Source organism: Ceratotherium simum, chromosome 11 (genome assembly GCF_057802395.1).
Source record: "Ceratotherium simum simum isolate JZ-2026a chromosome 11, ASM5780239v1, whole genome shotgun sequence".
Classification (NCBI taxonomy): domain Eukaryota; kingdom Metazoa; phylum Chordata; class Mammalia; order Perissodactyla; family Rhinocerotidae; genus Ceratotherium; species Ceratotherium simum.
Window position 1 is genome coordinate 68,221,128 of NC_141910.1, and position 144,179 is coordinate 68,365,306.

The 144,179-nt window shown below is 41.6% G+C and overlaps 1 protein-coding gene across 3 annotated transcripts; it reads right to left on the reverse strand.

The window, feature by feature from the left end:
• Window positions 1-17,648: 17,648 nt before the first annotated feature.
• TAF1B (TATA-box binding protein associated factor, RNA polymerase I subunit B) lies at window positions 17,649-87,477 on the reverse strand. 3 transcript variants are annotated; one of them, XM_087437171.1, is made up of 15 exons: window positions 87,327-87,477; window positions 86,091-86,189; window positions 82,295-82,382; window positions 79,748-79,845; window positions 77,694-77,789; window positions 73,485-73,638; window positions 67,828-67,984; window positions 62,370-62,469; window positions 39,576-39,723; window positions 33,883-34,060; window positions 33,044-33,090; window positions 30,417-30,507; window positions 25,025-25,095; window positions 24,251-24,473; window positions 17,649-18,122 (listed from the first exon to the last, which is right to left on the reverse strand). In XM_087437171.1, exons 1-15 carry the CDS (start codon window positions 87,342-87,344, stop codon window positions 17,918-17,920), a joined length of 1,773 nt encoding a protein of 590 aa, XP_087293297.1. In that variant the 5' UTR covers window positions 87,345-87,477; the 3' UTR covers window positions 17,649-17,917. The 3 variants fall into 3 exon arrangements, with proteins under 3 accessions (XP_087293297.1, XP_087293298.1, XP_087293299.1); XM_087437172.1 differs by lacking the exon at window positions 87,327-87,477 and having other exon boundaries at window positions 82,295-82,405; window positions 86,091-86,186; XM_087437173.1 differs by lacking the exons at window positions 79,748-79,845; window positions 82,295-82,382; window positions 86,091-86,189; window positions 87,327-87,477 and adding an exon at window positions 79,190-79,538.
• Between the last annotated feature and the right edge of the window lie 56,702 nt (window positions 87,478-144,179).

The following is a 144,179-nucleotide window of genomic DNA, read 5'->3' on the forward strand; positions in this document are numbered from 1 at the left end:
GCTTCTACCCGAGAAAGCTCAGCTGTCTCCCTCCTCGCTTTGCCCACCGCAGCTGTCCGGCTCTAGACCCTCCTGCTCATGCACCTCATACTGTCAACTACGTGACGGTCACTGGACAACTGCTACAGTCTCCTAACCTCATTTCCCCTCTTGCGGCCAGGTGGGTTACCTGCGTTGTGGTCGCATGGGTCATCTGAGCCACTTGTCCCAAGTGCCTGCCCCTCCCCTTCCCCTGGGCGCCACCTCACTGCTGGCCCCCACTAGTCTCCCACTTCTAAACTCTGCCTACCCCTTAGCCTTCTCAGAACCCCCATCTGGTCTCCAACCCCCGACCCTGTCCTCCACTCCCCCCGGCACTCCTTCCTCAGGCTCAGTCTCTCCTACCCCCTGCTGCTCCTTCCAGCAGCCCTATGGGTCTCACTCCTCCTACTACCCAGCTTCCATTCATTTCCATCCCTACCCCTGGCCCAAATTGTCCTTCCTGAGCTGAAGCTTCCTTCTTCTCCAGGGTCTGCTCATTCATTCAACAAATATTTATTGAGAGACCTACTATATGCCAGGCTCTGTTCTAGATGCTGGGGATACTGCGGTGAACAGAACAGACAAAATTCCCTGCCTTCCTTCAGCATCATAGTTGGAGTAACAGACAATAAACAAAATAAGTAAATTATATGGTATGTTAGAAAGAGGCAAGTTCTGCAGAGGAAAATAAAACAGAGCAGGCAGCTGGGAAGCATGGGGTGGAGTCTGGGTTTGAAGACCTGAGGAGGGGAGGCCTTCAAGGAGTTGGGGAGGAACGGTCCAGGCAGAGGCACAGCTTTGCAGAAGGTGGGGACAGTGAACAGCAGGAGACCAGTGTGGCTGGAGAGGGACAAAACAGGAGACCAGGGGAGATATAGGCCTTTGTATGGACTTTGGTTTTTACTGAGTGAGAGGGGGACGCATTGGAGGGCTTGGAGTAGGGCAGTGACGTGATCTCACTTGTGTCGTAAAATAATATGACTGCTGGGGGTTAGGGGGACACAGGTGGGGGCAGGAAGACCAGGCCAAAGATAATAGTAGCTTGGCCTAGGGTGGGAGACTGGAGTGGTCCAATTTTGGATCTATTCTGAAGGTAGAACCAACAGGATTTCCTGAAAATTAGATATGGAGTGTGAGAAAAAGAGAGGACAGCTACAAGGTTTCCAGTTAAGGAATTATTTGCCATCATTGAGATGGGGAGGACTGCTGGGGTAGAAGGTCTGCGGGGGGTCAGGTGTCCCATTTTGGACATAAGATCAAGATTTTTAGTCAAGATCCAAGTAGATGTATCAGTAGATGGTTATATATGAGTCTGGAGTCCAAGGGAGAATCCTGGGCTGAATGGGCATCCGGGAGTCATCAGCACAGAGATGGTGTTGAAGCCTGGCGATGGGATGAATCTCCATGGCAGTGAGGGAAGAAAGAACGGGACCAACACTGCAGCCTGGTGCCTCCAACACAGCGAGGCTGGGAAGAAGAGGATCCAGCAGAGGAGACGGAAAAGGGGAGATCACTGAGTTGAGGAAAATGGAGGAGTGGAAGCCAAGGGAAGGAGTGAGACAAGGAGGAAGGCGTGGTCAGCCAGAGCACATGCTGCCAGGGGGTCAAGTAAGAGGAGGACTTAGCAACATGGAGGCCACTGACGGCCTTATTCGGCTCCAGCTGCCCCTCATCTACTCCTGCCATCTTCCTGCTGCCTGTTCTCCAGGCCCTTTGGGACCTAAATCAGCTGCCATGGACACTTCTCTCTGTCCCCTTCTGCCATTTCCAGTTTCTGTCCTGTAACCCTGGGTACAACACTGTTGCATGGAGCCTGTTCTATTTTCTTATTCACTAGCTTCCTTTTAAATAAATTATATTTTTAAAGTGAGCTAATTTAAGAAAAATATTAAGTAAAGAATACTACAGGTGGTCCATAGACAGTGCAAGTCATCAGAGTTGTGCTGCTGACGTGACTCGGGTTGGGAAACAGTCTCTTGACTTCGTCGTTCCCTCTTCTTCCTCTAATCCATCTCCAGATGTGGCCAGAGTGACCTTTATTAAGCATACATGTTAGATCCTGTCACTATTACACTCAAGATGAAATTCAAACTCCTTAGCATCGTGTATAAATGAACAGCTCAAACCGCCTTTTTGCAATTCTGCTCCTTCCCATGCTGCTCACTGCTGAGAACCTCCCCGCCTCCAACCCCCTGCTCCTCCTCTTCCTGCTGGGCAAACTCCACTCAACCTTCCAGACTCAGCCAGGACTTCCTATTCCTCCAGGTGGCCTCCCTGACCCTCTAGGCTGGGTTAAGTGTCCTGTGAGCACCCCCAGTACCTTCTGCATCACCCTGTTGCCACATTTACCACACTCTTTTTGTAATATATGATTTTCTGTTTTTGTCCCCATGAAAAAAGTACCCACAGTTGCAATTTTTTTTTTTATGAGGAAGATTATCACTGAACTAACATCTGTGCCCATCTTCCTCTATTTTATATGTGGGATGCTGCCACAGTATGGCTTGATGAGCAGTGTGTAGGTCCACGCCTGGGATCTGAACCTGCGAACCCCGGGTCCCCGAAGCAGAGCACACAAACTTAACCACTATGCCACTGGGCCGGCCCCCATAGTTGCAATTTTTATAGATTTTTACCAGATTGTTTTCCAAAAAGCTGCCCCATTTAGACTCCTACCCACAGGATATCAGACTACCTAAAGTGCCACACCCTCCTCAACCATAGGCATTATCAAACTTTGCTTTGCTAATCTGTTCAATGCAAAAATAGTATCTCATTTTGATTTGCATTTTTTAAAATTATGAGTGAGGTTTAGCTTTTTTTTTTGCTGGGAAAGATTTGCCCTGAGCTAACATCTGTTGCCAATCTTCCTCTCTTTTTTTTTTCCCCTCCCCAAAGCCCCAGTACATAGTTGTATATTCTAGTTGTAGGTCCTTCTAATTCTTCTATGTGAGCTACCACCACAGCGTGGCTACTGACAGACGGTGGTGTGGTTCCGTGCCCAGAACTGGGCCCAGGCTGCAGAAGAGGAGCGTGCTGAACTTTAATCACTAGGCCATCAGGGCTGGCTCGAGGTTTAGCTTTTATTAATTTGTTTGGCAATAACCTTTTTTAAACTCAAGGATAGGGTGATTTGCTTTTTAAGAGAAGGAGGATCTTTGAGGTACCTTCCCAAGTCATGGGCTTCAGCATAGGGAATGAGTTTTGGACGCCTCTCCAGTAGGAGACCACATGGTTCTGACAGACATGTGGAGGTAAAGAGGCAGGAGGGTGAGTAGATTGAGAAAGTCACAGAGCCGGTTCTAGCCCGGGTTCTACTGACCCACAGGATGACCTCAGTCGAGTCACTTCTCTCTGGGCCTCAGGAAAAGGAAGAGCTTGGACAAGTCATCTGGTCCCTTCCAGCTCCAATGTTGCGTGACCCTAAGAATGGTTGCTAAGAGTAGTTCTGATCTTAGGTACCCACAGTTTACAGACTGAAGTCCCAGCTCCTTAGCCTGGCATTTAAGTTCCTTCTCCATCTGGCCCCAACATACATTTCCAAATTCATGTCCCAGTTAAAAGCCCCCAATGCCCTATACCACCATACTGTTCCCTGAATAAGTCCTGCAATTTCAGGCCCTGGTTGCCTATGCTATTCCTTCTTTCCACCTCACCTCCCCAGTCCTACATCCTCTTTCAAGGCCAACCTCCAATGCCATCTTCTCCAGGAACTCTTCCAAGCCTGTTCAAATTACTCCCCCAGTGCCTCAGCTACCCCTTCATTAAACCACTCATCACAGGCTGCTCTGCCTCTTAGTTAATTCAGTTCTGCATGAGTTCGAGAGAATGACTTTAAGTCAATCAGATCTGGATTCAAATCCCAGATCTGCCTCATACAGTATTTTTACCTTAATCAGTCTACTTCACTGCCACTCCTCAGTTTTCTCATCTGTAAAATGAGGAAAAGAGTATCAAGTTTTGTGGAGTTAAATAAGATAATATACTTAAAGAATCTCACACAATGCCTGGCACAAAGATGTCTGATAGTTGGCTTCCATTTTCTTTAGAGGTTAGGAGGGCAGGAACCCTGTCCAATTCTTCCAAGGGCTTGTTTCTTGGCCGTGCAACTTAACCATAACCTGACCAGCCATTTGCAGGGCTCATCACATGCAGGGACCCCACCCTGATGAAACAGCCTGTATTAAAGAGACATCTAAAGAAGCAGCAAGATAATGACAGAGCCTGCCTGCCTGACATCCAAGTCTGTCCCACCCAGTTCACCAGAGCCATCATGCTGTTGCCAGTGTCTATTGTGAGATGAAAGTCTTCCACTCAGGAGAAATGGGGTGCCGAAGGGAGAGTGAGGAATCTTCACCCTTGCCTCCCAGCTCTGTGACTTAGGAAAGTTATTCAACCTCTGAGCCACAGTTTCCTCAATATTCCTGGGGAATATGGGATAACCATTCCTATCACCAAGGGTTTTATTTGTTTGTTTGTTTTGTGAAAAGTATCTCAAACAATGCCAGACCTATTGGAACTTAACAAATATTAAATGTTCCAACTCCCCATTTTTCCTCACTATAGTATAAGCTGCTTAAGGGACAGAAACTATCTCCATATTAAAAATAATCCCTCATCATCTAGCATAGGGATAAGCGTATCAGAGAGGATCAACGACTGTTATTCAGGATGGTAATGACATTAACCTTCTTTCGGCAGTATTCGGTGTGCAAAGCAATCATATACCCGAACTGATTTGATTCTTAAAACAACTCTTTGAGGTAGACAGGGTTAAGCCCATCTTATCAATGGAGAAACAAGGTCCAGAGAGATTGAGTGATGTATTCAAAGTCTCATAGCCAGTAAATTTGGGACTTGAACCAGACTCTTGTTTGCGAATCCCACACTTTCCCTTCTAAGTGGTGGTATTGCCGATGTGTGAGTATTTCTGCCTGATATTCTGGGTTTAGCCTGTGGCCCCATTATAGAGCAGCCTAGACAATTTAAATGTGGCTGAGCCATGGCTGGGGCTTCCTAGTGACAACATCTGGCTTGGGAGATGGCATTTGATCGTTCTTAAGTTGATTCTCAAACTTGGCTCTCAGGACTCTCTCTCCATTTTTGGGTATCCATGTGCTCTATTTTCAAATGTCCTTCGTGGCATTGTCGTGAATGTGCTAGCTCCTTGCGCCTTCCCCACCACGCCTGCCTGTTATGCCAGGATGACTGCAGTCTCAGATGAGTCTTGTCGAATACTTGGGACTTGATCCCGACTCTCTCCCTGTTTCTGAATGGAGGCAGAAGAAGCTATGTCAGGCTGGGTGTCACCCTCCTGCTGGCAACTAGAACCCAGATAGCTCACATTCTTTTCTTATGGCTTCACTATAGATCAGTCATTACAGTGAAGGCTCAACAGTTGCAACACAGCTGCCAGAAAGCCCTCCGCTTAGGAACACTGGCCTTAACCTCCAGTAAACCTCTCTTGCCTGTGACTAACGCTGAGTGGGGTGGAGCCATTATGCTCACTGCCATTTCAAGAAAACACCCCAGACAGGGGAGCTGGGAGGCCACGGCTCTGCTGGCTGGCTCATATTTGCATATTTTACTCTTTGAAGAAAATGTTACTAGTTGTAAAACATCTTAATTATAAAATAATTTCCATTTAAAATTGTTGTAACATCTCACCACATTTTATTTTTTTATTTTTTTGTGAGGAAGATCAGCCCTGAGCTAACATCCATGCTAATCCTCCTCTTTTTGCTGAGGAAGACCAGCTCTGAGCTAACATCTATTGCCAATCCTCCTCCTTTTGTTCCCCAAAGCCCCAGTAGATAGTTGTATATCATAGTTGCACATCCTTCTAGTTGCTGTATGTGGGACGCGGCCTCAGCATGGCCAGAGAAGCGGTGCGTCGGTGCGCGCCTGGGATCCAAACCGGGGCCGCCAGTAGCAGAGCGTGCGCACTTAACCACTAAGCCACGGGGCCGGCCTCACCACATTTTAATACAAGAGAGCTATTATCCTCACTTTATAGGTAGGAAACCAGCAAAGAGGGATTAACTCACTTGCCCAAAGTTGACATTTCATTAACTTGGTTTTTATAGTAATTCTTCCCCAGCTCAGAGCGTCCTTTACTTGAAATTCTAGTATTTTTTGATTCACTTTGGTTTATCTTTTCTAAACCATGAGACTGTCGGTTCCAATGTTTGGAATTTCAAGCTACTCCTGTTGGTGATGATTAGAAAAAGGAAGAACTAGGGGTTGAAAAAAAGGGAAGGGTAAAATCAGGAGAGTTTTGCAACAAACATCGAGAGAGAGAAAAGAAGTGGAAGCAGGTCCTGGAGTTTCAGGATTGCTTTTCATGAGGGGAGAGGGACTGGTGTGTTTGGTCTGAAATTATCATGGGCACAACTATGGCCATATTACTTTGGAATTCAGAGGTAGTTGAGCAGTACTTACTTAGGTATCCTTCAATCCTTTTAATAAAAGCAGCTCAAAGCACCACAAAACTCCACGTGATTCTACTGGGCCATTGTGGGGATCAGCAGATGGGGACCCTAACTCTGAGACAGGAAGTCAGAAGGCTTTTAACACATAGATGGAGGGCCAGGCAAAGCACAAGATGTGCTTCTTCGTATGTATGTGATCCTCAGTAAAGCAAAACAAATGTGCAGGCATCTCACTGAGAATGCATAGAAGAGAGATCCTACAAAGTTTCTGATGAGCTCTGGGTGGCAAGTGGAATTAATTGTATAAACCTCATTATTACATATTAAATGTGTGAAATCTCCTAATACACTTCTTATTTGGCATGTTGCCTAGATTATTTTATCTTTGTGAACTCTGTTTTTCACATAAGGTCTCAAGTTTCTTAACCTCAAAATCTCCTACCCAGCCCTCCGGTGTATATATACACAACTAACTCATGATCCAGTGCTCACGTTGCTGGATCTGGAGACCCAGGCACAGTAACACAAATGTAAATACCTTAATGGAGGTGTGTGCTAGATGCTTTGGGAACGATGACTTCCGCCTGAGGAGCTGAGGTGGGGAAGGTGGAGGAGATGGCATTTGAGCAGAGTCATAAAGGAAGAATAAGGGTTCTCCTGAGACGAGGGAGGACCCTTCTGATGGAGAATACAGCACAGGCAAAGGCCCTGAGGTATGAGAAGTCATGGCTTGTTCAGGAGCACTTGGCCTGAGATTGAAGGAGTAGGGGCAGGTCATATGTCAAGAAAAGTTGTGTAAGAGCCCTCGGGAGGCATGAGAGCTCGGACAAGGTCAATGGTGCACTGTCTCCGCTATCCACTCAGGACATTGGGGACCGCCCAAGCCAAGCCATCGAGCTGTAGCAGCAAGGAGCCATCAAAGGGTTTTGAGCCTCAGAGTGTTATTAGATCTATTTTTGGAAAATAACTGGCAGAGGAATGATAAATGCCTGGAAAGGAGAGAGATTTTCAACCCACCAGCAGGCAGATGATGAGGGCCTGAGCTGGGCAGTGACTACCTTGACAGAGGATTGGAGACTGGCCAGAGAGGTACTCGGTGGTGGAACTGTCAGGGCCGAGTGATGGATGAGATGTTGGGGGTGACAGATAGGGAGGGGTTGGCGATTTATAGCTTGGGTCATGAGGCGAATGGTGCTGTAATTGAGAGACAAGGAACATAGAGGACAAACAGGTTTGGGGTGGAGGTTTGGAGCGGGAGAGTTGGTGAGGATACACTCCAGTCATAAATGCTAATGTCTTCTTCTTTGGAGCAGCATTCCACTTTCTTAGATTCCAAACTGACATCACTAGGAGTTGAGGTCTTTGAGAGGCAGTGCTGTAAACTGGTGAAGCCCACAGAATCTGGAGCTAGACTGTCTGGGATCAGAACGTCTCAGTGTTGTTATTCGTAAAATAATACAGTACCACATCATAGGATCATTAAGGGCATTAAAAGAGGCGATACATGTCAAGTGCTTAGAACAGTGCCTGGCACATTCTAAGCGCTATAGATATTCAGTAAGGCCACAGGTACGCCATGGGCAAAAGTTATGCCCATTTTTTCCCCCTTCTGTCTTAAAAATACTTCAGTTAGATTCAAAACCAACATTTGGAAGGCAGACAACTGAGTTCATTCATTAAATAGTGATCATTGCACTGCAGTAACTGATAAGAAAGTAGGAAGCTTTCTGTAATTTTTTGCTTTTTGTCATCATTACTTTCATCAAAGACATTACCTAACCTCTTTTGGATGTAGAGTCATATACGGAACCATAAGAAGTGGCCCCCATTCTCAAAGGCTTACTGCCGACTTAGGAAAACAAGACACATGCATAAGTAGGTTACACTAAATGCTAGAAATAGGATGTGCTGTAAGCGCTGAGGAATTGAAAGAATGGAGCCCCCCCGACGCTGAGGCAGGACTCTGGGCCTTTTCAGACAGAGGGAGGATGAAGTAAGTTGAGTGACAGAGTGAGCCAAAGACCTGGACAGGGAAGCAAGTAGGGGAGTGTGGGCAGTCCCTACCCTCTGTGCCTCTGTGCCTCTGTGCACAGGGGTGGGGGGTGCAGAGTGCTGGGTGATAAAGCACAGACTCTAAGGCCACCCCACCCACTCTGGTCCTCAGGCTGTGGTGAGGAGGGGGCAGGCAGGGGAGCCCCAGGAACAGTTTTAACAAGCACTGCCTTGATCAGACGCTTGATCAGATCCCTGGGCTGCGCTTTGAGAAAAAAACCCTGGAGAGATAGTGAGGAGTGGAGAGGGGTTGACATGTGGAAACTGTGTTGACAGGATGGCCAGCAGGAGTGGGAGAGAAGGCCCTGCCCGAGGGCCTCAGCAGGGTGACTTCCTAGGGGACAAGGGACCCCAAGGAGAGGAGACCTTCCCAGGGAGACTTTTATTCTGGTGTGAATTTCTAAGAAGAGACAAGTAAAAATAAGTAACATGTTTGATAATATTTTCTTAACTTCTAACATGGTAAAGAACACATTTTTCCCACTTTTAACCTTGGGAGTTTTTAAATTCAGAGATCACCTTTTTCATTTTAGGTAATGTTTAATTTAATCACTTAATCTGAATTAATGTGGACAACAATGGTGACAAAAGGTAATTACATTTAAGTGGTATTTTAATTTAAAAATTCCTTTGGGAATATCTGTGAGTCACCCAGTTCAACGCAAATATCCATAAAACATGTACTAATTGTTCCAGAAGGAAATAATTGTTGCAGGGGGCAAAAGGCCAAGTGAGCTGAAATACCAGGTTCTTAATTTATAAAGTCAATAAAGGCATTCTTTTGTAAGCTCTTCTCAAGTCATAGTGTATTATCAGGCAAGTCTGGCCCTAAAATCACTTTATGCTGAAATACTTCACAAGGGCACAGAACAAGGGAACATACACTAAGAGCTTCTTGAAAACATTTTGTGAGAGACTTAATACTGTGTGAATTTACTCAGCTTTCAAGAACGCAGAGGCATTTTAAATTTTAAAAAGTCACTGGTTACATACTCAAGATAAAAATACACACTTTTAACTCTCTGTAATATATAACAATTCACAGAACTTTTATAGCAGCCACACTTTGGAAATTCTATTCAAGGTTTTCCTTAAGACTTGGAAATAATGCTTCTTCTCTCCTTCCAAGTAATATAGCTTACTGTGTAAATATAAGGTTGAATTAAACTGCTTTTTTTCTAGGTGGCTTTGTGCCAATGGAGGGAAAAAAAGACACAAAGAGATAACACAGAACTATAGAAACGCTATAGGTAAACGTGTGGCCTCCTGCTGCCCCGGCCCTGGGCTCTCCTTCTTCCTTTGGGCTATAGAAGTTCCCACTTCTGTGTGGCAATGACAGGCCTGCTGCGCCCCCGAGAGAAATGCTACCCTTCAGTGAGATGAGATACCCGGCGGCTCATCACTCTGTTAACCATCATTACATTCCCATGATAACGCTGATTGACCTGATGTGAGAGGAGTCAAAGCTGGCAGGTAGAAGACACTCCTCCTTTTAAGTCTAACACGGAATTTCAAACTGCCTAAAAAGACCTGCATTTTTTGAAGGATTAAAAAAATAACAAAAAACCAACAAAACTACATTCAAAATGTATGTGATATCCCTGTAGATTAATGAAATATTTGGGCCAATGTTCTATATTCTCACGGGAAAAGATTCTCATTGCACATTCACTGATTTAATTTTTTTTAATTGTAAAAATTTGCTTTTTGGTTTAATCTACAGTGACCAAACCTTTAATTGCCAGTTGTAGATGAATGGATTTATCTAGATATATTAAATGAGAAAACATGTAAAATGCTCAATAGGTAGATAAGTGCTTAATAAACATGTTTCACAGCTGTGTTTTCCATGTTTTGATGATCCAAATTTGATACTAAGTCACAATTTCAGCACATATATGCTGTATCTGCATGGCCATGAGCTTAGACTGATCATTGAGAGACATTAAACAATTTAAAGTTTCTTTCCCCCGGAAGTATCTGCATTCTGTTTTTACACCCTAGAAGTATCTGATTTTACTCTATTACAACAGTTACTGGATCTGAGACTATGTGAAACCTCACTTGGTTTTATTTCTCTTTAGCGTGGTCACCTAAATCATAAAATCATGTTTCATTGCAGTGGTAAGAAATTTAATTGATAAAAAAGCATAAGATTTGTTTATAAAAGAGATTCCACCCAAATCAACAAATATCACAAGTCACTCTAGTGGCAAAATAATTTATTACTTCCCCTGAAAGGAGACAAAAAATTTGATTCCCGCTCCTGGCAGGGGCAGTCTGGGAACCAGGGATGCCTCCCTGGGAACCCAGTCCTCCATGCCCTGCACTTTCCGGTGGTGTTGCTCTCCCCCTCTCAGCTCCTATCGGGCTGTTTGTACCTCCATTATGGCACTTAGCCCACTTCTGCCTTATTTCATAATTGTGTATCTTTGCAGTTTGGAAATAGCGGAGGCAAGTATTTAGGTAGAGAGAGGGCTGGAGGAAACCACCGACAGGGTGCCCTGCGCCAGTATGGGATGACTGCCGTACAGAAGAAATGGCAGCCCAGCCTCCTAAGGCAGCCCCGGGGTGGGGAAGGGGTCTAGAGGTACCTCCATGCTCCCAGTGAGGATATGGAAGCAGCTGGTGGAGCTGAGAGCCAGTGGCTTTGTGGATGGGCCTGAGGCCAGTCGGAGCTGAGAGGAGCAATCAGCAGGGGTTCCCCTGATGCAGGCTCTGCTGTGGGAGCCCTATTGCCCCTCAACTGGCACCAGCACCAGTGGCTATTTACATCAGAGCGTAGAGTTGGGGCTCTCCCTCCATCTCACCCTTGAACCCAGAGGCCATCTGGAGAAGGAGACAGAAGGAAGAAACAGCCCTAGTAGGGATTTGAACTTTAATTTTACTAAATATTTACTCCAAAGTGACTATTTTAACCCTGAAGAGACTAAGATATCTTTCATTGGTAAGATTAAAGATTCAAGGTGGTATCTCTCCCTCTTCACTGCCCTCCACCCCTACCCAGCAGGATGGAGGCTGGGAAAAGTTACAGATAACAAGGTCAAGTGGCATTGTCTTTGTATGTCAACAGCGGTGAAATAAATTATAACTCTGCTAATATTGTAGGTTCCTTGAGAGGAAAGACTGTTTAAGTGTCTGGAGAGACAGTGTAGTGCAGTAGTTTATTCCAGACTAGCCGTGAGACTTTGGGCAAGTTACTCAACCCCTCTGTGTCTCAGGTTCCCCCTTTGTGAAATGGGCATAATAACAGTATCTACATCATGTGGTTGTTGTGAAGATAAATTAATAACTCACTTATTAATTTAACTCAGTTAATATATAATATATATGGCACTTAGTTATATTATATATTGTATATATCACTTAGAATAGTGTCTGGTACATAATAGACATTATGTAAGCACTTATTATTATCAGGTCATTCCCTAAAACTAGAGCAAATCTGGATGCTAATAGCTACAAAGTATCTAACAGAGTGCCCTGGTGGGTAGATGATCAACAGATGTTAGGAATCGTTTCACCCATAATACCACAGCATTACATTTTGCACATATTAGACGTTACGACTTTGATCTTGAGAGCAAAGACCACACATTCAATGTTCACCTCCTGTTAACAGTTCCCCCACCTTTCCCTGTTAACAGTACCCTAATTTGGCTCAAATATTAGACAAAGATCCTTAATCCTAGGGAAGGTAGGAATGCATCATGATAATCTAAACCAGTCATGGTAATCCTATTCCCCTTCGCTAGTTAAAGAAACTCTACTGGGGGGCTTTTAGAAAAGCCTTTCTCACCAAAGAGACTCTTGAGAAAGTCTTTAGTCACAGCCGTCCCTTTCTACCTTGAATTTGGCTGTGTGGAACTGTAGTGCCCATCTTGTGACCATGAGGTAGCAGCTGAAGAAAAAGAGCCAACATGTGGAGGATGGCAGGACAAAGACAGCCTGGGTCCTCGATAACATTGTTGAGCCACTCAACAAATCTGGACTGACTAACTTCCAGAATTTTCATTGTGTTAGAGAAATAGATACTTCTGATTTAGTAGTTAGGGATTTTGTTCACTGCAGCCTAAAAGCATTCCTTAGTTCACATACTATGTCATTTATTTTTGAACCTTTATTGATATATGATAGATCAGTGGTTCTCACACTTTAGTGAGTATCAGAATTACTTGGAGGCCTTGTTAAATCACAGATTTCTGGACTCCACACTGAGTTTCCAAATAGGTAGGTGAGGAGCAGGGCCTGGGATTTTGTATTTCTAACAAGTTTCCAGGTGACGTCATTGCTGATCCAGGAATCACACTTTGAGAACCACATTGATAAACAATCAAGAAATTTTTATTGAATTAAATTTACTAAAATATCCACAAAACCTTCTTCCATCCCCAGGATGCAAATGAAAGGGAAACATACAGACTACTAAAGCAATAAGAAGTCTACAAGTGAGCATTTTTTTTAATACAGTTTGAAATCTGGAGTTTGAGATCTGGGCTCAAATCTCAGCTCAGCCTTGTGTTAGCTGTGTGCCCTTCACAGTCTACTGACTATTGCTACCCCTTCATTTTTCATCTGTTATACAGGGATGAGAGTACGGCCCTCACAGAACTGCTGAGAAGAGTGAATGAGCTAGAGCACTTAGTATAGTACCTTACAGAGTAGGTGCTCAATGCATGCTATTACTGTCATAACAATCTCCCCATCCCTTTTAGGCAGTAGACAGATAAGCTTTTCCTATGGTTGAATAATTTTTAGATGTGAAATCATTGACTCCTAAAGAAGTAACGTTTCTTTATTAGGCTTAAATGTAATTCCTAAGGTTGAAATGCACACAAAACCTTATTTTTCGATTCCCTTTCCTCCCTTATTAATCTTATTTCATGTTCGTGGGTGGCCCAAAACTTTTCATAGCTTTGCTCTCTGTCTCAATATTTTTAAGTATATGGCACTTGTTAGCAACTTCAACTCTTTATTCAACTGAAGTGCCATAGTGCTTCAAACCATGATGTTGAGTCCATAAAATTTATATTCAAATAACGTTTCTCAGTAAAAATCTTTAGAAAGCAATTTTTTAAGTTATAAAATGATATGCTTTTTATATACTCCACCAAATCCCTCTCCTGAGCCGAGGTGTTGTTGCTGTTTCAATAGTTCCTTCCTCTTTATAGCTAATGGTTTTCCACTGTATGGATACAGCACATCCACTCACCTGTTGATGGCCATTTGGGTTGTTTTCCTTTTTTGCCTATTCCAAATAAAGTTGCTATGAATATTTGTGTATAAGTCTTTGTGTGGAAATATGCTTTTATTTTTCTTGGGAAGACACCTAGGAGTGGAATGGCTGAATCACATGGTAGGTGTATTTTTCACTTCTAAGAAACAACTCAACTGTTTCCTAAAATGGTTGTACCGTTTTACATTTCCATCAGCAGTGGGAACACCAGTTGCTCCAAATCCTTGCCAACACTTACTGCAGTAAGTCTTCTAAAATTTTAGCCATTCTAGTGGGTGAGTGGTGGTATCTCTTTCTAGTTCTAATTTGCATTTTACTAATAATTAATGACATCAAGCACTTTTCACATTCTTATTTGTTCTCTATATATTTTCTTTGGTGAAGTGTCTGTTCAAATCTTTTGCCTATTTTTGTTTTTTTTTCCTTTCTTAGTATTGAGTTTTAAGAATTATTTGTATAGATACAAATTCTTTGTCAGATGTGTTTTGCAAATATTTTTTCCCAGCTGGTGATTTTCAAACAGTGTCTTTTGAAGAGCAAAGCTTTCTCAAGAAGAGATAACCTGAACAGCTCTATATGTATTAAATTGAATTTGTAGTTGAAAATTTTCCCAATCCAGATCCAGATGAGCTTTACTACTAAAACTTAAGGAATAACTCTGTACAAACACTTCTAGAAAATAAAACAGAAGAGAAGGGAATACTTCACAACTCATTCTGAGATGCCAACATTACTCTGATACCAAAACCAGATAAAAAAATCACAAGAAAAGAAAGCTACAGAACAACATTCCTTATGAACACGGACACAAAAACTCTTAACAAAATTTCAGCAAATCAAATTCAACAATACATAAAAAGGATAATAGATCATGACTAAGTGGACTTTATCCTAGGAATGCAAGGTTGGTTTAACATTTGAAACTCAATGTAATTTACCATATTAACTGGCTAAAAAAGAAAAACCATACTATCATTTCATAGATACACAAAAAGCATTTGGAAAAAAACCCAACATTAATTCCTGATAAAACACTTTCAGCAAACTAGGAGTAGAAGGGAACTTGCTCAGCCACAAGGAGTATCTATGAAGACCTCTTTTCTATCTATACTAACTCCCTAGGAGATCCCTTCTAGTCTCACAGTTTTTATTTTATTTATTTATTTTTAAGACATGACTATTTTTTTTTTTTTTTGTGAGGAAGATCAGCCCTGAGCTAACATCCATGCTAATCCTCCTCTTTTTGCTGAGGCAGACCAGCTCTGAGCTAACATCTATTGCCAATCCTCCTCCTTTTTTTCTCCCCAAAGCCCCAGTAGATAGTTGTATGTCATAGTTGCACATCCTTCCAGTTGCTGTATGTGGGACGTGGCCTCAGCATGGCTGGACAAGTGGTGCATTGGTGCGCACCAGGATCTGAACCCGGGCCGCCAGTAGCAGAGTGCACGTACTTAACTGCTAAGCCACAGGGCCAGCCCCTGGTCTCACAGTTTTTAAATATTACTTATATTCTGGTGATTCCTACATTTACATTATGCTAGAACTCTGAACTATGGACTTTCCCCCCAAGTATTTTGACATCTCTTTCATGTCTAATAGGCATCTCAAACCCAACATGCCCCACACAGAACCAATTTCCCAATCCCCACTCTTCTCAGTGTTCTCCTTGTGGTTTAAGGCCTAAAATTAAGGCCCAGTATTATATGCTGCCTTGACAGCTGGTGAAACCGGGAGGGCCCCGAATGGCCTAACTACAAGTTCCCCTCACCACTCCACTCCCATGGATAAGGTCCCCTAAGCAAACACACTTTATCAAGAGGAACAGACGCAGTTCCTGCTTGCCCTTGAGCAGTGGGTTTCACTTCCCTGCCAGCGCACAGAATTATCCTAACAAGCTAATCATATCCTCCCACAGGAACCAGTGGCCACTCTATCCTCTTGATACTACAAAGCCTGCCTCCCTCTGGCCCTGTGACCCCCTGTTGGCCCTCGTAGTGTGCTCCCTCAGGTGGTAAGTATTTGTGATAAATAAACTGCTGTTGATCTCATCTGTTCAGCATTGGGTACCACGTGGTCAGCCATCCCCACAATCCTAAGGTGGCAATAGCTTCCTTCACAATGGGGTAAATAGGAGGCAATTAAAACAGCCCCATCTTGATAAATGGTACCTTAACTCAGTTGCTCAGGAAAAAAAATGTTGGCATTTTTGATTTCTTACACTCACAACCATCACCAAACCCTTATTTATTCCATACTTAAACTGCATCTGGGATCTCATCACTTCACTTTCACTACAATCTGCAGTCCAAACCACCACCTCTTGCCTGAACTAGTACAATAGTCTCTAAAGTGGCCTCCCTACCTCTGCCCATCTTCCCCTGCAGTCTGTTCACCACAGAGCAGTCAAAGTGATCCTTTTATGACATGTGTTGGATCACATCATTCTTTCACTCAAAATTTTCCTGTGGCTTCCTGTGACACCCTTGGGATAAAAGCCTTACCGTGGCCCTGAAGGCAAACTCTTCCATCCCCTCTGCTACCACTCTCCCCTTCAACCACAACACTGGAGCCGCTGTGGACAATTTGCTATCCTTAAATCCACCAAGCACACTCCTGCCTCAGAGCCTTTCCGTGTTTCCTCTCCCAGGAATGATCTCCCTCTGGATAGCTACATGGTTTGCTCCCTCGATTATACTTCATACATGTTGGTCTCTGCTCAAACGTCACCTCCCCAGAGGGTCCTTCCTTGATCACTTTTTATAAAATGACTCACCCTGTCACTTATCCCTTACCTTGCTTTTTCTTCATTGTACTTCATTACCCCAAATATTTATTTGTTTACTATCTGCCCCTGCCCAGTTAGAAGATCTTTAAAGGCAGGGGTTCTGTTCAATGCTGTTTCTCCAAGGCCTACAATGTGCCTGCAACATACAAGTTGCTCAGTAAGTATTTGTTGCATGAATAAACAAACTGAATAAGAATGCCTCATTTTCCAGTATCTTCACCAGGTATTATAAACTGTAATAATCTGTGCCAATCTAATATTCTCTTTAATTTGTATTTCTTTAATAAGAGTGAGGTTGAATATCCTCACATATTTTTTGACTTGGCCTTTGTATTTCTTTTTTTCAGGAAGCTATCTTTTTATATCCTTTGCTCAGCTTGTCTTTTTCCTATCACTTTGCAAGAGCTATTGATACATTAACGAAATTATTCCTTTGTCCATCATATGCTGCAAATATATTTTCCCAGTTTGCCATTTGGCTTTGCAGTCACATTACCAATCTTTTCCTTTTGGTTTCTGGTTTTGAGGCATGCTTAGAAAGTCCTTCCCCATTCTAAGATCATCAAAGCAATTACACTTGTTCTCTTCTAATACTTTACTATATGTATATATAAAAGATTATAATGTTTAGATCTTTGATCTATTTGGGATTTACTTAGGGGCATAAAGAGTAAGGAAGTTATCTAGTTTAAAAAGCAAACTTAGCTTTAAAATACAATGAGAGTTTTTATCATAAATGGATGTTGGATCTTCTCAAATGCTTTCTCTGCATCTATTGAATTGATCATATGATTTTTATTCATTTTGTTAATGTGGTGTATCACACTGGTTGATTTGCAGATGTTGAACCATCCCTGCATCCCAGGTATAAATCCCACTTGATCATGATGTATGATCCTTTTAAAGTACTGCTGTATTCAATTTGCTAATATTTTGTTGAGGACTTTTGCATCTATGTTCATCAGCGATAATGATCTGTAATTTTCCTTTTTTGTGTTGTCCTTGTCTGGTTTTGGTATCAGGGTGATGTTGGCCTCATAGAATGAGTTAGGAAGCATCCCATCTTCTTCAATTTTTGGAATAGTTTGAGAAGGATAAAATACAATGAATACAAATTTCTGGATACCATTTATAAAACTTATTGTTTTAATTTTATCAAAGAATATTCATAGTTTAAAAATAAATTCAAAGTTCACTTGTTTTCCAATATACATTTTCATAAGCACATTTGACGCATATATATGTGTATATATATATATGTGTGTGTCTATGCATGTATATATGTATGTATATGCAATAAAATTTTATTTTCCACAACTCTCTGGAATGTTATAATTTGACATTACTGTCACTATTAAAATATTTTCCAAGAAAGTTTCTACTTCATTTCTCTCAATATTTTCTTACTTTCCTGGATCTTGAAGATTTCTTTTTTGTTTTACTGTATTTTGCTTTAAAAAGTCTCTTTTCAATTAAGCTCACTTCTTCATGGAGAAAGGAGGTCTTTATTCTCAGCAGAAAGGAGAAGAGATTTAGTATAAACTGATAACTCAGAGAAAAATTTGATTCTTCATAAGTTGTCACATGTTTACAATAGCTAGAAGGGGAAGGAAAAAAGAAGTTATCTTTAAATGGCCATTTAGAAATGTATGCATCTATCCCCGGAACATCCCCCAAATAACTTAGCAAATATATATGGTTAGGCTTAAAACAGTATTCTGAGTTGGAAGCAAACTTGAAACAATTTGGTAAAACTCCCTAATTTTACAAAGGAAAAACTTTTAGCACTGTCCATGGCTAAAGGGACACAGATGGTGCTAGCGCCAGGTCTCACGCCTCTTTGCCCAGAGGCTCTTCCACTCCAGGTGGCCCCCCTTCTTACTGTGGTCAAGACAAACAAAAGTACACACGGAGAGATTCTGGGCATGGTTTTAAAATAAACAAAGGAAAAGAAATAATCCCTAACCACCACTCAAATTAAGACACCAGACTTGATAATGTAGCTTGCAATCCTGTACATAGTATAGAAAGAAGAGTTTACAAAGCAATTTCACTTATTTTAAAGTAGTAGAACGTGAATCTGATCAAATCTCTACCACCAAATCTCTAACTGGTATAGGCAATCCAGGGGACAGAGGAACACATTAAATGGTATCATAGGCGGCAATCAGCAAAATCCAGACTATGGGAAATTGTACAGGACACATGACTTGGATTACTCAACAAGAATTTGCAAGGGGACAAAAAAGAGATAAAGGGGGAAGTTACAAACTAAAACATTTAAGAGATATCTCAGCCACTTGCAATGTATGGGCCTTATTTGGACTGAGCTATTTAAAAAATTACATGACAATTGAGAAAATCTAAACGTTGACTGCATATTTGATAATATTGAGGAATTAGAGGTTTTAAAGGTCTGATTAATGGTATTATAGTTTTCTTTAAAAAAATATTATGATGTTTGGGATTTCCTTCCAAATAATCTAGGGGTAGAGGGTGAAGGAGAGAGTTGGGGCATGGGTGAAGCAAGCGTAGCCATGTTGACAATTGTTGAAGCTGAGTGACGGGTACAGCAGAGTTCATTACACTATTCTATTTTTTAATATACTTGAAAATTTCCATAATAAAAAGTTTAAAAAACAAGTAAACAATAATATATAGAGGATATAAACTTTTAGATATTATGATATATATAACATATAAGGTCCTAAATTCCTGAAATAATGTTTATATTTGCACCACAAAGCTCTGCCACCCATCAGTTGAGAGTATGGGTAACTACTCTTGGTTCTCTCATCTGTAAAACAGGGAAAAAAAGAACAATACCTACCTCAGAGGGTGGATAAAGGACTGCATGAGAATGTGTATTAAGCACTTCACCTAAAGGCTGGCACACAGTAAGGGCTCAGAGACGTTCACATCCCCTACACTCTTTAAAATGGATTTTTTGTTTTCGCTTAAAATCTTAAGGCTATTTTAATAATATACAATAAAGCCAATTCCCTGCTCTGTTCACTAGCAGGAAATTGTTCATTGACTGGTTTAATAGAAATCAAATATAAGCCCTTTACAGGAATTCTCACAAATATGGTCATCTCTTGCTCGTCTTCCTTTCTAATTTTTTAATTTCAACTACATTAAGAGAGTCTTTCAGACAAACTGTTATCACAAAAAGGGTAAAAGGTATTGTTTCTTTTACCTAGGGACCATAAGGAAAGCTCTATTTCTACACCAGAAAGATAAGAAAAGACATAGAAATTATTTGCTACCGTAAGAACTTTTTATTTCTAAGTTGAATCACTAACAATACCTTATAAGGATTACATTCTTTATTATAAACTCACAAAACTACCCTAGAGTTATCAGTCATAAGACCAAATATAACATACAATAATTTGTTATTGCCAAGTATTCTGCTGTGAGAATATGTTCCTTGAGCTCTGACACTGAAAATAAATGTGGCAAATGGATGCTGTAAGAATGTGTTTATACAAATGATTTTGTGAGAATGGATAAGCATAGGTATACATTTAAAACAGGGGGCAGTGCAAAGGTACAACCCTCCTTATGAGAGTTCAAATGTAGGCAGAAGGAATAGTCTCTGAGGTCTGTACACACTCAAAATACATAAACAAACCTGGTAACACAAGTTAATGTTTTGGTGGTCTCAAGTATGTTCAAATTTGGCATGTCACATATTTGAGTATTGTTTTTTACTATAGTTAAAAAAAATTAGTTAAAAAATTTTTTTTTAATTCAAATCAAACTTTTGTGGGACACCCAAAGCCCCTCCATTTCCTGTGGAAGACAACTTGAAACACCACGGCTGTGTCTCTTCCTGTGGAAGGACAGATGAGCCACTTGCCCTTCTCAGGGAGGTCAAGGATAGACGCTTGATCACCAGTGCCTCCAACAGGTCTCTGGACCTAGCTGACTGTCAGTAACTGGCCTATTTTCAGATGGGGACTTCCATACATGTAAGGAATATTAAGGGCATTTAAATTCATTATGATTGTTAGCTCTGCCTCAGATAAGAAGGATAAACAACCTCCCATATCTGAAGTGCTCTTGTTGCCTTGTGCTGCCTAGTTCTCAAGGCCTGAGTGTTCTCACAATTATTTTACAGTACAACATTTGTCTCTTTGAACCCTCAGATATGAATTCTTCTGCATAACAAACTTACCTATATAGCTGAAGGTCTGCTCTCTTAAGCATCAAAACATTTTATTTTAACCACGTTGGATGGAAATCTTTAAAAACTGAGTTATATACTATTTGGTTATCCCAAACAGAGCATATTGAGCATAATTTTTTTAGCCTTTACAATTATATTATTATAAGTTGTCCCCGTTTTTTTTTTTGTGAGGAAGATTGGACCTGAGCTAACATCTGCCAATCCTCCTCTATTTGTTGAGGAAGACTGGCCCTGGGCTAACATCCATGCCCATCCACCTCCACTTTATATGGGACGCCGCCACAGCATGGCTTGCCAAGCGGTGCGTCAGTGTGCACCCAGGATCCGAACCGGCGAACCCCGGGCCGCCGTAGTGGAGCGCGTGCACTTAACCGCTTGTGCCACCGGGCCGGCCCTGTTCTTTTTTTTTGAGGAAGATTGGCCCTGAGCTAACATCTATTGCCAATCTTCCTCCTTTTTGCTTCTCAAAGCCCCAGTAGATAGTTGACGTCATAGTTGTACATCCTTCTAGTTGCTCTATGTGGGACACTGCCTCAGCATGGCTTGATGAGTGGCGTGTAGGTCCATGCCCAGGATCCGAACTGGCGAACCCCGGGCCGCTGAAGCAGAGTGCACGAACTTAACCACTACACCACCAGGCCAGCCCCTCAAGTTGTCCATTTTTATTGTGGAAATATTAGAATACAGCTAAGAAAAACAAACCCAAAGAGAATGCACATAGCATCCTGGGACATGCTCTGTGTTAAAGCTGAGGCACGGTCAGGCTTATGAAGTTATGTGGAGCTATTAACTGTGTGTCACGAAGGAACTTCAGACCGCTGTAATGAGAATTCTTCTGTCTGCCTCTGCTTCTGATGCTGGCTCCTTCACTGTCTGTCAAATGTCATTTACACTTGCTGTCAAGATGTCTATCAGCAGAGCACCTCTACTTTGTTTCTTTTGATGATTAGGAATCTGAAAATCAGACAACTCAGCCTGACAGAAACACACCTGAAGGCAGAGTAAGCTGACTCTGAGTGAGGCGCTAAGGGGCTTTCTGAGAAAAGTACATAAGCTTTAGTTGTGGACTTGGTGACATTTTTATTGGTTAACTGAAGCCTTTTTTTGCTTACTCTGTGCTTCTAGGCTCTGGTCTAAATAGGCAAGGCTGACGTAATTTTGGTGCATCAAGTAGTGGTATCACTGGTGTTTCATTGACATGTTATAGTTTTTAGCCTTATAGTTCACGTGGAGAAAAAAAATCTCAGCTGTTTCATCTCTGACGATACCACTATCTGTTTATTACTAACTGTCTTATATTACAGTATTAAATCTGTGAAGAACAGCCAAAATCCACTGACTGTGCCTGTGAAAAGCATAAAGGTGTCAGCTCTCCCCTAACTCCCTCAGGACCGACTCTGCTGCAGATGAAGCAGAAAAGCGCTGGCACAAAACGTCCTAACCTACTGGTCTCGTGCGGGCTCCTCACTGGCCAGCACTACAACATTTTCTCTTCCTCTTGATGAAATCTTAAAATCTGAAAAAGCCAGCACACTGATCACTGCAAAGAAAGGTGTCACCTCAGATGTGGAGCTGACCCCAGGGCTGGGATTCTGGCCTTCCACTGCTGCTGCTGTTACGACAGACAGTGCATGCCTTAATCATTCCAGACTCAGCTAAACTTTTCTTGAGCAGTAAATTTTAATACAGATAACTTCCTTTTATTATCTCCGACTATACTCTCTACATTTTACTTATCTTTGATTGATACTCAACTCAGGAAGTGAAACTCTTTAATGGAAAGTTTTGTTTAAAATGATAATAATGATCATAATTATTTACTGAGACTTTACTATGTGACAGACACCAAATATCTCATTTAATTCTCATAAGAACCCTGTGAAGTAGCTTCTATTTTCCATGCATTCGTTCAACAAACACTTGGTGAGCACCTACTATGTGCGAGGCCCTGCTGCAGCCTCTGGGATTTTTCATTAAATAAGACAGAGTCCTTGCACTCAAGGACCTTACATTCTAGCGTGGAGAGGCTGACAAATAAGCAAAATAAATATATAATAATATAATATATTCAACAGTGACAAAAGCTATAAGGAACAAAAACCAGGCAAGGGGGATAGAGAGTGATGAGGGGTGTAGTGGAGAGGGCTGGTGCTATTTTAGACAGGATGGTTAAGACAGGCCTCTCTGAGGAAGTGAAATTTGAGCAAAAACCTGAAAGAAGTGAGCTCATATGGATACACGGGGGAAAAGCATTCCAGGCAGAAGGCACAACACGTGCAAAGGCCTGTATGGGGAGTGTGCTTAGCAAGGAACAGTTCAAGGAACAGCTAGGAGGCCGGTGTGAACGGGGGCAGTGAGCACAAGAAGGGGGGTGTCAGGGGAGGTCAGAGAACAGCAGGGGCTTACAGGCTCCAGAGGGTCTTTCAACTTTACTCTGAATAAGATGGGAACCACTGGAGGTTTTGAGAAGAGGAGAAAGATCAGTATTATAACCTATTTTCACAATCAGGGCTATAGAGATGTACAGATGGTAGATAATCTGCCCACAATGTGCAAGCAGCAGACCTGGGATATGAACAGGCAGATTCGTTAATCTGTCCTTTTAACTACCGTGGGAAATTGCCTTATAGACAATTTCTATGTCAAAATGGGAATGAGATTAGTATAAAAATATAAAGTCGCAATGAGAAAGGCTTTATAATATAAAACTTTTTTTCCAGCTTCATTGAGATATTGTTGACATATAATTTATGTAAGTTTAAGGTGTACAATGTGACAACAATTTGATACACGTATATATTGTAAAATGATTATCACAATAAGATTAGTTAACATCTCCATCCCTAAAACTCTTAAAACAAGACTCAATGTATAATTTTGATTTTCTTGATTATAAGCTCAGCATCTTCTAATTCCAACAAATAACCTATCTGGCTATTATTACAGCAAACTCCTTTAAATTATATGACTTTTTTTAATTAGAAAAGAATACAGGGGCCAGCCCGGTGGTGCAGCGGTTAAGTGCTCGCGCTCCACTGCAGTGGCCCAGGGTTCGCAGGTTTGGATCCCGGGCATGCACCGATGCACGGCTTGTTAAGCCATGCTGTGGTGACGTCCCATATAAAGTAGAGGAAGATGGGCATGGATGTTAGCCCAGGGTCAATCTTCCTCAAGGAAAAAGGGGAGGATTGGCATCGGATGTTAGCTCAGGGCTAGTCCTCCTCACAAAAAAAAAAAAAAAAAAAGAAAAGAATACAGGGCCAGCCTGGTGGCATAGTGGTTAAGTTTGCGTGCTCTGCTTCAGTGGCCCGGAGTTTGCGGGTCTGGATCCCAGGCATGGACCTATGCAACACTCATCAAGCCACGCTGTGGCAGCGTCCCACATACAAAATAGAGGAAGACTGGCACAGATGTTAGCTCAGGGACAATATCTCTCACCAAAAAAAAAAAAAAGAAAGGAATATCACTTCAGGCCAAACTAGAGATTTCATCATGTTTTTCATCCTTTGATTTCTAAAAGCATCACATACCTTTTACAGAATTTCTGTGTACTAAGCCAGTAGAGTGAATTCTTGGTAGTCAGTGACTGGCCTTTCTTCTTCAGGATTCCCTGGAGGCTATGTCCATGGAAGCAAGTTCTATCAGTGTCTTCTTCAGTCCAGTTGAACTGAAAACTTGAAGCACTTTTTTTTGCAACAGTTGGTGTTGAATCAACCAGTGTGCTAAATTGTTTTTGTAGATTCACCACCATTTCTGGAAATGGAGGAAAAAAGGCAAGGAATAAAATAAAAACTAATGTTAAATCACAAATAAAGTCTGTAGTTTACTTAATAGTAATGTACTAATGTTGGTTTCTCAGTTTTGACAAATGTACCACGGTAATATAAGAGGATAACATTAGGGGAAACTGAAACTGGATGAAGGGCACCAGGGAACTACTTAAAAAAGGTTAAAATGGTAAATTTTATGTTATGTATATTTTACCACAACTGAAAAAAAAAAAAAGAACAAATAAGACAACCTAAGGGCAATTCTCCAAACAAAGAGTTCTGAAAGTCATAGAGTTATAGGATTTTAGATTCTGGTGGGAACGTAAGTTCTGTTTGGTATAATGTCATGTTCCTGAAAAAAAACAGATTCCTCTGGAGATTTCCCGCTGAGGATGATGATTCTTTGGATGTGCATTGGAACATTTGTTAAAGAAGTAAAAATATTACTTATGCATTCACTTTTCAAGTCAAGATATTTAGCTTTTGTACAACTATGTTGCACTTGTGACATTAACAAGAGAAAATGGAACTCACCTCTTCTTTTATATACCACTGATCTGTCGATAGATGAGTGGTAGAGTGGCTTTTCGCTTTTCCACAGGTACCTATACAAGGTAGAAAAACAGTTGGAGCAGGATGGAGAAGAACTAGATCTAAACACATTTCAGGGAAGTTTCTCTGAAGCAAAATCTGAAATTCCTGATATTCAGTGTAAAAGCTCTGACTTAGAAGGACCTATTGACCCATGTCCAAAAGCTTACATCCTAGAAGTAAGCAAGTAGCACCGAAGGAGATAATAAGCCAACAGAATGGTGACCCTTCCAAAAGCCTCCCAGATGCCATAAGATCCTGAAGAAGCTATTAATTATACAAAAAGTGTAGAAATGGTTTCCCTCACCATAAAATTCCCTTGCTGCCCCTTCTCACAAAGTGAAGCCACCTAAGAAACATTTGTTCCTCCTTGCCTTTGCCCAACTGCCCTTTTGCTGAGGATTAAGCTAGTGGTACTTCTGATTCTGATAACTTGTACAAAGTGAAGACTTTGTAGAAGACTACAGAAGACTGGCACTTAATGCCTAGAAATCAATCCTATCCCTGGTGAGAACAAGGAGGAAAGGTCTGGAATCCAGCATGAAGCAGTCCTAATAGTTCCTGCACTGACTCAACCTATCCTTACCTAAGGAAGGCCAGCCAGGGAGGTTCCACTGTAAAATGGAGATCCTGCGTTGATCTAGCCCTCTGGGTGCCCTTCCAGGGCAAAGACCAAGAGTCAAGTGGGGTTCCTCCAGATTGCGGGTGATGAGCCCTAGACTCAGGACAAATGGAAGTGACATGTTCTATTTCTGGTTTTAGTGGCCATCACTAAACTTTGCCAAACAGACACTGCTGCTCTGGAACAAAGATAGTATTTAATGTTCATTTTTAGTCTCATTTTCATTAACTCTAAGTTCCCTAATGTGGAGGATTTTTGTAACTTATCGTAAAAAATAAGTACTACCTTCTTTTTGATTTTAGGCCATTTTCTTATTTTGAGAGGTAGTATGGCAATGGGAAGAGGGCTGAATCACAGGACCTGGTTTGGCCACTTTCCAGTGGTATCACCTCACATGAGTCATATGTGACAAATTCTGGAGGTTCTCAAAGGCAGAGACTGTCTCACTCTTCTTTATGTCCCTAGTGTTGGCAGTGAATGGCACATGGTAAGTACTCATTTAAATATTTGTTGAAGAATGAATTGATGAATAAATGAACAAACAAACGAATTAAACATCTCTAAACGTGTCTTCTACTTTCACAGGGTTGTTATGAGGAATAATTAACATAACGCATGCAAGGATTTTTTAAATCCTATATAATTGTTATAAGTTATTATTATCCAGTGCTTGACAAAGTGCCTTGCTAGTAGACACTCAAGAAATATCTGTGCACTTTCTACCAAAAAGCTGATAAGGAACAGAAAGTCAGAAACTCAAATATTTTTATTTTTTTAATTTATAGTATTCTATAACGGATAATTTTTCACCATTCTTTTTTAGTGCTGGGAAAGAAAATGCACTATGTAAACATTTTAACCAATGTTCATTTTAACCAATTTAAGAATTGAGATATTTCTCAAGGATTTCAAAAAGACTTGATCAAATCAGCAAAATCTTGATTTATATAAAACAAAGATGTTAACTTTTTACTTTAAATTCTCATAATGATTTAAAATGCTAAGAACAGAAATGAAACTTCTCTAATCATCAGGGAGCAGTAGAGACGTAATCAATATTAACAGGTGATGGTCTTCCTGAAAATTATGTGTAAACTAAATTTTTGTGAGCCATACCACATTTAAAATATATCAGAAAGCTTGTCATTTACCCCTATGGTAAATGAGTTCATGATTCTTTCAAATATCTTTTTTGTTATTTATTTTCTTAAATAATAAAAGTAACAACATACTAAAGGTAAAAAAAACCTTAAATAATAAAGAAATTCCCTAAACTAAACAGTCTAATCCCAATCTCTGGATAAACCCACTGTTAAAAATTCCTTGTGAATACCTAATCTAGATAGATTTTCTTATGCATTTATAATAAATGCCTATATAGGTGTCAAAGATGCTACAGTCAAGGAGGTATTATTACTTCCTGGTCATATGCCCAGAAAATGGGGAAGGTGATCTAAACTAACAACACTGTTTAGATACTCCTTCAAAAATTTACTTTACTTTGCCTATCTCTTTTCCCAGCTACAAAAGCTACAAAAAACAAAGATACACCACAAAATCCTAATGTTTTCCACAGGACACCACAAAGTCCTGTATGCTTTCCGCCAGTATTCCCATATGATTTGTTTCTCCACTGTTAAAAATTAAGGTATAATTTACATATAGTAAAATTCACCCTGTTCAGTGTACAGTTCTGCTAGCTTTGACAAACACATAGTTGTGTAATCACCACCATGATTAATATACAGAACAGTTCCATCACTCCAAATATTCTCATGCCTCTTGATAATCAACCCCTCTCCACATCTCCAGTCCCTTGATTTCAGGCAACCACTGATCTGTTTTCCTGTCCCTATAGTTTAGCCTTTTCCAGAATGTCATATAAATGGAATCATACCCCATGTGACCCTTTGAGTCTTTCATTTAGCATAATGCATTCAAGATTCATTCATATTGTTGGATGTATCAGAATTTTGTTCCTTTTTATTGCTGAATAGTATTTCATTGTATGGGTACACACCAGTTTGTTTATCCATTCACCAGCTGAAGGGCATCTGGGCTGTTGCCAGTTTTTGGCCATTGTGAATGAAGCCACTATAAACATTCATATATAAGATTTTTGTGTGAACTTAAGTTTTGATTTCACTTGAGTAACTATCTAGGAGTGAAAACTATGGGGTAGTATAATAAACGTATGTTTAACTTTATGAGAAATTGCCAAACTTTCCAAAATAGCTGTACCATTTTGCATTCCCACATTTGGGACAGTTTTTTGTTTGTTTTCAGCCATTCTAATTGGTATGTAATGATATCTCATTGTGGTTTTAATTTGTAATTCCCTACTAACTAATGATATTGAGCATCATTTCATGTGCCATCTATACATCTTCTTTTGTGAAGTATCTGTTCAAATCTTTTGTCCATTTAAAAAATTGGGTTGTTTTCTTGTTTCCTTATTGTATAAGAACTCTTTATATATTCTAGATACAAATCTTTTATCAGATACATGATTTGCACATATTTTCTCCCCACCTGTGCCTTCTCATTCTCTTAACAGTGTCTTTTGAAGAACAGTTCTTTCCTCTGATGAAGTCCAATTTATCTTTTTTCTTTTCTGGATCATGCTTTTGGTGTCATATCTAAGAAATTTTTACCTAATCCAAAAGGCTGCAAAGATTTTCTGCATGTGCTTTTTAATTTTCCTCCATGTTCTTCTCCACATCTTCCATGACAACTGGAAGTCATCAAAGCAACCTCTTAAGCTGTTTTTAGGTTTTCAACTACTGTTTATTAGTGTTTTTCATAATCTCATGCATATGGACCCATGCTTAGCTATAGACAATGCTTTAATAACTTTATTCTGACAACATGGAAGATCATGTCCAGAAGGATAGAGAAAAAAATTAGAAACTTATGTCAACAATGGGGATGGGGTAGGGTGAAACAGACAGGCAATCATGCACAGGGGTTTTGTGCCCAAGCACTAGTCAGTAGTGATTTACCTATGTTATCTCAGTTAGCCCAAAGCATTTCCTCTATGAAGTAGGATCTTGGTCATGGATCCCCTGGACAATCTCCTCCCTGGGGCCTGGTGTCTCCCTGAAAATGCCATTTTGAAACTGGATTTACTTTCTTTGGTCAGTAAATTTTCCCCTAAAGTAGCTTAAAGTCGGTTAAGTCTTAGATGTGCAATTAATTATAACACTGCAATATGAATTTGGGCTCTAATAGCTATGCTTGAAGTGTGCGTTGGTGCCTGGTGTGAGCTAATGAATGCCTAGTCACCACTGAGATGCCTGAATGGCTCGGCCCCTGAACACCTAGCCTCTCTGTATCAGTCAGGACAACCCTAGCTGGCACCATAAAAAGGAAGGCCCAATGGCTGATTCTCCAAGATAAGCTAAGATAACAGAACAACCTTTTGTTCTTGCTGCTACTCTTGTACCCACTGAGACCCAATGACTAAAGAGACATTCCTTCTCCGACAAGGCAGAGGAAGAACCCAGATTCCTGGGTATCCGTGGGCTGGCAGAATCAGTTCCCCTCCCACTTCTTCTCCATCATGTGTATTGGCATAAATAGTGAGAAACTGTTACTCTTCTCCCCTTTTTGGCAAGGATCCTCTTCCTCACAGTGCTTTATTCATCTCTGTAAGTCTGTTTCTCTATTTAAAAGCTCCCTTAAAGTTAAAGAAAAAAAATCTAGTTCTACCTAGGAAAACTGAAATTTAGTTCCTAGAGTCTAAAGCAGGCCTTATTATCCCTATTATATTGATAAGGAAACTGGATGAATTGTTGAATGAACTGAATGAATTACCATTTTAAATAATTTGAGGAACCTTCGTTTTTCTCAAAGGATATAAAATTACTTGATCAAATGAGTGTTATTGTAAATTTATACAAAATAGAGGGATGTTAAAACTTTTTCTTCAAAGTCTCATAAAGACTCAAAGTTCTACGGATATAAAACTGCTCAAATCAGAGATCAATAGAAATCTACTCTATATTATATAAGATATAATATCTCTGAAAATTTATAAGCAAACTAAATTTCAGTGCACTGAGGCTAGGAGGTCAAGTAATTTGCCTATAGTCACATAGCTAGTTTGTAATGCAATCAGGACTCAAACTCAGCACTATCTGTCTCTAAAGCTATGCTCCTTCCACTCTACCACAATGGATCTCCATCAGAATGAGCGTGCAAAGTCAAACAGTGAGACTGACTGAATTAAATATATTCTCTTTCTGCTTTCCTTTGTTTTGACTTTTATGGGGATCTTTATTTTAGGGGAACATTCCAATTACACATGTCACGGGCTGACATTTATAACCTTTGTAATATTGGAAAGTATAGATGGGAAATGACCAACGTTGAAAAAAGAGAAGAGGGAGAAGTATTAGAAATGCAGGTGAGACTCATGCAAACTATAAAAAGTTAATTACTAAGAATAATGTGGTACCCTGAATTGGATCTTGGAACAGAAAGAGGACATTAATGGAAACACTAGTGAATTCCAAATAAAATCTGGAGTTTAGTTAACAGTTAATAGTAATATAAAAAAGAAAAAAGTTAATTAGAATATAGGGGCTAATATTTCTATGAAAAATGTCATAATGCTGATGAGTCTATACTGATGAAACTTAAGCTTTCAAATGTAGAGCAAGAGATTTGAAAATAAAGTAGATGAATCTAAAACTAGAAAAGATAACATACTTTGCCCTGGCTTCCTCCCATTTTTGTTTTTTCTCATCAACAGATTTCTTCATAACTTGGTACCATTTTCTGAAATCAAACCATGGCTTATCTGAAAGAAATAAAACCCATGATTATCAACCAAATAAGTCAGATTATAATAAAATACATTGTTCACTTGAGTCTTCACCCACTGACATAAATAAACATTTGTATAACAGCCCCTGGAAATTACAGAGGGAGTCACTGTCTCTGTACTCCAATATGACTCCTTCTCTGAGTTCCCACCTATATTGTGGCCCTAACTAGATTATACTGAAGCCGTCTTTTGATATGTCTGTTTCTCCTAGATTTGACTACTACCTCCCTGAGAACAGAAGACATATTTTGTTTGTCACTATACAATCAAGCCTTTTCCTCTCAACCCAACACCCAGCACAGTGCCTGGCACATGGTGGTACTTCAACGTGTCTGAGAATTCACGAATCAAGGAACAAACGATTGATAAATGTGTGAAATGGCACTACGGTAGCTGAATCCAGACTTCCAGTTTCATCAGCTCCTATTCTTGTTCTTCCTAATCCTAACCCAAATCCAAATAATCTGGAGACAAGAAAGTGGGTGGTAGTGGACAGCTGGTGTATGTGTTCAAGATAAGGGATTAGAGAAACAACAGAATTGAATGTAGTCAACTATTAAACTTCACTACTCACTCCTTTATTCAATCCATATGTGGAGATGGGAAGAGTAGGGAGGAAAAAAATGAAATGAAAGGTAAAGCAGAAAAGAAGATTATAGAGGGAGGGAGAAGGAAGGCTGACAGGAGGAAGATGGCTGAGTGAAAGGCTGAATTTTTTATATGTTCTCTAATGAACATAGTCTCTTCAGTGTCTAGTTAAAAATCTTTTCAACTGGCCAATGTAATTATCACATAACCCCATATAGCCTTGTAGGCCATATAGCCAAAGAGGAGAGGCAACTACCAACAGAGCTCTAAGGATAGAAGAAAACTAACCATTTATAGAACTCAAGGTTCTTTGACTTTAAGTAAGTCACAATTTCTCTAAACTAAAAGCTCCTCATCAGTAATATAGGGAGGCAGGGGACGGCAGGGGAGGAGAGAGAATGGGACAAATCTATGCCCTGCTGACAGCACAGATTTATTTTGAGGATCACAGGGAAGATAATATGTCAAAGCACTTTGTTTACCCTAAATGTCTATGCAGTCTATGATGAGCCTTTAGCATGAGAAGGGATATAGAAGACATCTTGTTCAACCTTTCACTCTATGTAGGAGCCAACATGAAGCAATGTGCAGAAATAAGTATTTTGCACATACTCTGGAAAGAACACACACATTGACTGCTACCATTAAATCTAAGCTCCTAAAATCAATCAACATATAAATGGAATCCAACAAAAATATCACTCATAGAAACAGAGAGTAGAAAAGTGGTTGCCAGGGGCTGGGGGTAGGGGAACAGGGAGAGGTTGGTAAAAGGGCACAAACTTTCAGCTATAAGATGAACAAGGTCTGAGGATCTAATATAAAACATGGTGACTACAGTTGATAACAGTGTAGTGTATAATTGAAATTTGCTAAGAGAGTTGAACTTAAATGTTCTCACCAAAAAAAAAAAAAAAAAGATAAATATGTGAGGTGATGGGTGTGTTAATTAACTAGATGGGGGAATCCTTTCACAATGTACATGTATATCAAAGCACACAATGTACACTTTAAATATCTTACAATTTTATGTCAATTATACCTCAATAAAGCTGAAATTAAAAAAAAAACAATGAACATAAATCCTAGTAAGAACATTCAGAAACTGGAATTGAATTTAATAATTCATGTATTTATCAAACTTTACTGAGTTGTTCTTAGGCCAGTCATCTCTATGTTAGACACTAAAGATACATTAAAAAAAAAATAAGAAAGATATGGTCCCTCCCTCTAGAAGCTCACAATCTACCAATCTGTCTGTCTGTCTATCATTTACGTAGTACTTACTATATGTCAAATATTCTCCTAAGCACTTTACAAACATTGACAATCTAATAGGGATGGACACTTAGTCCACTAGTTATAATTCAAGGTCCTGAACATCTCATGGAAGACTGGACAGGAGTGGCTGTGGCAGGAGTGATTACTTCTGATTTGGGAAGAGATGAGGTGGGGACTGGGTGTGAAGAGAAGGTAGAAGAGGGCATTAGTGCTGTATCTTGAAGAATGAAGACAGACTTGCCAGGGATGGAAGGAATTGGGGGTAACAAGGAAAGAGCATTTCAGGTAGAAGGACCAGTGTGAGGCATGGTTGAAGGCATTAGAATAGAGGGTATAGTCATAAACTGCTGGTAAGTTCATGGTCTGGTACGGCGAGTGAGTAGAAACTGGGAATAAAAAAGCTAGTCTTAACATGGTAGGAAGTCACTTAAGTTATTTCACAGCCTAGAGATATAATTAGATAACTACATGAAAAAATAATCCTGGTACAAGGTACAATTTGTATACATGTGTACGTATAAATGTACGTATATGTGTATGTATATGTGTATATTTTTCAAAGTTTCTTCCCTACTTTATTGTATCTTTTAATCCTTAATTTACAATCACATTGAATTTGATTGATAAAAAAATTAAGTACCTTCTTTGTTCTTTTCATTATATTTCTCAGCAATATTAGACAAAGACCTGGGGATACCAATAAACAAGTCAATTTATTCAGAAATCACTTATTTGAAGACAGTTAAATTTTGAATTCTTCTGAAAGAAATGTATATAACAGTACTTGAAATTGATGCCAAATTTTAATGGAAAAGCAACCACTGAAACAGGGAAGACAACGCTATAAATACTGCCACTCTTTCTTTGAATTTGGGAGGGGTAACATTTTAAGACTCGTTTACTTTAAAAAATAATCTTTGGGAGCCGGTGCGGTGGCACAAGCGGTTAAGTGCGCGCGCTCCGCTGCGGCGGCCCGGGGTTGTCTGGTTCAGATCCCGGGCGTGCACCGGCGCACTGCTTGGCAAGCCATGCTGTGGCGGCGCCCCATATAAAGTGGAGGAAGACAGGCATGGATGTTAGCCCAGGGCTGATCTCCTCACAAAAAATAAATAAATAAATAAAATAACCTTTGAAAGACACAGTACCAGGAGCCTAAAGGCATAAAGATGAAAGGCTAAATAATTCTTTAGGATTTGTGTATGATGATTCAAAACTCAGAAATCAGTGGAGCAATGAGAAACGCGTGTATCTACCTAAAAAATAGGAACAAAACATGATACAAACAACTTACTAAGGTAGAATGAAATCTCTGACAACTAGCTGAGTCAAAATATTATTTAAGAATTCTCGCTATTAGACAATGTTCTACAACAAATGAGAGTCTCTGTTTTCTACTGAGATAACATATGGACTCCTTTACTCTGAATAATTAGGTAAAAACAATACAATTTTTTCCTCATAAAATTGACATACACTTACCATTCTAAATTGTCATCCAATAAAAAGAGCAGTTTCAGTACTACTACAATGACAGCTACAGCTTGTACATCATATTTAACAGTTTTTGCCATTTTAGCTATAGGATCAAATGTCAGAAAATCCACTTCTCCTATTCCAGCCATTTTTACCACTTGGCAGGTTAAATTATGCATTTCGTCTGTTGAAGAACAAAAGAGTAAAATGTGAATTAAATTCTTTGGCTGACTAGACCATACTAATGTGTATATCCATAAGATAAGCTTTATTTTAAAACACGGTACTATGCTAGAACTCAGAGACACACATTTTGTGAATAAAATAAACCAAAAAATGATATTCGTATAGAAAAACTAATGGTAGAATCTTGGCAAGGCATATCTTTTCTTATTTTGACTTCCTAAAACAACTACTATTTATAGGACACATCTTGGCACCAAATACATAGTCACATATCAGTTTTCTATTGTTTCATACATGCCTCTTCTCTGTGTTTCTATAGCAATTTGTGCTCACCTGAAATTAACTCCCCTGTAAGACCAAGAGCTTCTCTAAGAACGCACACTTACTCTCTGGCTGGCACCCTGGCCAGCACACTAGAAGCCTCAATGTGCATTTAACTAGATGTACTGCTTTCCCAAAGAAATTATATGCTCAGCAGAGACTGCATCTCTTAATCAAGGCTGAATAATGTCGGACGTGGAACCAGAAAACCTAGGGACTACATTTAGTCTTTCCAATCACTAGCTTTGTGACTCTGGATTACAGTCACTTAACCTCAGTTTCTTCATTTGTAAAATGGGTTATGGTGAGGATAAATTGAGATTAAATAAGATAGTACAAGGGAATATACTTTGAAAACTCTAAATTACTAAACAAATTTCTTTACTCACTAATCTAAGTACCGAACACGTACCACATTCTATTTTAATTAATTTCAAGTAGAATGGCTATTATTTATAACAGCATAATAAATTGTGTTGATTTGAATCTCCTATATGCATTCAGCCACCTCCTACTGATTCTATTCCCTTAATGTAGTATACAATACAGTAGTTAAGAGTAGACTATGGAACCAAACTGGTTCCAATCCAGGGATTCCTGGATTGGAATCCCTGCTCTATCACTTACTAGCTCTGTGACCTTGGACAAGTTGCATGACTTCCCTGTACCTCAGTTTTTTCATCTGTATAAAACAGGAATCACAATAGTACCTACCTCATAGTTACCATCAGGATTAAATGAATTAATATACCTAAAGCACTTAGATCAGCACCTGGCGTATAGCGAGCACTTAATAAATGTGAGCTATCATGCTGACTGCTCTCAAATCCATCCACTTTTCTCCCTCCCCTCTGTTGCTCCTTCCTCTGGTCTGATCCTGCTGTAATCTAATCATTGCATTTCCCTGCTCTCACTAACCCATTAAAACTTTTAGCTCCCAGCTCAAATAGATCACTACAGTTCCCCAAACAAGCCATATTCTCACTGGCCTCTCTGCTTTACACAACCATTTTTGCCCCTTTGCCTAGAAAGCCAATTTCTTTTCCCCATTTCTCACCTCAGGCTTTGCTGGGCAGATCCTCACTCATCTTACAGAACTCAGTCACACCAACCACTTCTTCTAAGAACACATGTATGACACCTGTTGCCTTCTTTGATGAGCCCCATTCTGAACGCTAAAGCAGCTCTTCCAGCATTGACTCCACTACCGCATACTGTTAGGGTTTACTTCTTTGTCTCTCTCTTAAACTGGAGGGCAGACTCAGTCTTGATTTATTTGTCCTTCTAACTGCAGCAACTTACATATAATTGGTGCTACCTACATGTTTATGGTGAAGAATGAGTAAAATATAAAACCGATTTCTTTCTTGAAATGTTTAAGTAGAAAATATCCACTGATTAAAAAATGCTTTGTTGACACAGATATAGAACACATATAACAATGATAATTCAAAATACGGAATCCAAGTATTTTTATATGTCTACTAGATTCTAATAACTTAGCTAGTTTTCACTTGGCTTTTACTCATTCTTTTGAGAAAACACTTTACTGAGCAACTACTATGTTCTGGGTACTGAAGATAAAGACACAGCCCTTTTCCTCAAGGAGCTCATTGTTTAATGACACATAAATAATTAGAATGCAATATGACCATGACTATGACAAAGATGAGATGATGCTTTAGAGAAATGCAAACAGTTCAGTTTGGTGTTGAATGCGGAGAGGGAGGTGCGGCCAGATCATGAAGGTCTTTGCGTGATAGAGAATTTGGACTTACAATTGTTAAGATAACTTCACCTTACAGATTCCATCTGAATTTACTCATGGGCTTCATTCAGGTGCAAAAAGATTAGAAGATAAAATTAAGTTTAATTCAACAAGCCTTTACTGAATGCCTACTACGTACAAGACACCGTGCTACAATGGAGGAAACCGGAAAAATTTGTAATAGGTGGGACTCTTGCTTTCAAACACATACACTTAAAACATGGGAAAAAATTAATTTTAAAATACGTTCACAGGCTGGCGCCATGGCTTAGCGGTTGAGTGCGGCGCTCCGCTGCTGGCGGCCCGGGTTCGGATCCCGGGCGCGCACCGACGCACCGCTTCTCCGGCCATGCTGAGGCCGCAACCCACATGCAGCAGCTAGAAGGATGTGCAGCTATGATGTACAACTATCTACTGGGGCTTTAGGGGGAAAAATAAATAAATAAAATAAAAAAAAATAATAAAAATAAAATAAAATACGTTCACTAAAATTTTATAAATTATATTGGGTTAAAGAGGTTATAGTCTCTTCTCAGATAATTTAAAAATTAAAACCATACTATTACTATAAAGAACAACATTTCTTGAAAAATGTCTCTCCTATTTCTTTTAAAATTAGTATCAAACTGATTCTTTTATACCAAAAGTACAAAGCAATAAAAAAGCAAATGGAAGCAATTATGAGAAAGGAAGCAAGGACAGTAGAGAAAAACTAAGGAGTACAGGATCATGAACAAGAGCATAATGTGGAAAGAACACCAGGTTTGGAATGGGAAGACTGGGTTGTAAGTATATGCTCCGCCATCCACCAGCTAGGTGTCACTGAGCCTCGCTATGTCTCATCTGTAAATGAGAACACCCACCTACCCTCTCTTTCCCCCCTCACAAATGAGGTAATGTATACGGAGGTACTTTGGAAATGCTAAAGTTCTCCACAAATTATAAATAGGATTGTGAAAGCCACCAGAAACTCTCTCTAACAGGCTCATCAGTCCCAGCAGGTGGAACAATACTAGAAAATGTGTCTGGAGCTCATCCAAAGCCATCAAAGAGGCAGCGCTTACTCAGTAAGGGTGTGTGTGACACGCTTGCTGAAACCTTTCTGCCTGGTTCCAGAGACTACATGGTCATACGGAAAGGCACTGAGGGGGGCACTTGTTGCCCCAGCATGCTTAAAACCACTTTTAGCTTTCTGAGAACCCTAAAACCTCTCTTTGTGAAAGTGCCAAATACACAGGTCTCTTCTTTTTGATTAACAGAACTGATGGCACTGTAGCAGGCAAAATTTGTAAATTTAAAAAATGGCGACATCCTAGAGGTCTTCTTATAATCTTACGGATGGTTTACAAATCAATGTCACATTTTAGAATCTAAATCCTCAGGTGCAGAGACTTTCACATGGCAATTTGCAGCTCTATTTTGTTCATTGTTTTCCCCCCACTACTAAGTAATACAAACTCAGTATAGGACATTTATAAGATATATAAAGGTAGAAGAAAGGAAAAAAATGTATTACCATAACTTAGAAATAGCACTTTAATATTTTGGTCTATTTACTTCTAATATTTTTCTGAATATTTTCACTTTATGTAGCTGTGGTTATGGTTATATCTAATTTTGCAATTTGGCTTACTTCATTTTTTACTATAACACAAACATTTTCCATGCTTTTATGAATTCTTCACAAAAACGATTTTAAAAGCTGCACAATGTTCCACTGAACATACATCCCACTGTTTACTTAACCATTACCTTTCTGTTGGATATTTAAGTTGTTTCTGATTTTTCATTATCATAAATAAGGAGGTCAATAACATTGATGTATACATTTTTTTCTATATGTCAAATTATTTCTATTGAATAGTTTGTGAGAAGTGAAATTTCTCTACCCTGGTTCTTTACAATATTGTCTCCAAAAAGGCACTTAAACATCAGATGATAGTAATGTCTCTCTGCATATTATAATGGATTTAATTCTACTTGTTATTCTCAGGAAGACTAAGGTGAGAAATACTGTTAAACTGCACACACTGGCCAGAAAATACTACCACCCCTTCTCTTTCCAATAGCAACCACATGAGCCAGACACTTGCCGGAAACCAGCCTGTGTCAGTTATATTTTGGTAATTCCTAGTATTCCTTCCATAACCTAGTAAGTATTCCCTCTGTAAGTTCAAGACTTTGGAGTATATGAGAGAACACAGGAACTTTCCATATTTTGAAAGAACTATCAAAGAAGTAAATCAAATTTTTGTAACTATGTATGGTGACAGATGTTAACTAGACTTATTGTGGTAATCATTTAGCAACATATACAAATACCAAATCATTATGCTGTACACCTGAAATATAATGTTATATGTCAGTTATACCTCAATTAAAAAAAAAAGAAGTAAATCAAAAAAACCAAAATCTGAAACAGTAATTCTGATCTATGCAACATGTCAAAATGCAGAAACCAGACTTTCCAAATTCTGGAATCTTAATCAAATAGCTGGTGACTTCTGAAATCTCGACAAGAGACATACATTCCTTAGCTCAATAAATGATACATTTGAAAATTTTAAATTATTTTTGTTCCATTAAAAAAAAAATACTTTTAAATTACAGACAAGATTTACATTTGTGTATATATGTTACTAGATATTTATTTTTATAGTTAAATTATACTAGACTGTTTTGTATATTGCTTTTTTCATAACATTTATATTTTCCTTTCCTATTAAAAAGGAATTCAATCTCGTTTTTGATATTGCTCAAGCAATAGGATAGTTACACCATGTTTGTATTTTCTCTTAAGAATAAAAGTCCTGAATTTCTCACATTTCTAGTTTAGCAAGAAATTCAGGAATGGATTCCATCAGCAGATTCCATTGGGTTACCTGTGTCTCAGTATGTTGTGAACAAGGCTAGTGAGGCCCTCTTCATATTCTGTGTTTCACTGCCTTCGATTCACTGTGATCCTACCAGACTTTGATCTCCATTTGTTTTAGGGACTGGAAATAGCATTATGTTACTACTATTTATAATTTAAAAAATTAGAATTTATTATGTAATAATCATGCTTCATGCAAATGAAGACGTGCCGCTTTCTGGAGGGGCGAGGTGGGCGCTTAGGTCATTAATAACACGTATTAAAACATTTGTTACTTTACTTGCACTCAGCAAATTTACGGTAAAAACCAACTATATTCTCTCAGGCATATCCCTCACACCAAAATAGAACTCTTTATTTCTGAACAGTGTTTTTTAAACCATTTTAAATGGTCTGAATATTTCAACAAAGGATTTTGAAATTAAGCTTCATGTTACTATGGACTCTGTCAGGTGGCTCTAATAGTCTGTGATTTGAGAGGATTCTGTATTTTGCTCATTATAATTCTACTAGGTAAAAGCTTCCTCACCATGTATATCACATACTTACCAGGGAGATTGACTTCCATCAAATATTTCATACACAAAATATTTGGATGAAGATAGCAGTCTTCAGTTATGTCTGGAAAACGTGGCAAATCTAAAAATGTGGCAACTTCAATCATTTTTTTATAAATATCCTCATAGTTAGGCCAAGACTGAAATAAAAGAGAGATAGTCAAGGTAGCAATTTTTGCAACATAAATTATTTTTTTTTTATATAATTTTATTTATTTATTTATTTTCCCCCAAAGCCCCAGTAGATAGTTGTATGTCCTAGGTGCATATCCTTCTAGTTGCTGTATGTGGGACTTGGCCTCAGCATGGCCAGACAAGCGGTGCGTCAGTGCGTGCCCGGATCCGAACCCGGGCCGCCAGCAGCGGAGTGTGCGCACTTAACTGCTAAGCCACTGGGCCGGCCCCAGAAATTTTTAAAAATAATTTATGTTGATGGGCCGGCCCCAGAAACTTTTAAAAATAATTTATGTTGATGGGCCGGCCCGGTGGCTTAGCGGTTAAGTGCGCGCGCTCCACTACTGGCAGCCCGGGTTCGGATCCGGGCCTGCACCGACGCACCGCTTGTCTGGCCATGCTGAGGCCGAGTCCCACACACAGCAACTAGAAGGATGTGCAGCTAGGACATACAACTATCTACTGGGGCTTTGGGGGAAAAAAAATAAATAAATAAAATTATATAAAAAAGTAAAATAAAAAAAAAGAACCAAAATTTGTTTAAAAAAAAAATTTCTGTTTTAAAAGTAACATACATGCATTGAATAAAATTTGGAATATGGAGAAAAGCATGAAGGGGAAAACACCCATAAATCCCATATCCTAACTTACCAGTTTTTAAAGTAATTAATACTCAATTTAAAAAGCTACTAAAATTCTATTTGGCTCACAAAACTCTTACTGGCCGTACTCACGATATAGGAAAATCATTACTTCTTGCCAGTCCTAGAAGAATCTAGGGGAAGGGATAAAGCTGCGAGCCAACTGGAGTTACAGTGTTGTTGTAACTGCTCTAATGCACAACTTCCCTCTCACCCTTCGTTACCAGCACCTTATCAATAATCTTCAAATTCACAGCTAACAAATTTAGTTCACTGTTGCATACTATTCACATGCTTCTACGTGGGAGATAACAATCAGGGTTTAAGTCTAACAGTTAAAAATCCACAATTCAACTTGATACTAAACCCTACCACATAATAGCCTATAAGATTCTCTAACAGAATTCAGAAAAACCTATGAGCTAATATTGATAAATTAATTCCATTCAGCACTTTAAGATCATCGTTGTAGTTTAGTGCGTATGCTATTTATATTTTTGCAACTATTAAACATTCCTGATATTAATACTACATATAATTTTTCCTCATTTACTCATCCATTCAAATAAAAATATTAAATTTAGAATCTATTCTATGCAAGATACTTTGGGAAATATAAAGATGAATAAAACAATCCCTTCAAGGAGTTTACAATCTAGAAAAGGAATAAGATGAAATAACTATAGTACAAGGTAGAAAGTTATCAAGTACCACAAGCAAGATTTAAAAAAAAAAGGCTTATGGGATTTCAGAAAAACTAACATTTCTGGTATGGTAGGACCCTCTTAAAATTGGGTCTGAATGCAAACATACTGGAAATCTGTTTGGCAGTATCTATTAAAGTTGAGCATGTGCATATTCTACGACAAAGCAATTCTGTTCCTGGCTACATATACCCAACAGAAACGCGCAAGCATGTCCACAAAAAGGTACGTACTAGGCTGTTCATAACAACACTATTTGTAAAAGCCCCAAGCTGGAAACTACCCAAATGCCACCAATGATAGAATAGATAAGGAAATTTTGATCTAATCTCAAAATGGAACACTATATAGCAAAGAAATGAATGCTCTACATTCAACAATGAATGAATCTTCAAAACATAACGTTAAAATAAAGAAGCCAGATGCAAAAGAGGAGTCCATATATATATATATATATATATATATATATATATATAAAGTACAAAACTCAGCAACTCAGCACCAAGCTTCTATACCGTCAGAAGTCAGGATAAGGGAAAGAACTTGTGAGTATGGCAAATTGGGAAAAATTTCAGCCAAAAATCTGTTATAAATTAGCACTGGCAACTACTGTAATACAGGTTTTTTTTGTGTGTGCTAAAATACACATCACATAAAATTTACCATCTTAACTTTTAAGTGTACAGTTCAGTAATGTGAAGCCCATTCTTGTGCAGTGGATATCCACAACTCTCTTCACCTTGTAAAACTTCCTTAACTCAACGTTCTCCCCTTCCCCTAACCCCTTGCAACCACCATTCTGTGTTTTTATGAATTTGACTACTCTAGGTCCCTCATAGAAGAAGAATCATAGAGTTTTTGTCTTTTTGTGACTGGCTTATTTTACATTGCATAATATCCTCAAGGTTCATCCATGTTGTAGCTTTTGTCTGAATTTCCTTCCATTTTAAAGCTGAATCATATTTCCTTGTATGTTTATGCCACTTTTTCTTTATCCGTTCATCTGCCCATGGACATTTGGGTTGCTTCTGCCTTTTGGCTACTGTGAATAACGCTACCATGGGCATGAGTGCACAAATACTTCTTCGACAACTTGCTTTCAATTCTTCTTGTGTATACCCCAGGAAGTGGCAATTGCTGGATCACATGATAATGCCATTTTTAATTTTTTGAGCAACTGTTTTCCATAATGGTGGCACCATTATACATCCACCAACTGTGCATGAGGTTTCCAGTTTCTCTTTATCCTTATCAACACTTTTTGTTTTTTTGATGGTAGCTATTCTAGGGGTGTATCTCACTGTGGTTTCAATTTGCATTTCTCTAATGATTAGTGGTGGTGAGCATCTTTTCATGTGTTTTTTGACCACTTTTATACGTATTTTGGAGAAATATTTATTCAAGCCCATTTTTTAATTGGGTTATTTTTCTATTTTTGAGTCGTCTGAGTTCTTTATGTATTCTGGATATAAATCTCTAACAGATATTTGCAAATATTTTCTCCCTTTCCATATGTTGTATTTTCCCTCTATTGATTGTGTTTTTTGCACAGAAGTTTTTCATTTTGATATAGTCCAATTTGTCAGTTTTTACTTTTGTTTTATGTGCTATATATCCAGGAAATCATTGCCAAGTCCAATGTCTGGAAGCTTTCTCCCTGTTTTCTTCTAAGTTATATAGTTTTAGATCTTATGTTTAGGTCTTCGATTCATTTTGAGTCTATTTTTGTATAATGGTGTAAAGTGCTGTCCAATTTCATTCTTTTGCCTGTGGATATCCAGTTTCCCCTGTGCCGTTTGTTCAAATGACTGTCCTTTCCCCATTGAACTCCTTTACACCCACGTCAAAAATAAAAAAAAAAAAAAGAAGTCAGGATAATGATTACTCTTGGGGTAGGGGGAGGTAATGACTAGATGTGAGCACAAGGGTGGAGCTTCTGGGGTGCTAGTAATGCTTTTTCTCGATCTCAGGGCTGGTTCAGGTTGTGAAAATTCATCAACATTTGTGATATGTTTACTTTTCTGTATGTCTAGTTTACCTCAATAAAAAGTAAAAAAGAAAAAGTGGCAAGAAAAGGAAAATACCAGTTAAATAAACTATTTTGTATAACAGAGCTGCTTCATACATCACTTTGCAGGGGAAATAATCTAGTTGGCAAATTGAGAGTTGGAAAGACCTTTATAAGTATATGGTCTAACTTGACAAAATCCCTAGTAGGCAGATGTTTGGCCCTTCTTTAAATCTCCAGTGATGGGAACTTAATACCTTCCCCAAAGGTAGTCTATTCCATTTTTAATGGGTCTAGTCATTAAAAAGTTCTTCCTTATTCTAAGTGAAAAGCTGTTTCCCAATTTGAGTTCATAGTCAACTAAACCCCCAAGCTGTTTTTGAAAACACTGTTCAGTCATGTCTTGCCCATCTTCTAAATGTGTGAATGCATTTGGGAGCCAACTGAAGGAATGAATATTTCTGTTAAATTTTGTTTTGTTAAATTCAGCTTTACATGCAATTATAAAGCATAAGAAAACACTTTATAATGGTATAGGGGTATGCTTACAGAAAACAATCATACTGTTAATTTCCAGAATTTATAATTATGCTTGATTTTACTTTTGATTGTAAAGGTAAAATCTTTGTACAGTAGTCAGCCCTTATACGTGGTTTCACTTTCTGCAGTTTCAGTTACCTGTGGTCAACCGAGGTCAGAAAATATTAAATGAAAAATTCCAGAAATAAACAATTCATAAGTTTTAAATTACACACCGTTCTGAGTAGCGTGATGAAATCTCACACCATCCCACTCCATCCCACCCAGGAGAATCATCCCTTTGCCCAGCGTATCCACGCTTACTGTATGTGTGTACAGGAAAAAACACAGTATATATAGGGTTCGGTTCTATCCACGGTTTCAGGCACTCACTGGGGGTTTTGGAACATATTCCCCTTGAATAAGGGGAGACTATCGTAGTATATTTATTTATATACCATTATTTCAATATCTAAACTCTTGAGTTTTACTAGGAAAAAAAGGCCTTCAGTTTATGCTATATTATTAATATAAGGTTAATCCATAGCTGAAATTTACAAATACAGTAAATTTCTATCAATCCAAAGTAGAATGTAGCCTTTTAAGTCTTTTTTAAATGTTAAGATAGAGTAATTCTACTTGTACACTAAAATACTATTCGTATAGTACTTTAATCCATAAATTCTAATCTGTAAATTTAAAAGAGAAAAAAAGAAAACAAATTCTCAGTGGCCTTTGGGAGGAAACTGTCTTCTTTTTTCTTTTTAAAATTAATTCATTTAGACCTCTGCTTCATTTTACAGAGTTTGAAGCACGTTTTCAAGTTAAGACAATTTTAACATTAGTGACAAGATTTATGGCAACCATAATCCTTTTAAAAAATGCAGGTGGGGGATGCAATTAAGTACTTTTATCTGCAAATAAAACACTAGAGCAGTAGATGTTCCCCTTAGAAAAATACTCATCTCAAAAAACCAATTTAATAGATGATAAATTCATAACAGGCAATTATAAGGTCATTAATGAAAAGGAATCTGGTAAGCTAAAAAAAGTCAATGTATTTTCAAAACGTCCACACTAAAAGCTGGTACGTCAAACTACCTGGTGACAGGCCACTATTCTTTCACATATGACCTCAGGACAAAATAATTATAAATAATGCAAATCTACATATTTATATTATAGTTTATAAAAGATTCTAGATTCTCTAAGTCTCAATTCAGTACGGTAGATTTCACTTTTTAAAATTTCATTTATTTTTGAACAGACTTTTTCTTTTTGCGTAACACTGAAGACATTTTTTTAAAAAGTGACTAAAAGGTTTTCAATATCATTTTACTTATTTGTTTTTTCTTTTGATGAGGAAGATTGTCCCTGAGCTAACATCTGTGCCATTCTTCTTCCATTTTGTGTGTGGGAACCTGCCACAGCATGCTTGATGAGCAGTGCACAGGTCGGTATCTGGGATCCGAACCCGCAAACCCTGGGTCCCCAAAGCAGAGCATGTGAACTTAACCACTACGCCACCAGGCTGGCCCCTCATTTTACTTATTTTTTACCAGTCTTCTATCACTGTTATACATTTAGGTTGTTTCCAATTTTTATACTAGTATAAATAATGACATGAATATATTTCAGCCACATTTAAATTTGGTCACAAAAATAATACATCATTATATAAAATTTATGAAATACACATAAAAATTGCTCACAACTTAGAGAAAGCCACCGCTAGGATTTTAGCGGACTTCTCTCTTAGCCCTTATGGGCAAATCCATATTTATAACACTGGGATTTAAATCTAACAGCCTCTCTGACACCTCTACTTGGATCTCTCTCCACTATGTCAACCTTACATATTCCCAACTGAATTCTTCATCTTCCACACCTTCAAACTGTATCCCTCCATTAGTGTTCCTTACCCAGCCACCACAACCAAACATTTAGGAATCATCCTTGACACCTCCCTTTCCGCACACATCACATCCACACAGACTGTTGGTTCCACCTCAAAGCTATGTCTTGAATGCTGCTATTTCTCACTACTAATACTACTATTTCCCTACTCTAAGCCTCCATCACCCGAGACCTGGGCTATCAGCCTCCTAACTGATAACCCCATATCCGCTTTTGCCTCTTTGAAGCTAGCAGCAAGACTGATATTTTAAAATGCAAATCTGATACATCACTCCCCTACTAAAAACTCTCTAAGAGTTTACACTACTCTTAGGCTAAGTTCCTGGCTGCCTGAGAACTTCTGTACAAGCTGAATATATCGTTTCATCTCCTGCATTTTCACCTAACATTATATTTTCTGAGTATTTTCTAATGTCATGAGACAGGCTTTGAAAACACCATTTTGAGTGACCAGAAAATATTCTCCTCTATGATTCCATCGTTTCCTTATTATTGGATATCTATGCTGCTCACGCATACATATTAAGCAGCTATTAAAAAGTGTTTTCATAGACCTAAGAAAATACTCATAGTACAACTTTGAGTTTACAAAAGGAGACAAATTTGTATATATTCTTCAATCCTAATTTTGCAAATATGTTAGCTACATTAAATACGACAATCAAAAATACCAAATGTTAATGGCATCCATTAGAAACTGGATTGTGGGGCTGGCCTGGTGGCATAGTGGTTAAGTGCATGTGCTCCGCTTTGGCAGCCCGGGGTTCACAGGTTCGGATCCCGGGCACAGACATATGCACCACTCATCAAGCCATGCTGTGGTGGCGTCCCATATAAAGTAGAGGAAGATGGGCATGGATGTTAGCCCTGGGCCAATCTTCCTTGGCAAAAAGAGGAGGATTGGCAACAGGTGTTAGCTCAGGGCTGCTCTTCTTCCCCCCACAAAAAAAAAAAAAAAAAAGAAATTGGATTGTGGATGATTTTTATTTCCTTCTTCATACATTTCGTTATTTTCTACATGCCCTTTAATCATTCTGAATATATTACTTTCATAGAAAGAAAAAAATAAACATTTAAAAACATATTACAATGGTCTAAAAAATTAAACAGAATTACTACATGATCTAGCAATTGCACCCCTGGATATATGCCCCAAAGAATTGAAAACAGGGACTCTAACAGATATTTGTACACCAATGTTTACAGCAGCATTGTTCACAATAGCCAAAAGGTGGAAACAACCCAAATGTCCAGGGATGAATGGATAAACAAAATGTGGTCTATCCATACAATGGAATATTATTCAGCCTTAAAAAGTAATGAAATTCTGACACATGCTACAACATGAATAAACCTTAAAGACATTACACTATATGAAATATGCCAGACACAAAAGGACAAATGTTGTATGATTCCACTTAGATGAGGTACAAGAATAGTCAAATTCATAGAGACAGAAAGCAGAATGGTGGACCTCAGGGCCTAGGAGGCAGGGGTAATGGGGTGTCAGTGTTTAATGGGCACAGAGTTTCAGTTTGGGATGATGAAAAAGGTCTGAAGATGAATGGTGGTGATGGATGCACAATGTGAATGTAACTAATTCCACTGAACTGCACAGTTAAAAATAGCTTCAATGGTAAATTTGATGTGATGTATATTTTAGTACAATTTTTAAAAAATATAAAAAAGGAACCTAAATAACATCTGCCTAAAGGAAAAAGCCCCAACGTATTAGGGAGGTCATAATTAGAAGTAATAATAAAGCTGCAGATTAAAAAAATTCAACATATATAAAATCTACAAACAGCCAAAATCTATACTACTTGCTAATATCTACCTTTATCTTATATAAAATATCTTAGCAATAGAAACATACATTTGGGAGGGGGGATGGAGTTGTTAAAATGTAACTATTAAATATGTAACACCAAGACATGGGTCTGACTTTCCAAAAAGACAAAATATACTCACAGCAAAAAGAAAACATAAACCTGCAGAATCTCTTGCTCAGGGCCTCCCAGTCCAGAAATTAGGCTTATTACTATTTAATGGTTCTAGTATAAGACTGAAAGGGATGTTCTTCATAGTGCCCCAAATAAGGTAAGAGTTATAACTGGACGTCACCACTGCATGCCCTTTCTGACCCAGATGACATCATCAAAAGGATCAGAATGCTACCTTCTGCCTCCCACATCTCTTGAAGTGGTGGCCCAACTGTCCCTACAGGCTTTGGCTGTGGACTAACCTCCTTACAAATGTGCTCCCATTCCAACCAAGTCAAGCCAGTCTGGGTGTCCTAAACTGCTGGCTCAGCAAAGTATCTAACCTTTGGGAGAAGGCTGGGAGCATTATTACTTAGCATTGTTATAGAGAATAAGATCACAGTGAAACATTTTTGTTTCTGTCCCATTGTCCTTAGCCCAGAGAGGGGCTCTAATTTTTACAAGATTCTAAAACATGATAACTATCATATAATAATTAGAGTAAACATTTAATGACTGTTAGAATAGTCTTATTTTGACTTTTAGAAAATGCATTTATGTATAGAACACACCCAAGGGAAGGGTCTCATAGAAGCTCCTAGATATTTTACTGTATTTTCATTTGGTGTGTGGAATCCCTGATGTATTAAGTAGAATAAGAAGATTATCAGAATCCTGTTTAAAACTTTTCATGTTTAGGGAGGTATAATAGCATTTTGTTTTATACTGGCCCTTTGGTTATCTACTAATTTGTCTAACTATACCTCAAATCTTCTGTGGAACAAGACGGAATAACAACAGAAAGGCAGAGGCAGAGAGATAAAACTAGTCTGTACTGCTCAAAGCATCATCTCTATCAGAATCACTTGCAAGATGCTTCGTAAAAATGCATATTCCAAGATCCTATAACAGACTTAATGAATCCACCTCTGACATTGGGTCTAAGAATCTGTAGTTTAAATAAGTTCTCCAGAATATTCATATGCAAAAAAATAAAATGCAGTGGTTTCCCATCCTGATTTTTCTTATAGCCTAAAAGAGACTCTCAGATCATTTTATGCCACAAGCTTGAAAAGAAAAGAGCACCCACAAATTCCAGCAATAGTTAAGATGTTGTGGGAGGCCAGGAACAAGAGAAAACATCAGCTGGTTTCTATTCATGCTGTCTGGCAGTAGTAATCCTGGGAGGAGTGGGAGTGAGGAAAACTGAGAACACCTGTTATCATTACACTCGCCCTAATTTCCCCTCTGGTAGATTTTAAACCTGTCAGACTATTATTCTAACAAAGATTGCACAAACAATCCCAAAAGCTACATGTGGCCTACAGAGTAAGATGGTGAACAAATCTAGAGTAAAGTTTGAGGACTTAGAGCATATTAAAACTTGATCCAATAAGACCTTCATTTGCAGGTGCTTAATAAGTAATTGACAGCTCTGGAGGAGTCTTTTCTTCCCTCAACCAACAGGGACCTAGTTTCAAAGGGTGTAAGATTGCTCCAAGGCAAAATGAATCATCATGGCAAAGGGCCACTCAGTGGGTTTGGCTGAACCAGCATTACATCTTTTCTTTTTACTCACTCAGAGAGAAGATTAGAATGTTGTTGATCAACATTAAAAATACTGGAGATGTACTTTGGAATGAATTTCCAGTTTCCTCTTTATCCCTTCTTGCTGAGCCTAGTGAAGGATGACGAAATGACTAATTCTTGAGAGGATATAGAAATACTGCCAAGGACCATGGTAGAATAATGTGTATGTTACATATTATCTGCTTAGAAATTGGTCTATGGGTTTAAAATATACAAAAATAAAGAAAATCAAGGCTGAAAAGAGAAAAGTAGCCCTACTGTCTGTAAGAGATTGGCAGAATAAATTATATCTAACAGAGACAAAAGTACCCAGCAGTTTCATTATCTGGTACTCTGTATAGAGACGGTGTCCCTGAAAGAGACGAGATTTTCAGTCTACTCCACCACATGAACTGAAAGATTTTTGCTAGAAGTAAATGATGCTTTGAATCAGCACCATACTGCAGAAACCTGAGTCAAAAATAAAGGAGCAGAAGAGGCAGAGGCAGAAAAAGAAGAAGGAGGTTATCTTCAAATTAAATAAGTAAATAAAATGAAAAGGCTATCTACCTGGAGCTGGGAATCACAACTCAGAAAAAGGAGATGGCTGGAAATACTAAAACGTAATTTGCACACCTGTCTCCTCTCTTGAGCTCTGCTCTTAAGCCAGGGTAATGGCAGGAAGACTCAAACTCTCATGGCCTGCTCGGAGAGAAAACAAACCACATCAATACTCTCTGTATTCTGTATTCCATTTCCCTATGTTTTAAGTGAGTTTTGTCAGATTTGTTGTTATTGGGTCACAGGGGCTCACGTAAATACTAACAGAACAACGTAATGGACAGAAATACTTCACCTAGGATAAAGGTTTAAGGGTCTTTAAAGCTTTTTTTTTGGTTTGTTTTTAAGGTGTGCTCAACTTTCTGGAATAACAAAAACAAAACAAAACCAAACACAGAAGAAAAACAGTCCCCAGCAGCCCACACACAAAAAACTCCACTGGCATTATCTTCATCCCCATCTCCTAGAACAATTGGGCCTTTTGTCATTTCTGGTGGAGGTACAGCTGCTGAAGAAGCCAAGACTTAGAGGAGAAAGCTAAGACATGGAAGGAGGGAAGAAAATGCTTCCTTTGTTAATGAAAAGCCGTTTCCATTTAAAAGTTTCAACATACTATGGAACAGTGAATGCACTTTTGTGAGCAAAACCAAAGCACACAATGAAGAAAAGCTGCCTGTCAATTAAATAAACAGTCATTTGAAGACACCCCCTTTCTTGAAAAAGCCGGGGATGGGAGGGAGGAAGTGTGGACTATTCCCAGCCGTGGCTGAGACGCGTTTAAAAGGTACAGTAAATCTGACACACAGGGCTTTCACAGTGATACAGATTCATTTAATTACAACAGTAAGAAATCACAAGGTTAGTATATGTTTTAAAGGACCACAAAGCTATAATAAATTGTGCTAGCACGCATTAAAAATGGAGTGCTTGGGAAAGCATTTTATTGAATTTCACAAATATTCCAGTGAGTTTATTTTCCTTCATGAAGCAATGCCTTAAGACAGGTAGGGACAAGCTAGAGTTTCTGTTACACAACAGCAGGCTCTTGTGATAAATCTGATTACAATACCCTGTCAGAGGTGAACTTCCTGCTTAGCTATTAAAAAAAAAAAAAAAAAGTACAGTGCCTCACCCTTACTTATCCTTATTATTGTTTTGAAGCAAAGATTCAGCTGAGAAAAAGCTAATGCTACATGCACCTGTTAATCCAAGACTTTCTATTACAAAGGAAAAATAAGGAATAAAAGCAATGTCAGAAGTAATGACAAAGCACTGTAATATATTATTTATGGAGGAAGGATAAAATGAATTCCACATGTATTATGATTCACAAAAGAGTTCACCTCGCATTTTTAGTCTACTGGAATTATCTTAATGGTTGTAAATCTACCACGTAGTAATATAAAAACATTTTTTTATGTTCAAAGTCTAGTCTTCTGAAATTTGCGGTGAACACATTACTTTATATGAAATACAGTCTTGGTCTGGGAGATGAGACATTTTAAAAACATGTCGACTTGCACAAGGACAAACCTTATGAACAAAAACAAATTTATGAATTGATGACCAATAAGGACTTGCCAAATGAACAGGAGACAGTAATTTGTTCTGGCCCCAGGATCAGAGCTGGGAAAAACCTACTGGTGACATGTCTATTCTCCAAATATTCTGCTGATTATTGCATAGCTATGTTCAAATTTCACATATCTGTACCAAAGAAGAAGAAAAGCTGGTATCCAGAAGAGTAGATAATCCCAAAACAATTTCTACTTGATTCTGGAAGGGTTACGTGATTATTTTTGCAGCAGACTGACTTTGTCATTATTCGGTTTTCTTGAGGCTAGTATAAAACCTAGCTCCCATTCTCTTCTGGGAAGTAGAGGCAAGGGGAGACCTGGGCTGAGCATGCTGGGTACTGCAGGTTACTAGGCCGGGATCAAACCAAATGACAAATAATCCACATGAAATCACTGTTCACTTAGAAAATACGAGGTATGACTTTCCTAAAAGAAGTATCATCAATGTAGCCTCACACATACATTTTCTGTCTCGAGTAATTCACTATTGGTTTCAGTATACTGCTGAACAGTACAAATTAACTGATAAGATTATTTATCTCACATACTGGTTTTCATGAGTGATACTGACACACCCATATCTCTCATTTTTAAATGTCCCTGCTTTAAGCAGAAGTTATACCCCGTACAGATTTACCACTAAAATATTAATAGAACGCTTTTTTATTTTTTCAACCAAACACCACTATTTAATGGCCTCCTGATATATTATGTAATAAATACATCAGAAGCAGTCTGGAAGTTTCCTACTTAGGTAGAAAAAACTCCCCAACAGATCAATTTCAAATTTCCTGAAAATACAGTATTTAAACTTATTCTGTTTTTTAGCTATTTCAAATCATTTACCCAATAAACACAGACTGAATCCTTACCATGTATACAGAATTACACTAGGTCTGATGGATAATAAAAGAGAAGCATTAAATATGGTCCCGGCTCTCAAAGAGTAGTTGGGGATGCATGACATATATAAACAAACCCATGCAACACATTACCTTTTACTCCTCGGTTTCAGGAATTCTATTTACACAATATCCTCTAGCTGCCTTTAAAATCTTGAAAAATACAAAAGAATCCATGTAACATATCTGTAAGCTATGAAGCATGATAATAAAATGAGCTCCCATGAATCCACTCCCGGACTTAGGAACTGGAACATTACCAATACTGTTGCATCTACCAGTGCACTATTTCCCTATTCCTCTCTCTCCCTCCCCCTCCAGAGGTAACTAGTATCCTAGATTGTGCTCATCACAATCTTCCTTTCTAAAAATAGTTTTATTATACACATAAATATACTTAAATAAACATATTTAGGTTGGCTTCTTTTTGAGCTTAACAAAAATGGTATCGTGCTGTATGTAGTTTTTTGAGCCTTGCCTTTTACACTCAACAGAATGTTTCTCAGATTCATTCATGTTGCTTGTTGCTGTAATTCATTCATTTTCAAAATTTGAAAATGTCACTGTCTGACTGTCACATCTTACCCATTTTCCTGTTGAGAGACATTTAGATTGTTTCTAGTTTTCTTTTTTATTACCTAGCTGCCTTCTATCTGCCTTTTATCCCCCAACACAAAACTCCAACAATAGAGAACTAGTTAGGTAAATTGTGACATATTTTTACTGTGCAGTTCTTAGAAAAATGAGAATTTGATAACTAAATTGCAGTTATATAAAAGAATATGCCATTCTTAGAAAATACAGACTAAGATATCTAGGGGTAATGGGATTTGATAGATGTAACTTACCCTCAAAGATTCAGAAATAGAATTGCATAGATAGGCAGAGAAAACAGCACAAATGATAAAACAAATGGGATAAAGTGTTAGCAGTAGTTGAATCTGGGTAAAGGATATATACGTGTACTTTATACTATTTTTATTTTTGCAACTTTTCTGTAAATTAAAATTATTCCAAAATAAAAAGATTATTTTTGAAAAAAGCTCTCCAAGTTACAAGTGAAAAAAGCAAAGTGCAATAATGGTTACTGGTCACCAAGACATAATCTCATATTATTTTTTATGCTTATACTTTCTACCAAAATCTCTATAAGAAATTGCTCCCCGATTTTACCCGTTCCCCACTCAAGATTAACTTAAAAATAGTCAACAAAAGAGATTATTACTAGGGCAAGTATTTTGTGTAAACAAAAGCCTACAAACATGATCTTCCAATAATATGGGCCACCTGGGGGAAAAATTTTAAGCCAAGATCAGACTAGAGAGAATATTCATGAAGAGAGATTATAATTTTTTTAAAAAAATCCAAGAATGAATGAGCAATGAGATCCTTTTAGGCACTTGAGAAAGAATTGTTTAGGTAATACCTAAAAAGCATCTGAATATTGACTTTACTTCTAAATGTCTAAAAATTAGTATTCGGAAATTCCACTTCTGCCCATGAAGGATTAACTACTATGGGAACTGACTTCCTACCATAAACAATCAGAGAAGTGGAAATATATGAAATAACAGTTTAGGGCAATGGACAACAGGAAGCACAGGACTATAATCCCTGAGAGAAGAGAAATGAATGGCCCCAGTTTACTGCCTGGAGGTAGTTTCCAAGCTTCAGTGCAGGGACAGAGAGTGAAACAGAGCCCAGTGGTCTTGCTGAGCTGAGGAGACAGAGACTGGAGTTCCTGGAAGCTGGGGTGACTATAATTTGCAGACAGAGTACCAGCGAGCATAAAGCTGCATAGAGAGAGAACTCCAGAGATCTACAACGGTGTCCTCTCAAATCTTTGGCTGAGTACCAATCAGTACATGTTTGAGAAAAACCTGAGGCCAAGGGAAAAAAGATCATGAGATTTTTCCAATGAATCTAAACAGTTCCTAGAGCTCCCAAAGGCACCAGCCAGAGTGGAGAGACTTCATAATAACAGGGGCATTGGGTAGAGTCTTTGAAGAGACATGCCTTAGTAGTGGGGCTCAGTTAGTCCCAGAATAAAGAATCTGGACCAGGCATAAAAAAGCTTAAAAACAAGTTTCTAAAGGATCAAACTGATCTCCAAGTTATCTAATTATACACCAGAACAAAAATCCAGTATCTAACAACATAAAATTCACAATGTCTGCATCTAGTCAAAAACTACCAGGCATGCAAAGAAGCAGGAAAAGATGAGATATAATCAGCAGATAAACCAATCAACAGAAACAGACCCAGAAATTCCAGAGATGACGGAATTAGTAGACAGGAACCTTAAACCATTTATTACAAATATTGTCAATATACTCAAGGATGTAAAAGAAAACATAATGAGGGAAATGGAAAAAAATAAGACTAAAATGGAAGTTCTAGAAATGAAAAATATACTGGATGAGTTTAACAGCATATTACATACTCAGGAAGTAAAGATCAGCGAATTTGAAGACATGACCATAGAAATTATCCAAAACAAAACACACTGAGAAAAAAGAAGGGGGGAAAAAAAAAAGAACAGAAGCCTTAGGGAACTGTGGGACAATATTAAGTGGTCTAACATGTAATTAGTGTCCCAGAAAAAAACCAAGAGAGGACAGAAAAAAATATTTGAAGAAATAATGGATGAAAAATTTCCAAATTTAATGAAAACTATACACCCACAGATCTAAGGTCAATGAATCTCAAGCAGAAAGAAAACCACACCAAGGCACATCACAATCCAACTAATGAGAAACAGTAATAAAGAGACAAATCTTAAAACGCAGCTAGAGGGGAAAAAAAGACACATTACATAGAGAAAAACAAAGATAAAAATGACAGGAGACTGACTTCTCATCGGAAATCAGGCAGGCCTAAACATGACAAGCCCACAGCCAATATCATACTCAATGGTGAAAAGCTAAAAGCTTTTCCTCCAAGATCAAGAATAAGATGCCTACTTTCACTACTTTTATTCCACACAGTACTGGAAGTCCTAGCCAGAACAATTAGGCAGGAAAAAGAAATAAAAAATATCCAAACTGGAAAGGAAGAAGTAAAACTGTCTCTATTTGCAGGTGACATGGTATTACATATAGAAAACCCTAAAGACCCCAACAAAAAACTGTTAGAACTAATAAATTAATTCAATAAAGTTGCAGGATATGAAAATCAGTTGCATTTCTATACACTAACAATGAACTATCAGAGAGAAATGAAGAAAACAAGCTCATTCACAATTGCATCAAAAAGAATAAAATACCTAGGTATAAATTTAACCAAGGAGGTGAAAGATCTATACACTGAAAACTATAAGACACTGATGAAAGAAACTGAAGAAACACAAATAAATGGAAAGATATTCCATGCTCATGGATTGGAAGAATTAATATTGTTAAAATGTCCATATTACCCAAAGCAATCTACAGATTCAATGCAATCCCTATCAAAATTCCAATGGCACTTTTTACAGAAATGGAAAAAAAATCCTAAAATTTGTATGGAACCACAAAAGACCCCGAACAGCCAAGGTAATCTCAAGAAAGAATAAAGCTGGAGGCATCACTCTTCCTGATTTCAAACTATATTACAGGGCCAGCCCCGTGGCTTAGCGGTTGGGTGCATGCGCGTCCCACATACAGCAACTAGAAGGATGTGCAACTATGACATACAACTATCTACTGGGGCTTTGGGGGAAAAATAAATAATAAAAAATTGTTTAAAAACTATATTACAAAGCTATAGTAATCAAAACAGTATGATACTGGCATAAAAACAGACACATAGATCAATGGAACAGAACAGAGAGCCTAGAAATAAACCCATGCATATATGGTCAATTAATTTATGACAAAGGATCCAAGAATATACAACGGGAAAATGATAGTCTCCTTAATAAATGGTGCTGGGAAAACTGGACAGCCACATGCAAAAGAATGAAACTGAACCATTATTTGAAACCATAGACAAAAATCAACTCAAAATGGATTAAAGACTTAAATTTAAGACTTGAAACTATAAAACTCCTAGAAGACAACATAGGAGGTAAGCTCCTTGACATCAATCTTGGCAGTGATTTGTTGGATTTGACACCAAAAGCAAAGGCAACAAAAGCAAAAATAAACAAGTGGGACTACCTCAAACTAAAAAGCTTCTGCACAGCAAAGAAAACCATCAACAAAATGGAAAGGCAACCTATGGAATAGGAAAAAATATTTGCAAATCCTGTATCTGATAAGGGGTATAAATATCAAAAAAATATAAAGAACTCACATAACTTAATAGCAAAAACAAACAATCCAATTAAAAAATGGACAGAGGAACTAAATAGATATTTCTCCAAAGACATACAAATGGCCAACAGGTACCTGAAAAGGTGCTCAACATCACTAATCAACAGGGAAATGCAAATCAAAACCATAGTAAGATATCACCTCACACCTGTTAGAATGGCTATCATCAAAAAGACAAGAGACAACAAGTGATGGTGAGGATGTGGAGAAAAGCGAACCCTTGTGCACAGTTGGCAGGAATGTAACTTGGTGCAGCCACTATGGAAAACAGGGTGGAGAGTCCTCAAAAAATTAAAAATAGAACTATCATATGATCCAGCATACGACCCTACTTCTGGGTATACATCTGAAGGAAATGAAAACAGGACCTCAAAGAGACATTTGCACTCCTTGTTCACTGCAGCACTATTCACAATAGCCAAGATATGGAAACAAGCTAAGTGTCCATCAACGGACAAATGAATAGAGAGGATGTGGTACATATATACACAAGGGAATATTATTCAGCCACGAGAAAGAAGGAAATCCTGCCATTTGTGACAATATGGATGAAACTTGAGAGCATTACGCTAGATGATATAGGCCAGACTGAGAAAGACAAATACTGTATGGTATCACTTATTTGTGGAATATTAAAAAAAAAAAAAAGTCAAACTCACAGAAACAGAGAGTAGAAAAGTGGTTGCCAGAGGCTGGGGGGTGGGGAAAATACGGAGAGACTGGTAAAAGAGTACAAACTTTCAGCTATAAGATGAATAAGGTCTGAGGATCTAATACAAAACATGGTGACTATAGTTGATAACACTGCATTATATAAACGAAATTTGCTAAGAGTTGAATTTAAATGTTCTCACCAAAAAATAAACCAATAAATAAATATGTGAGGTGATGGATGGGTTAACTCAATGGGGGGAATCCTTTCACAATGTATTCATATATCAAATCACCATTATGTACACTTTAAATATGTTACAATTTTATTTGTTAATTATACCTCAATAAAGCTGAAAAAAATTTAAAAAAAAATAAATCAGGTAGGCCTATAGAAAAAGGAATGACATCTTTAAAGTGCTGAAAGAAAAGTATGAACCCAGAATTCTATACTACTGAAAATGTCTTTTCAAAAATAAAGGCAGGATCGGCTTGGTGACATAGTGGTTAAGTTTGCACGCTCCACTTCAGTGGCCTGGGGTTTGCGGGTCTGGATCCCGGGTTTGGATCCTGGGTGCAGACTTACTACTCATCAAGCCACGCTGTGCTGCCATCCCACATACAAAATAGAGGAAGACTGGCTAGATGTTAGCTTAGAGACAATCTTCCTCAAGCAAAAAGATGAAAATTGGCAGCAGATATTAGCTCAGGGCAATCTTCCTCATCAAAAACAAAAACAAAAAGAAAACAGAAATAAAGGCCAAGACTTTTTTCAGACCAAGAAATGCCAAAAGAATTCATTGCCAATAGATCTGTACTATAAGAAATGTTAAAGGATGTTTTTAGACAGGAAGAGTGCCAGAAATGGCAAATATGCAGATAAATATACAATAGTCTATCTCATCTTAATTTCTTAAAAAGATAAATGACTTTTTAAAGCAAAAATAATCCCATCGCACTGTGTGACTTATAACAGGTAAGAGTAAAACGTCTGACACTAAAGGATGGGAGGAGGGAAGTGGAAATATATTGTTGGAACCAGTACATTGTACATGTACTGGTATATTATTATTTGAGGTAGACTGTGATAAGTTAAAGATGAATATTGTAAACTCTAGAGCAACTGCTTAAAAAAATAGAGGTATAGTCAATAAATCAGTAGGAGATAAAATGGAATCATAAAAACATTCTTAATTCAAAAGAAGGCAGGAAAAGAAGAAAAAAGGAATAAAGACTAGATGGGACAAATAATGATAAGGTGGTAGATTTAAACCTAACCATATTTATAATTACATCAAATGTAAATGGTCTAAACACACTAATTAAAAGGCAGAGATTATTAGACTTGATAAAAAAAATCAAGACTTAACTACATACTGTCTACCAGAAACCCACTTTAAATACACAGATGAGTTAAAAAAATAAAAGATTGGAAAAAGATATGTTGTCCAAACATTAATTTAAAAAAAAGTTGGAGCAGCTACATTAATATCAAATAAGGTAGATGTCAAAACAAGAAATATCAACAGGGTAAAAAAAGGACATTATGAAATGATAAAGGAGTCAACCCATCAAGAAAAAATATCTAGAGGTTATGTATCTAGTACCAGAGCTCCAAAATACTTGAAGCAAAAACTGATAGAACGGCAAAGAAAAAGTTGCAATCATAGTAATTGATAGGATGAGTAAAAATTATATTTGAATGGTTTCAGAGCAAAAATAAAACAAGCAAGTAAACATAAAATAACTCACTTCACCTTTTAATTCACAAAACTTAAGTCTCAAATTGTAAAAACTTTAGAGAGGCAGAGAGAACATAAAATTTCAGGCTGAACCCTGAATCAACACCAGAAATAAGAGTGGCTATAATGGTTGTAGGCAATTCTTACCACACTGCCCATAAGAAGGCAGTGCAAATCTTAACTAAAGGCTTAAGCAAGGCTTCCGGGAAATGTGACCCACACTGGCTATTATAGTAACAGTGTCTTGACTTTGTGCATTATATGCCGCTCTTGCAGTCATTTAAACACGTGGCAATAATGGGATCTATTCTATTAATATTTGAAAGGACCTAGAGAATAAATTTTTAAAAATAATTATTTTTATAGAATGAAATTTGAGTGTCTATGTGAGAATATATAAAGTGAAGCCAAACTTCTTAATTCAAAAGGAAATTACTGGTTAGATACCAATCCCAAGCATATCAGCTCAGCCCAGAAAGCAAAATCCTTTGCAAGAAGCTGAGTTTATGGTAACCAAAATTATAAAATACTATAATGAAAATCAAGAGTCACATCCATGGATTTCCTGGAAACTACTTTGGAAAACTTAGGAATGGGCACATCCAAAGGTTTTTTTTTGTTGTTTTGTTTTTTTTAATAGACTTTTAAAATGAAAATTTTATGTTCTAAAAATGATACACTTTTTTCTCCGAGCAGCTTGATTACCCCCTTAATCCCCACCTTAGAGGTAAAGCTTTTCCATCCCGGGACAGGAAGGGAGCCTATCACCATCTGAATGTCTGCAATATTCCTGCATTTTGAATATATTATCTCCAATAATCCTCATTGAACTCTAATGAAGCAGAGGTATATTTATTCCCAAGTCACGTTTCTTCTTAGGTTTGTTTCCTTATTGGAAAAATAAGGAAAGTGATCTCTAACTTTCCCTCTGGGTTTAATATTCCATGATTCTATACAAAATATTCTGGCATCTATTCCTGAGAAGCTTACAATCTGGTTCAAGAGTTAAAGACAACTAAGTAATAATTTTAGGCACCAGCAAAAAGCATAAATAACATCAACCAAGTAAACATTATCAATATAACTTGAATAGCTAATGGCTCTGAGAAATCAGCTTAAAACCCTCAGTTAGGATGTATGATATAGAATATACTGGAGATTGAGAGGAGAGAGAGAAGGAAAGAGGGAAGAGAAGAAGGGGAGGAGAAGAGGGAAGGGAAGAAGGGAAGGAGAGAGGAAAGAGAGAGAGAATTTTTACTAGCCAAGACTAAGCTGGTAAATAATGCAAAAATAACTCAGTTCCATTGGTCCCTCTAGGAAAACTGAACAAATATAAAGACACACATCTAGACTTATTGAACCAACCGTCTTTTCCTTTCAGCAGAACATTTGAACAAGGCTCAGAGGACTTGCCCTAAATAATTTTTTTAGCTGTTAAATCTAAAATTACTAATAAATTACACAGATTTTCAAATCAATTATTTTTTTAAAAACTCCTTCTATGTGACAGTTTCAGGGTAGCATCAGTATTGTCCAAGGCATGCCCAGGAGGTCTGGACTTGTGTCACTGAGTACAGGATGCCATTAAAAGAGATGAAAAACCAATCAACCCTGAGTCCAGGCTAGTTCTGAAACTAAGAACTTGTGTTATTCTTCTCCTAGAGGTGAACACAGCTCCTGAGGTGGTAGGGGCATCTTAAACTTCAGTATTTACTTCCCTGATTTTACCCAACTTCAAGGACACAAGCTAGGACACATGTACATGCTACCCCACTGTCACTACTTGCCTGAACCACCCTCTAGTTGAAACTCTATCCCCTACCTTCTGGTTCTGGTTGCCATCTCTGCCACAGAGCTACTTCTTGGTTTTGGTAACCAGTCTGGAGCCCCTTTTTTTGCCTCAATAACCTACTCCCACTTCCTGCCCCCGCTGCTCCCTGCCCTGCCCCTCATCCAGTCCTCATTGCTTGGTATGGTCCGGCTCTTTCGTCTCCCTCTAAACTAAGGCTGCCTTGGCCATGCTGGACTGCATTCAGAGTAAGAGTACCATGCAAGTTATCTAATCTCTTTGTGTCTCAGTTTCCTCATTTGTATAACAGGGGTAATAATAATAATACATACTTCATAGGGTTAGTATGAACAATAAGTGAGTTTACCAAGTATTTAAAACAGGGTCTGATACATAATAAGCACTAGCACTACTACTATTTCTTTTTTGTTTTTTCCAGGTCAAGTGGGAGCTGCAGCTATACTCTCCTTCCTTGCGCTGCCCGTGGATGTGCACCACTGCAAGGGCAAGCGCTGGGAATTTGTCTTCTCTCCCCCGGTATGAAATAAAAGGCGACCATGAGGAAGCAGCACTGGGAATCCACCTCCAAGCTTGCTTTCTGCTCTCTAAATCTATGGGAACTGCTCCCACACAAGGTGTTCTGAGAGCGGAGCCACTTCTGGCTTAAAAATTTAATGCTCTCTACAAATCACTCATAGTGACCAATATTCTAATTCAATGCAAAATGCTGCTAATAACCTCAGATGTAAAATGTTATGGTATGTTGCAAGCTTATTTATCAGTATTTTCAAGCTTCCATTTCCTTCTGGCTCAATGTGTAAAAATTAGACTTTATAAAAGTATGGTGTAATAAACTCATTATATTTTCATAGCACCCACTTAAGTGTTCTGAAGAACTAGGGTAAGTGAGGAAGGCAGAGTAGAAGGCAAACAGAGCAAATGATGATACAATGAGGAAAAGGCCTAAAGTACTATAGTTCCAAAGCTGCGACTACCAACTGCATGAGTTTGGCAAATCATTCCACCTGTCTGAAGTGTTTGCTCATATGTAAAACTGGGATAATAGTGAACCATACTGTAATGCAGGATTTAGTAAGGATCACAAATGTCTTGAATTAAACCACAAACATTATGAAGGTCATGAAGGTTAGGAAGGCCTATGAAAGTAATTTCTTAAGTGGGCAAATGGAGGATAACATTTAATATTAATATTTAGTATACTGAAAACCTTATGATGAGGAACAAAGGGAAGATAAGCTTTGACTACTATAAACAGTAATAAAGACTCATAACTGAAGGACAGAAGCCTTTCCATTGGAGACATCTGAAAACAGATCTAGAAAACGACTAACACAAGAGAGGACTTAAAAAATAGTGCCTCTTGAAACAAGGCAACATAGTGTGCAAATAACAACAAAAAAATATTTTTTAGAAAATTTGAAATTACCTAAAGGTCTCTATATTAAACTTCTTAAGTTTAGTCTCAACATTATACTAATTTACAATGCATATACCTTACACTATAGCTATATTTTGAGGCTAACCTAAAGGATTAGAAGAAGCCACATAAGGAAAATTATAATTCTACTTTTCATTAAATTATGACTAATGTTCCACAATTGGATAGAACAAAAACTAGATGACATTTTTAAAAACTCCAACACCAAATATATAATAAGTCAGGCAAGGAATATAAATCACCATACTACTCTTGTGTCTTATTAGTGACTACAAAGTAAAAAGAAAATAACTTACCTCTATAGCAAAGATTCCTTTGTCACGCCCATATAATTTCATCTCTTCTGGAAAATACTGAAAAGCATTTATGTAAGGAATATGGTCCTCTTCAACAAATCTATATTTTTAAAAAGAAAGTTTCAATAAGAGATATGATTTAGCAAAGTAAATGAAAGAGTTGAAAATGTTATATTTCGAAGACAAGGTAAGAATCAGTTGAGCATTTTCTGTCTCCCACATATTTTGAAGAATGATAAATCTGAAAATATCTATTGTTCTCTGTACCTACGTGTGGAGAAAACATTTAGTCAATTATCAAATGATCTCTAAGTTTCTCACTAAAAAGATGAAATATTTTTCTAAGAAGTGTGTATCTTATTTGTCAGTTCATCACCAGGCTTGCAGACATGGCACTCCTATCCCTAGCTCTCCTCACATGACTAGCTCTCCCTCATCTTTTAGATCCCTTCTTCCAGGAGACCTTCCTCTATCCCTGTTTTCTTTGTTAGAACACCTCCCTTGACTACTCTTCTGTCCCCAGTACCTATAACAGTGTGTGGTAGATGCTTGTCTCTGGAAGAACAATTAAGGGAAGGGACCCCGCCCATTTGCTTACCACTCCATCCCAATGTCCAGTACAGCGTAGCTGATCAAATATTTTGAGTAAATTATTGAGTTTGAAGAAAATAGCACATGTGTATAAATAAATACACACACATATTTATTTACAATTCATTTATTAATTCAACAGAAATTTATTGAGTACTATATGCCCAGCACTATTCTAGCATGTGGGGATACAGCAGTGAACAAAACAGGAAAATATTCTTGTTCCCAAGGAGTTTACATTCTAGTGAAAAGAGAAAGTTGACAAAACAAATAAATGAAATCTACAGTATGTTAGGTAGGAAAAAATGGTAAGGAGAAAAATAAAGTAGGGAAGAATAGAGAATGAGGAATGGGGGTATTGCAACCTGTGCCATATATATATGCATACCTATGTATTAGATTTTTAAAATAAGAAAACTGTTAAGGAAAATAAGATAAGACAGAAATAAGCTAGTATAAGTTAGTATGTTTTGCCTTAAAGTCTTTGTTGTTGCTAGAGGTCGGCTGACATCTGGCTTTCAGCTTTCTAGCAGTTAAAGAACAATATTGATTCAACTTTAATTTCAAATTAAAAATGTGATTTCCTTAACTTTTTAGTCTACTGAAAGTTAAGAATTAAAGAATTTTATGTAAAAATGGTGTTTTATGAAGTTTAATGATAAAACAGAGTTCTTTAAAGCAAGCCTACAGAGAAAACCACCCCCACCTAGGTTTTCATTAATTTCTTTAACTTATATAAAAATATTTGTGCATACTAATCAGTATTCATATTATTTTGGAACTACATTTTTGGTTTAATATTATTTTATATACAGGATATACTGCATGCTTATCATTTTTTATAACTATCTAGTATTCCATGATGTTAACATATTGATAATTTATTTAGTCATTACTCCCATGTGATAATATATATATGCTAGTATTGTGTGAGGGGTGAGGAGTTCAGAAATGAAGAATACATGAAGAGTTCCCACCATGACCCTAGCAGGTCAGACAGATGGCCTGCAGAGGTGTCACTGCAGACACTGCCCCGGTGCCCCCACAGAGGCACACACACTGTGCTGTGGGAGCAGAGGGAGGAATGAGAAACTTGTCAAGGGAAGCAGAAACCTCTGCACAGAGCAGGTCTTGAGCATCTGGGGTTTTGACAATTTTCACCATTTATAAATAGGTTGCTCTTAACCTCTTTCCAGTTTTTTTTTTTTCTTTTTAAATTTGAATTTCCTTTTAGAAAAATATACACTTTTCCAAAAGATAGCTACCGAACGAAAGTTCTGAACAATCTATTCCCTTGTTAGGTATTAAGAGATGAGTCTCTGGATCAACCCAGGAAGTTGACAGAGGAACTGCCACAGACTAAAAGTATCCCATATGCTCCTCCTGACCAACAGACCAATACTCTAGCCGTGTCCCTAAAAACACTATCTCTATACTTTTATTGTACTTTTCAAAAATTTTAATCTGTGACAGACTGGAAATCTAACCAATTGGTTCTTCATCGCAGATGATTTAAGAAGCAGTGCATTAGAGTTAAGTCGTGTCTACCTGCAAAACATATCCTGAACCCATTCATCACCTCCTATCCCACTGTAATCCAAGCCACTATCTCTTGCCTGAAGTATAGCAAAAGACCACCTGGTCTCCCTGCTTCCACCATTGCCTACGTAGAATCCATTTTCCTCATAGCTGCCTGAATGATCGGATCATGTCTCCATGCTAAAATCTTCCAGGGGCTCACTATCACACTTAAAAGCCAAACTCCTAGAGTATGGGTTTCCTTTTGGAATTGCGAATATACCCTGGAAATAAATAGAGGTGATGATTGCACAACCTTGTAAATATACTGAAAACCACTGAATTGTACATTTTAAAATGGTGAATTTTATTGTATATGAATTATACTTCAATTTAAAAAAAAATCTGAACTCCTAACTTGGCTTATAAAGACCTATATCTGGCCCCCACTTATTATCTCCTGGCCCTCATCCTCCTACTTCTCCTTCAAATTCTCTTACTCCCATCACAATAGCTGCCTCTGCTCCTTGATCACACAGAGTTTGCTCTTGCTTTAGGACTTGGCACTAGCAACCTCCCTCTACCTGGAATGCTAGCATTTCTGATATTCACCTGCTGGCTCTATTTTCATTCAAAGTGCAGCTTAAATTCCACCTTTTCAGTGAGGACTTCCCTAATAACCAATCTAGAGTAGCCACCTAGTCATTCTCTATCACATCATCCTATTTCAATCTTCAGCACAGCACTTTACTGTCTGACTATTTTTTATTTATTTATTATGTATTTGCCCATCTGTTTCCTCCTCTAGTCTAGAACTTCATGAGAGCAGGGACTTGATCTACATGGTTCACAGCTGTATCTCAAGAGTCTAGCCTCTAGAACAACACCTGCACATAGTCAATGTTCAATAAATATTTATGTTGGCTATTTTTATTTATTATTGTTGTTATTGGTGGGAAGGCAGGGTCCTTTAAACACTACTTTAAGGATTATGAATTTAACCCAAGAACTATAGACACTGCTATAGGATTTAAACAGGGGAGTGACATGCCGGATCAGTATAAGATATATGGGTATTGTGGCCAGGCTAACAATGTATCTGCCCTTCAAATCAATGTTCTTTAAATATTTTTTCAAAATTTGGCAGTAGTTCTCAAACTTTAGCATCCATAAGAACGCCCTGGAGGGCTTATTAAAACGGAGACTACCCGGCCCTACCCCCAGACTTTCTGATTTAGAAGGTTAGAATGGGTCCAAGAATTTGCATTTCTAACAAGTTCCCAGGTGATGCTGATGCTGCAGGTCAGGGGGCCACACTTTGAGAACCTGTGACTTAGAACTCTTTCTCCAAGAAAAACAGAGTAAGAGGATCAGTGGTGACAGTCTCTTCTCCTATCACTCCAAGCAATTAAGCTTAGTTCCCAAATTTGTATGTCCCACAGAGCAAAATAAAAGCCCTCCAGAAAACTCGATCCAATCTCCTTGAGGCACTTTAGAATTCCCCTTGCAGGCAGGAGAGGCAAGAGGGAGGAAGGGAAAGAGACATACAGACAGACAAAGGTGTATGATCTTATCCCCATCCTTCCAACCACATATAATACTCTCCTTGAGAAGAATTTTGGGTAAATATTATTTTCCCCTTCTTGCTAGATTTCTAGGAGAGTTTTTTACCCCCTTACAGACTGCCCTGGGTAGGATGGCTAGCCCCTTTATCCAGCTCTAATGATAGGATTAGATTGCTGTTTCTGTACAATCCCTCTGGTTATCAGGAGGAAAATGAATAGCAGTGGCAGAAGACTACAGGCATAGGGCTCACTTGGGAGGTTGCTAAGTTATCCAAGATAGAGACAGAGGAATGGGGAGAAAAATGGTTTTGAGAGTTATTTTGGAAGTATAATTGATAGGACATAATGACTAATTGTATATGTAGCGAAAGGAAAGAGTCAAGGATGATTCTTAGGTTTCTGGATAGGACGCAACAGAGTACATGGTATTTACGAAGAAAGAAACCACTGGAGAAGGAGCTGGATGAAGAGAAAGATGAACCTCTTTTAGTCATGCTGATTTTGAGATACCATAAAGACACCAAGTAGTATCCAGCAGGCAGCTGTATATATGAGTATATGGGTCTGGCCCTCAGTAGACAAGTCCGGGCTGGAGATATAAATTTGGGAGTCATCATCATATAGATGGTAATTAAAGTCTTGGGAGAAGATGAGATCACCCAATGAGGGCAGACAGAGCAAGATGAGGTTTTTAACTTAACAGTAAAATTCACTGAATCACGGACTATCTGCATGCAGAATTAACGACATCTGAGAAAAGCCATGTTATTTGGTTGATGTAGCCAAATTCAAAGGCACTATCATTATTTACTAGAGGCATTTTATTTAATCAAAGCACCTAGTGCCAATAATGATGATGATGACGATGAAGGAAAAAACAATAATAACTAGCATTGAGTTTTTATTACGTGCCAAGCACTGTTCTAAGTGCTTTTCATGTAGTACTAATTATTGAAAGTAGTTACAACCCTATGAGGTAGATATTATTATTAGCTCCATTTTACCAATGAGGAAACAGAGGCAGAGAGAAATTAAATAACTTACACAACGTCACATAACATACAAGTGGCAGAGCCAGAATTTGAAGCCAGGAATCTGGTTATAAATCTGTGCTCTTAAAACCACTCAACACACTGATTAAATCCAAATGTTATTATTAAGAACACATATAAAGCAAGGGAAAAATCAACATATTAATGATTTTGGCACATCTTCTATTTAACAAGAAATTCTTACACACAATGCCATAATTTATTCATTAACTATAAAATGCTGTAGATTATCTTGAAAATGTATATGCTGACTATCTACATAATAGCTTCTTCCAAAAGTTTTGTTTTCAATTTTACCTTACAAACACAGACAACCTATATTTTAGTTCTTAACACTAGTGTATGCTTTTGTGTAACTACTAATAACCATTTGCCAATGTAAAGGTCATCTGTTCATCTTCTCTCTTAGAAATGAAAAATACTTATACTACTACTCAGGTGCTTATACATCATTTTTCATCTTCAAAGCATTTTACTCACATTACATAATTAATTTTCCAACACCCTGTGTAAGGTAAATACTATTATTTCCACTATACAAATAAGGAAACCAAGAAGATAAATTACTAGTCCAGGGAGGATTACATTTCAGAAGTAGAACGCAGGCTACCCAATCTTTTCAGTCCCTTCCTCAATTTGAGCCTCTTTGTAAAATTCAAAATATCCAAAGGTTGTCCCCTAGTTGACACAGATAATCAGCAAAGAGATCATCATACAAGAGGCCCAGCTTACCTCAAAAGATCTGAAAGAGTAATTGTCTCTCTCTGCCAAAGTAATGACAGATAGCAGAAAGCAAGTGTTCTTGGTACAGTCATCTTCACAATTCCTTTCTCCTTTCGTAGTGAATACTCGACTCCATCAAGAGATCCAGAACAGATGGATGCCGTTTCTTAGGGGATAAATGGATATTTTTAAAAGTGTAAGTAACTATTTTGGACAACAAAAGAAGAAAAACAACAAAAAACCCAAAGAGGCGTTTTAAATGTCTTCAAATCCGGTTAAAATTGATATACTGTTTACAAAGAGCAATTTGGCAATAAAGAGCAATGACGGTTTAGAGGAAATCGGCCAAAAAGGTAATTGTTGGTTCTTTGTGCAAGTGGGATGGGCCAGGATTCTAAAGAGGGATTTAACCTGCTTGAATTATTTTATAGCGAACAAGAACAATTTTTCAAATAAATAAAAGGGTAAACAATTACAAAGGAAAGCAAAAAATGTTTAACTCCTTTGACCCAGGCCTCAATTCACATGCCTCCTTCTCTGAGAGGCTCTCCAAAACACTAGCTAGGGCAGTTCCTCCCACTCCCACTCTCCAGGGCATTATTTTATCCTCACTCATTGGACACTTACTCATCCCATTCTTTATGCCACTGTTCTAGGTCTGGTGAACTGACAGTGAACAGTGTGTCATCTCTCTTGGAACTTACATTCTAGTAATGGGAGACAGTCAATAAACAAACAAACAAAATTACAATTGACAGCATGGTAAGTGCTACATAGAAAAATAGCAATGTAGGGGTAAAGTGATGGGAAGGGAAGAGACGTGTGCTATTTTATATGGATGGTCAGAGAAGCCTCTTTGGGAAGGTGCCATCTGAGCAGAGACCAGAATGAATTCAGAGTGTAAGTCCTGAGGATCTCAGAAAGAACATCAAGTGCATCAGCAGGACTGAACTTGAAGGAACAGTAGGAAAGCCAGTGTGCGAGAGCATCATAGGTGAAGCGAAAATGGTAGGAGATGACATAGGAGAGAGAATAAGAAACTATAGTACGTAGGGCTTTGTAGGTCATGATCTGTACATTGAATTTTATTCTAAATATGATAAGAAGTTTCTGCAGAGTTTTAAACAGAGGAGCAACATGATCTCATTTATGTTTCTAAAATGGTCACTCTGGCTGCTGTATGAAGGATGGAGTCCTAGGATGGCAAGAGCGGACACAGGAGACCACTGTTCCCAGAGAGGGATGATGGGCACTGGGACTAGAGTGGCAGCACTACGGGGAGAGGGGCTGGATTCTGGACATATTCTGAAGGCAGAGTCAAAAGGATTTGCTGATAGACTGGATATGAAGCATGAGAGAAAAAGAGAAGTATGATTCCAAAGTTTTTGGCCTGAGCAACAAGAATGAAGATGCCATTTACTTCGTCAAGAAAGATGACAAAAGAGCAGGTTTGATGAGAAAAATCAAGATATCAGAATTGCACGTGTTAAGTGTAAGATTTTATTAAATATACAAATGGAAATGTTGAGTAGACAGTTGAATAATAAAATTTATAGTTCAGAGGGGAGGCTAGGCTAGAGATGGGAATTTTAGAGTCATCAGGATATAGGTGGTGTTTAAAGCCAGAAGTGAGGGCAGATAGAAAGCAGGACTAGGAATAACCCTGAGAGATCCAAGCTTTCTTGGACAAAAACTCTCCAAATTATTCCTCAAAATCCCTTTTTCCAAAGCCTGTAAATCTTTTCTTCACAGCATTTATCAGTAACTGAACTTTTCTTTTTTATGTGTGCATTTATTGTCCAGCTCCTCTCACTACAATCTAAGCACCTTGAAGGCAGACAGCCTTGCTCACCACTGTGTCCTCAGTGCCCAGAACAGGTGCTAGCAAAGTTCTCAAAGTATAGTCCCTGGACCAGCTGTATTAGCACCACCTGAGAAGCAAATTATTGCACTTACCAATCTGTACTCTAACAAGCCCTCCAGGTGATTCTGATGGATGCTAAAGTTTGAGGACTACTGTTTTAAAAGAATATATAAGGACATAGATTTCCATAAACTATTATGTTAAAAAAATACATATATATAAGACAACATGTAGGAACTTCCAGTCAAGATGACAGATTGAAAACACATATTAGCCTCTGCTCTGTCCCACTACGATTATAAAGGAATTTTTAAAAGATATAAACTCAAGAATAAATAGATGGAAAAGGACACAACAGCAATAAAATCTTAATAGCTAGAAAGCATATGGATAGGCAATTATTGCCTTAGCAGTCCTGAGAAAGCTGGATTCAAAGCCAGCGGTAGGAAAAGTCAAAAACCAATCTAATTTTCCCCTGGGGACCCCTAAAGAAGGCTCAGGAATTGGTTAAACAGGTACCCCGGGAAATTGGGTAAAGGCAGGGTTAACACGAGGAGAACTGCTTGAAAGTCTGATTAAGAAGCAGTTAAGACACTCAGATTCCTACCCTAACTTCATGCAGCCAAATGACTTCCCGGCCCCAATCTTGGCAGAAAATTGGAAGTTTCTCATTTAGAAAGAGTAAAACAGTCTCTAGCATAGGGCATGTCAATCAGACACACATTTGACAGTAGGGGTTCCTTACTGAAAACAAGAGGATTAAGTGAAAGTTTACATATTGAGTATTGAGACAATCCCCCACTGCCCTCGGGCCTTCTTCCTACCCAGTTTCCAGAACAGCTAGGATTACACCCTCCAAATAAAAGATTCAGAGATTTCTCTGGAAAATCTGATCAACTTGGGGGGGAAAGATTTAAAGATGATAATACTGGAGGTTCGCTAAGAAAATAACCCAGCTAGATCACCCTCTCATACACAACAGAGCTGACAAGGGTACATAGCTTTCAATCAACTTTTTAGTCTCCATTTTTAAACAGGACTAGCCATCTTAGGCTCATTAAACATTTGAAGAAAGCCTCTCATATAAAAAGCAGAGGACAAAACAATCAAATCAGACGGGAAATAACTTTAATATCCACAGCAAAATAAGAAAAGATGCTCCACAAAAATGAGGGAGTAAACCAGGAAAGATGAAATGGGATCAAGGAAATAAGGTATTTAACAAAAGAGAAGTGATAGACTCCTCAGGATAGTGGTAAAGAGATCCCAAAGACAGCTGGGACCCACGTGTAGAGATAAATCATTCTAGATAGCAGCAGGTGAGAAGCTCCAGAAAGACTTCTTCCGGAAGATGAAATTGATAGAATTTCTAAGGAATTGAGAGATTTTCAGAACTGGAAGTGTGGAGATCCAATAGTACTAAATTATAGATTAGTAATAAATAAATAGGAAAGTAAACAAATAGGATAATTATCAATACTGGGAAAACCAAAGGATATATAAAGAGTAATCAGATTAAGCTACGTGGCTCAGTTCTAAACAGCATTTATATATTTATAATAATTTAAGCATTAAATATTGATCTAGTAAAAAATTATAATTATATTGGGAAGACAGAGAAAATGCATAGTTGTGTGCTGGTGGCTACGTGGGGACAAGGGACAGTGAGGAATGTGTGAAAAAGGTAAGACTTCACCCTCCATGTAGGAACTGAACAGCTAATGTGGAAAACCAGAAATCAAGATGCAGTACTAGAAGCATATGATATAGAGAGATGGAGGTTGCAAAAGAGCTGAAAATGAATGCCTCTTGGGAATAGGACATTTGCGGGGGACGGTGGACTACAATTTATTTTTACAATTTTTTTATAACAAGTCTTATAAATCTATTTGAATTACATGCACGTAGAATTTTGATTTAAAAATTTAAAGAATGAAGGGGCCGGCTCAGTGGCGCAAGTGGCTAAGTAAGCGCGCTCCGCTGCAGTGGCCGGTGGTTCGCCGGTTCTGATCACGGCCGCGCACTGACGCACCGCTTGGCAAGCCATGTTGTGGCGGCGTCCCATATAAAGTGGAGGAAGATAGGCATGGATATTAGCCCAGGGCCAGTCTTCCTCAGCAAAAAGAGGAGAATTCCTGATCTTCCTCACAAAAAAACAAAAAGCAAACAAACAAAACTTTAAAGAATGAAGAAATAGTTTACATTTTTGCAAAAACAAAAATAAAACTCTTTCCCTTTCTCTCTCTATATACATGAATAAAAAACTTTCTAGAATGATCTACTACAGCAATAATGGTTATTTCTAGGTGGTACTGGGAATAACTGGGAATTTTATTTTCTTTGTGAATATCTGCATTTTATAGTTTTGTAATAAGAGTTGTATTATTACGGGGGTTGGCCCGGTGATGCAGCGGCTAAGTGTGCGCGCTCCGCTTAGGCAGCCTGGGGGTTCGCAGGTTTGGATCCCGGGCATGCACCGAAGCACTGCTTGTCAGGCCATGCTGTGGCGACGTCCCATATAAAGTAGAGGAAGATGGGCACGGATGTTAGCCCAGGGCCAATCTTCCCCAGCAAACAAGAGGAGGATTGGCATTGGATGTTAGCTCAGGGCTGATCTTCCTCACAAAAAAAAAAAAAGAGTTGTATTAATAGTTACTTTTAATGTAAACACTAAAATAAAGCTCTGAGGCTCATTATTTACTAAAAAACACACACACAAACAAAAACCCTTAACATAGGTAAACAATCATGATGTTTTAAAAGGCTTGGATGGTTTTGGAGTCACAGTCCTCTAGGACCATTTGAGTTCAGGCTTGCCTGAGAGCAGGGAGAAGAAAACTCCAGAGATTCATTGCTGCCCGATGATTCTATGGTTCTAACTTCTTTATTTCTTTGGACACTGAAAGCAACTTATCTGATATCTGTGTCACTGTGCAGTTTGGCAAGAAATGCAGATATGCTGATAAAAAGAATTTTTAATCTTTGGAGGGCAAGGGGCTTGCAAAGAAGCAGTCCATACAAAAAATGTTGTGTTGAAAATTTTATATAACACACTTAACCCATATTTCAACAACCCCTAACACCAGAGGGTTTGGAAGCTGTCTCCCAAAGAACTCTATTAGCACACATTAAGATTCTAGTAATCTATAATAAAAGCCTGGTCGGTTCTTTGAGGTCTGTTTCCCACCATGTTTTTTTTTTTAAAAATGTAGTGTGGAAACAACTAAAATTATGAATAAATGCTTTGGGGAGAAGGTCTATATCTGTAACCTTAGATATACTCCTCATTTATTTTAAATCATGGAATTAAATCAGCAGAAAAGATGCAGACACATACATACATACATACACACACACACACACACACACACACTATGGTAAATTTTATTCAGCTTGCTTTAGTCTGTGCTTAGAAATTGGGCATATCTTTGACTCTTGTCCATCTTACCATATGGCTGAGTTCTATCATTTCTCTGCTGCAATTTTTCTTGAAAATCCTGAGCCCACACATATATACGATCTTTACTGAGCTAGCCTCCTTCTTTCTGTATCCACTTACTGTTTAGCTCCCTTTAAAAAATTAAAAAACCACACAAAAATACTAGTGTGGAGACAAGGTACCTTTTTAGAAATTGCACTAAGACTTCATTTGATTTACCTTTCTCCTAGCCATATGATTCAGCAAGTCATTCTTCTTGCTAGGCCAAGTTCCTTTCCTTGGAATATGAAGACATTGGACTAAATTATTTTTAAGATGCATTACCAGCTTTAAAATTCAAGGTAGTGTGATTCTCATTTTTACCTGATTGAGATGCTTTGATGATGGGGAAAGGTTTTTGAGTGTGCACATCAGGCTGAGACTCGGCTCCACTTTCAACAAAAGAAGGACAGCTCAAGTCACTGAGCAGCTCAGGCTCACTGTCCCAGTCTGAATGACTTGGATTATCTTCTAATACCTATTTGCAAAATAATATAAATAAAATTATTGCATAGGAATTTAAAATGCAATTAATTTCCATGAACTTAAACAATTCCTGACCATTACAAACACTGTAAAGAAACCACTCTAGAGAACTGCAACCATCTGCCAAGTCTCTAAGACTGAAAGACCTTTACTTCTGCAATGCGCTCCCCGGCCACTCCCGGCAATGCTTCTCAGAGAAGGGAAACAGACAAGGGTGAGCGAGGAAACCAGCTACCAGCAGATGCATCAGGCCTCCTTCTCCCTGTAACTAACATCCCTCTTGTAGCTCTAGTATGTACACCAACAAAAACATCAAGTGTCAATAATGACTCCATGTACACTGCTGGCTGCTTCTTACCGAGCCTACCTGGGGAATTTCTGCTTTGCATCTTTGCTAACTGACAGCTTCCAAACCTATATCTCCCGCCTGGACCTCTCTCCTGAACTGAAGACGTGTGTATCTGAGTATCTGACATTTCCTCTTGCGTGTCTCACAGCTGTCTCAAACTTCACACATCCAAAACTGAACCACTGCTCTTCCTGCTTCACCTGTCGTTTCAGTTGATGGCAGCTCCTTCCTGCCAGTTGCTCAGGCCAAAAACCTTAAGTCATCCTTGATGACTCCCCTCTTTCTCTCACACCCCATATCCAATCCATTAGGAAATTCTGTTGGCTCTACCCAAAGTTTCTCTAGAATCCTATCACCTGGTCCCAGCCATTTCTCCTCTCGAGGAGTGCTTCTCAAACTTTAGTGTGTAGAGGAAACACCTAGGAACTCTGTTAAAATGCAGATGCTGATTCAGGAGGTCTGGATGAGGCCTGAAATTCTGTACTTCTTCCCCTAGATATCCTCATGGCTTACTTTCTCCCTTCCTTAAGACTGCTCATCAGGGTCTTCCCTGACTACTCTATATCAAAGAGTACCCTTCCCTGCTATCCCATATTCTGTCCTTCTTACCAGATTTACAGACTTGCTTGTTTGCTTGCTTTTTCTGGAAGTTTTAAGTAATTTATTTCACCCAAGATCACATAAATCAAAAGTACTGGAGCCAGGATTCAGATGCAGGCCTCTTACTACTCTTGGAACAGTTATACCCAAAGCACAAAAAAAATTTACTAAATATTTGAGAAGACTAACTTGTAATTTAAAAGCAAGTGCTCCGTTTTCCTTTCAAAAGAGTTTAGCTGTACTCTTTTGATAGAAATTATATTACCAATTCATATACCAGCTTAAAATTTTGCTTATTGCTTATTTATTCACCAAGAAGATTTTAGTGTGATGCTAACATTACTTTACACAGGTATTTATTCAAGTCAACAAAGCCTTTTTTATTATCTTAAGTTAACCCAAAAGTATTAAAATGTCAGAGAGAATCCCAGGTTCTGATTTTAAATTTCTATTGTTAGGCAAAGCCCCAGTGCATAAATATAACCAACAAATACCTTAGCTATGTAATTTTAAATATCAAGTTCTTAATATTTTGGATAATTCTTTCTATTCTTTTTCAAAGTGTCACCTTAGAACCATATAGCATCTTTTGCTTTTCTTGAGAAATACCCGCCCCCTGAATCAAAATAGGATAATGTTTCATAACACTATGATTATAAAATGTCTTCATTATCTTACACCATACACAAAAATTGACTCAAAATGGATTAAAGACTTGAATGTAAGACCTGAAACCATAAAACTCCTACAAGAAAACATAGGCAGAACATTCTCTGATATCGGTCTTAGCAGCATCTTTTCGAATACCATGTCTACCCAGGCAAAGGAAACAAAAGAAAAAATAAACAAACGGGACTACGTCAGACTAAAAAGCTTCTGCAAGGCAAAGGAAACCATCAACAAAACAAAAAGACAACCCACCAATTGGGAGAAAATATTTGCAAATCATATATCTGACAAGGGGTTAATTTCCAAAATATAAAAAGAACTCATAAAACTCAACAACAAAAAACCAAACTCGATCAAAAAATGGGCAGAAGATATGAACACACATTTCTCCAAAGAAGATATACAGATGGCCAACAGGCACGTGAAAAGATGTTCAACATCACTAATTATCAGGGAAATGCAAATCAAAACTACAATGAGATATCACCTTATACCTGTCAGAATGGCTATAATTAACAAGACAAAAAATAACAAATATTGGAGAGGATGTGGAGAAAAGGGAACCCTCATACACTGCTGGTGGGAATGCAAACTGGTGCAGCCATTATGGAAAACAGCATGGGGATTTCTTAAGAAATTAAAAATAGAAATACCATATGATCCAGCTATCCCACTACTGGGTATTTATCCAAAGAACACGAAATCAACAATACAAAGAGATTTATGCACCCCTATGTTCACTGCAGCATTATTCACAATAGCCAAGACATGGAAGCAACCCAAGTGCCCATCAACTGATAAATGGATAAAGAAGATGTGGTATATATATATATATATACAATGGAATACTACTCAGCCATAAAAAAGATAAAATTGTCCCATATGCAACAACATGGATGGACTTTGAGAGTATTATGTTAAGCGAAATAAGCCAGACAGAGAAAGACAAATACCGTATGAATTCACTCATATGTGGAAGATAAACAAACATATGGATAAAGAGAACAGATTAGTGGTTACCAGAGGGGAAGGAGGTGGGGAGGTGGGCGAAAGGGGTAAAGGGGCACATATGTATGGTGACAGATAAAAACTAGATTATTGGTGGTGAGCATGACGCAGTCTATACAGAAACTGATATATAATAATGTACACCTGAAATTACACAATGTTATAAACCAATATGACCTCAAGAAAAAAAAAAGTCTTTTCCAGTAAATTCAAGTTATTTCTCTTGAGTTTATTTAAATTAATTGTCTCATATTTAAAAAGGACATTTCCCAAACTAATTCCTTAGGTTATTCCCCCTTTTATCATTGTATCTCGCAGGACTTGACTACTCTAAATTTCTCATTTTTAGGATCTATTCCTTTCACTCAGACCTGGGTTTCTCAGTCTTGGGTCACTAAACTCTGCATGTGGGACCTATGAGACCCCAACCAAACAAGGAAACACGGGGCCAAGTTTCCAAGCTCTTAACAAATGTGTGTCAAACAGGTTCAGAATCTCTTCTCAGCCCTGGAGAATAAGTACCACACATCAAACAGATCAAAGTCTATCAAACTGGCCTTTCTTAGCGGTGGAATCCTCCCCTACCCCAAATAAAATGTTTCACGGCATATTTATAAAGCGGTTAAAAGCAAACTGCTAAAAGTATAGCTGCTCTGGTGGATGTTGGGGGAGAGGGGTGAGGCACCCAGACTTATTTTTCTTCACATAAAGGCTTTTGAGAAGAGATGATAACCGAGCTGAATCTGAAATGCCAAGTAAAGTAAGTAGGTATTTCAAACAAAAGAAATAACACATGCCCAAAAAAATTTTTAATAGGACAATGATAGAAATTCCCTAAGCTTCTATTTAGAAACTTAATCACAAATTTCTTTATGTTTCAAATAGTCAAATAAGAAGTCAAAATTGGGGCCAGCCCCCTGGCTTAGCGGTTAAGTACGTGTGCTCTGCTACTGGCGGCCCAGGGTTCAGATCCTGGGCACGCACCGACACACCGCTTCTCTGGCCATGCTGAGGCCGCGTCCCACATATAGTAACTAGAAGGATGTGCAACTATGACATACAACTATCTACTGGGGCTTTGGGGAAGAAAAAAAAAAAGGAGGAGGATTGGCAATAGATGTTAGCTCAGAGCCGGTCTTCCTCAGCAAAAAGAGGAGGATTAGCATGAATGTTAGCTCAGGGCTGATCTTCCTCACAAAAAATAAATAAATAAAAGTAATCTTTAAAAAAAAAAAAAAAAGAAGTCAAAATTAATTCCAAGGTCTAGCCCAGTGACACTGTCCTTCTGGACTATAACGGAAACCTCTTCACTGAAATTCCTTTGACAAGCATCATAAACCCAGATGAGGCTGAATCTCCTCTTCATCTCTGCCTCTCACTAGAAATGTCTTTTAATCCCACTTTTCAGACGTGTGACTTACCGTAGCTTTCCTTTTACTGGTATAAACTGGGTTTTTACAATATGCCTGCTTGCTCTTCTGAAGGTAGCGCTTCCAAAAATTATGTAAAACTTCATTCTAAGGTGAAAGGGAAATGAGTGGTGATTCAGGTTATGATGACAAATATACTGGCACACCTATACCACAGAATCTCTTGTACTTTACATATTGTTTTTCTATCTAAGTGTATTCTTACCTTTCTTACCTACTTTTCCTTAAAAAGAATTACATCACAATACCAGGTATATGGGAAAAACTGAATAAATTCTTCTTAATCTTAGATTTTAGAAAACAAAGGGACTAGTTCCTTAAAGGTCACCTAGTTGAATCCCTACCTTTTGCAAGTAAATTAAGAATCAGAGAAAGAAAGCAACTTATACATGACTACACCTCTAGTTAGGGGCAAAGCTGCTATCGGTCTAGCAATCTACTGACACTTGGGGTCGCAGTGAAAGTAAAAGAAAACAAGACAAAACTGTTTTTCTATTTATTCATCACCTTCTAGGTACCAGGCATCCGTTACCTCTAACACAATACTGCAAGATAACTATTATCTCTGTTTTACTGAAGAAACTGAGTAACCTGACCAAAATGACCTAGCCAATAAGCAGAAAAGCCATGAATAGGATTTGGAGTCAGTTCTGATTCCAGAGCCTGTGTTCTTAGCAGAAAGCTACTCCTGCACCATGTAACTGGTCAGGTCTAAGTGGTTATGCTCATTGGCTAATTTCAGAGAAACTGCTTTCAGGATTAACCCCAATAAAGTGGGTAGAAAGCTATATAGGAGTAAACCCCTGAAGCTATTTGGTGTAACTATATCAAATTATTTATTAAAAAACACTTATACATAGGATGACTATGCAGGGAGAAACCAGATTCATAAACCCCTAGACTAGCAATCACACCTAATGCAATGATTGTCCTGGGTAAGCCCCTGGTGTTTCATATTGTTGGACTTTTAATTCCTATAATACTTTTCAGGGTAGGCTCAGAGTTCACTTAGGCCATGCATTGGTCTAGAGGTCCTTCTGTTTTGGCTTGCCCCAGATACTGGTTTGAACAGCAAAGACTCCTCTACAAATCTGTTCTTGGTGACTTTAGAAGACACTGATCTTTCTCTCTTCTCTTTTTGTCCTCATTTTCATCTATGAGCGTATCATTATATAATCTCGTGTTTACTCATTCCACATATGCATAAAACCCTCTCTCCAACTAGGCTGGATCTCTGAGTACTTGGTTTCCAATGATGGCCATGAAGCAAGTGTACAATAACCACTTGTTGCTAAATAACTGGCTTTTTAAAGAACTCCTGAAATGGCTTCAACTAGATGAGGGAATATGAAACTCAAATACTAGCAGGGATACGATGGTACTCCTAAGAGGCGGCAAAGTCAAAGCGTGATTCCTGGACCAGCAGCATCAGTGTCACCTGGGAACTTATTAGAAATGCAAATTCTTAGGCCCTACTCCAGACCTACTTTGTCAGAAACTCTGGAACGGGGTCCAGCAATCTGTGGTTTGGGAGTGTGTGAAGTCCTCCAGGTGATTCTGATACACATTCAAGTTTGAGCACCTCTGGTTTAATGTATCACTCCCCAAAGTGCAGTCTGTGGAACTCAAGTCCTGATGGACGCTACACAAACATACACACAACAAAGGATTTTGTTCTCAAACTGTGACTACTACATACTACATCCCCTTGGAAATTAAATAAGCACATTAACACATAAAAGGCACCGATTTAAGCCTGCAAAGTTACTTGTTTTACTTTGTTTAACCCAATGTTTCCTAAATATCTGAAGACTAAAACTTTTATTATTTTCTTTTGGATGTACTGCTTATTTACATCCTGTAGAACACACTTTGGGAACTGCTGGTCTAGTAAAACAATTAAAGCAAAAACACCAGAAAAATGATTATTCTAGTAGCCATAATGTTATTATTGATAACCCTACTATTCTCTTAGTTTCACTCGAAGTCTATTATTCTTCAAACAACAAAATGTAAAGCTAACATCTAGACACAAATGGACTTACCTTCAACTCTGGGCCTACTCCAAGGGTCTTTAAGGCTTCTGCTTGTTGATACAGTATGTGCTGAAAACCTTCGCACACATACCAATCCCAGCCTTTCTCTAAATGACATATAACATGGTTCAGACATTTACATTCCTAATTTACTAACAGTAATGCTACTGAATAGTGACAATTGTGTTTTACACATTGCAACTGCAATTTTTTGTGTGTGTGTGTGAGGAAGATCAGCCCTGAGCTAACATCTGCCAATCCTCCTCTTTTTGCTGAGGAAGACTGGCCCTGGGCTAACATCCATGCCCATTTTCCTTCACTTTATATGGGACGCATGGCCTGACAAGCAGTGCGTCAGTGCGCGCCCGAGATCCGAACCGGCGAACCCCAGGCCGCCACAGTGGGAGCACACGCACTTAACCACTTGCGCCACTGGGCTGGCCCCTGCAATTTTTTTATATACTCCTGAATAGGGTTTCCATTCTTCCATTCTTATTTCCAGTCTGACAAATTTGTACACAAATGCTAAAGCTAAATATAATTTTTATAATTTATCAGAATTTAAGTATTTTAAATTATCTTTAATTTTTCTGAAGTATTAATGTAAAAGGCAGAAAAATGAATAGTCACCATGTTAAAAAAATAAAATAAGTTTAAAAGTGTATACTATAGTGAACAATACCCAGCAGAACCCTAATTGAAAGGATACTCATTACTCAGCCACTGTTTCTACCACCCCTCTGTTTCAACTCACAAAGAAGGGGAACAACGAGTATCTGGAGAATGAATGAATAAGAGTCAAGATGTGATAGTCCAGGAGTGCAGGAGAGGCCAATAAGAACATTCAAAGAAAATAAACTGTTCAGTGGCATTCTGCTTTTCTGGAAATGTTTCTAGGCTATAGGGAGACATTGAAAGCAAGGAAACTAAGACTTATTGAGCTCTGCCTAGATACCAGGTGTGTGCTAGGTATTTTAAGTAGGTTATTTTCTTCAATCCTCAAAACAATCCTAAGAGAGTGTGAAGAAATCTGCCACTCCAGTAGACAGAGTTACATGTTTAAACATAACTACCAGTTAACCAAAATATTAAAATCTGTGAAGGCCTTTATGTTTTACACCTCCCTGCTGGACAAATACTGTAACTCTTTGAAAAGTATGTTATCAGCACTTTTTACACACAGCTTCTGAAGTCTGTTACTATGACTCCAAGATCCCCTCTCCTCTGCAGAATGTCATAGGACTCCTACTCCCCTCCCTTACCTCAGCGTCACAAGGTCTCCCCATCCCTGCTGACTAACTCAATTTCTAGAAAGGGTCTTAGGTTGTGTACAAGTAAAACAGAAAGCCTGTAATTTTGATGCATTCCAAAGTTGAAGGACTTTAAGCTCTTCAAGCTATATACATGTGTGCTCTCTTCTTCTTGCACACTGTTCTTACAAACTAATAGTCATGTTTTAAATTCTGAGTCTGGGTTCCTATTTTATATAACAAATGGTATTACCATTCTCATTCTACAGATGAAGAAACTAAGGAAAAAGAGGTTGAATATAAGACACCTGACATCTAATTTCAAGCACCTGAAGTTCCTTCAGCAATTTAAGTTTAAACTATATATTTTAATTATTTAGCTAGGGCAAGTCCAAATTAATCAGGTTTTACTCTGATAAAATCTAATTAAAATTAATGAGGTTTTTAGCCTAATAAAAATAGTCACTATTAAAGGTTAAACAGGAACACAAGTTAGCATTTAGGCATTCTCTCTGTTATTCATCTAAGAATGAAAATGTATTTCATATAGATATTTCATTAACATTTATAGATATATATATACACAATATATTTCACGTGTTTGTATCCTTAAAGCTACCTCATGTAGAAGAGTACATGATTATCATTAGCCTGATTTCAAACTTGAGAATCTGGCCCGAGGTAATCAGTCACAGAAATAAAAAGCATCATTTAGACTTTACCTCAGATTCTTCTCAATAATGGTTAATTATATGTACTCACTGGATTAATGAAATAGATTACATTTCAAAGCACAACCATGCTGAGGTTACTTTAAGGGAAAATAATTTTCCCTGTTTTAAAAGGGTGTGTTCAAAATTCAACGCGAGAAATGGATTTCCGCAAGTTGAATATCATATTTAACTTGCCTAACCTGACAATTCCATAGTTGAATCATTTCAGAAAATAAGCATTTTTCTTTAAAAGAACAGAAAATCATATTCACAATAGATAATTGATATAGAACAGAAAAATATATGCCAGCATAAAAAAGAAATATGCTCCCTTTGCTATTATTATTTTTTGCATAACAGTTGCTCTACTGGAAAAGCAACTCATCAACAACAAGCAGAATAAAAAAAGGACACGCTGTAAGACATTTGCTTCCAATTTTACCGCCAATAATTACTCATCTTAATTCCATTTTGGATTATTAAGTTTTGGCGACTTCTCTAGAATCTATTTAAAATTCCATTCTACACCCCCAAATCGTGAAGGTGAGAAACCTGACTGAAGAATGCTAAGCACATATGAAGAAAGAGCTTACCAAGTTTTCTTTTTCTTTTAAGTCCCCGGTTGATGGCTTGTATTTTAGTATTAGGAATAGCCCCAGTGTCTATAACTTCCTTAGATCTCTGCAGGAAACAGAAACAGACCACTAAAAAAGAGATAGTTTTACATCTCCCTAAATATATTTTCAAGCATGCTCTGGAAAGAATAATGAACCTAATTGTGAGTGTCAGGACCAATGATGCTAACATTCTGGGATAATTACATAAACGGTAACATTCTGGTTAACCTTTATGTTTCTTTCTCATTCAAAATTTCTCAGTAACTAAAACAGCGCCTGGAATACAGTAAACACTAAATAAATGCCTGTCAAATGAATAAACTTTTATTTTAAATCACTTTTCAACTGTTTCAAACCAAACCTAAAGTCAAATTTATTTACTTTTTTCTACATCCAAAACACACTTTGATTTCCATATTTATTATAATCGGCAATGCCTAAACTACATACAGATTTCATCCTACTTCTCTGTGTGTTTGAATAATATTCCAAGACAGCTTTATTTATGAAATTATAAAAGTACTACTTTTTGTTTTTAATCAAACCTATAGGATTCTAAAATGACTAAATGCTGGGTATAATTCACCCCAAAGCCTTCAATTCCAAGGGCTCTCAAGGGCTGGTACCTAAGATTCTAGCTCTCTCACAACCAAAAAATAAAAGTATTGTCTTAATGATGGAAGTAAGGTGAAGATTTTTAACCGACAGGGAACATTTACATATTTCTCTAAATTTAGAGATTTAGAATGAAATTCATCTTCAACTTTCACTAAGAATAAGAGAAATGTCTCCAACAACAGGACTTCTGGAATGCATTCTTTCTAGTCACAGACACCATATTCGAAGCAGTTCTGGTGGACTGGGTTGGCCACACTGAGAGCATAAGACACGTCAGAATACATACCAAAGCAGTTACCCAGCAAAGACAGATAAAACTTATAAAGAGTAGGCAGAAAAAAAGGTTTAAAATCTGGACTAGACAAAATGTGAAATAACTAAAAGCTAGAAAAAGCTAAATATCCAAACTGGAGATACAATTAATTAAATTACTGAGTGGTCATATTGCGGGATATTTATACAATCAATTAAAATGTCCACAAATGTTTAGAATAACATTGGAAAATATTTAATTTATTAAGACAGAAGATTCAACAGTACTCACCCACATCCCTTTTCCCTTCCCATACATTGAAAAAAAAAGACTAAATGGAAGCTTTTGAAATGTTGTATGTTGAGATTATTGGTGATTTTAGCTTTCATTTTCATAATTTCCAAATTTTCTATAATAAATCTGCTCTTATAATCATAAAAATCTATTAAACTCACACAATTCTAGCCTATACCTTTATTAAATACCCACGAAATACTTGCAAGAATATCTATTACATAAATTGGCCACACTTAAGATCTGAAAAAATTTTTCCTGTATAAAATATACCAAGATAACATTCTAACTCCTCTACCAATTCAGAAGGCCTCTTTCCAGATTGTAGAGAGTATCTGCAGCTTGAGAATTATATACAGAGTAAGCTGGAGGGCAATGAAAGGGGCAGAAAAATAGAGCAAGTCGTACCACAACTTGCACTCTTCATAGGTGTAAGTACCGTCTCATCGGTCATTCCCCGCCCACTAGATTTTAACACCTCCACACTACATCACCACACTCCAGGCAGCACCGATCACAGTGTAGTCTATACAAAGAAGATGCCTGCACTGCAATAAAGCCAAGAGTAACCACTGAAGTTGTGCAACTTTGCCTATCATATGGAAGGCACTGAGTTAGGTTTTGGCCTATATAAAGATGTTGCCCACCTGCAAGAATGCTATATTCTTGACAAGTTACTCCACATAGGTTGACAGTCTTTCAAATGTGGAACTAGGTAATGGTATTTGGATCTTTCAAGTTAAAAAATGACAGCAGCAGATTTTATCAGACAGAAACAAATGGAAACATTACCAAAAAAATAAAAGAAACAATTAGTTAATGTAGTTTAATTTCTACAAAAATAGTATGCTAACTTCATCTGCTAATGGCAAATAGTCCAGTTAGACACAATCTTCCTTCACTGTATATTTACACTGCTGCTGCAAAAGCAATAGTGAGTAACACTGCTAGTGCCTTAACATGCATCAAAGCAGAAAGGATCAAACTGCACATATTTAAAGTATACAGTTTGATTGTGTGTGTGTGTGTGCGTGTGTACCCATGAAACCATCACCATAATCAAGGAAATGAACATACCCATCACTCCAATGATTTCATTGCGTGAGTACTTATCATTTTAATATTCTGTGCAACTAAATGAGAAGCAGACATAAAAACTTCCACTGTAGACTGAAGACAACGATTGTCTCAAACAGCTCTTGTGTGATTGAGCTGGAAGCTAAATTAACCACTTTTCTCAAGAAAAAATTTTTTTTGTTTCATATACTTTGTCCAGGTTTATAGTTGTTTAAGGTGAGAGGTAAACCTGGTTCCTGTTACTCCATCTTGGCCAGAAGCAGAAGTCTACACAGTTACTTTTATCTGTCCCAAATTTGCCTTCCTTAAGCCTATACGGTGAAGGTAATATTTGTTTCCTCCTGGATCTGCAGATTTTGAGCAAATCCTTTTCCAGAGAGAAGAGTCCTGGCACGTTTAGTCTGTCCAATAGCAGGTCGTCCACACCCTTGATTATTTTGGTTATACTGCCCTGAAGGTGTGGTAACCAGAACAGGACCTAGCACTCCCAGCGTGACGGTAGCTTCATTTACCAAGGTTACACAGGACAGTATGACAATCTCTGCTTTAAGAAGCAGGTGTGATGGGGTAAAATGAACACTGGAATCAGAAGACTCAGGTTCAAGCCCCGGCTCAACACTTTACACTTGTGTGACTTTGGCAAGCTCACTGAACTCATGAGGCCTGCCTGCCCCATCTATAGATAGGCATAATAGTATATCTAAGGGGCCGACCCAGTGGCTTGGCAGTTGGGTGCACACGCTCCGCCACTGGCAGCCCGGGTTTGGATCCTGGGCGCGCACCGACGCACCGCTTGCCTGGCCATGCTGAGGCGGCGTCCCACGTGCAGCAACTGGAAGGATGTGCAACTATGACATGTGGCTCTCTACTGGGGCTTTGGGGAGAAAAAAAGGGGAAAAGGGAAAAAAAAAGGAGGAGGATTCGAAGTAGATGTTGGCTCAGGGCCAGTCTTCCTCAGCAAGGAGAGGAGAATTAGCATGGATGTGAGCTCAGGGCTGAGCTTCCTCAAAAAAAAAAAAAAAAAATAGTATATCTCACAGGTTGTTAAGAGGAGGAAACAAAATAATGGCCAAGAAAACACTTTGTAATCTGTGAGGTGCTGTACAAATGTAAAACGATAATGAAACGTATTTCCAATACTCCCAATAATCTTCAGTCTTTCTAACATTCCATCTTCCAAACCTTTAAGCTACCACAACACACTAAAAATTCTTAATAAGTATTAACTAATAAAAAGAAATAAATCATCTTCTAAATATAATTTTAATTATTTCACCTTGGACTATACAGTCTGAATCAGGAAATCATTTAAATATGTGGCCCAACATACTTTCGAAAATTCATCCTAAATCTAACCTAGAAATTCCCTAACCCTTGTGTAAGCACTTGGAAGATGGCTTACATTCTTGGAATTTGGGCATTGCATAAGTGATAAAAACAGATCAATTCTTTGGGAATTATGGCACATATTGGGCTGAAATAGCAATTTTTAAAACATAAGCAAATTCATAAATGAGATCTGTTACTCACTTCTGTAACATTGTGGCAAGAAGTGCAATAGTATTTGCCTTCATCAGTAAGACCCCAGGAGACAGCAGCACACTGAGCGCAGCGCTCTTTGAACTCTTTCTACAGGAGAAAAGGAAAACCACATTCAATATATCGCACCTAAACCCTGCAATGCTACTCATAGGGTTCCCCGCAATTTTACTCTATAAATAGAAAATCATAGGAAATAGAAAATGTATCAGAGACATTATCAACAAACAAGGAGAACAGCAGTTCAGTCTTTGAGCAGTTTGAAACCAAATTAAACTGTTAAAGAAATGTTTCTAAAATATGCAGTGTGTGAGGGAAAAAAAGAAGAAACGGTGGTGGGGGTAAAATGGAAAAAAAGATGAGTAAATAAAACTCCTTGAAAATGCCGTGAGGGAAAAAGATGACAAGATTTAAGTAGAGAGAAGATTTAAAAAACAGCAATAGCCTACCATTCGGAACTTCCTCGAGGACACTAAAGACACACACTCACCACAAAAGACCCAGATTTTTATCAGGGTTGTTTCGAGTTTCGATTTATTCATTCAGCAGCGTAAGGAGCATCAGCTTCGCAGGTACCAGGCACTTAACAGGGGCTGGGGGAGTAAGCCCTTCTGCACACACACAGCCTGGCACTAAATTACTGACTCCCAGCTCTTTGGTGTTTGACATCATCATTGATCTAATCACCGAACACTCCTTTAACACCCCAGAGGCATCTTATGCAGCACGGCAAAAATGAATGCCAAATTTACTCCGACGAGTTGGTCAAGTTTTCATCAACCTGTTGTGACAGCCATCATTACCTCGGCGTGCCCCCAGACCCCACTGGGCATCCCTGCGCCAGCCCGCGGCGAGGACTCGCAGGGACCGGCGGGGGCGCTCGGGGGCAGGCCGGCCCCAGCCCCGGCGCTCCCTCGCCCACCCAGCATCCAAGGGAACCCCGGGGTCCCGTCGAGAGAGGATGAGCCGTGTGGGTGGCCACCCCACGGAGCCCTCCTCCTCCGGAAACACACCTGCACCCTCCCCTCACCCCCACCCGCCCCCGCCGCACACTCCAGCCTGGGTCCGAAACCCGCGCGCACACGCGCGCGCCAGCGCCCTCCCTTTCCCCGCCCCGCCCCCTCGGGACCGCGGCCCCCACAGCCAGCCGGCGTCCTCCGCCCGCTGCGCCTCGGCCTCACTTCCCCCCGCCCCGCCGTCGGCCCGCCCGGCGCGCTGCCCCCTCACCGCCTCCTCCAGGTCCATAACGGCGCCGCCGCCCGGGCCCGTTACCCGGCACGAGCCCAGCTTCCGGGAGCGCCGGGAGGAGCCCTCCGGACGGAAACGGAGACCCTGACTTTGGATTCCGGGCGCCTGCGGCCCCGGGAAAGCCTCTGCTGGCTCCGGGGGCAAAGCTCCGCAAATTCTGCATCCCCCTCCCAGACTGCATCCCTTTCTAGTCGAGGTTACTAAAACTAGCCAGTGAGAAACTGGGCGGTGCCTAAGGCTGAGCTGATTCAATCACGCCCCTCTGACGGCGTTCATTCCGAGACCCCCTTACTCTGTTAGGCTGCAGGGAGGCGGCGTGGAGGGCTCGGGCTCTCCCCTTCCCGCGGGCTTCTGATAGGCCCGGGGAGGCGCGCGGTGCTGGAGGGGAGAACACATGTTGCTGAGTTAAACCTGGGTGTCCTCTCACGGCTCTTCTGCTTCTTTGTGCCTCAGGTTCCTCCTCTGTGAAAATCAGATATTACCTGTGAGTCCCTTATCATTGAGCCTCACGTAGTAAGTGCTCACTCATTTTAGCCTTTATTATTGTTCCTTCATTGGGCACATTCATTCCTTGATTTATTCATTAAACGGGCGCTGTTTTAGGTCCTGGGGATTCAGCAGTGAACAGAGTCAACAAGAGTCCCAGCCTTCATGGAGAGTATATTCTGGTGGGGAGAGACAAAAATAAATAAGGAAAATATATGTATGATAAACGGGCATGAGGGCCAAGGAGAAAAGCAGGAAAGGACAATGGGAGCTAACGGTGGTTTCCATTTTAAACGGGGTGGTCAAGAAAGGTCTCACTGACAAACTGACCTTTGAGGCAAAGGAGCAAGAGCCATGTTGGGAACATCATTCCAGGTGGAGGGAACACTAAGTTCCAAGGCCCTAGTCCTGAACCTTATGCCATGTTATTTAAGGATCAGCAAGGAGGTCAGTGAGGGGCTGGAACATGAGCTAAAGGGAGAGTAGAAAATGAGGTCGGGGCAAAATATGGTTGTAAGGACTTTACTAACTTGGAGAAATGGGGGAAGACATTGGAGGAGTTACGTCATCTGACTTTTGTTTGACAGATCAGTCTGGCTGTTGTGGGGAGAATAGAATGATAGTGGTCAAAGGTAGAAGTTGGGAGATGAATCAGAAGACTATTACAATAATCTAGACAAGCTATAATGGTAGCTTGAACCAGGTAAAAGCAGTGGAGACAGTGAGAAGTACATGGTTCCTGGAAATACAGATTTTGGAGGTAGAGCCAAAAGGATGTCTTCATGGACAAGAAGTGGGCTGTAAGAGAAAGAAAGGAGTCGAGGATGACTTCAAGATTTTTGCCTGAGCAACTGGAAGGGTGGAGCTATCATTGACCTAATAAGGGCAGACTGTAGGTGGAACAGTTTGGCAGTGGGGTAGAGGGAGAATCAGGAGTTTGATTTTGGACATGTCAAGGTAGAGATGCTTCTAAGACAGCCAGGTAGAATTAGATGAGATCACCAAGGGAGTGGCTCTTTATTCACTCACTCCTTATTCACTTGTTAATTCATTTATTTCACAAAGTCCTTAAATACCCACTATATGCCAGGCACTGTGCCAGCAATCGGGAAATGAGAGATAAACAGGGCAGAGTCCCTGCCTTCAAGAGGCACCCAGGCCAGTGGAGCAATTAGTCTCATTATTTTATCATGGCACTAGATAAATGCTCTTCTCTAGTTGTGTCACCCATGTCACTTACCAGGCTTGGCTGTGTGCAACTGGGCCAAGATCTGATTGAACACCAAAGCCTGATTGAAGGTATTAATATATCTAAAGAAAGAATGTGTAAATCAGAAAGAGATGTATTTAGCCCTTCAAGCCTAGCAAGAGGACCTAACCATAGCAAGGACCCCAGCACTACTATTATGGACAAGCAGTTAATATACCCAAAGTTCCACACCTCTTCAGTGACAGACACAGAGCCCAGCACTAACCATTACTCACCCCTGTCAATAACTCAAGGCCAATAAATTTAAAAATTTTGATGAGATGGACAAATTCCTAAAAGAATACAAGTTATCAAAAGGTATGCAAGAAGAAGTAGAAAGTCTGAACAATCCTATATCTATTTAAGAAATCAACTTTGTGTATAAAAACCTTCTCACAGAGAAAACCTCAATCTCAAAGGAAGTAAAACTGGTAAATTCTACCAAACATTTAAGAAAGAAATAATACCTGTCTTACACAGACTCTTCCAAATAATGGAAAAAGAGAGAGCATACACCAATACGTCTTATGAAGCTAGCGTAACTGTGACACCAAAACCTGGTGAGGATATTTCAAGAAAAGTAAAAATTAAAGCCCATTCTCTCTCAGAAACATAGATGCAAAAGTTCCAAACAAAATATTGGCAAATTGAATGCAAGTCCTTTGTTGTATTCAGCAACATGTAAATAGGATAATAAATGAAAACCAAGTTGGGTTTATTCTAGGAATGCAAGGTTGGTTTAACATTTAAAAATATATAAATCAAATGGTAATCCAGATAGTATGGTGCAAGGACAGACCAATAGATCATTGGAACAGAATAGAAAGTCCAGAAACTGACCTGTAAATACACATAAGATAACTCGATTTACAATCAAGGTGCTACTAAAATTCAGTGGGGAAAGGATAGTTTTTCAATAAATGAATCTAGATCAATTGGAAGTTCATATGAAAAAAATATTGACCCCTACGTCACACCATACACAAAAATTAGTTTGAAATGGATTACCCACATGTAATAGGTAAAACCTAAAGCTTCTAGGAAAAAAATAGGTAAATATCTTTATGACTTGAAATAGCATAGATTTCCTAAATAGGTCACGAAACACTATCCACGAAAGAAAAGTTTGTTAAATTAGACTTCATTTAAATTAAGAACTTCAATTCATCAAAAGACATTGTTAAGGCAAACTAAAGACTGAGAGAAGATATTCACAATACATGTATTCAACAAAACACATATCCACAAATAAAGGATTCAATAAACCAATAAATTTCAATAAATTCAAGAAATCAATAAAAATAACAAACAATCCAATAAAAAATAGGCAAAAGACTTGAACAGCTGTTTCACAAAAGAGGAGAGTTAAAAGATCAATAGATATATGAAAAAGTGCTCAACGTCGTGACTCATCAGAAAGATGCAAATTAAAACCACAGTGAGATGCCACTGCACATCCACCAGAGCAGCTAAAGTTAAAAAGATGGACAATATCAAGGTTTGGCAAGAATATGGATAAACTGGATCTCTTCTGCATTGCTGAGGGTATAAATTGGTAGAAGTATTTTGGAAAACTATTTGGAAGTAATGCTAATTATGACCCAACAATTCTACTCCTAGATATATATACCCAAGAGAAATTAGTACATATGTTCACCAGAAGATATGCACAATTACTTTTATAAAGCTTTCTTATAATAGCCAAAAATTACAACCAAATGTTCATCAATAGGAGAATGGATAAGCAAATTGTGATATAGTCATATAGTGGAATACTATACAGTAATGAGAAAGAATGAATAACTACTACGTACAGCAACTTGGATGAATCTCACAAATATCATATGTGCAAAAGAAGCCTGTGGTGGATTTAAAATGGACTTAAATTCTTTGTCACTCTTCCCATTGAAAGATGAGGTCCATTTCCCCTGCTCCTTGAATCTGCAATGGTCTTGTGGCCAGCTTTGAGCAATGGAATGCTGCTTCAACGATATTTTATAACTTCCAAGCAATGTCTTTGCAGCTTTTACCCTTCTTCAAATGTGTCTTCCTGAAAGCCAGCTGCCATGGCAAGAAGTCCAACTACCTTAAGACAAACATACTGTGAGGAAGCCCAAGCTAGCCATGCGCACTGGAGAAGCTCCATAAAGAACTGAAGTGTCAGACATGTGAATGAAACGTTCTTGGACCTCCCAGGCTAGTGAATGACCTCAGCTGATGCTAGGTGGAACAGAAAACCACCCACCCAAGTCCTGCCCACATTCCCTCCTCTAGATAACAACATATCAGAAAAAAATTTTGAGCTCACGTCCCCATTATGCAGGTATGTATTTTTGTATAAATTATATACATGCAGGACTGTTCCAGTGATGTATATAATAGGACACTCATAATGTAAATATTAAGATGATAAGATAAATAAAATTTAAATAATTTATTATTTGTTAATATAAATAACTTTCCTTTCAATGAAAATATTAGTAACAATTATGCAATTAAAGAGTTCACTATTTTTAAAAATCTTGGCTTAACACTGTGATACAGTGATTTGTAGTTCTTGTCCTGAATTCAATTTACTATAATATTTCTTTTTAATGGCGCTCATAACAGGAAAAGATATCTCACAAAGATACAGAGAACCAAGTGTTTTCATACCAATGGAAACATTTGCAAACATCTGTCTCAAAATGCTCTCTCCATAGCATAAACTTCTTCCGAAAAAGCAGTTACTTTTTCATGCATTAGACAAATGAGCACCTACACTTCCCAGGCACTTTTTAAGCACAGAGAATAAAGCAATGAACAAAAACAGTGTTTTTTTCCCTACCTCGTGTAGCTTACATGCTAGCTGGGAGAGACATATGATAAATACATAAATCAACAATTGTAAAATATGTCAGATGGCCAAAAAACTGCCAGGAAGAAAAAGAAGGCAGAAGATGAAGATAGAGAGTAGATGAGTGGAAGGCTGGGGGTGGGAGTTGCTATTTTAGACAGAGGGGTCTGCAAAGGCCTCTCAAATAAAGGTGACATTTGGGAGGAGACTTAAAAGAAGTAGAGGACATAGCCAAGCAGATATTTGGGGGATCAATACTCCTATTGCAAAGACCTTGAGACAGGAAGGTGGCCCTTAGTAAGCAGGGAGGGGTGTGGTAGAGGCCATGAGGTCTGAGAGGTGGCTGGGCCAGATTATGAATAGTCCTGTGGGTTATAGTAAAGACATCAGAGTTTATCTCAGTGAGATGGAAAGCAGAAGAGTGACAGCAGCTGACTTATATTTTAGAAGGGTCCTCTGGGGCTGTGGAGAATAGGTGAAAGGGAGCAGCAGGGGAGCAGGGAGATCACTTAGGAGGCTACGGAACTAACCCAGGTGTAGGCTGGTGGTAGGCTGAGAGGTGATGCTGAAGAGATACGGTCAACTTCTGGATATATTTCAAAGGTGTAAGCAAAAGTCTTTCCTGATGGATTGGATGTGGGACGTGAGATAAAGAGAAGAGTTAAGGTTCACTGCAAAAGTTTTAGGTCTGAACCTACCTAAGAATGCAGACTACGTAAGAATAAGAAGACTTATGTGTGGGCTCACGATAGAGTTTGGAGGAAAAAATCAAGAGTCCTTTGGGAGATGATTAAGTTAGTGATGCCTATTCAATATCCAAGTGGAAATGTTGAGTATGCTTTGAATAAATGAACTTGATATCCAGGGGAAGGGTAACAACTGGAGGTATAAATCTGGGAGTCGAGAGCCTGGATCAGATCATCAACGGTGCGAGTGCAGATAGAGAATAAGGTCTGAGGACGGAGACCTGGGTGCTCCAACATACAGAAGTAAGGACCAACAGGGAAGATCCAGAAAGGAGGCTGAGAATGAATGCCCAGCAGGTAGAAGGAAAGCCAGGAGCCTGTGGTGTCCTGCAAGCCAAGTGAAGAAAGTGTGTCCAAAAGGAGGAAGCCGACAACTATGTCAAATGTCCCTGAGAACTGCAGCAAGAAGAAGACTGGGATCTGAGCATCAGATTTGGACCTGGCATCATCAGTGACCTTGATGAGAGAGGTTTCAGTGTTGGGGATGGAAGCCAAATAGAGCGGGTTCAATGGAGAAGGGTAGAAGAGTATGCATTAGATCGCTCTTGTGAGGGATGTTGTTGTAGACAGAAGCAGAGGAGCCATAGCTGGGAGGTGATGTAAAGTCAAGGGAGACTTCTTTTGTTTGTCTGCTTTTGTTTCTTTGCTTGTGTGTTGAAGATGTTAGAAGAGAGAGGGAATGATTTCAGGGGGCTATCTCTGAGCTGGGGAGAGGGGATGGGATCCGCAGCAGGAGCACTGTGGTTGGCCTTCACATAAATAATTCATCTGTGACAGGACCAGGAAAGAAGGGAGAGCACGTGAGTCAGACACAGGCACTGGTGGAACATGAGAGAAGGACTCTTCTGATCGTTTCTGGAGAAATGGGAAGCAAGCCATTAGCTGAATGCAGGAATAGGGAGAGTTATGTGCTGTCTGAGGAGAAAGCAGAGGTTTAATATCTCTCGGAAACGGGAGAGTTAAATCAGAAATCTAGTAAATTGTCAGGTAGCATTAGAGGCCCCTTGGACGTCTGTGATCGTAAATATAAAGATAAGACCAGTCAGACACACACCCAGCCATTCAGCTGCTCACCTTGTTAAAACATCCCCTTTACCCCGAAGGGACAAATTAAGTGTATTCACAGTTTCAAAAATATCTGTCAGGCAGTATACTACTGACAGCCACTTGTCATTGCAGGAATGCTTGCCTTTTTGTTTAAGAGAACAGATAACTCATCTGTAGAAGTCTGACAGGTCTTTTAAGTATTTCGCAAGGAGATATCCAACAACCTTCTATGTGGAACAAAGGACTTTCATGGATATTCAGCTCGTTACAGATTATGGTAACGACCCCACGATCCCACAACATCTGAAAGGTCTTGTGTCTTTATTAATTACATCCACGGCATCCTACAGCAACGTGTGCACTTCTGCCTTCAGGATTTGCTGCCACTTCCTGCTGACGAATGAGGCAGTGGGTAGATTTCACATATGGCACAGTTGGCAATCTCAGCTCAGGGTTCTTTTACTATTCTAGTCAAAGCAGCTGCTCCTTCAATGGTTACAGGGACACAATTTTACCATAAAATGTTGTTTTATAAAAGAAATGATTTACTGTTGAGAATCTATGCTCCCTGGTGCATCTTCCCGTTAACACTCCTCAAAAGCAGTTCTTTCTACATTCCATTATTGAAGCAGAATCTAGTGACTGTCATGAGCAAGCACTTGTTAGAAACATCTGTATTTCATCCAACTATATAGCAGACCTCCAAATTGCAAACCTCTGTAATTTGTTCTAATACTTGTTTCTTCTAAATTTTCAGCATTTTCTACACCTTCCAACAGTATTTGCAACCTGTTATTTCAGCCATGTTTATCATGGCAGAGTGATAGAAAACAGGTAAATATAAAATATAACTTTAGGGAGTGGTAAATGGTTAAAAAAATACAGCTGGGTGGGTATATACTGTGACTGGGGTGGGCAAAAGTGACCAGAATTCTTATAGGGTTGTTAGGGAGACCTCTCTGAAGAAGGGCCAGATGAGCCAAGATGGGAATGCAGTGAGAGCCATGCAAGAATATGGGGGAATATATCCCAGGGAGAGTGGAAAACCTGCCCTGTGGCAGGACTGGGCTTGGTGTGTTTGAGGAACAAAAGGAAGCTAGTGTGGCCAGAGGGTAATGGGTGAGGGGTAGAGTCATGAGCCTCCAGGTCAGAGCGCTGGGCAGGCCCCGACTGCCGACTGCCAAAGGTCTCCTGGACCTACAGGGCTGATATTCAGCCAGTACACCCATGCAGTCCATCCCATGCCGTTACACCAGGGAAGGGAGAAGTGAATCCTGGTGGATCAGCTGGCAGCCACTCAACTGGCCATGGCTGCCTTGTACTGCCCACTCTACGTGTGCCTGCGGGTGAGGATGACCACCTTCATAGAATTCTGTCTCAGAGAGAACCGGGGAGAGCCTGGGGGAGCAGACAAGTGGGGGCCCACACAGGCGCTAGCCAGGCATTTTGGGCTCTCTTGGAATAGTGGGTACTCCCGCGGCAGGAGGGAGGCTGTGGACGAAGGAAGGGCCTGAGGACACCAGGGTGCAGCTCCCGCTTTTCACCACTTACTGAATTTCCCTTCCATTTACGTTTGTTAAAATCCACCACGTGCCTTCCAGTCAAGGAAGGCTGAACTCACTTTATTAGTTTTCTTAATAAAGTGATAACGCATATCTAGCATTTTCTGAGCCAGGCACCATTCTAAACATGTTAACTCATTTGAATATTATAATCATCATCAGTCTCATTTTATAGACATGAAAACTGAAACACGGGGAGGTCATTGGTTGAGCCAAGAGTCAAAACCAAGTAGCCTGATGGAGAACGCACAGGTTTAGCCACAATGCCGTGACTCTCTCAGAAAGCACTAGACTCTACCTCATTCAATATGCGCTCCACAAAAGGTCTCTGGGACTTAGCCAATGATAAGATGTTGAGTGTGTAAGAATCTCAGATGATATTGTAAGGATCAGAAAACGTTTGAATATAATTGCTTAGTTCAACAGAAGCTGAGGGACAATTCATTGCTGTGAAGATATTATTATTATTAACAGAAATTCTCTCTCTTTTTCAGACTGTAAGTTACCTAGATGCTACTGATTTACTAGGAAAGTTATTGGAAGAGTTTGATGCCTTTCCCTCTGTCAAATCATAGCTCCTATCGTAGGGGCGTTATTTAGTTAGTAAGAATCTATCAAACAGGAGATCATACCAATAATTCCTGAAAACCAACAGATGACTTAGAAATTATTAGACCGATTTGATGAACACTCTGTTACAAATTACCTCACTTTGTAAGCAGTTTTATTATATAGATAAACAGATATAGCTTGGTGTATTTAGAAAATAGGAGGGAATCTATTTGACATATTGATTTGTATAGAAACTTATACATGAAGATATATTCCCCTACCAGTTGTTAAATATGGGTATTTCAAATATTCCTTCTGAGGCCACGGTTTTGGTGTTTCAATTTAATTCTAAGTATGTTGAGAAATCATTGAAGGATTTTGAACCGAGGAATGACATGGTCTAGCTTATGCTTTGAAGTATTATTCAGGCCTCTGTGGGGGGACCAGACCACAGAGGATAAGGGTGGAATGAAGACGACTAATTGGGAGGCGGTTGCAAGAATCCAACCCAGAGGTGGCAGTACTTGGAGTTGGCACTATCATGGGCAGTGAGAAATAGATGTACTTTGAAGGTGGAGCCAGTGATGGAGTATGTATTGTGAGAAAAAGAGAGGAATCAAGGATGACATAGTGAGGTCATGGTGGATCCCTTCACTGAGATGGTTATGAGTGGGTTTGGAGGTGAAAATCAAGATTTGGGACATGTTAAATTTGACATGTCTATTAGAAATACAAGAGAGGATATCAAATAGGAAGTCAGACAAATGAGTCTGGAATTCAGAGGAGATGTTCTGACTGGAGATGTGAATTTGGGAGTCATAGTGTAAAAATGAGATCTAAAGCCTGGGACTAAATGAAGACACGTAGGGCAAGAATAGACAGTAGAGGAGAGGAGAAAGCCCCAGGCGGAGACACAGGCACTGTGACATTTAGAAGTCAGGAAGAGCAGAACAATCTAGTAAAGATGGTGGAGAAGGAGCAGCTAAGGTGGAAGGAGGAGAACCAGTGGAGGGTGGTGACCAGAGCCATGTGAAGAAAGTTTCAAGAAAGAAGAAATATTAAATGTTATTAAGGGTTGGATAAGCTTAGCGTAGAACTTAGCAGGATACACATCATTGACAAAGTGATTTCAGTAAAGTGATAAGGATGGAAGTTTAATTGGAGTGGTTTCAAGGCAGAACAGGAGGAAAAGAGTGGACAGTGAGTAAAGACAAGTCCTGTAGGAGTTTTGCTGAAAGGAAGAGCAGAGAACTGGGTGATAGTGAAGGGAGATACGGAGGGGGTTAAAAATGTGAACTATTGCAGCATGTTTGTATGCTGATGGAAATGAAATATTGGTTAGTAGGAGAGAGAGGGGAGAATTACAGGGGCGAAGTCCTTGAGTGGGTGAGAGGGACAGATCTGGCTCCTGATGAGGCCGCCCCGAGGGGCTGCATTATGGTCACGTGACCAGGCCATGGAAATTCCAGGAATGTGGCCACTACTCAGCTGGGCTGGAGCCCTGGTCTGCCGGGTGTGGCCACATTAGATTTGGTCCTTCTGCCTTCTCCTGACCCCTGATGCTACCAGCATCCTAGGGCTAGGATCCCAGGACAACTTAGCTAAAAGTTTAGTTTAAAAAGTTCTACGGAGTGTGGAAATGGCTAAATACTATTTCAGGGAGGTGACAGAGCAGGGACTCTGCAATCAGGACATTGGATTTGAACTCTGGCCCTGATACTTGCTGGCTAGCTGTGTGACCTGGACAAGTCACTCCTCTGAGTCTCAGTTTTCTCACCTGCAGGTCGCAGATGATAACTTTACCAAAACACCTTCTGAGATTGTAAGGTACAAATGGGATAATGGACGTGCAAAAGGGCTTTGTCGAAGGTTTGTAAACTGAAAAGTGAAATACAATGCCATAAATTTCTAGGCTAAATTTACCAGATCATCCCTCCATTCATGTCACAAAACAGGCACAGCTTGTGGAGGAGGCATTTTTAAGGACACATTCCTGTGCCACTCCTCTCTGTGGGCTTAATCTTCATAACTAGCCTTTTTTTTTTTAATTTCACTTTTTTTTAAAAATTTTTATTTATTTATTTTTTTACCCCAAAGCCCCAGTAGATAGTTGTATGTCATAGTTGCACAGCCTTCTAGTTGCTGTATGTGGGACGCGGCCTCAGCATGGCCGGAGAAGCGGTGCGTTGGTGCGTGTCCCGGATCTGAACCCGGGCCGCCAGCAGCGGAGCGTGCGCACTTAACCACTAAGCCACGGGGCTGGCCCAACAACTAGACTTTTAAGTTTTGTGTTTTTTTTTAAGATAAGAGCAAGGCTTAGCTCCTTGTGAAAGCCTCCAAATTTCATTACAGACATAAGTGTATCACTTCAAGATCATCAGTTGAAAGGAAGGGAGACATATTATTATCTTCAAAGCTTTCTGGGAACCTATGAAATGCTAATCACAGAGTACAGGGATATTCCAGAAAGCAAACACCACTCTTGACACCTCTCATATGCAAGAGCCTCCTTCCTCCCTGGGCTCCCATCAATATTTCTGCTGGAGGAAAGAGAGAAGCGTATCTTTGCATCTTCAATGAATGGACCCTCTGTGCTCCACCGTCTGCTTGTGGCCTGGTCTGTCCATAACTGAAGCTGAAACCCCCTGTAGTTTGTGTAGGGCTGGGGAGAAGGCTAAAAGAATGAGTACTTGCTGGGCACACAGTGTGTCAGGCACCGTCCCAGGCCCATGTTATCTCACCATTGAGCTGGGAGGTAATCATTCTCTTCTCATCAAACAGGAAGGGAAACTGAGGCTCAGGAAGTCAAATCAGGTCATGGGGCCAGCAGGAGGCAGAGACGAATCTTAACTCAGTTCTGCCTGCTCCAAAGAGCCCACTTCTCTGCTAACAGAGTAAGTGCTTCATAAAAGTTTCTTTAGTGAATGAATGGATGAATGAATAAAGTCTTCCGGATGCAAAATTGCCTTGTCAAAGAACATCAACAGCCAGAAGGCACAGCCCCAATGAAACAGAAGCAAAACAACCTTCTAAACCTTCTAAGATTCATGTGAGGTACTCAGAGTTTGGTTTAAATGACTCAGGAGTTTCCCAAACTCTTGAGCGATAAGATCTCAGGCAAGTTGTGGAACCTGTTGTGGGCTGGTTTATCCATTTCTAGTCTTGGGGCAAATGTAGTCTTGCTCCTCCCTCCCTTCTAGGAAGCAGAAGTTAACAGCCACAGGAGTTGTAGATCTGGCCATAGGCGTGAAGGTCCTTGAAAGATGAGTCCTGGCTTGTGACCATCCCATGGCCAGGACTGACTACATAATTCCTGGGGCCCAGCACAAAATGAAAATGTGGTGTCCCTGGTTCAACAATTAATAAGAATTTCAAGACAGCAACAGCAGAGTGTTAAACCAAGCACGAGGCCCTTCTGATTGTGAGGTCCGGTGTGACTGCACAGGCCACACACCCACGAAGTCAGCCCTGCCTCTAGCCATCGATTCGGGAGAATGGAAGAAGAGATCTTAAAAAGAGATTAGTGGAACATCCAGGGAGCGCCAAAAATATGACAGATAGAGTATAAAACAGTAGTGGACACCAGGTTCTGGTTTCTTGAAACATACAATTTCAGGATGGAGGAGTTTTTAAAATTTATCTAGTACTGCTCTACTATTTTATAGGTGAGGAAATTGAGACCCAGACAGAAGCAGTGACTTTGGGGAGTCGTGGGGTACTGCAGAGAAGGCAAACTTTCTCTGAAACTCATTCAGTCTCCTTATCACTGAGACAGTGCAGGCCAGATTGGATAATGCATTCTTTCTTTCTTTTTTTTTCCTCCTATTTTAGTAATCCTGTTGATTACTAAAATAACAGTGTAATAAAAGGGTTAAGACCAAGGAAATGGGAGAGGGGCCAATGGTAATTGAAGAGGAGTTGGAGAGTGGGCAGTGGGATAGGAGGAACCACAGACTGCAAACAGCGGAATCAAGTGAAAATCTAAATAGTGCCCTATCCCCCTTTCCAGAATGCCAGTAGCAAGTTTTACATCCCCCCAAGGCAAGAGATGAGATTCTTCTCTGGAGTAAATCCCAGAGACGACCATTTGGAATTCTTCACGATGAGAGCAAGTTAGAAGCTCCTTCCTACTGGACTGAAGGCCCTGGGGCCCAAGTCTGTCTTCTGTGCAAAGAACTTTCTGGCTCTAGGCATAAATGAGAGCTGATGACCTAGCACCTCCAGACATGGGGGAAAGCTTCTAACTTGAAAGACGGAAAACAAACGAATAAATGGAAAAAAGAATTGGGAGAAATCAGAGACAACTTCAAACTGACAATTTCCCTGAAAACAGTAGGGATAATATTATATCCCAAGAATCAGAAAGCTTTAAAAACAATTCTGAAAACAAAGAAAACCTCTGTAAAGTTAAATATATGTCAAAATAAAGATTTAATATAAAACAATAAATTCAGAGAAATATCTTTGAAATATCAGGAGATAGAACAAAAAGACAAAAAGATGGAAAATAGCAGACAAAAGATAAAGCAAGAGTATAAGCCTAAGAGGTTGAAAGCCAACTACTAGAAATATCAGAAAGAGAGCCAAGGGGATGAAATTATCAAGGAAATAGTACAAGGAAATTTCCCAGAACTTAAGCATGAGTTTCCAAATCAAAAAGGCTAGCACAAGGGGCTGGTTAGGTTTGGCATGCTCCACATTGGCAGCCCAGGTTCACGGTTTCAGATCCTTGGTGTGGACCTACACCACTCACCAGCCACACTGTAGCGGCAAGCCACATACAAAGTGGGCAAATCTTCCTCACCAAAACAAAAAGGCAAGCACAAGGGATGTCCCTAGCACAGGGAGTGAAAAAGACCCAGGGTTATGTACACCACTGTGAACCTTTAGAATATCAGGGATACAGAGAAGATACTAAAACCTTCTAGAGAGAAAAAGAAGAGAATCAGAATCAATGGACCTCTCAATAACACATTGGAATCTAGTGGACAATGGACTAATGCCTTCAATATTCTGATTTACACCCTACACTTCTGTATTCAGCCCAACTGTCCATCAAATGAGGAAAGAAGAAGATATTTTCAGACATGTAAGAACTAAAATCATTTACTTCCCTTGTGCCCTTCCTTAGTGAGCTACGGAGGTAATGACCCAGCAAAACGAGAGAGTAAACCAAGAAAAGAACACATGGAATACAGGAAGCAAGGGATGCAAAGCACAAGAGGCAACGTGAATCCCCAGGATGATGGTGAATAGAAATTTCCGGATGACATCTGTACATCATCCAGTCTAAATTGGAGAACATAGAAGGAAGGCTCTGAGAGGAAGGTCCCTAGGAATAAGATGAATATGACATATTTGAGATTATGGAAGACATTATTGAGAGAATTGAGGCAGACTTTACTGGGACATTAGGAAAAATTAATGGTAGATTTGTAGAAAATCAGGCAAATGGGAAAACTCCAGTAAAAGTGAAGGACTGAATAAGAAGGGTGGTATGGGCATAGTGTTAATGTGGTTCTCTAGTGAATGGCATTTGCACAATCATAATACTGTCCTGACTATCATTATAACTAAAATTGTTTCATAACTATGTTGGGGGGATAGGGAAAGGGGAGTGGGGAAGTATGGGAAATCTGAGTCCTTACTTATCACTGTGGGAACTCACTAGTAGCGTCTCAAAATGTAAATTAATACATTAAGAAAGAGGGGCAACTCCAGTCCCCTGGTTTTAAACATCGTCTATAATTCTTCCAAGTTTAAGATGGTGAGGGAAAGGTACTTCCACTTCTTTTTTCTCTCCAAAATCACCCCAAAACAAGGAAAATAAGAAACAGAAACACAAACTCTGTCCTTGACACTAGCAGACATCACAATTCTGAACTATTAAATGTGAAGCTACTGAGTGGCTAGAAGAATGGCAAAAAAGTGAACAAAAATGAATCCAAATGCCGGTAGAAGTATAATTTATTTACAATAAAATTCACTAATTTTAAGTGTAAATGATGAGTTTTGACATACATATATAGTAGTACCACCAGTACCAAAAACACGATTTAGAACATTGTAGTCAATCCCCATTCCCAATCCCTAAACCCCTAGCAACCGCTGATCTGCTGTCATCACTATAGATTGGCCTTTTCTAGAACTTCATGTAAATGCATACAGTATGTAGTCTTTTGCATCATATTAATGCTTTTGTGGTTTATTCAAGTTGTTGCATGTAGCAGTAGCTCATATCTATTAGTTGCTGTGTAGTATTCCATTTAGACATAGATTTTTCTTTATCCATTTGCCAATTGATGTCCATTTGGATTCTTTCCAGTTTTCGGCTACTCTGAACAAAGCTGCAATGGATATTCATGAACAAATCTTTGTGTAGACATATGTTTTCACTTTACTTGAAAAATACCTGAGTGGAATTTCTGAGTCATATGGTAAGTGAATGTTTAACTTTGTGAGTAAATGCTAAACTGTTGCTGCACATTCTAGCTGACACTTGGCAGTGTCAATCTTTTAAATTTTATCCACTTCAGTAGGTATGTAATGGTATCCCCTTTTGGCTTAAGTTTGCATTTCCCTAATGACTAATGATGTTGAACATCTTTTCATGTGCTTATTTGGCATCTGTATATATTTTTGATAAAATGTCTGTTCAAATCTTTTGCACAATTTTGTTTTGTCTCATTATTGAGTTGTGAGAATTCTTTATATATTACAGACACAAGTCCTTTATTTTATATATGTTTTGCAAACAAAGGCTCCCAGTCTGTGGCTTGCTTTTTCGTTTTCCTAGTTGGGCTTTCAAAGAGCAGACATTTTTAATTTTGATGAAATCCAAGTTATTGATTTTTTGTGCGTGTGTCTTATTTTAAAAATCTTTGCCTAACCCAAGATCACTAAGATTTTCTCCCGTTTTTTTTTAAGAAGGTTTATGTTTTTAGCTCATTTTTGTGCATATAGCCAATCAATTATTCCAGCACCTTTTGTTGAAAAGATTATCCTTTTCCCCATTTAATTGTCTTGGCACCTTTCCTAGAAGATCAATTGACCATATATATGTGTGGGTCTATTTCTGGACTTTCTCTTCTGTTCCATTGGTCTATATGTCAACTTTACTTGATACCATGCTGTCTTGATTAGTTAGCTTTATAGTCGGTCTGGAAACCAGACAGTGTAAGTCCTCCAAATTTGCTCTTTTTCAGTATTGTTTTGGCAATTCTATATGCTTTGCATTTCCACATAAATTTTAAAATAAATTTTCAAAATAACCCTGCTAATATTTTGAATGTCACTGTGTTTAATCTATAGATCAATTTGGGGGAGAATTGGCATTTTAACAATATTGAATCTTCCAGTCCCTGAGGATGGTATAGCTCACCATTTATACTCATCTTTAATTTCTCTCAGTAATGTTTTATAGTTTTCAGAATATAGTTAGTGCACATATTTTAAAAAATTCATCCCTATTTCGTTATTCAGTGTGTGTGCATGTGTGTGTGTGTTTGAGAGAGAGAGAGAAAAAGAGGGAGGGAATGAGGGAGAGAGTTTCCTTTTATGTTCCCCAAAGATGAGCAGAAGAAAATTGGTTAATTAAGGATTGTGGTTAGCTGAATTCCAGTTAAGTAAGATTTGCTGTATTTGGCATTCACATTAATAGCTCTGATTATGTCACGCCCCATGTTCAAAAACCTTCATTGGGAAATAGTTATGGGATGTGTTCAAAGAATGTAGCATGAATTTACAAAGGGAAAAACTGGAAGCAACTGAGCAGGCTGATTAACTAGATGATGCTATGTTCTTACCATGCAGCCATAAAGATGACATTATGCAACATTGGATTCCGAATGGGGTCAGGGCGTCTTATAGGGTCAGGTAGGCATCAGCGCCCTCGCTCATGTTCTGATCACAGTAGCTCTATTTTTATCCCTTTTGGCTTTTGAGGTTCCCGATAGGATTTTGTTTAAAAACAGAATTCCAGTGCATAAAAATGTTTAAAAACCACTTTTGCAAAGTAATTTTTAGAAAGATGTTAAGGAATTATAAGCAAACTAGAAAAGAATATGTGTTTTATGTCCCTGTTTGGGGAAAAAAGAAGAAATAAGTGTATAGAGAAAAATTGGAAGATTATATGTTTCAAAACATTAATAGAAATTATTCCTGAGCAGTTAGATTGTGAATTATTTCTAAATGTTTGTTCTCATTTGTATTTTTCTAAATATGTACAGTGTAAAGTGTATTATTCCTTAATGAGAATAGAATAAACTACAACCTCCTAGCCTGTCATTCAAGGCTCTCCACCATCTGACATTAAAGGTCTTCCTAGACTCCATGCTTAACCTCAACTCGTCAGAGAGTCACAAGTTTAGCTTCAGAGAATTACTCACCATTTCCTGAATACGCCCTGCGTCTCCCTGTGCCCACACCTTTTCTCGGGCTGTGTCCTTAGTTCAGAATTCCCAGGCGCGCACCATCCCTTCCATTCAAAATGAATGTGATAAAATGTAAGTTTAAGAAAAAGACAATTCAAAACTACATAGAGAGTGTGATTGCAACTAAAGAAAAAAATACAAAGAAAAAACTGGAAGGAACGATGTAAATAACGTACAATGGGAGCACCTGTGTATTGTTGGGATTGTAAGGCTTTTGTTTGTCAGTTTGTTTTTTGCATTTTATTATAACTTTCCAAATCTTCTACATTGACCTATTGAAATAGTAAAAAAGGAAAAAAAACTAATACGATTTTAAGACCTGTATCATATGCTAACACCTCCAAGAGCCTTTCATAAATAACAATAATAATATATTTTTGAACTCTCCAGCCTGTGTCGCCTAACACTTGAACTATATCTGTGTGTTGCATGGTATAGTACAAAGACCCCTGAATCTGGAGGCAGAAAACCTGCAGTAAATCTTGGTTTCTCCTCTTGCTGGCCTGTACTTGACAAATCACCTTACCTCTCTGAGTCTCTGATTCCTCACTGGGCTGTAGTAAGAATTAACTGAGACAACGTGAATATGCTATGTAAACTGTAAAGTGCTGTTTAAATGTATGCTGTGTCTGATTTCCCTGAGGCTGAGGCTCAGTTATCCCAAACTATCTACTGTAAGTGACACGCAACAAGTGGCTGCTTTGAATCTTCCAGCAGTTCCAAAAATACAGCAAAAATCTCTTTGTATCCTGAAATGTTACCAGTAGACTGGGATTTAATAAAGGCCTGTGCTCCAGAAAGCCTATGGTTTTCATCAAGATTTTATTTTCCTTTGTTGTTTCCAGGACTTGTAGCCTTAATAAGCCATCCAGCCACTGGGTCGGCAATCAATGGGCTCCAGCACAGCCTGGGAGTGCTCTTCAGCATGATTAAAAGTAGGAAATTACAGGCCAGAGCAACACTTACACTGAAGATGGCTCTGAGGCCCTGGGCAGAGTCCATTTATTGGCCACCTCTCTAAACAAGATGACCCAGAACAGAGTCAGCTTGTCGGTCAGCCTGGCCATGGCCTTTATCAACTGAATGGACTCTGGGAGAGAAAGAAAGGGCAGCCACTTGAGCTGTCTGGTCCAGCTCCTCGTTCCATGGAGGGGGTACTGAAGCCCCAAGAGGGGAAGTGGCTTGTCAAAGGCGCATGCTGGTTAGTGGCAACTAGTTAGCACTGGAATTAGAGCTTACACATGTGTTATTTGGTTCAGCTGAGATTGCCCTAAGGAAGCTGAAATTCTCACTGTGCTCCATACCCTCAGCACCCAGCAGAGGCTAACCATAGCTGGTCCTTGTGAATGTCTGCAAACACAGTTGTGCAGGAATCAGCATGTCTCTCTCCTTGAGACCCAACTACTGCCCCCAGAAGAGATTCTTTCCAGACTAAGAAAGACCCACTGCCCGTCCAGGACCAGGGCTCTGTAAGCTCTGAAGTGGTTTACAAACATTAGCTATCATGGTTCTATTACAGGTGATAATCATGATGAGAACCAAGCAAAGCAGACAGACCAAAGAAGGAAGATCTGCTAAACAGAGAGAAAACAAGGCTGGGGTGGACTCCAGTGTTGGCAGAGCTTCCAAATTTTTTTTCTTAAGAAAGAAATCTTCCCATCACTAATCATCAGGGAAATGCAAATCAAAACAACACTAAGATACCACCTCACGCCTGTTAGAATGGCTATAATCACCAAGACAAAAAACAACAAATGTTGGAGAGGATGTGGAGAAACAGGAACCCTCATACACAGCTGGTGGGAATGCAAATTGGTGAAGCCTCTATGGAAAACGGTATGGAGATTCCTCAAAGAATTAAAAATAGAGATGCCCTATGATCCAGCCATCCCACTACTGGGAATCTATCCAACACACCTGAAATCAACAATCCAAAGAGGCTTATGCACCCCTATGTTCATTGCAGCATTATTCACCATAGCCAAGAAGTGGAAGCAACCTAAGTGTCCCTCGACTGACGATTTGATTAAGAAAATGTGGTATCTATATACAATGGAATACTACTCAGCCGTAAAAAAAGACAATGACGGTCCTATTTGCAACAACATGGATGGGCCTGGAGCGTATTATGTTAAGTGAAATAAGCCAGAAAGAGAAAGACAAACACTGTATGATCTCACTCATATGTGGAACATAAACTAACACCTAGACAGAGAAAACTGGACTGTGGTTACCAGGGGCAGTGGGGATAGGGGGTGGGCACGAGGGGTGAAGGGAGTCATATATATGGTGATGGACCAACAAAAATGTACAACCCAAAATTTCACAATGTTAGAAACCATTAAAACATCAATTAAAAAATATATATATAAGCAATAAAATTCAGCAATATGTAAGAAGAAAAAAAAAAAATCTTCCTTTTCAAGGAAGTCTCTGGATTTTAAAATGCTGACTGAAGGTGTTTTAAACCAGTTTGAGGACAAAGTAAGTCTGCCCATGGGTGGCCAGTCCATCTGCCACCTCCAGGTTGGATATTCATCTGACCAATGGAAATGAGCGTGGGCTTGCGGGGCCTCTGTGGTGTGAGGAAAGACCCTTGGGTGTCCATCACTACTGGCTGAGTGACTGATTCATCTGTCTAAGCCTTCAGGGAAACCATAATACCTACCTCGTGGGGTAGTTGACAGAGTTAAATAAGGTCAGGGAAAATGTACTTTGTACACAGCAAAGCAACATCCCAAGAGTTAATATACAATTAATAGTGATATGTAATATAACCTCTTTAAGCCACCGGCGGTTCTGGGTTTAAGACACATAACCCCAGGAATTAACTCCTAATCTGCATTCAAGACCCTAACCAAGAATATTGTGGATGGTTAAGCATTTGTGAACTTAGAACAAACATCCAGATTGCACTTATTAGATTTGTTCCAAGGGCGAGGTGTGAGAGAAAGAGTATAGCACCGCAAACCAGAATTCCAGTCCTGGTTTGGCCACCAGGGCCATATGTCCCCGGGTAAGTTCTTTCTTGGTTCTGGGCCTCAGTTTCTCTATCAACAATATGAGCATATTGGACCAGCGTCCTTCCAGCTCCAAAGTTCTCAGATTTTAGAATCCTTATCAGCTCTATTTCTCAGTGTGCTGGCCTGTGCCCTGCCGTGGGGACCCTGCCTATGCTGACCCTGCCTGTGTGACCTGGTGCTGTCACATCATAGCCACGAGTGACACAGACATGCTGAAACTCTGAGAGAAGCTCGGCTGGTGAGGGTTCATATAGAAGAATGGGCTGACTTAGGGCTTGGAGTTGACTTCTCAGACTGAAATCAGAGAGATGGGGGAGGCAGATAAACACCAGCCAGATGGAGGCTCCCTAGAAAACAGACCCACAGGATGTTCTAAGGCTTTGCTTTTGTAGGAGAGGCAAGATTTTCGCTCTACTGTCTTAAGATTTTTCCTCTGGGCCTGAGAACTAAATTGACATAAGAGAGATCAACAGGAGAAAAGCATACAGATTTATTTAATAGAAGTTTTGTGTGACGTAGGAGCCCTCAAGGAAATGAAGATCAGAAGAGACAAAACCTAAATGCATTTCTACTAGGTTGAACAAAGAGAGGCAATTGTGGCAAAGTGACTAAAATATTTGGGGAAGCTAAAGGAAGATGAGTTATTTTAACAAAGTGCATTTGTACCGAGTTCTCTCAGTCTCCACTTCCCATCGTTGATGATAGGAATGTTACTTTCCTTCTGGTGGAGGGGGGGCATCTTTCACATAGGGAATGTCATCTCCAGCTTTGAGAAAAAGAAAGAAGGTCAGAGTGTTCTTGCATTTGCTCTCTTTCAAGTACTTTTAACTCAAAATAGTCAATATGCCAGGGTGGCATATTTTGAACTCCTGAACTCCTTCACTTCCTCCTGCGTGAACTGATGGTGTTGGACAGATCGTTTCCAGTAGTAGTCACAGTATGGGTCCTGGCCTGTGCTTAGCACTCCACAAAGTGCTTCCACACTCATTGCCTCATTATGGCATGGCTGTCCTTACCCTGAGGCTACAGGGGAGATAGAGGCTCAGAGAGGCTGCGAGATCTCCCCCCAGAGAGAGTCCCCTGGTGGGGAGGAAGGGCCTGCCCCCAGGCCTCTCCCCACAGTCCTTTGGGCCACAGTTACTGTCACTTCCATTGTGCCTACTTCGTGCTTACTTACCACTTTTGCCTTGAGTCGCTTAATCTTTACCACTCTGCGGAGGGATAGGTTGTTTTACTAAGGAGAAAATCAAAACAAAATGGAGTAATTTACCTAAATTCATGAAACCACAAGTGCATCGGGGTTGGAAACTGGGTCCTTCTAAGTCAAGTCTGAGCTCTTAACACCTCCTCTCCCTCCAGCTGCCTGGAGGGGCAGGGAGGTCTCTCGAGGAGCCAGCATTCTGATTCTGTGACTTCATCTGTCATGTCAGTCTGGGACTCTGGAGCAGCCCTCTTGGGTTTGCTCTCATGCTCTCACCTTTGTCTCCTTCTAACCCCAAAGCCAGAGCCACGTGGCATGAACTGACTCCTCTGCATGACCTTGGACAAGTTCTTTGACCTCTCCGGACTTGGTCCTGGTCTAAGAAGGGAGAGGAGAGGCACAAGAAGCCTGCTGAATGCCCTGCATTTTCATTTCCTGTGCTCCTGTGTGTGCTGCTGTGTCCCCTAAGACCAAAATCTGTGTAAAAAAAAAAAAAAAAAAAAAATCTGTGCTCTGTTTTCTGAAGTATCGCTGGAGGCCTAATGGTAAGGAAAAATAAGGATCCAGATTGGCCAGATGTCAAGTAGGCCCTTGAGACCCACAAGGCCTATATTCTAGAAACTTCTAAAAGTCCCAGATTCACAAATGCCAACACAGCACATAATTTCTCCTAAGAACAAATGCCAACACTAGAACTGAAAACACTCACGGGACCCCTCAGACCTTCAGTGAGCACAGTGTTGCTCCAGGGAAGCCACCTAGAGCCCCACAGCCATGCTGAGATGTGGTCATGCCTGGTTAGGGCACAAGTCCCCAGCTCTGTACCCCAATGGTGATTCAGGAAAATGACACATTACCATGTGTTGTGGCTTCCAGGGTGGCTCAGGTGAAACAGAGACTCTGAAAGCAGGAAACCGCCTGGGGGCCTTTGGGCCCTGAAGAGTAAACACCCCATTCCTAGCAGCCAGGAAGCCTGTTTTAATATTTCTTGCAATATATCTGTCAATGTCCCCATCTTTGAACTCTTCCCTGGAAAACCCTGCAAATGACGAAAAAGTTTTTTGGGTCCCTCACCATTGCCCCGTGAAGTGGGTGACCGCAAAGCATCAGTTTCTTTTCCCTACCCCTGGAACAGAGAGTGGAACACAGGAGAAAGCAATGTGCGTAACATCCTATGTTATTGACGTCTCCGTCCTGGCAGGAGAGGGAGACGCTCTGAGCTGAAAAACCACACATGAGATCCGGCTCTCTCGTAATTTAATTCTGTTCCGTTTGACAAATATTTATCGACTGCCTCTGTCTGCACAACTGTGCGCAGTGCCCAGTGGAGCCATCCCAGTGACCCTCTAAGAGGACGAGCAGCTGGAGTCTACCAGGCACCTGCTGTGCTCCCTCCCAGTAAGGTTAGAAGCTTTTTCACGTCTGTTATTTCATCATCACACCGCCTTAAGAGGATGGTTATGATCACTCCTACTCTTCAGAATGAGAAAACTAAAGCTGGACAAGAGGAAGTGACTTGCCCAAAATAACACCACTAGTAAAATGGTTAATCCAGAATTCTAACCCATTTCTAAGTGTCTCCAAAGCATGGGAATAAATGAAAAGGAAAGGGTAATTTTCTGTGAGTGTGAAAAAAAACACTAGAAGGAAACATCGAAATGTTAATGATGCTTCTTTCTGGATAGTGGAAGCACAATAATTCTTTTTTTTTTTTTTTTTTTTATAATTTTATTTATTTTTTCCCCCAAAGCTCCAGTAGATAGTTGTATGTCATAGCTGCACGTCCTTCTAGTTGCTGTATGTGGGACGTGGCCTCAGCGTGGCCGGAGAAGCGGTGCGTTGGTGCGCATCCGGGATCCGAACCCGGGCTGCCAGTAGCGGAGCACGCACACTTAACCGCTAAGCCACGGGGCCAGCCCAGCACAATAATTCTTTATGTATCCTTGTGCTTTTCCACCTTCCAACTTGTCTTTTCTTGGATCTCAGGTGCAGAGATGGCATTAACCGTACTCCTCAGTCCATGATATACAGTCATCACTGGTCTTTAAAAAGCCCCTCTCTAGCTCTATTTAAACAACTAATTAATTCCCTTTATTCCTCATTCCCCACTCCCACTCCTCCCTCTCCCACCGACAATGACTCTAATCTGTTAGATGTATGTCACTCTGTGCTCTTGTAAAATGTGCGTTGTTTTGTGTAAATATATTTTTAATTTACCTAAGTGGGATCATGCTAAAAATCTAATTTTGTTTATCACTTTTTAAAATATTTAGTACTCAAAAATATTTTTTTATTATGAAAATTTTCAAGCTTTTAAAAGTAGAGAGAATAAGATAGCCCTTGATATATCCATTACCCAACTTCAACAATTGTCAGTTCAGGGGCAGTCTTGTTTATGTGTACCTCCTCCCACTTCTTAACCCTCTGGACTATTTTGAACAAAATCCCAGACATATTATTTTGTCTGTAAATATTTCAGTATGTATCTTTAAAATATAAGGGCTCTTTAGGAAAAAATAAACCCAATGTTATTATCACACATAAACAAAAGTCCTTAATATTATTAAAAACCTAGTCAGTGTTCATAGTTCCCTGATTGTCTTAAAATTTCTTTGTTAAAGTTTTGTTATAGGTCCATATACTGTGATTGTTTGCTATGTCTCTTCAATCTCTTCTAATCTGTAGTTGTCTCCTCTATTTTATTTTCCTTGCAGTTTTTTGTCGAAGAAACCAGATCTCGTCAAATTTCCCACACTCTAGATTTAGCTAATTGCATCCTGTAGTGTTGGTTAACGTATTCCTCTGTCCCTTGTATTTCCTGTAATTTGCTAGTTAGATCTAAAGATTTGATGAGACTCAGGGTTGTGTTGTTGGGTTTTTGTTTGTTTTTGTTCAGACCACTTCCTAGGTGGTACCATTAGGAGGTACATAAGTCTGGTTCTCTCTTTTGTGGCGTTATCAGCCATTGACGACCATTGTCCGAATCCACGATTCATTAAGAGTTCAAAGTGGTGCTTGTATTAGTCTTCTCGCGCTGCCGTAACAGAATACCACAGACTGAGGGGCTTAAAAAACAGAAATTTATTGTCTCACACTTCCAGAGGCTGGAAGTCCAAGATCAAGGTGCCAGCAGTGTTGGTTCCTGGTGGGGCCTCTCTCCTTGGTTTGCAGATGGCCACCTTCTTGCTGTGTCCTCACATGGCCTTTCCTCTTTGAACATGACAAGAGAGAGAAATCTCTGATGTCTCTTCCTCTTCTTATAAAGACACCATCCTATTGGCTTAGGGCCCCACCCTTATGACATCATTTAACCTTAATTACCTCCTTAAAAGCCCCATCTCCAAATACAGTCACACTGGGGGTTAGGGTTTCAACATGTGAATTTTGGGGGGACAAAATTCAATCTATAACAGTGATATTTTCATTTTTATCATTCCTTCTTTGTTTATTGGCTGGAATATATATATAAAGAGAAACATCTCTTCATCATCTATTTGGTTTAACTCTGAGGTACAATTCATATCCAAACAGTAGGAAATGCTTAATTCTTTCCCCTTATTTATCTGCTTTCAAAATAATGAAGTAGTATTGTCTAAAGGTATTGTCTAATTGTCTAAGGAGCCTAGTATTGTCTAAAGGTAATCAATACTTTTTTTGCTCGTTTGTTTTTTGGTATCATTATAAACTCATGAATATAAACACATTCGATTGTTTTCATCGATTGCAGTTATTATTCTTATTAATGTTCAAAGTGTCCCATCTTCAGCCAGTGGGAGCTTCTTCAGGTTGGATGCTGAGTCCTTTTAACATGACTTTGATGTCTTCGATTGCTTCCCTGTGAATCTGATCTGACCCACCTAGACCTGGAATCAATCATGATGTTCCCCCAGGATGCCACCTCAGACAAGGCCACCAGGATCACTCTTGTCTGTGTCCCCAGGTGGAATTGCTGGGTCAGGTACTGTATTACCCTAATTTAAGAATTAGATTAAGAAACTAGATTAAGACGTTCCAGATCGCTCCAGAGGATGGCTGCAGTGGTCTACACTCCCAAGGCAGAGCATGAGGGGCCTTTACCTACTCCCTGCCCCTCCCCAACACTTGCTTTATTCAGCCCCTTAGTGTGGGAAACCGACATTTTGTTGTCTGGCTTACCTTTTCTCTGATTTCTGATGAGTTTAACAGAGTATGCTTGCTTGCCTTTCGGGTTTCTCTTTTGTAAAATGCCAGTGTATGTTTGGAATAAAATATATGGTGTTAGGTAAGGAGCCAGTTTTATTTTTCTCTGTATAGTGACCCGGTTTCCCCAATACCATTTACCTAAGGGAAAAAAATCTATCTTTTTCCTATTGATTAGCGATGCCAAATTATCTTATATTAAGTTGCCATATGCGCATGAGTCTAAGTGCTCCATTCTGTTGCAATGTTCTATTGGTCTGTTTTTGTGCTATTATTATTAAAATGGCTTTGTAGTATGCCTTAACTTCTGGTAAGGTAAATCCTCCCTCTTTGCTTTCCTTTTTTAAAGTTGACTTGCCTCTTCAAGGATCTTTTTTACTTCTTAGTAAGTTTTAAGGTAAATTTATAAGATCTTATAAAAATCTCATTCTTTTAATCTGGAAAAGTTGCTCAGCTTTTCTTTGTCTTTAATGACACAGACATATTTGAAGAGTACAAACCAGGTGTTTCGAGAGCGCCCCTCAATTTGCATTTGTTGGATTGTTTCCTCAAGATTTGATTCAGATAATGGAATTTTGGCAGGAATGCTACATGAGTGACACTGTGTTCTTCTGAGTGTGTTACGCCAAGAGGCACGTGATGTCAGACTGTCCATTATTGTGGATGTTTACTTTGATCACTTGGTGAAGGTGGTGCCTTCTGGATTTCTCCACTCTAAAGGTATCTTTCTGTTTGGAATCACTAAGTATATATTTCTGGTGAGATACTTTGAGACTATAAAATCTGGTTACTCAACAACCTTTCACTCCGTGGTTTGAGTATTCTTATTTTAATCAATTATTTAGTAATCATTGCAAAATATTTGTTTTCTAAGTCTCATCCCTTCTATATTTGTTGCCTCTCTACTGTAAAGAGGAGATTTCCCATCTCCCCCAACTTATTTGCATGTTTGTTTCATTTTTAGAATCAGTATGGACTCATGCATTCTTTTTCACTCAGTGTGTTATAATCCATTGCTGTCATCATTTTTTTGTTGTTGTTGCTCAAATTGTCCCAGATTTGGCCAGAGGCATCCTCTTCAGGCGGACTTGCCCAACTTCCTGTAGACATGTCCATACCATTCCTATATGGCTTCCTTACTTTCAGGCATAGCAAAAAGTTCCAAGATCATCTTGTATTTTTCTTTTCCCAGCCCTGGAATCACTCATTTATCAAAGGAGTCCTGTCTTTTTTAGTGTAGAATGTTATTTAGAAACCAATATCTGGACATTGGTTGTGCCCGTTGCTGCTGAGGTGACTTAGAGGCTGAGCTTGGAAATTGATTCTTTTAAAAACATAAGTTCATTCTGGTACCTCTCCTCCAAATCGAACACCACAAGGTTTTTTATTACTATTGTGGATTGAACTGTGTCCCCAAAGAAGATGTTGAAGTCCTAACCCCCAGTACCTGTGAATGTGACATTGTTTGGAAAGAGGTTCTTTGCAGATAGATGATCAAGTTTAGGTGAAGTCATTATGGTGGGCCCTAATCCAATATGAGTGGTGGCCTTACAAAAAGGGGAAAGTTAGGTACAGACACACACTGGGAGAACACCACATGAAGATGAAGACAGAAATGGGGGTAATGTGTCTACAAGCCAAGGACCACCAAAATTGCTAGCAAACCACCAGAAGCCAGGGGAGAAGCCTGGAACAGGTTCTCCCTCACAGCCTCAGAAGGAACCAATCCTGCTGACACCTTGATCTTCGACTTCCTGCCTCCAGAACCGTGAGAGAATAAATTTCTGTGGTTTAAGCCCTTCAGTTTGTGGTATTTTGTTACAGCAGCCCCAGGAAACTAATCCATTTACCTTTCTCCATTCCTTACATGTATCTCCTTTCTCCCACAGTAACAATATCAATGTAATTATTAATTTTCTCAGTCAGATGATAGGCAAAAATTGTTTCAGAATTGTTACACTCATATCTCTACCATCTACAAAATTATTAAGTAAAGTTCAGTTTTTTGCAGGTCTCTTTGTGCTTAGGCTGAGGGTATAAATTCAAAGTACTGTGTTCAAAGTTACTTGGATTAGTTCTTTTTTTCTCCTTTTTCTTGGTTATGTTATCCATTTGATATATAGTTCAGTTTATTTATTTTGGCTTTATTCAATTTTAGGGGTGACCTCCCCATTTATATTGGTTGAATTTTATTTACTGAATATGTTATACATTACCAAGGTTCCAAAAGTTTGTCAAACTATGCAAAAAAGGTATAGTCAGAGAAATATCATTCTCCTTTCCCTTCCACTCCATTCCTATCTACCCCTGTAGATATTTAGTCATTAGTTTCTGGTTTACCCTTCTTGTGTTTCTTTTTTGCAAAAATAAGCAGATTTATGTATATTTTCTTCTTTTTCTTTATATACACTACTATGTATGCACTTTATTTTTTCTGCTTACCAATATATGTTGGAAATCATTCCATGATAATGTTTAGAGCTCTGTCTCATTCTTTTTCACAGCCGCCTAGTACTCCATTCTGTAGCTGTACCACATTTAATTCATCCTGTCTCTGATCATGGGCATTGAGACAGTCTTCAATATTTTGCTATTACATTAATGTTGCAATGAGCAGCCATGTGCATATGTATTTTCATATTGTTGGAAATATATCTTCAGGATAAATTCCTAGAAATGAGATTGCTGTGGCAAGAGTTAAATACATATCTAGGTTTGTTCGATGTTGTCAAATCATCCCCTTAGGGATTTACCCTTTTGATTTCCACCTGCAATGTATGAGAATGCCAACTTCTCCACAGCCTCTCCAGTATAGTGTGTTGTCAAGCTTTTGACTTTTTGCCAATCTGATGGGTGAAAATGGTATTTCAGTGGAATTACGATTTGTACTTCTCTTATTACGAGTGAAGTTGAGTATTTTTTCATAGTTTAAGGGCCATTTCATTTCATTTTTTGTGAATTATATGTTCATGTGTTTTGCCCAGTTCTCTGTTGGAATTTTGGTCTTTTTCCCCAAATTTTAAAGAGTTATTTAAATATTAATCATATTAGTCTTTTATCTTTGATGTATCTATAACAAATACTTTCCCTCAGTATGTCATTTTGACTTTGCTTATAGTGTTTTTTGCCTTGTAAAAGTTTCTTTTTTTCCTAGCTTTAATGTAGTTGGATTTATCAGTTTTTAAAACTGTGCCCGGATTATCTTTGAAGTGTCAGATGGCTAAGCATTAATAGCATCCCAGTTAAACGCTTGGCAATCAGAACCCTTGATTCACTAGACTTTGCCAAATGTCAACCATACTGGACTGAGTGAATCTGCTCCTCTTCCTTAAACTATTATGGCAAATAATTAGCAATAAGACTCATAAAGGCTATATATATATATATATATATATATATATATATATATATCGTCAGTCTTAGGGCTGGGAGAGACACTGATTCTGGGCTGGCTCTGGTGCAGACTTGTCATAGAACTTTGAATAAGTGACTTCATCTCACTGGGTCACAAATTGTCCCTTGCTCCAGGTTCAAACTATAACCACCTTCCAGCTACAGTAAGGGACCTGAGGCAGGACAGAGCTGAATGCTAACACAGGACCAGCTGGTCAACATGTTACTGTGAATTAAGCAGAAGATGGCCTTGGGGACCAGAGGAGAGCCCCAGGATCAAAGGAAGCTGATTGTCCTGGTTATTACAGTGGGCCTGTTTCTCTGACATGATTTGAGGCGCTTCAGAAGGCTTCTACTTTCCACACTTGGTCATCCCCAAATGTGGGCATGCCATTCTGCCTGAAATTTCACTGCTGGTCGCTCCTTGGGACTAAGACATTGAATGCAGCAGGGTTGTGTGCATACATGTAGCCTGCCATTACAGTGGCACAGATTGACTTGTGAGCTCCTCAGCTCTTTCTGAGCAGAGCTTTGAAAGACTGGCGCGTAGGGAGGCCGTAGTTTGATAGGAAAACTGAGCCTGGGGTCAGGGGTGGTACAGGGCATTGATTTGGGAGGACATGTCCTTGTGCAACCATCTAGAAAAGGATGTGGAGCCAGAGAGTGAAGACACTGGGCAGAAGTGTCAGGGCAGCGGACTCAACGCCATAGGGGAATGGGGCGATGGGTGTGGTCTCTAGTAACGGCCCTCTCTGCTCCACTTCCTTCCTCCACTTCCTTCCGCTTCAGGACATGGCTTCTTCTCCAGTCTCCTTGGTCCTGGCTTCTCCTCCATCCTCCCCTCACACATAGCCAGAGTGATCTAGAGCCTTTCAGAGGCTCCTTATCCTCTTCTAAGTCCTAAACAAACTCCTTACCTGTGAGTATTCTCTGAACAAAGATATTGGGATGTGTGAAATGATAAGAATAGGGTATTCGTGACGACTGGGGAACAGTGATTTAAAACTAGGACCTTTCTCACAAATCTGGGTTCAGGCTGCGCCGAGTTGGGAACTGTCTCTCAAACACACTTTCACACCTCCAGGTTCTCACAGGGCTCCCTCCACTTTGGGGGCCCTTTCCCCATCACTGGGCTCACTGGGCCCCCTCTTCCGAAAGGCTCCAGGATGTCTGGCAGAAATCGTCTCTGGCCCCCTGGCCTCAGCCCATGCCAAGTGCCCCCAGTCTCCTTGCTGAGTTAAGTGGTCACCAGTACTTGGCCCTGAGGGAGGGATGTGGGCGCCACCTGGTGGTCCCGCCCCTTTATCGCACTGAATGCTGACCCTTGACTGGCAAATCGCTGCTGATCCCAAAGTTTGGGGGCCCAAGACCTTGGGTAGGAAGACCCCACTTTCCCAGCCCACCTCTTCTGATGCCCCACCCCGACCAGGACAGGCCAATGGGGCGGCCAGGGCCTCCTTCCAGGGGAAGACCGTTTTAGCCCTTGGAAGGGGAAAGTCTCATTGGTCGCATTCCTACAGGTCCTTACGTTCCTCTGTCCTCCCCACGGGATCACACTGACTCTGAGGACTCCAAGTGGGGCTGCAGCAGGGTGCTGCCTTGTTGGGGTGCAGTGTGGCAAAGCAGATGAGGGTGAACCTGGGGTCAGAGACGCCTGGGCTGATCAGCCCTGCTATTACAGGCACACCACTTGATCTCTTGGGGCCTCAGGTGTTCATCTTTAAAAAGAGGAGGATAATTTATGCCATGGAGGTTCCCTAAGAATTAGAGATGTGGATGTAAACTCTTGGCACTTAATAGGTGCTAAAAAATGGCAGCTGCTAACATCATGAACTTGAACAGCATCCATGTGTGTTCTCCAGGAGTGCACTCCCTGCCCTGTCTGGGGAGCGTCTCCCCTCAGCGGTCCCTGGGCACTCTCACTCACTACACTCATGCCTGTGTTGTGCTGTTACTTTCCGGCTGCCCCCAACATCCTGGGAGATGGTCATTGGCAGGTGCAAGATTATCTTCCACAGTGCCAGCCACCTTGTACATGCTCAGTCAACGGGCGGGATGGATACGCGGGTCAAAGGTGACTCCTGACATGGGAGCTGTTAGACCAGCATAAAATGGATGAGAAGATCACCTGCAAGTCTCCTAAGAGACGGTCATGAATGAAGAAGTGGGGAGGCCAGCATTCTCCGACTTTCTCCAGGAAGACTTGAGTGTTGAGATGCCAACCAAGAGACCAGAGCCCTGCTCCATCCACTCAGAGCGATGAGGCACCCGCCCCATCACTGGAAGAGAACTATAGGAAATATATCTGCACCCGTGGTGTCCACCAGCTGGTAGAGGTGAGGATTGGCTAGAGGAGAACATGGGTCTTTGTGGGCTCCAGGAAAGAAGAACCAGTGAGCTGGGATTGTTTCCAGAACTGTCTGGAAAAAAGGGACTCCCGGCCCCATTTCCTCTTCTTTCTAAAGAGAGCCTTCTAACTCCGCGTGGCAGAGGAGCGAGTGTAGGGCAGAGGGCAGAAACCTGCTGGGCCAACACGGTTGTCTGGCCCCAAATCCCCAAGTAGTTCCACCACGGGGTGTGCTGGGTGCACCAGGCCTCTGGAGAAGGGAGTGGACAGGGAGGTGAGGCCGCAGCCCCACTTTCACCATGGACCTTTTCCGTGGGGCCCAGATGTTCCCAGGGAGCCCGGGCAGGCTGCTGGGTTGGGGCTCTGGACACGCCCTTGGGGCAGGGAGAGCCAGACCAGGCATCTGGACTCTTACCTTCCAGAAGAAGATCCTTGGCCAGAGTCCCTGCGGATGTTGCCCTCTGATCAGGTCCAGGACTAGGGTCACTGCAGCATGCGCCAGCCGCCTTGCCATGTACCTGCCTCTGGCCGTCTGCCTGGTCTGGGGGAGGAGATGTGGGCAGAGCTGCAGCAGGCTGCTCAGATAACCCTTTCTTGTGGGCGAGCAGGCTTCCCTTCCCGAGCCCCTGGATCATTCCCAGATCTTTCTACAGGGCAAGGAGCCACGGCATTGTTGGGGGCATTTGTCTCAGAGCACCTTTGGGCCTCCATCAGCATGGGGTGAGAGAGGCCCTCAGCCCCAACCTCCTTCCCCACATTCCCAGACCCTACTCCCGCTGATGCCTAGAGCATTCCCACTCTCAGACCTCCATCGAGCCGTTCATCCTCGTTCCAGCCACAGGATAACCCTCTCCTTTCCTTCCACCAGCTTTGATTCACCTCAATAAGTATATACTGATCACCCACTCTGTGCTGGGCCCTGGGCTGAGTGATGTGCATCAGGCTCAGGCCCTGGAAGTTTACCATGATGATGGAGAACACAGACAGGTCAACAGATCCTATCAATGAAGCTTGGCCTGAACCCCACTTCCTCCAGGAAACCTTTCCTGACCACCCCACGTGGTTGCATTACTTGAGAGTGAGGAGGCACCCAGCACCCCGTGGCACCCATGGCTGGTGCGGACATCTCACTGCCCCCTTCTGAGGCGAGAGCACAAGATATGTCTCTGGGGTCTGGTCTGAAGCCCCTCCACTAGCTTCGGTCCCGGTGGCTGAGGCCGGCAGAGGGCCCTGAGAGTCTGGTCAGCACCTTCTCTGAGCTCTCAGGCCACATGATCCTTGTGGCCTCACTCCAGGCACCCAAGGGTGAAGCCTGAGCTGCGGTCCCTCCTCCAGGGCATAATCGGCCTTCCTACACTGAGGCCCAGCTCTCCTCAGACGGTGGCCTGGATTTGGATTCTGCTGTTACAGTTACAGACACATAAGAGCAGGACAGTAACAGCAAACATTGATAATGACATAGGGAGCATCTGCCAGGAATGGGCCAGACACAAATGAGACGGAAACTGAGGCTCAGAGCGGTGAAGTGACTTGGCTACGGTCACGCAGCTGACGGGGCAGATACCTGGTTTGGTAATAGGTCTGCCACTCCCTCTGGCCAACCTCAGGGCTCCCCACGCTTTTCTAAGTCAGGGAGTGTGTAAGCTTCCTAGGGCTGCTGTAATAAAGTTCCACAGACTGGGTGGCTTAAAACAACAGAAGCTTATTCCCTCATAGTTTTAGAGACTGAAAGTCCAAGATCAAGGTGTCGGCCAGGCCATGCTTCCTTGGAGACTCTGGGGAGAACCCTTCCTTGCCTCTTGCTCCGTCCTGGCGTGGCCGTCAGTCCCTGGTGTTCGTTGGCTCGCAGCTGCATCTCTCCAGTCTCTGCCTCGGTCGTCACATGGCCTTCTCCATGTGTGTCTCTGTCTTCGAGTGGCATTTCCTCTTCTTAAAAGGACACCAGTCATCCTGGATCAGGGCCCATCCTAATGACCTCATCTTGACTACCTCTGCAAAGACCCTATTCCAGATAAGGTCACGTTCACAGGTGCCAGGGGGTAGGATAAGAACATATCTTTTTGAGGGATAAGGACATATCTTATTCAACCCATAATAGAGAAGAAACTGAGCTGTGGTGAGATCAGGGGCAGAGCCTGAAGCTATAGGTTCTAGGTTTGAAATTTCTTTGAAGTCTGTTTTTATCTTAAAAATTTTTGTATTTTTAACATTACTCTCTTATAAATTCATGTTTGTTTTGATACGAAACAATATTTCTTCAAATCTTTGACACTTTGGTGAAGGCATATGTTTCTCTATGGCTTCATGAGCCTTCAAAACATTTCTCAATTTTCTCAAGGGAATTTATACCTCAGTTGGAAAAGTGAACCAACATAAATTTATTTAGTTCCCACAAAAACCCAATGAGGCCGGTACATTTAACTGAAGAGGAAACTGAGGCTCGTAGAGGTTAGCGATCTGCTAAAGTCACACCCTAAGAAGTTCTTCTGGCTTCTTGATCAACTTTTCTACTATAAGTGTATGACCAAGGGGAGAGGAGGGAAGGAGAGAGATGTGTGCCCCACAACACTCCCACGTTTGAGGAGAGTGATTTTTGTACCCGTTGTGAGAAATCAGTTACATGACTTCTGAAACATAAACACAGTGTGCCACAGGGTAAAAACCATAAAACTTTCATTAAGATAGACAAGAAAGCCCACTCACATCACATTCAAATATTATATACCCAAATACTCATGTTGGAAATGCCCTTCAATGTTTCCATATGAAAAGGGGGGCACTGTTATTGATTAGGCCTGCTTGTCATTTGAAGGTGACTTAAAAGGTCATTAAGTGGACTCTTTTTACAGAGAGAGTTGTTTGCAGCCACTACTGTGAGCATCTCTACGTGAAATTACCTGTGTTAGAGAGGTGCCCACCACAGCCTTCACCAGCCCATCTATCTGGTCACCCACCCCTCCATCCCGCATCCTCTACTGGGCTCCTGAACTGAACGGGAGATTTGTCACCAAGTGGCACAGACCTCTGCCCGTAAGAAGCTCATACACAGAAAAACAAGTGGCCATGATACAAAACATCCTCGTACCCTAGAGAGGAACAAGTGGAGAACCATAGAGGCCTGGGAAACCGCCCTGTCCACATGCTGGGCAAGGCTGAGTGTGTGTGCGTGTGCACGCGCGTGGGAGTGGGCATGAGCTGCCTGTCTGCTCAGTTTCACCCATCATCCCCGGCCCCTCCCTGTAAGCCACCTCCTCGGGGTGGGTGAAGCCAGGACACCCGTGCGGACGGAGCACCTGCTGGGTTGCCCTGCGCCTCCCCCCACCCCCAGCCGGCGCCAGGGGTAATCCAGGCCGGGACACCTAGACACCCCCTCCCCTCCCCGGGGGATGGGCAGCCTGGTCCCATCACTCTCAGGTTGCCAGGCTGGGCCCACGCAGCCTCTGCCCCTGTTTGCTCCCAGACGCCAGCGACCTTTGTCTAGTGGTTGCATGAGCACCACTTGGTTTCCCCCACAGATCCCGGGGGTTCTCCAGGCAGGATTTGCTAGAAGAAGGAGTTAATTAAGGCAACACCCATTTGGGTGGATCAGGGTGAGTCTGAGGCCAGTTTGGGAGGTTTTCGGTTCTTAGCTATGTCATCCCATTGGGTGAGGAAACAACTACTATTTTTGTGCGAGGCCCCGTGCTCGCTCATTACACACACTATTGCTAATCCTCTCAACAGGAATTGCAAGGCAGGAATTGCTTGTTTTTATTGCACAGAATGTTAAGTAAGTGCCCAATGTCTCCCAGCCAGGCAGTGGTGGAGTGAGGCTGCCTGCTATACCCTGTGGCTTCTTGGTGATTTTGGGCCCTTGGTCCTGGCCTGGGAGGGGATGTCGGGATGCAGAGCAGAGGCTTCTCATGGAACCAGACAGTGCTGTGGGTCAGTGAAGGAGGGGTCAGTGTGCCCAAATGTCTCCCAGCTGCCTTGTCAGGGTGCCTGAAACTTCTCTACATGAGCATCTTTCCTTCAGGTGAGTTATAATGCCAGTATCCTTGGAGGGCCAACCCACCATGCCACCAGTGCTGGTACAAACAGAAACTGGCACAGCTGTCCAGGCCTGTCCTGTGCAGAAACAGCTTCCCTGTCCGGGATCTCTCTGAGACCTCATCACTGTTGTGACTCCAAGGTTCCAGGGGAGGAAACTGAGGCCCAGAGGGGCTCCTGGAGTTGCCTGAGGACACCCCACATGTAAAGAGTTGATGTTTGGAGAGGATGTGGGATGATGACAGGGACACTGGTGAGTGTCTGCAAGTGAGAAGCCCCTGGCATATGAAACCTGAGGCTGGTTGTCTGGGGGCACATTCCAGTAAGATGCCACCTGCAGGATTGTGGTAACCCTTTATGGTAGGAGAAACACAGCAGTAGTGGTAATCACTGCCACTTTCAAGGGCCCCTCAGTGGGGGGTTATGCTGAGCACTTAGCACAGATATATTACATTTGATCTTCCAATGCAGGCAGGTGGTCTCCTCCTTTCCCAGTTGAGGATGTGACAGAGGCAGAGAGAAGTTATTGGTCTGACCGAGACCACAGAGTGGTGAGGGGAACTGGTCCTGAATGTGAGTCTTCCTGCCTGACCCCAAAGCTTTTCAGTTGCACCCACTGACTTTCTAGAAATTAGCTACGTGTGTAGAAACGTGCTTTGAAAATGTGATTTGTATCTTCTCTTATAACAGACGCTAGGCTGAGCCAAAGGAAGAGGTTTTTGTCCATGCCAGGCAGACAGGGAACAGCAAGTGGGTGCCAGACCAGGAACAGATGTGGGTCCTCTCCATATGGTCCTATCTCTTCAGCAGGCCAGTCCTTACAACCAAACCCCGAAAAGGGGCTGAGCCTGCCCTTGTGAGTGAGAGTGTGGGGAGGGAAGGGATTATGGAGGAGGGAGAGGAACAGTAGACTTCCAGGGTGGAGGATTGGTGTGGGGAGGCATGCCATCTGGGTGACGTTAGTGACTATGCCACCTGGGCCCTGGTCTGGGCAATGCCCCAGAACCCAGGGGAGAGTGGGGTCCAAGGTCCCTAGAGGAGCAGGGAAACTAAGGTACGGCTCGCGCAGAACCCCAGACATGTCTTTAAACACCCGTGTACCCACCCACTCAACAAACATTTCTAGAGCAGCTGCTTGTGCGCGCGCGGCGGCGTCTTGTCTCTCGACCCCTCTTGCTGGGGAGGCTGGGCTGGGCCCAGGAGATGGAGCAGGGTGTCACTGGAGGCTTTTCAGAATGCGGAGAGCAAGGAGGTGGCACCAAGCTGGACACAGAGACAGAGAGCAAAGAGCCAGTCTCACGGAGAAGATAAGCCATAAAAAGAAGAGTTCTAGCACCAACGGGGGTGGGGACAGGACTGCAGGGCTGAGCAGGGGCTGACGCAGGTCATCCTGCTGCTGGGCTTTGAGCTGCCATCGGAAGCAACCCAAGTTTTAAGGAGAAAGCGGGCCTCTGAGAAGAGGAAATGACATTTATAAAGAGATAAGCATGTGGGGTGAGGGACAATGGGCTTGGCGGCCACAGCTCTCTAGCCAGTAGGGAGCAGGCAGCCACTCCAGCACCATGAGATCCAAGCCACAGTGACAGGCCGCACTCAGCCCAGCTCAGATCACTCGAAGGGAAGCTTCTGGATGGAAAGCTATGGTAGAACAGCCACCAACCAGTCACTGGCCAAGGGCCACCCTGGGGGACTGAGTGTCTACCAAGTGGCTTCAGGAGCCCAAGGCTGGTGCTTCCAGGCGAGCTGCAGGGGCAAGCCATGGGAGGGGCACCCAGAAGGAGTCCAGGGGACCCAGGGCATCTGGGTGGAGCTCGGACAGTGTCCACTAGAGGGAGTGAAGCTGAGGGAGGGCCGAGGGCTGCCTGGATTTATCCACGGACTTCAACTGGCTCTCACTCTGACTTTATCTCCATTCCTCCCAGCCCACCTCCAAACCTGGGCCTCTCGGGCTCAGTTTCTCCAGAGACTTTTCCTGTGGCCTTCTGTGGACAGAAGAGGATGCTCTCCTGGTTGCGTGGAGGGGTACCCACTGGGGGTCCAGCTCTCTGAATAAAGACTTTCCACCACTCTCCTCTTTTCAATGCCAGGCCTTCTGTGGTTCCATCGGCTTCAAGTGCTTCGAGAGTCATCAGGAGTCCTGCAGGGTGAACTCGACCCTTATCACTGCCATCCTGCTCTGTAGGTCCTTAGGTGTCACTTCAGTGCTGCTACATCAGTCACCTTGGCTCCATTTGCTTCCAAACAGTCTGTGAACTCTCCCTAGCTGTTGTTTCCTTTCTCTCAGTGTCCCGTCATTCTACAGGGCATGGGAACCATAGGTGATAAACACATGGGCCAATCTCCCATTGCATCAGGAGCCAGCGCTCTGACTGTTCTCCCATCAGCCTGTCTGGGACCGATGCCTACCCTGGGGTCAGAGGCAGGACTGGAGATGGGGTTTGGAGCCAAGGTTCTGACTCAGGCAGAGACAGGGATTGAGTGAGAAGTCAGGGTGGAGGGCAGAGCCTCCAGGTGGCTGCCAGGCCCACCTGAGAAGTGGGTATGACAGGCTGGCAAGGGCAGAGCACACATAAACTGTGGCTTTGACTAGGGCAGGTGACCGGGCAGGGCTGGCCTCAGAGGCGTCAAGCCATCCTAGGTGAGCGGGCCTGAAGGAGTGGAGGGAGATGGTAAGCAGTGAAACTCCCACACCCCAGGAGCTGACCGCAGGGAGTCAGGGGAGTGGGGGGGCTGAGTGGGCATGGCAGGCAATGTCCAGATGCTGAGGCAGCCAAAGCAGCGCCTCCTGTGGTCAGGGCTGAGGGTGAGCTCTGCTTTGGAGCAGAAGCTGTTTGTCCACAGCCCTCCATGATGGCTCCTGGTCAAGGTGGGCCGTCAGCACTGCAGGGGAGACAAGGCAAATGCCGTGAGTTGGGGAGGAGAGGCCAGTGGGCACAGGGTCACATACAGGAAGAAAACGAGACAGATAGTCCAAGGGCTCGAGAGAGTGTCACTCCAGAGGAAGCTTCCCAATGACAAGTGGATAAAAACCATGGCAGACTTTCCTTGGGGAGCCCAGAGACAAGGGGGCTCTGCCCCTCGGGGGAGGCTCTCGGGGGACAGCTGATTTATCCAGAGTTCCATTAAGAGTCACCCATGACTGCACATGGCAGAGAGAGGGAGACTGTGTGGAGGACACACACAGCCCACGCCTGGACCATGCTGTACTCTCCACAAAGTCCATTCTTAAACTTATCCCATGGTGTAAAGGAGCATTCAGCTAACGGCCAGTACAGGCAGGTCAGGGAGGGGCAGTGCCCAGCTTGGAACAGACAGACACGCTCCCTCCCAGAAAGGTTGCTGCAGGGCCCAGCCCTCTGACCCTTAAAGGATTTGCCCACCGGAGCCTCTGGCTGTCAGCCTTGCAGGCTCAGAACCAGACTTGTGAACTCACCAAAATGGATCCATCTCTCAGGGAAGGACTCACACTGACCCAGTTCATGTGACTAATGTATAAAATGTCAACGTATCAATTTCTAATGAGAAATGAATGTTATAAGGACCAATTCTTTGCGTAGGCATGATTAGTGCATTTTTCTTTCTAGGAAGCAGAAGTTTGCCTGGTGAATATGGATCAGAAGGTGGGAATTCTACCACTCGGATATTAATGGCATCAGGCTGTTACAGCTGATAGAGCCATCTCCTTGATGGGGTGGCTTTGCTGACCAGATAGTCTCGAGGTTTGTTAACCAAGCTCCTTGGATTGTATTTGAGGGATGTTCCCAGCTTTGGCCTCTGTGTTTCTCTTTTTCTGTTTCCATGCTTGAATAAGCTCTTACCCCTTCTGATTACCACTTTTTAAAACTGTCAAAAAAAACTCAATCAAAATAGAAAAATATTCATTCTATCATATCACGGTTTTTTGATTGTAAGAAATGAAACTTAGGTTAACTTAAGCAAAAGTTAATTTATTGGAAGGATATGTGAGAGACTGTATTCAGGTTCTCCAGAGAAACAGAGACTCTGAGGCCAGAAAGAGAGATTTATTTTAAGCAATCGTCTCACATGATTGTGGGGGTTGGCAAGTCCAAAATTTATAAGGCAGGCTGGTGGGCTGGAAATTCAGGCAAGAGTCGATGTTGCAGCTCATGTCCAAATCTCACAGTGCAGCGGCTGGAAACTCAAGCAAGACTTCTAGGTTGCAGTCTTGAGGATAATTCCTCCTTCAATATATCTTGTTCTTCTCGAATTTTAAGTTCTGGAGGCCAGAAGTCTGAGATCAAGGTGCTGGCAGGGTTGGTTCCTTCTGAGGCTGTGAGGGAAGGATCTGTCTCCTTAGCTTGTAGATGGCATCTTCATGTTCACATGGCCTCCTCCCTATATGCGTGCCTGTGTCCATATTTCCCTTTTATAAGGACGCCAGTCATATTGGATTAGGGCCCCACCCTGCTCCAGTACCGCCTGTTAACTGATCACATCTGCTATGACCTTGTTTCCAAATAAGGTCGCCTCCTGTCTTGACATGAGTACAGCCATGTTTGGCCATTCCATTGACCTATAGCCACCAGCACACAAAGAAATATAAAGCTGATTTCTCTGTGGTGGGAATTGGCCATTCTCCCATGGAGAGAGTTGCAAGTTGTAACATTTCAAGGCTCTTTGGGCATCGTATTAAGGGACGGACTGGCCATCTGTGCTGGGCTGGGATGATAACCGGAGAAAACAATGCACGTACACAACTACTGGGCTGGGACGACAGCCAGGGGACTCAGTGCACGTACACCACTGATAACCATTTGTGCGTGGGAACACTAAATGCTTGCTCTGCAAAACTCTGTAACTGCTTACTCTGGAAATTACTGATGTTATAAAAACTGCTGGAAACTGAGGCCTCATGAGAGTTCCATCTGTGGAAGGGACACTTTGCCCAGGATGTGTGATCCCCGCCCAGCCGTGTCGATTGACAAGACTCTCCTGGCAGTGGGGCGTGGATGTTGTGAGTAATTGATTTATTGTGAGTAATTGATCTATTGTAAAGTAATTGATCTGATGTGTTCTCTTTTTGGTCAACCTGTTGTTTCTCTTTCCGGTTGATTTGTGTCATTTCCCTTCAGTCAATGTGGATGTTTTCCCTTTCCAGTCGAGCTGATGTTTTTCCCTCTTAATATTTGACCTATTCGGATCTGTTTGCAGACTATCGCCTTTACTCTCCTCTATATAATAAAATGTACCTTCAGTCCATTTGTTTGGAGTGGAAAGTTTCTTTTACATCTCTGATTGAATCCCCCGAACCTCTCATAACACCTCCTGAGGCACTGGGGGTTAGGACTTCCCTATATGAATTTGGAGGGAACACAGTTCAACCCATAAGAGAGACTGGATTCAGAGTCTCCATGGAAAACCAGGCTTGGGCATGGCCAACAGCCAGGGCAGTTCTAGAGACTTGGGAGCAGGAACCACAATATCTGACCTGGAGCCCACACAGTCAGGGCCAGCGGCTGCCTCATCCTCTTGAGAGGACTAGCACACCAGGTCCAGTTGCTCTATCCCTCTCTTCAAAATTCAAATTCCAGCAGGGAGCAGTTGGCTAGCCTGGTTGAGTCGTGAGCCTGTCCCTTAGCCTGAAAGAGGGTGGCCGTGGGGAAGGTGAGGAGGGGGACCCAACAGGCCACAACTGTGTGTGGAAGTCATTCCAATTTTGCACACTGGGGAGCTGTTAGAAGAGAAAATGGAGGCCAGGTGTGTCCAGCCCTGTCTCTCTTAAGTGGCTGTCACTCCTCTACTGGGACCGGTATGTGTTGATCTCATGGCCTAATTCTCAGAGAGATTTCACAGATGTGGACTCCGAGGCTCAGAGGTCTGGCCGGGGGCCAGGAAGCCCAGGTGGCCCTGATGTCTGCCAGGTGAGCCCTGGGCCCGAGCCAGCCCTCTTGCATGTGCAGCGTTTGGGCCAGCTGAGCCCTAAATACCTTCCAGCCTGAATGTCTACACTTGCAGTGTGTGCGGAGAAGGCTCTGGGCTTGGCCTCCGACAGGTTTCTCCAGCTCATGAGTTCCCTTTTCCTAATCCCCTATGAAACTAAGGCAGCAAGCCCCTTGGGGTCAGGGAGGGAGCTGAGGCCATATTTCAGGGTGGGCTGGTGAGAGGAATGTGCCAGGCTGTTGGGACTTCTCTGCTAGGGCCCAAGAGGAACCAGCTGGTATCCCTCCTGGGCACATGGACCCTCCACCTGTAGGCCTAGGCCAGGCCTCCCTGGGAGGCCAGCACCTGTGCTGCCCAGACTCCCAACCAGTTGTTGACAGGAAAATACAGAGCTTTTCTGAACTGCTAGCCTACCAATGTGCAGACGGTACAGAGAACGAGAGACAGCCTTGCAGCAGAGAGGTAAGGCAGAGACCCCCAGCCCTGGGCGTGCCCCTGCCCCTGCAGCTCGGTCTTTGCTCAGAGAGCCCTCCGCTTGTGGCCAGCTTTCCATGTGGCACCTGTGGGCACAGCCACAAGCCTGAAGCCCAGTATCTGACCGGCCACAGGGCCTGGGACGTCTCTGAGGAATCACAGAGGCAAGGATGTCTCAGCTGTAGGAGCCTTCAATTAGGAAACAAGGCTCGGAGAAGGGTGGTACTTGGACAACTGGCTAGTTCCAGGCTAGTTCCTGACCCCTGACTTCCACTCTCTGAAAGTTTCCCAAACTGGGGTCCCCCTGGGTCCACAGGGTTATGTTTGGGAGTTAGGAATTCTTTACAAAGACTTTTAATTGGACGTTTGTAATCCAAGAAAAATCTAAAAAGAATACGGTGTGCATATTCTGGACCATCCTGACAAACTTATTATAACTGGGGACTGCCATGGGCTGTTCACGCCCCCCTGCTTTGAGGGTACTAACTGCGTGGGCTGTTTGAACCACTACAGGCTGATGGGAGAAGGACTAAGAGAAGCCAGGTCTTCATGGCTGACGGGGAGGCCAGCAGGGAGGGAAATGGAGGGCATGGCCCTGATGGAGGGCAAGGGCTGTGACTCTGCAGGCTCTGAGGTCTTGGGGTTCCGGACGGCTCTGGCAGCTCCTGAGCGTGCAGCTTCTCTGACACAGCCCTGTGATTCACGCCTCATCTTGGCTCAGCAAATGGAGCACGAAGCCAGGGACAGAATTGTCTATTCTGTGTGGCAACAAGATCAGCCATCCTGAGAGCACTGAGTGTGCTGAGGTGGGGGCGGGTTGCAGCAGCAATGGGGAGGCTCTGAGTCATCCCGGGAGAGCTGGGCACCTGGACTGTGGAAGAGCCACAAAGAAGAAACTCGCTTCAAACACACACACAGCACCCTCCGTCCTGGGTACTTAAATTTTCCAGGCCTCTAAATTCCTTCATTAGATGCTTCCCGCTGAGAGGCACCTAACACCAGGCTCTTCATTCGCTGCCCTGAGGATAGCCTCGTGGGGAGGGGCCAAGCCAGACAGACACCAGGCAGCCCACACCAGCCCCCTGAGCTCGTGTGGAGCTGGGCTAATCTGGGACAGGTGGGTGTCCTCCCACAGCAGGTGGAGTCTCTGAGATGTTGGTCATGCGTTCTGTTTGGGCCTCTGCGAAGCCACGCTTTGCCCTGCCCTGGAGGTGTTGACAAAGTGGCCTGGAAATCTGGGTCAGCAACAGGCAAGTCCCTACAAGTGGCCCCAGTGCCAGGAGAGATGGGCCTAGCTGTAAGAAAGCCATGAGCTCTGCTGGGGACCGAGAACCCTCTGTTATTGCATTGCATTTCCGGCCTGCCCAGAAACCCTTTCTCTGGAGGCTGCATGGCAGGAGGGGAGGGCACAAGCTTAGGAGTCACCCAGCGTCTGGACCCAGCTTGGCTGTATGACTGTGGGTTGCCACATAGCCCTCAGTTCCCTGGGGTTTGGAGCATCTCAGGGTCCCCTCTGGTTGACTTTTGGCCAGTGACTTCCTCTGAAGCCGGCCGCCTGCTGCTGCAGCTGACCCGGGATGAAAGAGTAAACCCTCACAGTTAGGGGAATCCTTACCCCCAGCCCCCCAGGACAGCCAGGACCAGGGCCAAAGGTCCCCTAGGGCCACTGCCAGTGGGTAGATCTCAAGTGGACAAGGAGCTTCGAAAGAGGGACAGGCCTTCAATTGACTCCTTTTGGACCCAGGCTCCTAGAGGCTTAAGAAGGCTGTGGGGTTCTGCTGGCAGTGGGTATGAACATCCCTTGGCTGCAAATGCTCTGAAGCGATGCACAAATTTCTTTCTCTCATTCATTCACTCCTCCATCCATTTATTCTTGCCTGTTCATCTACTCATGAGCAGAGCAGACCTGGCTGATGTCCTGCAAGCATCCTAGCACAGGTGGCTGCAGCAGCTCCCAGGACGGAGAAGGAGAGGCCATCCCGGTCGGTCCACTCCAGCCAGCCCCACACAGCACCACAGACCAGGGCCTTGAGATATCCTCCACCAGGGATGGAGCAGGAGGCCTGATGAGGAGGCAGCTTAGGGCAAGAGGGCCGTAATTCTGCCCCAGCCACATCTTGGACCTCCTTCCTGAGAGCAGGGAAGGGCTGGTGCTGAGGGAAGGGTAGCCCTGCAGTGATCATCCCAAATCCCCAAGGAGAGGAAATGCACAAAAGCTGGGTATTATCATTATTGTCCCATTTTACAGATGAGGAGACTAAGGCTTAGAGAGAAAAGGCCTCTGGCCCCAAATCACACAAAATCAGGATTGAACCCAGGAACCTGGAAGAGGAGTGAGGAAAGAAAGGAGAGAAGGAGGGGAGATGGAAGGGAAGGAAAAGAAAGGAGGCTCTCGCTCAGGCTGGAATCAGCAGGGGAAGTGCAGAGATGCCCCAAGCCAGCTTCACCTGGCCTTCCTCTGTCCTCAGGCCTGGACCTGGGCGCCCAGGGACCCACTCACTCCACCTTCTTCCTGCGGCTCAGCCGGTGCTCCAGCTGCTGTGCTTGCCTGCCCTCTGGTGGCAAGATCTGGAAACGCGTCACCACTGCACCCCCAGCTCTTCTAATGGAAAGTGTGGAGGACAGGTCAGTTTAGCCCCTACTGTGCACGACGCACTGAGCTGGAGACCAGAGAACAAGGAAAATGGCTCTGTTTCTGAGAGTGCATGGTTTAGGGGAGAAGATAGAGGAGAAAAAAGACCATGACGATACAATGAGGAAGTAGAGAGCTGGGGAGAGCTTGAGGTGTCACATAATAGGGCTGGTTTAAAACAGGGCAACCCCAAACCCATGAGTAGGAGCCTTTCCTAGCAGAAGGCGCCACCCATCCAGGAACATTGCGCCGGTCCCTGCCCTGAAGGCCCTAGGCTGCCCATCGGGTTGGAGGGCCCAGGGGTGTTCTCCAGTACTGGCCTGTCTGCCTGCAGGGCCCCATAGCCAGAGGGACATCTGAGAGAGGTTTGTGGCTGTGTTTGTGGAGGAGCTGGGGTGCTGTGGGTTAAGGGTGGATATGGTTCCACCCCTCTCTGTCTTAACCCAGCCCCACACTGGAGAGGCCGAGTCACAAGCTAATTAAGCACTGGGACTTTGGAGCCAAGCTGCCTGGGGCCTTATGGTACCATGTGACCCTAGGCAGTTCCTCTCTTGGGGCATCAGTTTCCCCATCAGAACGATGGTAGTAAGAAGACTAGTGCCCACCTCCAGGGGTTGCCACAAGGATTAAACACATTGGCACAGGAAAAGCGTGTGGAACAGTGTCTCGCACGTGGGAAGTGCTACTTAGGCCGGGCCTTCTTTCTTTTGAAAGTGTTTCCTCTCTCGCTGTCACAGCAGACAGTACCCACACGGGCAGAAGCCCAGAGAGAAGGGGTCTTGCCAGAAGATACTGGGTGAGCCGTGGCCGTGCTGAGCCTGGAATCCGAGAGGCAGGTGCAGGCCTGGGTGCTCTGGAGACAGCACTGCAGCCTAGATTCCAAGCCCCTCGTGTGATTCCCCGAGTCCCTGAACTGCTCTATTCAACGAGGAGTTTGCTCAGGAGTCTCCCACGGGACCCTTGGGCAGCTGCAGTCTGGTTTCAGAATTGCTTCATCCACAGTTTGCACTGAAAGTATCAGCTACAGACCACATCTACTGAACTCTCCTTTCTGGAAGTTGATGAGCTCTCCAGCTACACTACTCCAAGTGTGGCCCTTGAACCAGCAGCATCGGCATCCCCTGGGAGCTGCTTTAAATACAGACTCTCAGGCCCCACTCTAGACCTACAGAATCAGCATTTTAACAAGAGCCCAGGCGATTCATGGGCCATTACAGTTTGAGGAGCAAGAGTATCTTAAGCAACTGGACTAAGGTGGCAATTGAATTGCAGGGTGATGCCTGTGCTCACCACGCCTTCCCTGGGCAGAACCTGTGCCAGGGTCTGGGAATTCTGGGGGTATTGGCCAAGGTCAGAGTCTCCTGGCTCCTGCTGTCAGCCAGGCCTCCACACAGCCAGAGCAGCACTGAGTGGCAGGTGCTGGAAGGGAAGAAGGTACGAAGGCCCCTGTGAGCCTAAGTCTGCCCAGGGGGAGTTAAGAATCTGAGCTGAGACTTGAGGGGAAAATTGGAGTTGGCCAGGCAGACAAGTGGGGGAGGGTGTCCCAGGAAAGGGGACAGGCTGGACCAATTCTAGGGCTGGTGTTTTCAGAGGACAGGACCTTGCAGACCTTACCCTAACACTGACACTGTCAGGGCCTGGGGCAATCAGAGGCCCACATACTCTATATCCAAATATTTAAAAGTTATAAACCAGGCTTACAAACTATCAAATAAAATATGTTCCAGCCTCTTACCTTGACCATCTACGCCTTCACAAAAGCCTGGAAGGCTAGGTTCACATTTAAAATTTTTGGCCTTCTTGGAGTTATGCACCAAAACATGATGGTGTGGGGTGAGCCAGCACCTGCCTGCCGCCATCTGCTCACACGAGGACACATGCAGGCACGCACACACGTGGTCGACCCAGCCTGCCGTTACCCACACTCCCTCCCCCCACAAACAGCTGCCCCCCAGGGATATGCAAACCGGGTGGACCCCAGGAGGCAGACCGGGTGGACCTCCGACCCTGGCAAGATGCCCATGGAGTCCTTGGAAATGGAGGTAGGTGGCTCTGGGGGGGCTCATCTCGACCCCATGGGGAAGGCCCCAGCTGGAGAGGCCTTATGACAATTAAACTATGACACACTCTCAGTTATAAGATACACTCTGATCTCGGGGATGTTTAAATGTGAAAAAAATGTTCATCTTATATTTGATGTCCAGCCGCCTTCTGATTCTCTGGCTATGAGAATTTGTTTAAACCTAACGTTGTGTTGTCTGTAGATCAGTTTGCATAGTATTAACAATTTTAAATCTTAACAATATTAAGTCTTCCAATCCACGAACACGGGATGTCTTTTCATTGATTTAGGTCCTCAATTTCTTTAAATGATGTTTTGTAGTTTTCCATGCAAAAGCCTTGCACTTCTTTACAAAGTGTTTTTATATTCATTCCTTCTTTGGAGCCTTGAAAACCCTCCGTAAAGCAGGCATGATTAACCAGATTTTGTAGAGCAAAGAAGCTTCAACTAGTTAGCGGCAGAGCTAGGATTTCAACCCTCATCTCCCAGCCCCCAGCAGAACTGGGCTGGGATGTGCTCTGGTGGGGGCCACTTGCACAGGGACAGGAGTCTCTCCTCCATGGGGGAAACTGCTGACTAGGTGACAGTCTCCTCTCCCCTACTGACTTGGAGGGAGGAACAGGGCAGTGCTGGAGCCAAATGCTCAGGGTCAGGGAAGGACTGCCCAGGGGAAGGTCCTCTGCACAGGCCGCAGGCAGGGAGGGAACCCTTTTGCTTGAAACAATGTCCTCAGCCCTTGGCTGCAATGAAAATCACCAGAGCACCTTAAAATTTCCCAATGTCCGGGCTCCACTTCAGACCAATTAAAGCCAAACCCTTGGGAGCAGGACCAGGGAATCAGTGATTTTCAAGTTGTCCAGGGGAGGGGCAGCTGCTGGGTTAGAAGCTGAAGCTGGCTGTCAGTCCTGACCCAGCGCTCTGCCACAGCACGCGTCGAGGCCAGCAGGTGGTGGGGTGGAAGAGTCCAGACTTTGGACCCAGACAGCCCAGGCTACAGTCCCAGGTGTGATGCTTAGTTCTGTCTCACAAGTCCTGTGACCCTGGACACTTTACCTCTCTGAGCCTCAATCTATGAGCCTGTAAAATGGAGACAATTGCACCTACCCGAGAGGTGGGGTCTATTTCTCCTCACCTTGAGTCTGGACTGGCCCGTGACTGCTCTGACCAGTAGAGTACAGCGAAGGGACCCGGGGGCAGCTCTGGGCCTAGACTTCACGAGGATTGGCAGCTTCCACCTCCCTCTCTTGGGCCTCTTACCTGTCTTTACAGGTGAGGAGAATGAGAGGTGACTTGCCCAAGTGAAAGAGGGAATGGGGTTCAACTCCTCACTGCTTTCCTGGCTCTGAAGGAGGGGAAGGCAACATCTGAGGCAACAGACTTCCCGAGTTTGAGTCCAGGCTCTGCCACTCCCAGCTGTGTAACCTGGGCTGGTTGATTAACCTCTCTGTGCTATGCCTCCTCTTCTGTAAAATGATGATAATAATGGCGCCCACCTCAGAGCTGCTGCAGGGTTTAACTGGGAGCGGTAACTATACGTGGTATCTGTTGGGCTCACTGCCTTCCAAGGGCCCCCCCTAAGCACTGGGGGCACAGGGCGCCTTCTCTGGGCGCGGCCCCTGGGCTCTGTTCTGGTGCAGCGGCTGCTGGTTATTTTTAACTGGGAGGCTCTGCCAGCCCTTGCAGTGAGGTTATTTGGGGCCGGCCGCAGCTGTGCTGGTCTGGTGGCTGGTTTTTGAGGAGGAAGCAGGACGCAGCTCAGAAGGGCCTGGGAAAACACCCTGTTTCCCACTGGTCCCCTCTTCTCCCCTCTGGAGACAGCAGAGTCTGTCAGAGCCATCCAGGAGCTGTCAGAGTGGGGCAGGATTGCCCTCTGGGGAGGGCCCTCACTTCCCCCAAGGGCTCGTATATCCAAAAACAGGTTCAAGTGCCTGGTGGGGGCCTGGTGAGGCAGCGATTCCATCCTCCTCCCCAAGCCAAGGGCACCGGGACTCCACCATTTTTTAGGTGTGAGCAGATGCCAGGCAGGCCTCTTGGTCCTTGGAAGCCTGGGCAGCATACACCAGGCTCTCCCATCTCCAAGGCCTGTGCTGTCTCATGGTCCCACCCAAGTTAGCTCACTTCCCAAGAGCCTCAGGGCTCCGTCCCTCACACATAAATCTCAGCCCTTCTCTGCGCTTCTCCCTGGTGAGAAGGCTTCCCTGAGCAGCACAGTCAGCTTCTGCCTGGAGTCCTTCCTCTCACCACCCAGCCCCTCTCCACCTTTCCAGTTTCTCTGTCTCCACCGTTCATCTCTCCTCCCATCTCAGGGGGCTCCTCTCTCTCCCCTCCCCTCATCTCAGGGGGCTCCTCTCTCTCCCCTCCTCCCATCTCAGGGGGCTCCTCTCTCTCTCCCCTCCCCCCATCTCAGGGGGCTCCTCTCTCTCCCCTCCCCCCATCTCAGGGGGCTCCTCTCTGTCTCCCTCCCACTCACCTCAGTAGACTCCTCTCTCTCCCCTCCCCCATCTTAGTGGGCTTCTCTCTCTCTCTATTCCCTTTTTTGGAAATAAAATCCAGATTGCCCCATTTGTCTTTTGCAGAGCAACTTCCACCCTCCTGGAAGCCTTGGGGCCTAGGCTGGCACCCACACTAAGGGCCACTTGAGATATTTTCTCTAATAAAGACAGTCATCCCCCTTCACCAAGAGGCATTCTGAAACCACTTGCTAAAACGATTTTAAAAATCCTTTTTACTTCGTTATATAAGGATTTGAATTTAACCTTTGTACATATTGCTCCTTTGACTTCTCATCCTATTTGGGAGGCTGTGTTTGGCGACAACAAAAAATAGGGTAAGGGCTGTTCTCTGGTTTTTAGCTGCTGAAATGTCCAAATAGGCCAAAATGTCCTCCTTCTCCCCGTCCCCACAAATTTTGACACATCAGTTGGAGGTCCTCACCAGGTATCCTCGACTTTGACAGGGTCCTCCTTCCCCAAAGCAAAGGCAAGGAGGGTCCCCCTCTTCCCACAGAATACCCCCATTTCTTGTGTGGAAATTAATAAAAGAAACCTCAACTAAAATGGAGTCAGGAAGGCCTGTGGGGGGAGCTCTCACACCCTATCATACATCATCAATTACACCAAACTGGAATAGACCTACACTTGCGTCTCAGATAGGAAGTACAACTACTTTACTACTGAAGGAAGATTTCTCTCCCCACCCAGCAACAGCTCAGCCAATGAGAAATGCTGCAGCTCAGCCATGAGAAGCCACTGCCACCCTGAACTGTTACTCTCCCCCAGCGGACTTTTCTTTAGAACAGCCCCTCCCTACTCCCTGTTTTCTCTATAAAAGCAGCTCCCCTCCTTTGTTTTCCGGATTTGCCTATGGTTCCTTAGCATGCACATCCTGAATTTCAATTCTTATGGCTATTCCTGAATAAAGTCATTTTGAGGGTAAAATAACAGGTGAATTTTCTTCTTAAGTTGACACTTGAAAGTGCTTAGTGTGGAAGAGGGGGAGGCCTCTAGGGGCTTAAGGATGGCAGGAGGAGGAACACAGCATAGCTGACTATGCAAAGGTCACAGCTCAGATGACAGGTGCCAAAAAGAACCTTAGAGATGATCTGATTCGGCAATTGATCAGATAATTATTTTTATGGTGGTAAAATATAAATGGGGTTTACCGATTTAACCATGTTTAAATGTATTGTTCAGTGGTGATTGATTTTCATAGCTGAGGAAACATTTATTCAAATGAAATCTTAAGCAGAAGCCTGACATGAAACCATCAATGCACTGCTGCCCTGTGAAGGGCGGGGTGCCTGGAGCAAAGACCCACAGCCCCTCCACCGGGCAGGAGGGGACAAAGTGAAATGCAGAGAGAGGAGGGCAGAGGCTGCTGTGGCTGTCCTCCCTGCAGCCACCACCTGGCTCCCCATCAGGCATTTGACCCCTTCGTCCCCTGCCCTCCAGGCCTGGTCCGACCCTGGAACCCCACACCCACTCGGGGACCTGTGACCTGCTCCCTGGTGCCCACCGAGACCCCAGCCACAGGTTAAAGCACTGTGGACAGTCGTTCACAGTAGATTAGGGTGATGGGCAAGGGGGCACTGAGCCTGAGCCTGCCAGAGAGGAAATAGGAGCGTGAGGTGCTGTCTAAAGCACCAAGAGGTGGTTCATTCAGCCAAGAGAAGGACCCGCTGCCTGGCAGAGCCACCCACCGAGGCACACTTCTGAGATGACCAGGCAACTGTGGAGGAAGCAGCCTGGCCACCAGACACTCCCAGGAGCCCCATCCAGGGATGCTTGGACCAAAAGGGGGAACTGGCTCCACTGGACACCTGTGAAATGCTAAGATGTTGCCCGCTTTGATGGATTTCTCTTGGTGTCTTCTGAGTGAAAAGCAGGTCGTGAGTGAATCCCTTGGATGACGCCCTTCGGTCCTCTGCCCCTGCCCAGCGGATGAAGCACATGTGATCGAGGGAGGGGCCTTCAGGGAGGGAGGGGCTTGCAGGGAGGGAGGGAGGGAGGCCCTGTGGCCTTGCTGCAGAAGGAAGCTTTACGTCAGGAGAAGGAGCCTCAGGTAGGGATGTGTCCTCTGCACAGAGCACCCCCCACATACCTCGATGTGCTCTCAGGCAGTGCAGGGGTCTTGGTGCACCCCTGCTTTGGAGGGCCAGCTGGGGCTGGAGGGCCTGAGCCACAGCAGCCCTGTCCACTGCTCCTGCACTGGACACACAGTGTCACGTCTGCTTGGGCAGTGACCAGGGAGAAGCCAGAGGGCCCTGTCCTGTAGAACCTCCTCTCCCCCAGCCCACAGGGGTCTGTCCTGGTTGTGGGGCCCTTGTCTGGGTTAGAGGCAGAACATTCCACAGGGTTCATGTGGTCAGTTGTGGCTGAGAGGACACAGCAAACACAGGCAGAACTTCAGGGACCTTTGGAGCCAAGAATGGCCTGCTGATGGCCACCAAAATGTCTTCCCGCCGGTCCTGGAGCTGCTGTGCCGTGCTCTGCTGGTGTCTGAAAGCTTGAGACGGGGCCGAAGACTCTCTGGGTTTTCTTGGGAACTTCTGGTATGCACTGCTATGATCGATTTCATAATGAGAAGCCAACATTCTTTAAGGAGGGAAAAAGAGCCAGCCAAGAGGTTTCCTGCCCGAGTTGAAGAATACGGTAAAGTTAGGGAGAGCTTAGGCTGATGACATAGGTCCCCTGCAGCAGGCCCCTGAAGTCACATGCTCTGGGCTTGGCAGCACTTAATAAAAATGCCAACAGACCCACCTCCTCTCTCGAGGACACAGTAGACCTTCTTGAAAAAGAACAGGAAATCGAGCCCCCTTAACCTTCACTCCAGGGAGTGACACTGGCTATCTTCACACACAGACAGGGTCCCTCAACAATGCCTCAAAATCCCTCTGATCCCAAGTGACTGACACCAAAAGCGTCCTAAAATCTTCTCTTAAAAATGTAAAGTGACACCGGAGGAAAATTCCAGAGGGTTTGGATGAAAATGCTCATCTTCAGGAAATCCACAGGAGGGAAGGAGAGGATTCAGGAACTGAAGGAACAGAGAGAGGTGTCTGAATGCTCTGTCACGCCAGCGCAACAGGCTGCAGGTGACATAGGGAGATAAGATCTCTGGTGGAACCGGCTGAGGAACCGTCTACCTGCTCGCTTTAGAGAAGATTGCACGGATGGCGGCATCTTGGAGTCAGACAGAAAGAGTGAACTGGAAAATGGAGACCAAGACTGTCAGTCAGAAATCAATTTGCAGAAACTCATCAATGCTGTCAACCTAAATGCTTCCTTCCAAAGGCTTGAAGAAGGAAAACAAGGACTATAGGAAAGTTCTGCGAAGAAAAGCAAATGATTGAAGCACTGACAGCTCAGATGAAACTCAGGAGCGTGTTTGCAGTCTGAAGTCCCACAGCTGGAAAGTGAGACTCAGAAGTTTCAGCTGAAACTTCAAATCCTGCCTGCACTTCACTAAGAACGTGTACTGAGACTTCGCAGAAAGGTAATCAAGGAGGAAATTTACTGCTCAGAAATAGAGAAGAAACTTCCCAACATGCATGAAAACATCAGCCACACAATCAGAAATGCGACTCCTACAGGAAGATGGTGAAGACCTGGAGAGAGAACTGGAAAGAACCACTCCTCCTGTCGAAACCGCGTTATCTCCTCTGAGAAGCAGCTCCAGAAAGGTGGTTGGCAGCTCTTCCCACTGAGAGAGAGCTCGTCAATTGAGAAATGGAGATGCTCACACAGACACAAGCTGTGGAGTCAGAGTTTAAGTTCCCACTTGTCTTAAGTGGCCCTCTGGCCCCTCCTCTCCCACACGCAGCCCTGGGCAGAGGCCGGCGGGGACCAGGGGGCTCCGCGGGTCATCAGGTCCCCAGGGGAGGAGGTGGGCTAAGCCGTGAGAGCTCAGAGATCCAGGTCACGCGTAAGTGTAACTCAGTGTTCACAGCAGCCGCCCCGCACATCCAGACAGCAGGATGTTTGCCCATTTTCTCTCTTTAAAGGTAATTTTGATTAATATCTTTTTAGTTTATTTGCTGTTATTTAATTGATGCTACACTTGCCCTTATTGAAGTTCAATAAAATTCTTTTTCCTAAGACAGTGTTCTTCAAATATAGATGATTTTAATATAATTATTATGAATATATTATTTCCACTTCGTTGGCCCCTCTACAATTAGATGGGGTAAGTATTGTATTTTGACTGAAACAAAAAGTCCACTATTATTTAAACCATAATTGAACTTTGACATGCGGAGGTGGAGACACATGAAACAATAAAGACCATTTCTATATGCTTTGAGCTGTTATAAGAAATATGTAAAAGTGCCTTAATATTGACCTCAACATGTTTTGATTGGTTTTAAAAACATGCAAACCCCTCCCCGCAAAAAAAAACCCAAAACAATAGCAATGACACCCCCAGCTAAACCTATTAATGGTTTTATTAGTTTAGCAGTAAATTCATAGATTAACTTAGGGAAGTTAACATTTTATCACCATTTGCTTCTTGTTTTTAATTTCTTTTTAACCTTTGCTATTCTAACTTAGAATGTTCTTTGCTGCTTAAGTGCTTCTAAATTTTATGCAGTCAAAATAAGTTTTTTCCCTTGAGGGAAGAAAATGGATGACAGTTGGGTTCATGCCCACAGTGTCTCCTGAGGGGCGACCTGAAACCCTGGGGACTTTTCCACAGATCTAGTCTAACCCCTCATGTTTCAGGTGGGAAAACAGAGAGGAAGTGATTTCCCTAAGTAACAGAGCAGAATTCGTGGCTGTGCAGATATGAGAAGCCAGGTCTCTTCGTTCCCATCCAGCTTTGAGTCGTGCGTTGCCAGAGGAGAACAAGGCGTCTCAGCTCCCACCTGTGTTTCTAAGAAAATTTAATCAGCTTACTGGTGATTTCCAAGGTGAGTAAGAAGAGCCAACTGTTTCTACCTGTTTGTAGCCTGGCCTGATGTTACCTTGGCAATAGCTGTCAACAGGAATATTGCTTCCCTTGCACATGTCACATCCTTTACTGCCAGAAATGTGTGTGCCTGCGTGAAGGGCAAATCAGTGTGGGCCTGCCAGACCCAGTGTGCGGGTCTCCCTTCCGCTAGGATCTGCTTATTTACAACCCAAAGGAAATTTGCCCTAAAAACAGGATTTCCATGCTTGCCTGGCTAATTTCCTTTTTATATTCTATAAGGATATAATAAGAATTTTGCCATTTGAAGAGACTGCTTATTTTTAACAGCAGTATTAGACTGAGAGCTTAAAAATGGGATGTTACGGATCCGGTAGGAAAACCCACCATACCTCATTGTACAGATGAGGAAATTAAAGCCCCAACAGGACCACTGGCTTGCCCAAAGTCCACGTAATTTATTGGCAACAGGACTTGAACTTGGCTGGAGTCCTGATTGCCTTTTAGGGGGTTGGCGTTACTGCAGGTCTGGCTCGCTGACAATAATGCCATGTAGGAAACGTCATCCCAGCAGATGGGCACAGGCTTGTTCATGGACTTTGTTAGCGATGGAGGTGCATTCTGGTGCTGCCTGAGTCATTTTCCAGGAACCCCATTCTCCTGGCTCCCAACAGACCCTTCTCTTGTCTCCCAACCGTCTTCCTGGTGCTAGAAACATGGAGTCTACAGGGTTCGGGTAGGGGAGGGAACTGAGTGAAAGGGGCTGGGTGGGGCTGGCAAATTGGCTCCTCTGGCTACTAGTGCCATGTCCCCCATCTGCCTGTCCCTGCTTGCCTTGCATGACATCTGAGGCTAGAGGACTTGTGGTCTGTTCTCTCTCAGCTCAGTCAGGGTCTGAGGGCCTTCCTGCTCCTGAGGCCCCTCCTGGACTTTCACAGGTGCCAGGTGCACCCCCTGTGGTCTGGCTGTGCCCCCTTGGGGGCAAGATTTTACCTCTCCCCTCTTAGGTCTCCAGCTAGGCCTGAGAATTAAATTGACTTAGACAAATTAACCAGAGAAAAGCATACAGATTTTTACACATACATGGGAGCCCCATAGGAAAATGAAGACCCAAGGAAGTGGCAAAACTTAAGTGCTTATATACTAGGTTGAACAAAGAGAGAGAATTGTGGAAAAGGAACTAAAATGTATGGAGAGGCTAAAGGAAGAGAGTTATTTTAACAAAATCTGTTTGTACAGAATTTTGTCTGCCTTGACTCCCTATCTCTGGTGGGACCCCCTGTGCCACCCCATTCTGATCTGCAGGCAACATTTTGGGGTGAAGGGTAGGCAACAGACCCACAAAGGTACCCACTCCTGGGGGACACACATTGAAATAAGCAGTAAAGGAGATTTCCTGACCATCGTTGTAGTCTGCACCCCCAGAGGAGATTTGTGGACCCCACTGTGAGCCAAAGATGGGAACTTGCTTCTGGTCACTCAGTCTACCATCTACCTAGTTTTACAAAAACACTCACCTATTCACTGTACTGCCTCCCCCTACCTAGAGTGACCTTATTTGCTCGGGTGGCTCTTTCATGACATTTTGAGCTGCAGTTTAGGCAGCATCTCCCCTGCAGGCAACCTTGCTCTGAGTTAAGAAGAGACGCGCTGCCGAGACCCAGCGAAGAGGAGGGGCACGGGTCGGGCTGAGGTTAGCAGTACAAAGTCACATTTCAGATCCCATCAAGCGCCCTCGTTTGGGCTAATTGGAGGGGCTCACTCTCACCACTTACAAGGGCTGCCTGCTCAGAATACTTTTCCCCCTTCTTATTCTAGAAAAATTCTATTCCTTCTTCCAGAAGCGGTAGCTAAGGAGCCATTTTTCAAAAAAATTTCCTGCAAATAGAGTTAGGTTTCAGTACTAGACAGATGTCCTACTTTTGGCTTTACACATCATTGGTCCCCCTTTCCATACAGACTGGTGGTCCCCGCTGCCTGCCTGCCTCCCACTGTGGAAGCAGGAAGGCAGAAGTCCCCTCCTCTGCCCCTGGCTGTAGGACTTGCGGCTCAGACCCTGACTGGCCTCAGTGGTGGAGGTGGCCACAGCTGGGCCCAGAGGTGCAGACCTGGATGTGACTGCAGCAGGGCCTGGCCAGGCAGTTGCTGCTGCCTCTGGCTGGTCTCACTGGGGCTCACTTGATTTCTGCCTCTATCTTTCAGCTTCCTGTCTATTCTGTGAGCCCTCCACATCCTTAAACAACAACAACAACAAAAAACCTAAAAAACAAAACAAAATCCCTTGTTTGCTGAAGACAGCCGGAACTCTGATGGTTTTTGCAGCCAAGAAGCCTGACGGATGGAGAGTCCTGCCTGGAACTCTGCTTATACTCTGTGCTTAGGCCTTCTTTGATGTGGTACACACACTGTAATGCTTCTACCAATAATAACAGCCTTGATTCCTCGAGGCCTTACTGGGAAATGGAAACTTGACAAATGTTCTCGCATCAGCCCTCCAGGGGTCTAAGATCTAGAGTGAAGTCCATGGGCTCTGCTGAAGCAAGTGGAAACAGACCAGAATTACTGTAGGACTTTTCAACACAATAGCACATCGTGAAGCACCACCTAGATGCCTAGATTCCCCCACCCTGCCTCCCAGGACAGAGGTGTCCCCAGATGTTGGGAGGTCAAGTCTCGTTCCCAGGGCGGCCTGCATCTGTGGTGCATCAGCGATGGCCACACATTCTTTGGCATGCCTTCCATCAAGAAGTGAGGTCTAGATCCTCTTCCCTTGAATCTGGGCATGCTCTGGTGCTGCCTTGCCAATGGAACACAGCAGAAGGAAAGCTGGCCTGGTGTCTGGGCCGGGCCTGGAGGGGCAAGCAGCTTCCATTTCCTCCCTCCTGGTGCACTGTCTCTGGGAGCCCTGAGCCCCCCTATGAGAAGACGGACCATCCTGAGACCACCATGGACGTAGTCTACAACCAACAATTGATGTGTATCAGGGCTGCTGCTCACTCTTTTTTCACTATCCACCAAGTGTGTTGGCCTCCCTTGGGGAGCAGTGGGAGCTAGGACAGGGTGAGTCGGATGTCATGAGGGCCTTGGCAGCCAAGCTCTTGACAAGAATAAGCCTGTCAACATTTCTGAGCAGGCAGGGTTGTCCCTGTGTCTACGAGTGGAAAGGTCACCAGGGTGGCAGCATGGGCTGGAAGGCGGTGAGACTGACGGCTGGGCAGCCAGACAGGGGCTATCGCAGCTTCCAGGCATCAGGACACTGGCCAGGATTTGGAGA

Excerpts from the sequence above, each read along its gene's own strand:
- TAF1B (XM_087437171.1), bottom strand. Across the intron at positions 77,790-79,747 it reads GAGTAGGCCCAGAGTTGAAG|AATGAAGTTTTACATAATTT; the intron begins GTAAGTCCATTT and ends CTTTCACCTTAG. Across the intron at positions 25,096-30,416 it reads TGGGAGGAAGCCAGGGCAAA|GTACCTGTGGAAAAGCGAAA; the intron begins GTATGTTATCTT and ends TACCTTGTATAG.